The sequence below is a fragment of the Apteryx mantelli genome, chromosome 9, assembly GCF_036417845.1.
Source record: "Apteryx mantelli isolate bAptMan1 chromosome 9, bAptMan1.hap1, whole genome shotgun sequence".
Classification (NCBI taxonomy): Eukaryota; Metazoa; Chordata; class Aves; order Apterygiformes; family Apterygidae; genus Apteryx; species Apteryx mantelli.
In genome coordinates this window covers 1813231-1933052 of record NC_089986.1, presented here as the reverse complement: position 1 = coordinate 1933052, position 119822 = coordinate 1813231, and the positions used below count along the sequence as shown (strand labels likewise).

General features: G+C 40.8%; 3 protein-coding genes across 4 annotated transcripts; all 3 read left to right on the top strand.

Annotated features, from left to right (window-relative positions):
• The first annotated feature begins 3285 nt into the window (after nucleotides 1–3285).
• Nucleotides 3286–16032, top strand: SLC33A1 (solute carrier family 33 member 1). Its single transcript, XM_013957870.2, has 6 exons — nucleotides 3286–4140; nucleotides 7834–8024; nucleotides 8655–8839; nucleotides 9821–9938; nucleotides 10879–11094; nucleotides 12833–16032. The coding sequence occupies exons 1-6, from the start codon at nucleotides 3369–3371 to the stop codon at nucleotides 12998–13000; spliced, it is 1650 nt and encodes a 549-aa protein (XP_013813324.2). The 5' UTR covers nucleotides 3286–3368; the 3' UTR covers nucleotides 13001–16032.
• A 1088-nt stretch (nucleotides 16033–17120) lies between these two features.
• C9H3orf33 (chromosome 9 C3orf33 homolog) lies at nucleotides 17121–21738 on the top strand. Of its 2 annotated transcripts, XM_067301551.1 has the most exons (5): nucleotides 17121–17211; nucleotides 17315–17374; nucleotides 18883–19036; nucleotides 19963–20123; nucleotides 20540–21738. In XM_067301551.1, exons 1-5 carry the CDS (start codon nucleotides 17131–17133, stop codon nucleotides 20804–20806), a joined length of 723 nt encoding a protein of 240 aa, XP_067157652.1. In that variant the 5' UTR covers nucleotides 17121–17130; the 3' UTR covers nucleotides 20807–21738. The 2 variants fall into 2 exon arrangements, with proteins under 2 accessions (XP_067157652.1, XP_067157653.1); XM_067301552.1 differs by lacking the exon at nucleotides 17315–17374.
• Nucleotides 21739–25041: 3303 nt separating this feature from the next.
• On the top strand, nucleotides 25042–119210 carry PLCH1 (phospholipase C eta 1). The gene is made up of 24 exons (XM_067301550.1): nucleotides 25042–25102; nucleotides 41490–41602; nucleotides 70352–70498; nucleotides 71520–71763; nucleotides 74315–74444; nucleotides 77014–77184; nucleotides 87868–87961; nucleotides 90727–90930; nucleotides 92703–92823; nucleotides 94268–94439; nucleotides 97433–97540; nucleotides 98877–99038; nucleotides 102109–102180; nucleotides 105192–105286; nucleotides 106032–106129; nucleotides 106472–106651; nucleotides 106742–106849; nucleotides 107738–107862; nucleotides 108311–108395; nucleotides 109158–109304; nucleotides 109710–109789; nucleotides 111866–111925; nucleotides 112397–112757; nucleotides 115936–119210. The coding sequence occupies exons 2-24, from the start codon at nucleotides 41524–41526 to the stop codon at nucleotides 118038–118040; spliced, it is 5148 nt and encodes a 1715-aa protein (XP_067157651.1). The 5' UTR covers nucleotides 25042–25102; nucleotides 41490–41523; the 3' UTR covers nucleotides 118041–119210.
• Nucleotides 119211–119822: the final 612 nt, after the last annotated feature.

Here is a 119822-nt window from a genome sequence, read left to right as displayed (position 1 = left end):
GAAGGCAGCGCCGCGCCGGCGGCGCCCGCTCCGCTGTCGCGGGCAGTGTCGCTTTTTATTCGTACGAAGAAGCGACCCCGCTCACAGGCGTTCCGGGAAGTAGGGTTTAGTGCATTCACCAAATGTGGAAAACGCGTAGAATCCCAGCGGATCGATTTGGCGTGTTTCAAGTTGGAAAAAGTACTCGACGTTTTTTGGTAACTTACTTGTGAAAGTAAGTTCTTATTTTTCAACATGGTCTGTCCCCCATTTTCTAACAGGAACTTCCTCTTACCCTTCTTGGGTATTAAAGCCTCAATTCAACAAATGTTTATGCATGTACTTAAACTTGCACCTGTCATTAGCACCTCAGAGCTTAAAGGACACAATTAATGGTAGCAAAGAGAAAATGTGACTGTTTCCTGCAGGATTTGCACTCAAGATAACAGGCTTTAAAATTGCACCATTAAGCCCCAATCTTTTAAATGCCCTTAAGTTAATACTGTATGTAAGTACTTGCAGAATCCAGTCCTTATTATGTATACGGAAAACTAACCTAAGCTGTTTGTGTTAATGTTTCTAAGTGTTTACTCTTTCCTTGTACTGTGGCAGCACGCAGGAGCCCCTGGCAACGGAATGATGTTATGCTGTGCAAGACAGGATGAGCACATATCTGCAATACATTTCAGAATACATGATGAAGTATAAAAGCTGACTCTCAGTTGGGTTGACCTTTATAATTCCTCTTTGGCTTTACTTCTTGTGAGCAATATAGCTCTCCCAAGCTTTTATACCATAACATCTTTATTCTTCCTTCTGTATTCCTTACTTAAATTCAATGCCTCTCTTGTAACTACAAGAAGACATTTCAGAAAGGAAATTACTGTTAACTAAAAAAAAAAAAAACAAGCCTCATTCTGCAAAAAATTATAACAATGAGTGCTTTATATACTTTAACATTTCTGTTGACCACATGCGCTAAAGCTCATCACAGTATGTGTATTTTTACAAAATCATAGCTAGTGGGAACCAAGGCAGGAATTCTGCTGTTTGTGCTTCCAGGAAGTTTTTTGACACTATTGTCACATAACATACAAAATCACATCACCAAATTAGTGCATTAAGTAGCTGTGTTGAGCCAAAATGTTTTTTATACCTGGGACTTTAATCAAGCATCTGAACTCCATTAGTGAAATTCTTTACTATACATGCTTGAGCTATGTTGTTTCTTATTTTAGAACAGTAGTATCCCACTGGTAACAGTATTTGCAGTTTATTAGTAAATGAGTGTTATAGTAAAAATACTATCAATTTCAGAGCTTGGCACAATATATGTTTTTTATATATGCCTACATTATATAAATGCTTTAAATTATCTAAATATTGCTATTGATTTGTACACACTTAGAATTACCTAAATACTGTTTATGGAATTGATGTTTGAGAAGGAAACATCTTTGTGTCTTCGCGCATTTCAGTAAACCCAGTATACGCATCAACGTTACTCACAGTTTTCCAAACAAATCATAAGGCACCTCCTTGCAAAATCAGGCATGTACGTAAGTTCCAGCAAATGCATTTATCACCTCTAGCATATGCCATGTTTTTAAAATCAGAATCTGAATTCAGTTTTTGTGTATGCCCTAGCAATTGTAAACCATTGGAATAAATAAAGATACAACAGTTACGCTTTCGTTTTGGTTCCCCTCTCCAGATCTCTCAAGTCTGCAGGTTTGTACATGTTTAACACCAAGGACATATGTCTAATTCTTAAGAGTTTATGGCTAGTTCCTAAGAGTTTAAGATGAATATTTTGCATATCCTAGTGCACACCATATCAAGCTAACACAATATCTGTGCCCATTAGTCCGTTTATGATATTTGAGCTCCGGGTATGAGTCCATTTTAAGGCAAAAAATGAAGAAAGGCAGAAACTGGGACTTTAAAAATCAACACGCATTTTTCTGCATGTGAGTCTTTTATGATGTAGAGTGCACCTTCTACCTCTGTTCAAGTGAAACTTCTTAAAAGACACTGAGGAAGGCAACTAAATCAACCAAGCTCTTATTACTGTAATGATTCAAAATATTTTTGAAACCCTTACTGGAAATTTTAAAATTATTATTCATATCGTTTAAAAAGACGAAAATAGGGAAAGGCATGACTATGAGATTTGAGATTACATATGAAATTACAAACTGGTATCTAGTAGCATGTCAGATTACAATTCTATCCTAAGGACAATATTGCTGTACACTTTTTTTTCTAAATATTATAACCATATTATGGTTGAGATGTGTCTTTCAAGAATTTATACAAAACTGAGGAATGGAAGAATACTTCAAGCATTGAAAACAGCCAAAAGAAAAGTGAGAAACACAAGATGGCATGTGTTTCTGAGAGTCTAATTATTATGTAACTATATAAATAATGGATAGAATAGAGAAAAAGATATTTACTTATTGTAGTTTTTACTGTTTTTTTTAATTTCTGCTAGTACAGGGGAGCCAAACAGCCAAAAATGGGGCTTATTTTTTCTTATTCATCTCTCCATATTGTTAACATAACTGTTTACCAGGCTATGGTGAGTGCACACTCGCTGAAGGACGGTTAAAAGCATCCACAGGGAATTTTGTGTATGTTTTTTAGAGCCCTGATACAACATATGCTCAACAGCAACAGCTTTTTTAAACCTCCCAGGGCCAGATCCACACCAGAGGAAGGCAGGAGTTCCGTTTTACATGCGAAGCAGGTAGTTTTCCCTTTCACCTCTAGAGGTAGCTGTGCCTTTGTCTTGGCACGATTATCTCATGGAATGGCAAAAAAAATTCAGGCGTTTAATGAGTTTACCGGCGTTTGGGGTCTCCTTCACTACCAGGATGCTGCACTAAGTACTTGAAGCGCTTAGGGGAATACCCGGGGTTACGGTCGCTAAAGAGGCTTCTCCCTTCTGAGGTAAATTACGTGCCTGACAGCGGTGCGCGGGGAATGCGCTTCCCGGGTAGATGAAAGGAGGTAACAAAGGTGACGCGGCCCTTCCTCACAGATTAACAACAGAGCCGCGCTCCGGAAGGCCCCCAAACCCCCCCTTCCTCCAGGCGTGGTGGCGGCTACACACTGCACTTACTTTTCCAGGCTGCCTTTAGGCGCGGGCGACAGCCCCCCCTCAGCCTCGCGCAACGGCCGCGCAACGGTCACCCCACCCCGCCTGACGTCACCCGCCAGCGCGCCAATGAGGCGGAGCCACGCCTGAGCAGCGGCCGGAAGGGGCGGGGCGGCCGCGCTGTGGTGGCGGCAGCGGCGGCAGCGGCAGGAGGGTGCGCGGCTCGTCGTGGTCTGGCCGCGGAGCGGGACAGCGCAGCGCAGCGCGCCCCGCCGCCGCCGCCGCCATGTCCCCCGCCATCGCGGCCAAGGAGGGCGGGCGGCAGCGGCGGGCCGGCAGCAGCAGCCACCACCACTGCCTGGACGTGAGGAGCGAGGCGCCGCCCGCGCCGCGGCTCTGTGGCGACGGGCGGCCGCGCGGCGAGGCCGAGGCGCCGCTGCTGCTGCTGCCGCCGCTGCCGCCGGAGGCGGGCGGGCCGCGCGGCTGCCGCGCCGAGCTGGGCAGCGTGCTGCTGCTGCTGGTGCTGTACGTGCTGCAGGGCATCCCGCTGGGGCTGGCGGGCAGCGTGCCGCTCATCCTGCAGAGCAAGAGCGCCAGCTACACCGACCAGGCCTTCTTCAGCTTCGTCTTCTGGCCCTTCAGCCTCAAGCTGCTCTGGGCGCCCTTGGTGGATGCCGTCTACGTGCGGCGCTTCGGGCGCCGCAAGTCCTGGCTGGTGCCCACGCAGTACGTCCTGGGGCTCTTCATGCTCTACCTGTCCACGCGTGTGGACCTGCTGCTGGGCGACGGGGAGGGCCGCGGCCCCGACGTCGTGGCCCTCACCGTGGCCTTCTTCCTCTTCGAGTTCCTGGCGGCCACGCAGGACATCGCGGTGGACGGCTGGGCCCTGACCATGCTGTCGCGGGAGAACGTGGGCTACGCCTCCACCTGCAACTCCGTGGGGCAGACGGCCGGCTACTTCCTGGGCAACGTCCTCTTCCTCGCCCTCGAGTCGGCCTCCTTCTGCAACAAGTACTTGCGCTTCCAGCCCCAGCCCCGAGGGATCGTCACCCTCGCAGGTACTGCCGCGCCGGCCCCCCCTGCCCGGGGGAGGCAGCCGGAGCCCCCCGACGGCCCCGCTCGCCCCTGGGCCCCAGGGAGAGGGCGGTTTGCCCCATCGTCGTCTTTGCTGACTCCTCTGAGAGGCTTGAGCTTTTCCCTTTCCTACCCTGATAGCCACGGAATGGGTTATTGCTTTAAGAAAGCATAACAGCTTTGTCTCCTTTTAAGGAGGCCTCTTGCGAGCATCTTCTGGGAGAAAGGGGAAATCAGTGAAACTGAGTCTTTAAGAGAGTGGTGTTCCCAGAAACGGAAGTGTCAAGAGTTCAGAGTTAGCCGTGCTGCCAGTTTCCGAAGGAGGGCCCTGTTTCAGTAAACTAAGGGGCTGGGGAGAGTCTCTTTCATTTATGAGCTAAATGAAGTCTGACGATCTGACCCGAACCAGCAGTTAGTTCAGGGCCAGCTTTTGTTTTGTTGTTTTGTTTTGTTTTCTTTCCTTTTCTAGAAAGGTTGTTTGTGGTTATTGCCTGGAAGATGCTTAAAATGTTAAAGGCTGGGTGTAGCCAGATAAACTTATGGGAGGACTGAAAAACTAGCACCGTTTCTGGTTGAAATTTCAAAGTGGCCATGGTTGGTAATGAAGAGAATTCTCATGTTTTTAGCTTACTTTTTATATTTCATTTGCTCTCTCTGTATTGCATAAGAGAAAGGGCATACCAAAACTGAGTTGAATTGAGATGTAAAATCTAGCCTGCTCTTGCCTGCCCTGTACCTGTTTTGTTGATAAATGAGGACTTGAGTTTCCGACACTGTTGTATTCATTTCATCTATGCAACTACTACAGTTGCAAACTAGCCTGTCTCTTCCTGTTAATAATCCTGTGTCTCATCTGTATGTCAGCGAGCATGGAGCAGTCCTCAAATGTAACCCCGCTGGCTTATTGCTTCTTTTCTTTGGTTTTCCCTTGAAGTGTGGTTCATCAGCGCTGGCTTGTCTCTCCTGTCTTGCTGCAGTGGCAGGCTGACCTCTTTCACTGCTGCAATTTGCAACTCGCTAGTGTATTTAAGAGAGATTGGTTTTGCTTCACTTACCTCCACTGTTCAGGTTGCCCCTTTTTATTTTTTTTAATCAGTACTGTTAGTATAAATGCATCTGTTATTATCAAAGACCTTTTAAAAAAAAAAATCTTAAAAAAAAAAAAAAAACGAAAACAATGCAACCTGTTTAACTTGTCCTGGGATACTAATCTGGGTGGAATAAGAAAAGCAAACAACTCTGACACTACTCTTGCAGGATGTGTTTTTCTGAGTAGCCAAGCTGGCTTTGGAAACTCTGCTGCCCTCTCCACTTGGTCGTATGCCACAATTCACTGTGCCCACCTTTGTCCTGAATCAGCTGTAGAGCAGTGTTGTAAACCATCTCGCTGAAATGGCGATGTCTTGTCCTAGCCCTGGTTGTCATCAGAGCTCATGGTGAGCTGACTCAGGCAGTTAAAGCAGCAGGAAGCTAACGGTGGGAAAAGGTGAGCGATTTTCTGCTAGCGTAGCTTCCCTGAACCCTTTCGCCATGGGCTGAGCGCCAGCGCTAGAGAAAGAGTAAGACAAAACCTCGTGATCCCTAGTCAGCTTAAAGTTGTTGAGAAGTAGCAACGTTAGCTTTTCCCATTAACCTTGGGTAATAATATGAACAAATGTAGAACCATTATTTAAAAAAATCCTGTGTTATGTTATTTCAAGCTAAAGTTCTAGTGGAAAAAAGAAGAGAAATACATACTCACACAAACTATAAGCCCAATGAAATGTATACGAGGTTTTTCTCACTTTGCTGTGCAAATGAGCTGGTTTTTTTTTAATTATTTATTTTTAAGTTGCTGGCTGGGTTGGTTGGTTCCTATCCAGTTTGTCATGCAGTTGCACGAATGCCAGTTCTGGCACGAAGGAAGTTGGGGCTGGAGGGTGAAGTGTGAGCGCAGGCAGAAGATGCCGGCCCCTTTCAAGGCAGCCCCGACTTACCTAGGCTGGTGGCTGTGGAGTCTGCCCCTCTTCCTGGGAGGAGATGTGTGGCTGTAGTATTACTAAAGCTGAAGTGCCAAAATAACCCGCACATACCTCTTCCCTGGTTATTTTGCAGCCCAGTCGTAGTCCTGGTCTAGTCCGAAGGCTTGCTTTGCTCCAGCACGCTGGTTTGTGCGGCTGCTAATAGCACAGCGGCAGAGATGATATGGGGCTAGGGGAGCGGGCAGCAATGGTGGCACCAGGAACTGTTCCTGCTAGAAACTCCTTGTGTAAGCTATAACTTGAAACTCCTTTTGCTAGTAGGTTGTTAGGGGACCCTTGTTCTGTGTTTGAATGGAAGCGTGTGTTACTTTTATATAAGCTGTCTTTAGAAAATCAAGATTTTTTTTTTAATTGGACTCTCTATTTATGGTCTTTCTTAGCAAATCCAGCCATTACTATATTGCAGACTGACAGGGCTGAGCTGATTAGAAATATTCATGTGATGATGGTCAAAGCTATTTCTGTTGCAATCGTAGTGCTGTTGGTTTATCAGTGCAATGGTGATGCTTAGCGCTATTATTACAGTGCTGCTCCTGCCTATGTCGTGTGACTGTGATTAGCATGATTCTGAGAACGATGCCTTACTCCTGAAAGATAGGTTCAAGGTATCTAGTTCTTTCCTAAAAAGAGGAGAGAGCAATCTGATAGCATTGGTTATGTGGTCTTCTTGCTTTTAAAATACTTTGGAAAAGTGATTTGGAAGCAGCAGAAAGTAGTCTGAAATGCTGTTCTTTCTTTCACACTGGGAATGCTAAAGTAGTCTTTCCATGTTTTCTTCCATGTTGTGCTTGTCCTGTTTCTGTGAATAAGAAGCTAATAATTGACTAAACCATTATCTTTGCCCTTCCTCCAGCTTTTGCTGCTTACTTTCAGTTGTGTTGAGGCTTCTGGAGTTGCTCCTGATCAAGAAGATAAAAAGCTACTTCTGCCTTACCCCCTTCCTGTTACTGAGTTCTTTCTTGCCCCTTTCTTAGAGGTAGGGGTTAGGATTATCTTCAATTAATTCAGTCGCTAATTCAGAAAGTACTTGCCATGAAATACTGGTGTATGTCTTGCTACTGCTGACTTCAAACCCAATATTTAGCAAATATTATGTCTACTTAAAATACAGCACTTAAAAGTTAGCAAATACAAACACTTGAGACAGACATACTTGAGTGACTCTTCACTTGACAGCTCTGTCAAACTTCATCAGAATGTCTTTACACTCATGAATATAAGTCTTTGTTGCCTTTGGATAGTAGATAAGTAGTATTTTGTTAGTGTAGAATTGAGGCACAGAACAGTTATGTGACTACTTAATAAATTAGTTGGAGAGCTGTGAAAGCCTTCTTTCGCTGAAGTTCTTCCCCCGTCTCATTGTGGTGGTGTACAAAACATTGGGGAATGGGGCAAGTCTGCTGTTTTTCTTCTGCGTAAAATCTTGGACAAACGCATGGGGCTGGGAAAAGCTGTGTCAGTTGCTGTATGTAGCTGTGTGTGCGTTTTGGTTCTTGTTATGTTTTCAGGAAGGTCAATGAGTAATTTTTTAATACTTTAATTTTGATTGCTAGGCTGTGGGCTTATGTTGTTGCAGAATAAGTGCATTTCAGATATTCAGTAAACTGTTAATAAAATGCTGATAGTGGTTGTTAATTTCTTTTTCTTTTCCTTCAGATTTCCTTTTCTTCTGGGGAGCTGTTTTTTTAATTACCACTACACTGGTTGCCCTTTTGAAAAAGGAAAACAAAGAATTAATGCCAACAAAAGAAGAGACAAAAGGTATCACTGATACGTACAGGCTGCTCTTCTCAATAATCAAGATGCCAGCAGTTCTCACTTTCTGTCTCTTGATTCTCACAGCAAAAGTAAGTAAATACATTTATGAATTGTTAGCTGGTGGTGGCAGGAGAGTCTGAAAGGGAGTCCTTGTGGTGTGACTTCTTTGCCTTTGTCAGTGGTTGTCTTCAGACTTGCAAATTTTCACATAAAATTTGGGAACATAATTGCTTGTATCATTGTGCTAAGTAGGGTTGTACAATAGAAAATACTTGTTTGAGCTGTTTTGTTTTGTGTTAAACATATTAAAGAGAAGTTGATTGCAGTCTAATACTAAAATAATGTATATTAAACATGCATCTCTGCATCCAGGCTGTTTGTGTAGCCTGTAATTAAAAAGATACAAACTCTTTCTTTTCACCTAAATCCTATTCCCAGTCTGCAACTCTGTACAAACTAGGTTTCCATGGTTTCAAGTTGGCAGTCATGGATACCAATGGGTATTGAAGGCATGGATATGAATATCATTGCTATGTTTAATGTTCTTGGTATAGTTTTGGCACTGGTAAAAATACTGTGCAAGTGCTGAACATGCTTCAGGACTGATTTGAAAATCTGTTTCAATCATATTTCTCCATGTTTTTAATATCAAGTAAACTGAATTGCTAGCCAAACCATCACTGCTTTCCCCAGTTTATTTTGTTTAACTTATATTGCAGGTTGGATTTTCAGCAGCAGATGCTGTAACAGGACTCAAATTGGTGGAAGAGGGAGTACCTAAAGAGCACTTAGCTCTGCTAGCGGTTCCAATGGTTCCTTTACAGATAATATTGCCTCTGATTATCAGCAAATACACAGCAGGCCCCCAGCCACTGAACACGTTTTACAAAGCTATGCCTTTTAGGTAAAAACAACAAAAACAAGTGTTTTACAGAAATAAAGTATTTTGTTTGTTCAGATTAAGTATAGGATTTCTTTTGTAGACTCCTTAACTTCCAGGTAGAAGAAAGAGCATGTCAGAATTCTCATGATAAGTTTTATCTCTGTATCTTATGCCTTGAGGATAAATCATGCGGGAATGCATGTAAAAGCAGAATGTGCGGTGTTGTCAGACAGGTATATGACAGCATTAGAGCTGTGCTCTTCTGCTCTTACTCAGTGTTGTTAGTTCCTTATTCCTGAACTGTTTTAACTAGAATTGGGACTCTATCTGTAAAGTTTAATGTGTTTCCTAACGTGAGAATGGCAGAACATGTTGACAAGTTATTTGCCAAGTCTTACTGGATGTGTGCTTTATTCAGGTATTTGAGAATAGAAGAAGCTGAATTAGGGCAATGCAGACAAGGAGACATTTCATTTCTGGTGCTGTTTTATATAGGAATTTGCCTATGGAATTCCATAGGAATGTAAAACCAACTATTCCAGAAAACTACCTAAAACACTGATTTACAGAAAAAATAGTGTTATCTATAAAACTTAGCTATTACTTTACTCTGTTCTTCTGCAATTACCTATATTTTTCTAACAAAGTTCAGTAGATTTTGTTCAAGATGTATTTTGTTGGGTATTTTGTGTGCTGTTTTTTTACCAAAAGAGGACTTCTGAAAGTTCAATGCTAAGGGGCAGGGGAAGAGGCTAGTATAGGAGAGCCGGCAGTGAATTATGTTGATACGGAAGACAGAATTGTTTTGGTATAAAGTGTTTGATTTCAGTGCTTGTCAAATATCTAATTGTTTTAACCATTTAGATATAATCTATTTCTGTCTTGAACTATTTTAACGTGTTGTCTATGTACAAATGTTCAATAGCTGCTTTATATCAAAGTACAGAAACACATGGGCAAAATTATTTGATTTACAAATCGTTATCTTTCTTATTCCTGCAGGTTACTGCTTGGCCTGGAATTTGCTTTTTTGGTGTGGTGGACTCCTAAAGTAAAACATGAAGGAGGATTTCCTGTATACTACTATGCTGTAGTATTGTTGAGTTATGCTTTACATCAGGTAATGTATACTGCATGTGGGAAGGGCAGGGGGACAGGAGGGTATTTCATATCCTCCGACTGGCAGACAAATGCTGTTAAATGCTTTTGTTAGTTACAGTAGAAGTCTTTTAAGACTGATCTGCTGTATGTGTATGACTTTCCTCATTTAGTTTAGATTCTCTTGCCAATATTTCTCCCCCTTCAATGTACTCCACTGGGACATCTTCTGTGAAGTTACTGTTAGTTGACCAGATCTGCTTTTGTTCCCTGGATTGTTCCCCAAAACCATAAGTGAAAAAGTATGATTGAAATGGAGTCAGAAATCCTAGCATTTTGACTTTAAGCTTCATCAGTATGATGATATAGCATGAGCTATGATGATCATGATTGAATTGTGCAGTTCCGTAAAGTTATGTGATCCTGGTCCTAGAAAAGTTACTTTGTGTGGTGTGTGGGGTTTTTGTGGTGTGTGGGTGGGGGTTTTTTGTTTGTTTTGTTTGGAGTTTTTCTTTTCTTTTCTTAGAACATCATAGTGGAGCTGCTCCAAAGGCCTGGAGAACAAAAGCCCAATCCAAACCAGGCTTTGGATCAGAATAAAAATTTATGAAGTGCCTTGAGTTGTGCTTTTTTTTTTTTTAATGCAAAAGTTACATTTACATAGGCTACTTCACCTTGCCTTATTGCAGTTTAATTTGATAACTTAAGTCATTTCTTAGTACCTGAGGCTGGATCCATTTCAGTATGAGCTGAAACAAACAGCAAGGCTTCTTGGTATTATGTAGAGAGACTATAAAAGTAGTTTCTTTATTGTGCAATTTTAAACTGTTGAGACTATTTCAGTTAACTTTGCTAACTTCAGGTAATCTCTTAGAACAGTTTTTATGTTAGGGCTTTTAGTTTTAGTTGTTCGTAACTGGGGGGAATCTTACTCTCTTGTGGCTTTCTTACCCCTTCCGTAGATTACGCTGTACAGCATGTACGTTGCAATAATGGCTTTCAATGCCAAAGTTAGCGATCCGCTGATTGGAGGAACCTACATGACGCTCCTAAATACTGTGTCGAATCTGGGAGGGAACTGGCCTTCCACTGTTGCGCTCTGGCTCGTGGATCCACTCACGGTGAAAGAGTGTGTAGGGGCCCAGGAGCAGACCTGTGGAACTACGGTTGCTGCAGAAGTAAGTCTGGAGGCCGTTACGGTCTCAGTTCGATTACTTCTAAATATAATGCCTTCTCCTAGTATTTTCACCTTTGAAAACCCTCATAGTGCATAGTTTGTGCTTAAAAATCCCGCTAATTTTTCTGTCTAATAAAATTAAGTCTGTTTTTCTGCATACTTCTAATAGCTAACATTTACCGAAGATCTGTAGTTGCAGAGTAGTTGTGTGGCGTGTGCTTTTTCCCCCCTCCCCCCCTTTTTTCCTTCTTCTTAGCCAAGATGAAAAGATGGTGGTAGGAGCACTGCCCTGGTGCCACACTCTGCAGTATGTGGAGGCTGTAGTTATACTTCTGAGTAAACCTTGCTCCTTTTGGAGTTGTGGAATTAGGCTCCTGGCAGGCTCTCTGTCCCCAAAGTCCCTGAAGTTTGGTGGTGGTGGCTTTGTGTTTTCTCTTTTGGTGGTTTGGGTTTTTTGTTTGCTTTTACTCCTTCTGTCCCTTTCTGAAGGCTTCCTATCCTGATACCGTGCGCTCTTCACTGTGACGTTACTCTGCTTTCTTTGTCTTTGGTCTTCACTGTCGGTATGAAATTGAGCGGGGTGACTGGCTGCGCTCCCAGTTCTGGGGAGCCCCGCGGAAGAGAACAGAGAACGTACTGTGCTGCTGTACACAGCTCAAACAACAGGCGACACGGCTACCTGGAAAGCAAGGTTTCAAATTCACCTCTTTGCGAGAAATTTTAACGTGACTGTCTTGACGGGTGGAAACGCTTATTCCTTGCTCATGATTGAGACTTCTCTCTTGAGTGCCTTTATGTGTTTACAGGACTCTTTGGGATGCGGAGGTCCTCTAAATACACAGTGTTCCAAGAGTCAAATGTGACTTGTTTGAACTGGCATTGCAGTTTACTACTTGCAGAAGGGAAACAGCTTCCATCTAATGTGCTTTTTCTGCATGTTTCTTGTTGGCTTGCCACTTAGCAGGTTCCCAGTGCCTTGGCTTCTGTTCAGCTTCAGCCCTTCCTCCTTCAGCTCACTCCAATCTCTTTCTGCATCCTCCCAGCTTGCAGTATTATGCACACACATACCCCTCCTTATGCTTGATCTGATCTTGACATGTCTGAATAATGAAAATGCTGGCAGAACCTCAGTTCCAAGGTTTGCTTTTATCTTGGGAGTATACCAGTATTGATTGAAAGCTAAACAATAGCAGAAACAATTGCGTGATATACTCATGTCCTTTACATGCTCGAGTTCTGCAATAAAAATAAAAGATGCCTCGGGCGTGTTTTTGTCTATGACACATACTGTGGGCAGCTAGGCCTTCTATTGTAGCATCCATTTGTGGGTTTGGTGTGATGAGATGCAGGGGTGTAATTTCCACAGAAACAGTTGGATGGCTAGAAAACAAATCTTTCGTCATGGGCTCAACAGTGATTGCTGCACCTCTCCCACACAGGACAGTTGGGACAGTTTCTCTTTATTAGGGTTAGTCCCTCGGGCCAATATGCTCCTGTTCCCAAATGCCGTACAGCGTTTTGTTATTTTCCATATTAATGGTAAGCTTGAAAGCCTCTCTTACCAACTCCATAAGAAACAAGGAAGACTAACCAAATATATTTAGTCATAACGTTTAAAGCTCAAGTTAAAAAATAATGAATATTCTATTGCCTACTTCTAGAAAGTACATGTTTCTGTATCTCCCAGAAAATACTCAATGTATTGGCTCTTCAGCAGATACTCTGCTTCTGTGTTTCAGCTCTGCACAAAAGCTGGCGGTTCCTGTGTCACTACCTTGGACGGTTACTACGTGGAGTCTGTCATCTGTGTCATTCTGGGATTCGGCTGGTGGTTCCTACTTGGGCCAAAATTTAAAAAGCTGCAGGACGAAGGACAGTCTTCATGGAAGTGCAAGAGGACCAACTGATGCAACTTAAATACTGGATGGACTAGCAAGGTCATTTTAGTTTTATTACAAAGACATATCCCATAATCAATAAACAAGAATATAGGTATTTTTAAATGCCAAATTGCTGAAAAATGGGTCGCCAAGACAGTGGTATGTGTACCACTTGCCTTCCCAGTATGGAAACATATGTTCAGAAGGTAATTATGAAAAGAATGGCACCCATGTACTACATGATGCCTGTGCTCTAGCTTCGGAGTCATGGTTGCTGATACAACCAACATCAGAATTTCCATATAGTAACTATGGAGGAGTTAATTGTGCCATGTGTATCTAAACAGCAGCATTGTCAGCTAAGTTCCAGCTCTTAATTTTCAAAGAGAAGTGATCTGGCACAGTGAGTTGACCGGGGGAAGGACGTCAGAGGCATTTTGACTTGCAGGTTAAGCATGTTATAATACAAGATTCATCGTGGGAAGATAAAATATCTGTGGCTTTTTTCTTCTCACTTTATGGACTGCAAACACACTTCAAAGGATGAAATAATGTTTCAAGATTATTTTAAATGTATTTTCTGGCTTTTATAAGCTTTAAAGATTTATAAGAAAATATTTTTATAAACAAAATTACACTTAATTTATTTCCTCTGTTTCAAAGCATTTTGATTTACATCCAGGATAATCTTTGAAGGAAAAAACTGATGTAGGGTAGGACTTAAATTAAGAGTAACGCACAATACTCTAAGCCTTGAGTCCCGAAGAGGCAAGCTGGATAGCATAGCAGCTAGCATACAAAACACCAGCTTCCACAAGAGTGGGCATGCAGTTGTCCTGGAGGCGCTTGTTATTTTGAGGGCATGAAGTGACATCATTCGTTCCTGTACGTCATTAACATTTGAACATTCACATTTAAGATGAATGGGAAAAAAATGCATATATTTCCAGCTAGGGGTAAGAGAAGATGATCAGTGCCTTTGGAAGTGATTTGGTGATGACAAACTTGCCAGGCTCCCGGTGAGCTGGTGTACAACTTACTGCTACGTGAAGCAAACAAGCTACATCCTATGGCAGAGCTGCTACAGAAACTCATTCCTGATGCTGTATAGGGGAAACTTTCCTGTTGCGTTTATCGAAAACGACTTCCCTCCTGAGTGCCTTAGTGATGTACAGCATACTGTACGCCTAGAGGAAGGGCACTTGTATATTCTGTTGGGTGGTATGGTACATGATTATTAAAAAAAGAAACTTAAAAATACCTCAGAAAAGTAGAAATAATGTTCATTTCTTTCCTCTATTTCTTTCCTTGACAATATTGAAAGCATTGCATCCTGAGCTTATGTTCCAAACCGTGAGGGGAGTTTTGTGGGTCTTTCCTTAGTGTATGTTTTAGAAAAAAGTAAAGTGGTAATAGCTCGTGACTGACTGGAGGAGACACATGGGTGTATGCAAAGTGTCTGCATGACTTAAGGTGTCCAGAAAAGAGCAGTATGACAGAGTACTTGTTTGAGTACCAAAGACTTCCTCTTCCCCTCTCCGTTGCACCCCTGAAAGCAAAACTGAGCTGCAGATTTTCCCAGCTGTGATCTGTGGTAGCAGGGTAGCAACAATTGCTTTGGTTTTTGTTTTGTTTTAAACAGAATTAAAGCTGGCTAAAAGCACAGTTTTCACATTAAGCATTTTTGCTCCCCAAACTACAAGTCATCTTCCAGTTAAGTTATTTCTGTCCTCTGGATAAGCACAGAAAGACTATATCAAACTTGTAGTCAAACATAGATATATATATTTTCAGTCATGGCCGGATCATCACCCCTGGATTAAGTATATTACACTTAAATTCTGACTTTATTGTAACCACCTGCCACTTATTTTAATAGTCTTGTCCACACTTGGAAATTTTGACTTTGCTGACTTCAAGGAAAAACTTAGACTACAGAATATGGGAAATTAAATTCATAGATGTTTTACAGTTGGCTTTTACTTTCTAGTTTTGTTTTACTGTTTCTGAATGTGCCAATGTGACTTGTTATTAATGAAAAGAAAAGATGCATTTGGAATTACTTGATAGATGAATTTGGCAATATCAAAATTAAATCCAAAATCATAAATTGTGTAACTGTTTGTTTCCTCTTTCAAAGTGGAGAAAGTTAGCTTTTAATCTATCAGTATTGCTATTTTGTAACAACTATTTTTGTAATGCTACAACTATACCAGCAGCTTGCTAAAACGAACCACTCAACTTCGTCTTTTTTTTCCCACTTATTTTTAAGTGAAATGATTTCCCTTTTTGAAGGATTAGGATTATTGTAGACTCAAATACTTTTTGACATCAAAAAAACCTTAATCTCTAGTTTGACAGTCTGCTATTGAAGTAGTAACTGGAGAAAACGAATCATACTAAGTACTGCTATAGACTGTTTAATTGCTGTGGGGACTTTGTGGCCGCATCTTCCATCAGTTTAACTTCCTGACCTGGCCCATTGACCTGCTGTGTGTTGCTGCTGGAGAAAGGGAAATGGTAGAAATTGCGTGTGTAGGGTTTTTTTGTTTGTTTTTCTCCTCGGGGGGGGAGGGGGGTGAAGGATTTTTCCTGGTGTAAATTCCTGAGCAGGATCCCAGGACTTGCTTGAGAGGCAGGTACTGTTTCTCCAGCACTCAATCCTGTAATTCCAGTGCCCGGAAAGGGCATGCGCAAGGCGAAGGTTAGAAGTCTGAGGGGTTATAGCAAACAAAGTTACCCGGCTGCTGCAGCTCCCTGCCTCCTGCACCGCCGCGAGGAAGCAGCTGAGGACTGCCTGGGCCTCCGAGGAACACGCTCGTCCTCCATCCTACGGACGCTGGTGCTGTCCATCTGATGTCCATTGCAATGTCCTGAAACTCTTGTTTTAAAATACTAATGATATGTTTTGTCTTTGTTACAGACATTGAAATATCTGTCAGTGCTAGTTGTCAACTGTTCTTGGTTTTCCATAAGGTTGTTATGTTTCATTGTCCTCTAGGGTTTTTTCAGTGTAACTTTACACAGTTATAAACACTATATTAAACTGACTAATACGAGATGATGTTCAGATGATCTTTGATTTGATAAAATAGGGAAGAGTAGAGAGTTCTGTCACTGCATAGATATTTTGGGGCCCGCTGTAAGACTGCAGAGCATCTTAGTGAGCGGGGAATGAAGTACCTGAGATTCAGCAGGAATCTTGAATAATTCCTGAAATCCCCAGGTGAGACAGCGCTCTCTATTTAGCATTCTACCCATGTACAAATTGTAGCAAAAGCAATGGGACACTTCAAAATTATTAAGTGCTGTTTGGATGCAAGTTCTGTTTTTGCTGGAAGCAAGGTTTTGCACTATTTATTTGTTACTTGAGATAATTTAAAATGCTCACACTTAGTAAGCAAAACAAATTTACCAATTATAGCACTTTCTTTGAAAAAATTGCAGTGGTAATATTTACTTGTTCAACATACCTCGGAGTAAGTTAAGAGTCATTTTAGTTGGAACCTTAGATAAAATCTTCTGATTCAAGACTGTTTTTGCTGCCTTCGTTTTAAAATTCCTGACTAGATCTGTGCTTTTCCTGGACTACTGAGCTGTGACTGCTGTTGTTGTTGTCTAATGTACTGGCTATTCCTATGGAAACCTCAGTTTGGGTTATAATGGAAACGGAACGCTTGTATAATCACAGATCCGGTTTCATATCATACGCTGGATGGTTTTTTTCATAACGTATGTATTTCTTTAAAGACCGTATAGACGCATGGCACAGATGGGCAATTAGTTCAGGGGAGGGAAACAGTTGGCTCGAGTCACTTGGTGACGAATGAATTTACGGATATTTGTTACTTTCCGAGGGAGGGAGGGAAAAGAATAAAAAAGCAGCGATCAAGATGGGAATGTTTCCCGAGTGTTGTGTTTTTTCCCCTCTCCCACCCCCCCCGTTAAGGTAGCAGCGCCCCCTTGCGGCGCCTCGGGGGCGCCTCGCCCGGGCGCTGGAGGAGGGGGGCGAGCGCGGCGGTCGTGTTGCGGCGCTAACAGCGAGTTCCGTGTGAACAGGCGGTAGCGCCGCGCGTTGCGGTGCCTCGGGGCCGGCGGGGCGGGGCTGGACGGGGCGGGGCGACGCGGGGCGGGGCGGGGTGGCGGCGGCGGCGGCCATGTCGGAGCGGCGGAGCGCGGCGGGCGCGGCCCTGTCGCGCCTCTCCGAGTGGGCGGACGCGCACCTCGGCCTCGTGCGGGTAACGGCGGCGGCGGCGGCGGCGGCGGGGGGGAGGGGATGGGGGCGGCGGGAAGCGGCGGGGGGGAACCGACCCGCCTGACGCCGCTGCCCTCCTCCCGCAGAGCCTCAGCGCCGGGATGGCGGTGGCCGGGCTGGTTGTGCTGGCGAGGAGCGTCCGCCTGGTGAGTGCGGTGCGGTGCGGTGCCTCCCCCCCCCCCCCGGCCCTGCAGAACCCCCTGCCCTGAACTCCGCGTTTCCTTCAGTCTCGCCTTTAACGCGTGCGTGCAGGTGACCTGCGTCCCTCACCTCTTCCTTCGCTTTGCACGTGAAAATTCCCGATTCCGGTAGTTCGTGTGAAATTAAAACAGATGCGACTTCTTTACCCCTCTTCTCCGTAAGTCCATGTGTTCAGGTATTTTTAAACGTGGCCCCGAACCTTTCTCCGCTTTTGAAAATAGCGATCAATTCAGTGCACGGGATAAAGTTGCGCCGGGAGCTCAAAGCAGAGCGGCTCCCTTGCAGCAGGGGGCGACGCGTGCTCCCCCGTAAGCGCCGCTGGCGGCTGTGCCTGACCTTCCCTCTTCGCAATCCCAGGTACAGCTTGCTACCAGAAATCACGTCTGTAAAGCTGCTAATTTACAATCTTGCCAGAAAGCCCGACCTACAAATACCGCTTTCTTCATTAACTTAAATATTTGCACAGTTACCAGTGTTCTTTTTTTTGCAAAATCGAGGACTTGTGAATACGTTTACCAGGCTGTTGGAGTTGCCGATGCAAATTAGATTGGATTTGAGCCACTTTTGTTTATCAAAACTCAGATTTCCACCTAATTTTCGATATTCTTAGTGGTAGACTTTGCAGACCACAGATATAAAAGCTTACTGAATAAATAACGTACAGAAAAAAAACACAGCTAAACTTTAAGATCTTTTTAAAGAGCTGATACATCATTGACTTCTGTGTGCACAGTATCTGTTCTTTCATATTTACGTACAAACAGGTTGGTATTCTACAAAAGGCTTCTCGCAGTGGGGGCTCTAAAATATAAGACGTTAAATTTAAAATTTAAGGTTCATGCTCTCTCTGGTGCCTATCCTTTTCCCTCCATCCCCTAAGTCAAGTATCATTTTCTTCATTGCTATAGTGCTGCTGTTGACCAAGTCTTTAAGCTTAACAGCAGCATTTTTCCTGCGTGATCGTATAACTTCCCCTATGGAATCTTCCTATTATCCAGTGGATTTAGTATCAAATTTAACCTTCTGGTGATCTCTTCAAAGGTGTACGTGTGCTTTTGGCTAGTGTGTTTGAAAACTCACTTCTTGGCTTTCTTTCATCCCTATCCTGTCAACGCTCAGTCTGCTTTTAAAGCACTCGTTCTTTGTGTGGTGAATCAGGTGAGCTTGCATATGCGTTGCTCATAAAATGTGAGTTTCTGGTCTTTTTCCAAACTTTGTTTTCATGCCCATCCCAAATGTGCAAGCACTGTGAAGCAGGGACCATTCCTAAGTGTCTGGAAAGGCTGACACATAATAGGTCTTACAAGTGATGAGTGTTTAAAAAATACATGTCTGTGTTGTGCAATAGCAGATCTGTAATTTGCTAAATTATTTTTAAAATAAGTTGGATTTAATGTGATTGTAACTGCTCTACATTTTTAAGGCTTTGTCTTGCTCTTCCTTCCATCAATAGACAACAAAGTTTACAAGTGCTTTGGATATACCCGTGGAATTTGTAGAGAAGAATGTGAAATTGCGGGGAAAAATACATCACATAACTGAGAAAGGTCTAGCAGTTGAGCACATTCCCATTAGCATTCCTTTCATTACATCAATACAGAGAAAATGTAAGTAAAAGTACGTGAAGATCAAAGAATAATAATGAAAAGTTGTTGTTCTTAACACAGCATCATCTACTAGGCTAGCAAAAATACTGCAACACTAAAATTATTATTAAACTTTAGGTTTAGCATTTTAAAGTAAATGATACTCTTGGAAATAGATGGGCAGAAATCATTAGGAAACAAGGTGTTCTGTCTACACACAAAATAGTACCAACCTTGAGAGAGAAAGGGTTAAGTTACAGTTCTGGTTCCGTCTTTTGTTCTTTCCCTACTTTACAGATGGGAAGCTGAGAATAAGAAAGACTGAGAAATATCTGTACTTGCCAATATAATATTTTTATTAATAGCATCATTATCACGATACTTTTCTGGCAGCAAAAGCTCAAGCATATAGGCAGTTCATAGAATGGAATGAAAATCATTTGCTTGCATAACTAGTCTCGTTCCTGGCAAAAGTACTCTATTGATATTATATTTTTATTTACCTATGAAGATCTGACAGCTACATATGGAAACCTTCTTTTAAGAGACAGGTCTTCAGTGACTTTTCAGACGTTGCCTATCAAGTCTGTGAGTGTAGTCACATTTACTTTGCAAAAACCTGCAGTTGTTTAAGGTGCTAATGCTTCTTGGCTATTGTATCTGTCCATTCAGATAAAATAATGGTGACTGCTCACGAAAACAGTCCTTTCTATTTGTACACAAAATAAAACTATTTACGCAGTCTTGAATTAAAATAATTTTTACGGAAGGAGATAAAAGGCTGAATGCTCAGTTGTGATTAAATAGTACTTTGGGGAACTAAAACTGAAATGTTATGTGAATCCATGGAAGTAAACTTATTAACAACAGCTGAGGGCCTGTGCAGAGCATGAACTTTCTTCTTACTGCTACGCTCAGTAAAAAAAGATATCTCTTTATATAATCAGGGCAATCAAACAGTCTTTTGCTGATAAGACTTGCTGGAGTGGAGTTGACTCCGAGTGGCATGGTCTGGTTACAGGAAGAGTTGAAACCCTCGCAAATGATATGGTTCCAACTTCTTGGAAGGCAGGACTTGGCACTTGAGTGCCTTGTTTTAGTAAATAAGGTAAATAGAGTAACAAAATTTGATTTTTTTTTTTTTTGTTTTGTTTTTATCTACAGTTTTAAGTTTGACTGTGATTATGCTATGAAGTTATCTTGGCACATACAAAGAATGTTGCTATTGTTTATTTAAAATTCCTGTAAAATTAAAATACAATGTAATGTTTTTAAATCAAGTTTCAAGACAGGTGGGTTTGCGGGCTGACTCATGAAACAAATTATTTCTCTAACAGCTAGTGCTAGGCTATATTGTGTAGTTCGGGTCAGCTTAATATTTAGTTCATCAAATGTTATCTCATAAATTTCTTCCATTGGTAGTACATTTTAAACATGAACTAGATTCTTCACAACTTGTATCTCTTTCTGCTAGAGTGTAGATTTAGCCAGAAGTAATATCATATTTACCGTGCCTTCTTATAGGGTCGATTTCTCAGTGTGTGCTTAAATGAAGAGATCTTGAGACAAGGGCTTGGCAGAACAGCACGTATTGAAGGACTACATCATGATTCTCGCCTGTACTGGAAGCTTCACAAGAGACTGCTTCGAGCAGAGTTAAAGGCCTTGAAGAAAAACAAAGGAATATGGAAAGAAGAAAGTTCTTTTGAAAAAATTAGAGATCATATAAGCAACAATAAATTTGTGCAGACACTGAAACAATTTGCAAACTGGTTAAGAAGCTATATTTAAAGGTAGAATGGGCAACTGATTTGGAAAAATGTCAGTTATATATGGTATGTGCTTTATGTAAGGTATAAGTTTATGTAAAAAAACACTCTTGTAATTTTGGGAGTCCTGTCTTAAATGGAAAAGCCTTAAAGTCACCTGAAGTCATATTATAACTTATATAGCCTTGAAGTTTAGAAGAAGCATTCAGTATACAAATTAAAATGTTCTTTAGCTAAGCTTTTCCACAATAATTTCCTAAATTAGTCCGGTTTTCCAGCTGCTGAATAACTACACAGCTGTGTTAATTGTGGTGACAGCAGCTGACAGTTGAGTTTTTAAAAGGTGGGAAATATTAGTTCACAATGTACTGCATATGTTACATGTCATAATTATGTAACAGGCATTGGTTTGAAAATTGAAATTATTAATTAACTTTTTACAGATCTTGTGGGATTTATTTGCACATCAGTATTTTGTTTGAATGCTCTTCTTTCCCATTTCTGAGTATAATTTATGTTTTAAAAAACTTTCATCTTAAATAATGAGTTGCATTGTTACCCATAGAAAAGGTAGTCTGTTGCAGCTAATCTTAGAAAGCTGATAAGCTCATAGCAACAAAAATTTTTTGAAAAAAATCTACTTGAAGTATATTAAAGAATAGACATTAATGTCAGTATTTCCAATTTGTAGAACATAAGATTAACTTTGAGTTGCAGAATTTTATGCGTATATCTGAGGAGAAATCTATGCTGTTTTTTTTCCTCATAGTTCTATAAATATCTAAAATCAGTCTGAAATAACACTTTAAGATGAAATTTGAAAAGGTGGACCATACTGTGCTAAGAAGTTAAATCCTCATTCTTGTTTGTTTTATTTTTGAAACAAGTGTCAAGCATATAAGTTTATTATTATTTATTTTGTAAATATTCTCAGAATAAACATTGAATTTCTTATGTCCATTGTCACATTTTGTAGACCAAACCCTTGGCCTTTGTTTAATCTTTCACAGTCCATATGATTATCTAAAATGAACTGTTTTACAGAAGTCTTTCTTTCTGTATATTACCTCGGCAGCCAAATACCAGGGAGAAGAATGTGGTATAAAAACCTAACTTAATAACTGGGCACTGTTTGTCTGACATTAGTTGCTATGCCATATTCTTTTTCTGCTGATTACAATGGCAGAACTGTGAATCCTGCCATCCTGAAGCTTTTCCTTGGGAATGAGCAGACATCAGTGTTTCTCTATGACTTTTGTTCGCTGGCCCTCTCGGAGGTGTGACTCTCTTCTGCAAAGCACGGTGAAGTTAGCCAGGAGGCACCTGCAGCACAGGACGCCATGGGGAGAGGGGAAGCAGCTCTGCGGACAGAGGCAGATGGAACTTTGATGGAAGTTGGCAACCAGGTATCTGTGCATGTTTAAAAATAAATCTTGGGCATCTGGTTTTATGCATTGTACATTAAAGGGCTTTGCCAATCATTGATGTTCTATTTGGACATAAGTCATACAGAATATGTTGTAGCCTCCTCTTAAGCCAAACTCTGTACCAAAGTTTACTTTTAACCCCACACTACACATTCAGTACCAGCAATAATCCCACTTCTTCATGGTTGCTTATAGATGTCCCTGTTTGTTCATCTGGCAAGTAAAAAGAGATTTTTTCAAACTGAGCATCTTTTCTATGTAACTTCTTGCTGTAATAATCAAATATTTTATAAGATAATTCCATCTGGACCTTGCACTTTTGTTTTACAAATGTATCATATGAGATTTTATCACAAAAATACACCTTAAAGCTGAGAGAAAAAAATAAGGAAATCGCATGCTATGTTTCTAGCAGGCAGAGGTGAGGTATGGGTTAATGTGAACCAAGTCTGGTCAGTCACAATCTTGCCTCTTAGCCCTTTTTACCCTTCATATAGTTCAGAAAATCCCTAGAGATTTTTCTAAATTGCAGCAAATTGCTGTATCCATTCTTTTAGGCTGTGGCTTATGAAGGGTTTTTTAAAGATGGCAATACAGTTGTTTCATCACTTGCGCAGAGAAAGCCTTCCCTTAGTTTGAACTAAATTTTGAAGTTCCCTGGCCCTGTATTAGTGGCAGTGAGGCAGTCTAACAAATACTTTCAAAAGGGACTATGCGGAGGAATCTAACTCTTTGAATTCAGACCTTTCATCTCTTTTCATGTTTGTTGCATATATTAAGAAGTTTAGGTGGTGTGCTTTTAATATAGTTCCATAATTAAAATCCATGAAAGTAGCTCAATCCGCGTGATCAGTGCTGTAATTGTCAACAGTAGCCTTAAAAAGAGTAACTGAGTGCTGAGGGATTTGGGATCCTGTTGACAAGTCCACTTCCACAAGTCAACTCCTGTAGCTGTTTGTTAATGCTGCTTTTCTTATTATCATTCAGGGCTTATCTGTTTAAAACAAAACTCAGTTTAGGAAAAAAAAAAAAAACAAGCTGTGCTTTCCATCTGTGCAAATCTTGAAAGGTTGCATTTCTTTTCTCTGTGGGAGGCCTGTCTATTCAGAAACCGGTAACAAGAGTAGAAACAAATAGCTTTGCACCACCAAGCGGTGGAACTGCCTGGGAGGTCAGGGAAGAAAAAACACTGTTCTTCATTATATAATCGTGCCCTATTCTGCCTTTAAGGAGCACCGATTCCTTCAGCTGCCATAGCAGCAATGCACATAAGGGTATCTCCAGGCAGAGGATGCAGTTCTTGTGTGATTGGAAATTAGAATAAGAAAAACTGTTTAGCTCTTGTGCCTTGGCCCTTGCAACTCTGAATACACTGTGGGCAAGCCAACTTGTTAAAAAGATTGGAGTGAAAGGAGATGCCTCCAAATGGCCCACTAAGAAAAATATCTTAAGGGTTGCACAGGCTTTTTATTGCCATTGCAGTGTTTAAGGCAAATGGTTGTCATAAACATTACCGGCTTTTGCAGGAGCCTACCAGAAACCTCTGCCCTTTCATGTCCTCTCCTGCCAGACGGACAGCGAAGCTCGGCTGAGGCCCAGGGCGCGGGGGCCCTCGCCGCGCGCTGCAGCGAACGGCTCCGGCCCAAAGCGCTGCCGCCGCGGAAGGTCCCGCTGTGCAGACCTCCGAGGTGGAAGTGAAGGGGCAGCGAAGAGCCACCTCTCTCCGGTCAAAGTTCTCCTTCGTTCCAGTGTTTTTCCTCTTTTCCCCACGTCAGTTTGTCGATTCCTTAGGTAAGACTTTTCAGTCACCAGCTACGTCATTAGGTGCTAAATAATGATTCTGAAAACAGAGGGTTTTTTAGGCTTAACCACCTTCCTCAGAAAGGTAACGCTCCCTCACATCAGGGGGAAACCAAAAGCTTTCAACGGTCATTGATATCTTGTATTTCAGGGAAGTCAGAGCTGCAGCAAGTCGTAGTTATCAGTCCTACCGTGACTATGTCCCATTAGCTAACGTCGATGACAGCTGTTAAAGTTCATCATAGATTTTTTTAAAGGAAGAGAAAAATCAGTGAAACTTGACGTTTTCCTCCTCTTCACATCCCAGGAAGGCCTCCGCCTGCGCGGGGAGAAGGGGGCCACGCCAACGTCCGACTGGGCCCTTGGCGCAACAAGTGCAGCGCCGCGGAGGGAACCTCCTGAGAAGGGGAGAAGGCCGAGGGCGAAGCGCCGCTCCCGGCCGCGGGGGTTTCGCCGTAACGGCCGCGCGTGGCGCCTTCCTCCCCTCAGGCTCCCTCAGGGGCGCGCGCCCCGCCTCGCCCCGCCCCGCCCCGCCCCGCGGCAGGTGCGCGGCCGCTGCCGCCATGAGGCCTCGCTGTGGCGTCTCCATGGCGCCCGCCGGCGGCGCCGGGAGGTGAAACCCAAGATGCCGCCCTGAGGGGCCGCGCCGCCGGGGCGCCTCCCGCGGGCCTGGGGCCCGCCGCCGCCGCCGGGAGAGGCGGCGCCCGCAGGCAGGGCCGGGCCGGGCCGCCGGGGACTGTGTGAGGGCTAGGGGCGAGGCACGGCTGCGGAGCGGAGCAGCCACCGCCAGCCCGCCTCGCCGCGGGCAACCGGCGCACAATGGAGCAGGTTGCCCCGAGCCCGGCGAGGGCTGCCGCAACACCCGGCGCTGGATCGGCGGCCCCTTCCCGCTCCCGCGGCCGGCCCGCCGGGCGGGAGGCTCCGCTCCCGGCGGCGCACCGCTCCGGGTTTCCCGTGCGGCCGGCGGCGGAGGGCGGGGCGGGGCGGGGGAGGCAGCGCCGAGCGTTTGAACGGGAGCGCAGGTTGCGGCGGCGGCGCGCGCTGAGCCGCGGGTTCCGCGCAGGACCCGCTCCGCGCCGCGCAGCTCCGCGGTGAGTGCCGAGGGGGCCGCGCTGCGCTGCGCCGGGGCGGGACCGGACCGGCCCGGACCGGACCGGACCGGCCCTGCCTCGCGCTCGGGGGTCTCCTCCCGCGTGGAGGGGCTCGGCGCTGGCGAGCGGCCACGGGCGCGGGGGCCGGCCGCGGGCGGGGGGCGCGCAGCGGCGCGGACAAAGGCGCGCGATCTCGCCCCGTTTGGGGAACCGGCCCTCGAAGGACGCGGGCTGGTAACTCGCACCGGGGCTTCTGACTCTTCTTAAACTTTTACTGCGACTTTGTTTTTCTCTTTTTTCCCCCTTTACTTGTGAACACCGTCTTTTCAGCGTTCACACCCAAAGCGCGAGCTGAGGGTTCGCAAGGTGCGGCTGTCCTTGCGGCTGAGGGGCTCTCCCGGTCGGTGGGAACCTCGGCGCGGCTTTGCCACGCTCCGTTTACGGGGAAGCGGTGAGTTTCTGTCCCGCTGCCGAGCGCCTGTGCGCAGCGGCGGGTGCGCTCGTCCCCCGTGAGGGGCTCCTGGAGCGCCCAGGAGCGGATCTGAAGGAAATACGGGGGGGAAAGTGAACTAGCGCCTGCGGGATCAGTGGCAACCAAGTTATTTATTCGGTGTTCCGAGGTGTAGCTGATATTAAAAGATGTCACGATGGATTTCTTCGGCACTCGTGTTAGCTATATTCGTTTTGTTGGGTATATAGTGAATCACGAAAGAAATTTTCGGTGGTTTTCTAGTCTCCGGTAGTGGGGAAGGTTACTTCTGTCCTCTTGGCTCGTGAGACACTATTTAAGGTGTTTTTGGAACAGATATAGCACTTGACTCTGTAAAGTGCTAAAAAACAAAGAAAAATGAGAATGCTCAATATTTTTTCTTTTTTCAGATTTAGGCCAGAAGTTGTATTAAATGATACTTAAAATAAAATCCTGACCCCACTGAGGTGAGTGGAAGACATCACCTGAAGTGTGTTGTAGTGTGACACTTGCATAGCACGCTTGTTCCCAGCCCTGTAAGAAACTGGAATCGGTGGGATTTGAGAATGGTCAGCCTCTTGCTGGATTGTCCATAAAACACTGTGTTTTATGGGCAAAATTCTACTCGTTAAGCTTCCCCCCCCCCCCAAGAAAAAAAGAAAGTACAATCAGTTAAAGACTTATATTTCATCTATATTTTGTTATAATTAAAGCTCCTAGAATCATCCAGTTGCTTAATTCTAGCTGACTAAAAAGTGTTTTCAGAAGTGTTATTAAATTCCAGGGAGAGAGATATAAGCCTTATCTGATGAACTAGTCATAGGCTCTTTGTTTAAAGTGTGTCTTAACTCCAAAGTTATAAGGTACAATGTTCACCTGTTTTCCATGGGCTCTCCTGATTTACTTGTCCTTGGGACTTCTGGCCAGTATATTGCAAAACTTAGAGAAAATGAAAGAAAATGATTCAGGTGTCTGTTGTTCTGAAATGAGAAAGAATACCTGCAAACAACATCTACCGAAAAGATAGAAAGGATCCAGTCCTGCAATCGTATACCTAAGTTAAAGAATAAAGATATCATGATATACTAAAAAAAATGTAGACTTTCAGGAGGTGAGAGACAGCAGAGTGCACACTGTTAAATATTTTCCTGCTTCTTTAAACAGTAGCTCCCTGAAATAAGGGAGTTTCTTTGTTTTCCTTCCCCCCCCAGCTCTGAAAGATGCATTTTCTTGTTTTATTTATTTTTTTATTATTTTTTTAAGTAGGCTGTTACAGCAAAATGTTTTATCAGTTGAATATACACAATTCATTAAAAATGGGTCTGGTTGCAGAACACTTTCTGGTTTTATGCTGTTGTCTATAAAAATGGGGATCAGCTGGTGGTTTTGGATCAAGTGGTGCACAGCTCATTATTTTAACAATAGTGGCTCAGCTTGGGAGGTTGCCTAGGGAATTGATTTACTGCTTCTGTCCTCTCACCCCTTAAGGCGGGTGTCCCACAATGACTTTGATCAATATCACCAGCGTTCCTAAAGGGAAATAAAATTTTCACCCCATAGAAGCAAAGGAGAGGCCACCCGCTATGAACAGATCCCAGTTTTGCCTGAGTCAATCTGTCATTTAAAACATTGTCAAGAAATACCCATAACAGTAAAACAGTTTCACGATGAGCAGCAAAATACAGGACAAAATTTGTTTTGTGTGCAGTAGTATTTACCTCCAGATTTAGTCCTCTATTCAATATTTAGCTTTCCCCTATTTCCAGAAAGGTTTTACACAGAAGCTGAATATTTTTTGTTGGATCTACAAAGTGATCTTTCTATTAATAAAAAAACTTTTCCTTTAATGAAACTTGAATAAGCATTTGGGGGGCATCATTTGTTTGTTTTTTTGAGATGCCCCCCAAGACCTGATCTAGTTTAACTGATAACTTAGATGGCAAAGCAGTGCCACAACTATAAAGTTCTCCTTACATTTAAGGAAGTCTAGCAGTTAAGAAAAAACAAACAAAAAAACAAAATCCAAATTCTGAAGGCAGAGGTCTGTTTGCAGGTCTTTTAGAAATCTCCTGTATTACCTTGGATAGGACAGATTTTATTGCCAGAGCCTTCAGGGGGAGTAAGACCGCAGTGCATAATTGCCTTGCGGGATTTTGCAGAAGCTTCGCTTATTAGTACTTCAAATTCACTTGAATGTGTTGGAATGAGTGAAGGTGTTTTATACACACAGAGTTATGGTGTTTTCCTCTTGGTACAGTAGGATGCAGAGCGTGTTCTGGGCAATCATCATGGCTATTGCACTGTGGAGGAGTGTTAGAGCCATCAGAAAAGTGCATTTCCCTCAGGCCACAGAGCAGGGCTGAGCAGTGCTGCGAGATGAATTGCTTCGAACCCCTGGGGTTTGAGCTGTGCTAAGGATACATCTGTCTTTGCTTCCAAGTCCAGAAGCAGAAGGTGCTCCCTGTGGAGCACTGCTGGGGCTCACCAACGTTAGTGCAGACTGATCAAATTGCCAGGAGGGTTTTTTCTGTTGTTCTTTTTCTTCCAGCCACTCTAGAGGTCTGAGCTTGCCTTCTGCTTTCCTGACTTAAGAAATATTTTCCTGGTTGTTTGGTGTTATGGAAGCGCTGTCTAGTTGTACCTGAGTAGCTGTAGAGTGATTTAGTGTGTACATTTTGGACACTGAAAGGCAGGATGGGAGATCCAGAAGGTGATAAATAACTCCCACAAAGGGAGTTCTAAGACTCCCACAAAGGCTGTGGGAGTAAGGAGTGTAAGGTGTGTGCAAGAGAGGTGGGCAGAGCTGCTGAGAGGAGGAGGAAGGCACCTGTTGCAGTGCTAGAAAAAGCCAGGCATGCAATGCTGGGAGTGCAGCTCGTGCCCCTCTTGCGGCTCAGGCCCACTGGTGAGCAATGTAAACCTGCTTCAAATGGGTTTGGTCATGTGCACTAAAGCAGTGCATCATTCTCAGCAAAAGGTGTCTGTGCGAGTCTCTTCAACTTGAAATAACCCAAGGTTACTTGCAAGAAATTTCAAGTGGAGACAAGCTGTTATGTGAAGTAGTCCACACTCCATTAGACTTGATTTACTGGGAATGACACAAAGTTCATTTACCCATGCACACCGAGCATGACCAAACGTGTGGCTGAGATGGAGTACCACTGGCTGTGTCAGCTCTAACTGCTCAGATCTAAAATGGGCATTGCTGAGCGTGAACATGTTGCCTGTAGTCTTTATTCTTTGCTTGGGCTCAGTTCTATCTGTGGGTGACTGGCAGATTGATTCACAGCAAACTTGGCAGTGGCCCTCGCAAAAAAAAATGAAGAATAATGTTGTTGAATACCAACTGTATCAGTTGATGACAAATGCAAAGGGTCTTGTTATGGTGTGAAGCATCTGTTCCCTGGGGGACTGCATCTCAGTCAGTAAGTAGCTAAATATCACACAAAACATGTACATGGCGGTGTTGGCATAACCCCCTTCAGGCACCTTATTTTTATCTTTATATTTTATCAAACTGTTTGAGTTGTGCCATGCTGCAGCAGAGCAGCAGCCAGGGTTTCATAAATTATAGCTATAGTTGTAAGTTCAGAAATAGCTGAAGCAGTGTTGCCTGTTTCAAATAGTAGGGTCTCATCATATTAGCAGTGTGTCTGAGAATTACTAACATGTCCAAATTACCAAATATTTAGTCCTCCTGGTGAGAGATGGATGCTCTCAAGCAAGGTCTTGTGTGCTGTTTACCACCTGTCTTTTACAGGGTGTGTTTCTGCTGGCCTGTTGAGGAAGACAGGTTCTTTTTAAAGCTGAAAAAACACCTACAGGATAGAAATATTTATCTTAATTTCTGGAAACAGATGAGGATTCCAAAATAATGATCAGTGAGAACAAGGTAAGGTTATACACCATGTTCATCTCCATGATTTCATGGCTTTAATGCACCATTTTGCTGCTGAGAAAAGATCTGAAAGTCTGTGCCAGGTATTTTCAGAAGCTCTTAAGGGTGTGAGGGTTTTTAACAGCTGTTGAGTGAAATGCTTGCTGTGTTGAATCTCTGCGAGAGATTCACTTGCCTTTTACATTTTACTCTATAAAGAGGCATACAGGGCAAAGCAGTGTTAACCAGTGCTTCAGCTAAAAGCAGTGCTGGGTGTGTTCTTGAATGACCAGAGATCTCTTCCTCTCCTGCTGACGCTTCTGATGGTTCACCCTTGGTTGCCTGCTCAATATCCGTACCACCAGATTTAGTAGTGTGGAATGGCAGCTTTTTTTTGGACATGCATTATAATGTAATAAGAGTTTTGCACAGAATACTTTGCTAATGCAAAATTCTGATTTGCTTTTAGTGGTTTTCTGATGCTGAAAGTGGAAAGATTTCATATAGTTTAGTCATGTTTTCTGAGTGTGGGAAAATCTATAAAAAGAGTGGTAACTGGCAGTTTGTATGGGATGGTGATCTTTCATTGCTCTGCTGCATGTAACGTGTTTCTGGCCTGGTGGGGGGCTAGAATTCTTCTGCCCCTTATGGGGCATTAGAGGCTATAACGGGCTCCACTGATACCAGTTAAAATGCACTGATAGTTTTGGAAAGCCACAGTACCTTCAGAGAATGTAGTTTCCACTGCAGTTATAGTATCTAGTTATCACATGAAAAACTTTCAAGTTTTGTGGTACTGAAATAATTTAGCAGAAGGGTTTTTCTGCCTTCCTGTGAGGTATCAAGAACCAAAAACTCTGAGGAATAGTGTTTGACGTATGGCATCATGGAGGGAAGGAGGAACCATGCTGTACCCAAGTACAGACCTGTCTGTCCTTTGCCAGGGCACTTCTGAAATACTTTTGTGACTGAATCAGTTCTAGTTATGACTACAAGCTCTTGAAGATGCTTTGCACCTAAGAGGAATCCCAGAAAGGGGTGTAAGAAGGCAGGATGGCTGCCTGGCCCCTGGTGCCTGAACTTCACTGGGAATATAGCATCCAGATTAAAAAAAAAAAAAAAAAGCACTTGTCTGTTGCTTCTCTTTGGCAGATTCTCTCCTCCCAATATCGGAAGTCAAACAAAAACTAGTGACTGTGTCAGCAATAGCAGTCTTCCTTCCAGGAGGATGGGTTTACTATGCTTTTGTGCTTAGGGAAATCCCTTGCATTATTGCCTGTTCAAAGAAAGAGGCCAGAAGGTGATTTCAGGTGCAGTACAGATGCACAAACTATTGGCATGGATGGCTCTTAAAGCTGACAGTTCTGGGCTTGCTTTGCATTCCACCGCCCACTTTGAAGGGAGTGGTGGTGTTTGTCCCATGGAAGAAGTTGGAGAAAATATACAAGGCTACAGAATCTGAAGATGCACTGTAGATGAACAAAAATAGCATTACCAGTTGTGGAGAAGTGAGTTCTCTCTATAGAAAGAACTTCACTGTAGAAAGACTATTGCATTGAACATCTCTGTGGAGTTTGAAAACCTTTGAGTAGCAAAACCAACAAGAGATCTGGATTATCTGGCAACTTTGTGTACGGAGAGCTAGCAAAAGCAACTGAAAGGTATGCAGAGGACTGGAATGCTTTGTAAGGAAATTTCCGTGCACATTTACTCCTATTTATCAATTTCATGTCTGCTGGGACAACTGTTCTGCTGAAAGCAGAGTGTGAGGCAGGTGTCCTCTGAGGCAATGCCTGCTAAGCGATAGAGGCAGCAGCGTGCTGCCATCCTGGAAATAATTCCTTAAATGAGAGGAAAAACAAATTCCATCTAGGCTTCTTGAGGAATGGGTAGCAAATGCTAATTCCCTTTCAGGGTCTGTTGCCATGGGGAGTCAGTTCAAATCCTTTCTAATGCCTTCCTCAGCAGCTACTTGTGCTGACGCATGCTTTTCATGACTTCCCAGAAAGAGCAGAGAAATGACTTGAAACAAAAGTTCCGTCAGCATTAACAGCCATGGGAAGACTGGGCTTTGCTGTTTGTTAGCTGTGGGCAGGACAGATCAGAAAGATGTCCATTATATTGGCCACTACAACTTGACTGGCCTCCTGCCTGCCTTGGGTGGGCTGAATGGGGGGGAGGAGTGGGACCTGGGTAACTTGGGAGCTGAACATCACGAGTGATGCAGTATAGCAGAGCTGTACTTACTCCTCTTCTGAAACCCGAAAGGGCAGCTGATGGAGCAGATTGTGGACTTCAGTCCTCTAGGTTGGTCCAGATTAGATGCTATTAGGGTTAGGCTGACTCTCTCCTATCGGCACGTGCAATATCTGGGAGGCATGCACCTTGAGGTGCATGGGAGCAGCCACAGCTGGCTGCTTTTTGCATCCATGGCACTGGCTCTGTGCAGTCAGGTGCCGTTTCCCGAGTACCCCGAGAGAGCGCTGGGACTGAGACAAGGGATTGAGCTAGTAAGGGGATGATGAAGAGCTGTGGTCTGATGTGGTAATACCGATGGCAGAAGGCAACAAGTGATGATAATAATGATGATACTTTGGTTTGCTGATTGCTAATTGCTGCAAAATTAACAAAGATTTGGATACAGCTCTTTGAAACACTAATACTTAAGAAAGCAAATTGGCATCAGAATCTGTCTTCATCTTGCAAAAATGTGTTTAATGCTTTGATGGAGAAATAACCAAAACACCATTAAAAAAAAAAAATCTCTGCATTATCAGGTAACTTCACATGCCTAAACAGTATGCAAGTGCAGCATCTGTATGTAAGATCTGTATCCTAAACCCATACTCTCTTGTGACCTTTTCCCCTTGGATAGACAACTTTGACTTCCAACAGTTTCTGATTGGTCCCAGTGAAATCCACAGGAAGCTTTTCTTTTCTACTACGCTGGCTTAAGCAGCTTGGACACCTCTGCTGCCAGCATTGTTGTGCCAGCACAGCTGTTTTGGTGGCCTCATAGCAAATTAGATTAGGGAACTGATCTGGCAGAAAAATAACCAAAACAAAAATCTCTTATTTTATTAATCCCAATCAATTCCTAGAGGAATAAGAGAAGGATCAGATACTAGATATTTTTACCTTCTATTACCAAATATTAGCAATATTTTCTTCTGCTGGTGCTATTTATAGATAAATACTTGCTGTTGAAAAATGTGTGCAACTTTGTTGGTATTTTTTCACTTTTTTGTTTGTACCACAAGATACTTTAAATTCTAGGAAGTATACATATATTTGTAAAATAGTTTATATCTATATCTATTTTTTAATTACAAGAGCAATGCCAATTTGTGGGCAAAATTCTTTTCATATCAGCACTATGAATCTCTTTTCTGATGTGGTAATAGATACCTTGCACTTGTTCTATAGGTGTCACTTTAGCAATGTTTACAGAAGTTACTTTGATTAATGTAGATATTTATTGCTGATTAAAGTGGAGGTTTGCACAGATGATGTGTGGAACCCTTAAAGTCTGGGTTTTTATGGCATTTAAATCTAAATCTGCATCAATTGAGACCAGATTAAAAGCTGAGCAATATTGTAGTGACTGTTAGTGGCTTAGTGAAATGAGAAAGAAGCCCAAGCTTGGGGGTGTCTCATGAAAAATTGTCATGTTAGGATTTTTTTTTTCTTTGGGGGATTTTGTTTTTCTGGTCTAACTGTGACTAACCTTTTCATTTGATAGTTGCTTTGTTTTGCAGATACTGTTTAAAAAAAAAAAAATACAGCCTCTGGCATGCAGCAGTTGGTCTCTGTGTGAAAGCTTGAAGGTTGTTCCACCAGAGGATTTGTTGATACTTTCTTTAGTTAGTAAAAAGATGGACTGAAAATGGGAGATTTTTTTGTGTGTGTATGTTTCACTGTTAAGCCTGGGAAGACATTCATGTCCATGGCTGCTGATAAACGAATGCAGGAGGAGTCCTACAGCATATAAACTTTCCTGGTTGTATGTTGTAGCCTAGGCAGAAGTGCAAATGACTTTGCTCCCTCTTTTCAATATCTGTCATTTCATAATATGATTGTAACAAAGGGCTGAATCTCTGGACTGTTGCTCTAATAATGTATATAATATATGTAGATATGTTGTGAAGCTCAATTGTTTAGTTTTTGAATACTACTTTGAAATTTGCCAATAAAAGTGCAAAGTATTTCTACTCTGATTTGGTGGCTCCCCTCCCACCCTCCCTGGCCTGCTTGCAGTAACTGGAAGCTAACTGGGTGCATGTGATGTGGTTAGCAGAGATTCTGGGTGCCTCTGCCACAATCACAGCTGCCAGATTAAAGATCAGTGTTTCTCTCTGGACAGAATATTCCTGCTGCTTAGTGCCAGACAGATGGTCTTTTCCACCTCCCATACAGATGTCTGTAATGCTGGTAAGAGTGCTCTCTGGCCATATCTGGAATGAATACAGTGTTATTTCCAGTCACACACTTAGTGCGTCCTTTGCTTGACTCTGCATAGCTCTTCGCATCTCTAACCTATTCCTCTCTCTCTCTCTCTTTTTTTTTTTGTTTCCTCTCCATTATACCTTCTGTTTTTATTTATGCCACTTGTGGCTTCCAGTATATCTTTGAACTATTTTCTTTGTAAAATTTGCCAGTAACAGATACTTGAAACAGCAGCAAGCTTCCAAAAATACGGATTCCTCTGAATATTCAGCATTTTCTAGTCTTCATCTTCTGGGGAAGAAAGAATTGCCAGTCATATGAAGTTTTCTAATTTTGGCAGAACTTCTTGCAATTTTTTTTAACCATATAGCATTTTGCGCTAAGGAGATTTTTTTATTTTATTTATTTATTTATTTGGAAAGTACGATTCACAAAAATAAATATGTTCACTGAGTGGGTACTGGGACAATGAGCTTTGAAACTGGAGCTGTGGTTTTGGCAGAGGGAGGTAGTGGTGAGCTACAGTATCTGTCCTGATAGTAGGAGCCATTCATACTATCTGATCGACTTCACAATGTTATCTATAGAAGTGCTTCAGAAACAAGGAGGGGAGAGGGCAACTCAGGAAAAATGAGATTAGCAATCTCTCCACTCTGTCTACTGCTCACTTAACTGCCAATTAATCTGTTTTAAGAATTCTCCAGAGAGCTAGGCACAGGCTTCGAACAGAGTCTCCCTCTGGTGCTAAATGGACATGTGCTTAATACCCCCTTCACATTAGGGACCTGAACAGTGTCCAGGTTAAATATTGCAGCTAAATATTTAGATTATGCTACTACTTTCTGAAATAGTTTTTGCTGACCATAACAGTCAGCCTGAGTTGAGAAAATGTTTCGCTCCAGTGGTCTGCTCTCCCTCCAGCTGCTGGTATAATAGTGCATTGTGATTCCCTAGAATGAATTCCTGTTTCTCTGCACCACTCACTAAAACATGTTTCTTTGTGTGAGAGGAGAAATCGCAGAATACTGTGGAACCAGGGAAGAGTTAGGTGTTACGTTCTTGGTGTTAAGCCTATTGTAATAAGAGGCATCTATCACAACCTAGACAGAGCATATGCATCTTCTGTTAAATTCAAAAATGTGTGTGTATATATATATTTAGCTTTGCAACTTTTGAAATCAAATAACTTCATAAAACATGCATATAGCAAAATTCTCCTTGTGAAGAATTTAGCTACTATGTTGGCAACAAACAAAAATGATTTTTTCTCATTCACATATGTATCTACATACATGTGCATGTATGTTTGTGTATGCATAACAGAATAACTTTTTGTATAGATGAGACAGGTCCCATTGAACTTTGAGCAAAATCAGTTTACTTCCAATAATAACACTTTTGTAAAGTACAGTTTAGCACTTATCATAGCTAATGTTGTCCTCTTTGGAAGGACTTCTCTTATGGAGCACAGTATTCAAAATGCTAGCATAACCCAGCTGACGTATTTAATGGAAATTAAAAGCTAAAATAGAAGCAGCTCTTTTGAGCTCCCGTATTTCTACAGACCACATAATAGACTCTGTTACTTAACTTGGGTGCTAATACTTTGTATATAAATCTAACGTAGATGGATTCTTGCCATGCTGCAGTAGCATCTCTGCAGTGACGTGGTGAGGTGACAGTCGCTTTACCTCTTGGACTGAATAGCTTTATGCTGGGCTCAGACTCGAACCTGCAGGAATTCTGCTTGCCATGGGAGGGTGGCACCCCTCGGCTGAACACCCTGCACAGCAGATGAGTTAGCATTGCTTTCAACTCTGCTTCTGAAGGTTGCATCATCAGTAACTACAGAAACAGTTGTGAACTTACACTTGCATCTGTTAGGATTTAGGTAGCTTTTTGCCAGAATGGTAATACAATCCTTTTCTATTTGAACATAATTGTTTACTGGCTTTTTCTACTCAAATAGCTTATTCTATTTGTATAAAAGAAGCTATACAAGTATTACCACTCATTCTGATCTATGGCATCAACAGGAGAGAAGTTGTTGTACTTTTTCTGCTATATCAGTGTTGAAATGGTACATGTTTGTGTACAGTTAAGCTGTTAAGTGTGTGTTCTTTCAAAATGGTTTTGGTCCCAAAGTTTGTTCTTTGTGCAATACAGTAGAGCCTGATCCTGACTGGGCTGTCTTAAAGCTTGAAAGTAAGTAACTTTGAGGATCATCCAAATAACTGCTGGTGTTTCTCATGGAGGCTTTCTTACAGAATATTTGTGTCAGCTGATGTAGCCACTTTAGGATTCTGCCTTCATCTCTGCGGTGCCAGGGAGAACCTTTGTTCTAAGAGCAACCACTAGTGTGGGAGAACCCTTTGTGCTAAGAACAAGAGAGTATTGTATCAGCATGGGCCGTGAAAGGGGATGGGGGTGAAGAGTTTCTTTCAGAGGAACTACTTATATCAATAGCAATGTTTTCCCCATGAATCCCCCCATGACTTGAATTCTGTGTGGGAGCTGGGCAGGAGATAAGGAGTTTTTTCTTCCACGTAAATTCTTAGTGATGAATATTTGATACAATTTTCTCAATTAAAACATAGTGCTATTTGTATTTTTTTTCTAGCCTGATGTGATAAGACTATCAGTAGGCTAGACCAAGGTGGTAGGTATTTTCAAAGTTTAGGAATAATTCTAACAGCTTGTGCCTTACTAATTAACGCTAGAAGAGTGGTCTTTGTTCTGGCAAGCAATAATAAAAGCTCATGGCTGGCAAGGGCAAAAGTCCAAGAAATGTAGATGATGAAATCTGGCAGGGGTAATGGGTAATTACTGCTTAGTGTTCCAAATGTTAGTAAAATATGCCTTTTTTATAAACAATACATCTGCCATACCCAAAGCACCCACTGTAGTGGAGATTGTGGTGGCTTTAAGATGGAGCAAAACAAAGAAACTTTATCAGTTCATGCCTATAATAGATCATTCAGACCATCTCTCTTCCCTATAGAAGCAACAGAAGGAGAGAAATCTCACATTTGCAATAGAACAGCCTCCTCACAAAATCTGTAAGGGGAACACCTTAGAAATCAGATTAACACTTGCTTATCAGTCCTCTAATTGTTGCACTGATAATCTAGAAACATCACTTTGCACTTTTTTACCTAGCTGTTGGCTTCAGCCACATCCTGGTTGCTTCTCCTTCAGGAGAAAACACTGTCACATGCTGCCTGAAATGCTACCTGGCTGGGATGTTCCTGAGTAGCTGAGCTAGTCCAGCAGCTTGCTGGGGAGGAAAGGGAGAAGTCTAGAGGTCTGCTCCCTTCTCTCTTCCAGGTCACAGGATATGACCCCTTCAGTGCTGATATTCTCGGACCTTCTCTGAGCTAATTCAGCTTGTCAGCCCTCTAGAAATGGCCTGCTTTTTCCTGGATTAGTGAGTTGTAAATCAGCTGAGAAGTGCGTGGTGACTGACAGAGGTGACAGGCTGGTGGGTTTGGCCATCATGTGGAATGGCGCTCCCAGGTAGAGATGGGGCTGGGGTCATTCCCAAGGATGCCAGAAACAGCTTGTAATTCTGGGCTCGTCAAGATCAGCCATCTTGCCTTCAATGCTGAAGGAGAACTCATCACACTGAATGGGGAATGAGCTCACACAGGTAGTTCTAACAGCCAAAAAGGCATTTTCCTGGCAGGAGAAAAGTCTAGATTCTTCTCTTTCCTTATAGCTGAGTATGGTGGTTGGGTGTAAGGAAAAGATTGCATTTTAATTGAAAGAAGGCCTGAGGGGTGCTATAGCCTTGAAGGAAAAGGGAGATGATGTGTGGGCCTAGTGCAGCAGGTCTCCTACTGAGGAGTCTCTCCTTAAAGGAGATAAATGGTGTGCTTAAACCAGTGCACTGCACCCTGAGGGAATCTGGCTTCAGGTGTGTGATACAAAAGGAAGTTGTGGGCTACTGTTTCCATCACTTGTTAAGAGACAGTATCCTCCCTGCATCTGACCACAAATCAATGTGGTGGAGGCAGCCTTGAATTCAGTGTAAGAACTCTCCCGCGGTTGGCTCTAGATTATAAGACTCTTCTGACAGGAAGAAACAAATTGAAGTTTCAAACCTGGGAGAGACTTCAGAGGGTAAAGAGATTAAATAGGTTAAAAAAAAACAAACAAACAAAGCCTAGGCAGGTTGCTCAATGGAAAAATAGAGAAGCATGTTCCTTCGTGCACAAGCAGCTGTTCTCTCTGCTGCTTTTTTCCCCTTCCCTGAAATCCTGTGCGGTTTCCTTCCTTTTATCCCTGTGAAGTTCTTCAGGACTAGTTCCAGTAATGTGTGCACACCTTTCCATCTTGTCTCCGGGAATGGAACCTTGCCAGAATGCTTAGCACTTCCCACATAGAAGCAAACACAAATCCAAAGCCTTTGACACTTGCTGAGTTTGTAGCTATGGAGAAACTCCCTGCTTGCCCTGGCTGTTTGTACCCCGTTATTCCCTGGAGCTGCTGAGAGGTGTTCCCAAATAGCTGAGACCCCTTCAGGGGAGCACAGAGGGAGGGATTTCCTGTCTCCCGCCAAGGCTCTCACAGGCCATTTGATTTTACCCATTGACTTTTCTGTTATAGACGTACACCTGTGTCCGGGGAGTGGGAGGAGACCATAATATTTTGACTGTATTCTTCTGAGGCTTTACACAGCCTCATCAGTGCGATGGCTTCAGAGGCGCGCGCTAGATGAAAAGAACAAACTTCGCAGGTGGCTCATGGAATCACAAGACTCCCTTTTAAATAAAGGAAGAAGACAATTTCTCATTTCTGGACTCCTCACCAAAAAGCTATCTTTCAGCAGAGTGGAAGGTATTTGACCTTGTGGTGTTACATTGTAATGCCTGCCTGGAGAATTTTATAGTCCTTCAGGAAGAGATGCAAAGTGTAATATGCAGGGTGGGTTTTTTTTTGTCTGTTTGTTTTGAAATCACTCAAGCCAAATATCTGCTTTCTTCGGCAGACCTGCAGTCTTGGCGTTTAAAGTATGCTGTGGTGTTCTGTTTGGGGGCTTCTGCCACATGACACCCTGGCAGCAGGTTTAAGAGATTTGAACAGGAACCGGCAGTGTCCTTACAGCCAGCCTGTGGCTTGCTTTGATGAAGACAGCAAGCAAGGAGGAGGGAGCTGTTTGTGGGAAGTGTGGGCAAGAAGGCAGCTGGGTTATGATCAGAGTGAAGGTGGGAGGGAGATACAGTGGGAGATCAAAGCAGGCTTGCAACAGGAAGGGGTATCTTGAATGTTAAAATAAGCTTGAACTTCACAAAACAAAAAAGGGAGAAGGAGGAGACAGTGAAAGGATTTGTGTCAGAACACTAGACCAAGGAGTTCACGTTTTTTTTTGTATTTCCAGTAGCTAATATCAAAGAAGTATGAAATGCTGGTTTGCTTAGCCTTCACCATGACTGTACACAATAAGCCCTGCTGGGATGGGATGCATTTTTGCAAGGTCCAGCTTGCAAAACAAAAGGCTGAAATTCTTTGAATGGGAATTCAATGAAACGGCTCAAACAAATACAGCCTTGTCTTGAGATATAACCATCAGCTTATTAATGAGTTAACTTACACTGTTTAGGTCTCTGAAAATAATTGTTCCAATTGTTTCCATTGTCCTGGGTTGTGGCAGTGGAACAGTGGGTAACTCATGATGGAAATGCTCCCGAGCACTGAAGGGGTGATTGTGTGGCACCTCATTGTTCGTGACTGGCTTCAGCTACTCACATTCCCCTCATTTGGCTGGTCTTTGTTTTACATTGGCTTGCTGTGTTTTTCCATTTTGACTGGTTTATAAATATTATTGGCCTGATCCAAGAAAAGTTGGCGGTCAGAGGACTTGGCCTAACAGAGCTCTGGGGCCTGCGTCCGAAAAGACTGCGCTCTATTCTGAGCACTTACTGATAGTGGCATCTGTGGCAAATTATCCATGAATATTCTGATGGGCTTGTTCCTGATGCTGCTAGCACTGGAGGCGAAACTCATACTGTGATGGTACTGGGAGCCTCGGTCCTGGCCGGGGTATTGATCTTCTGTCGAGTCTTGCACAACTTGCCCAAGAGCAAGAGAGAGCCTGAACGAGGATCATGCCTGGGAGCAGCAATGGGGACTTCTGTGGGCACCTGAGAAACACGCTTGGTTCAGAAGGCCATCGAGGGGGAGTGTTCAGGCTCCCCATTGCTCTCGTGGCACTGTGTTGGGGTGCCCTCACCTGACTGAATTTACTAATAAGGGCATTGCTCACATTCTTTCTGTTTGGCCCTATTGGAGATTAGTTGTGCTGTCCCTTTGCGCTTGTTTTGCACAGACTTAGACCTCCTGGTGTCCCTTGTCAGAGAGGTCTTGTAGGCTATCTCATTTTTTGACATGTTTGCTTTTTCCTTAGTGATTTGGATGATGGATCTTATCTGTCTTCTGGCAGCATCTGAAGTGTTCATTCACTCTGTGCCTGTGCCATTAAGTTCTTTTTAGTGCTACTACAGATGGCTTTTATCCTTGCAGCTTTGTTTCTTGGGTTAATTTGTGGGGAAGGAGGGCCTCTTTGATCTGGCTGGCTGCTGGAGGTGGTGCATGTAATGAGTAACCAGCAGATGACAAACTTCATATTTTTTGAGTGCAAAGAAACAGTGCAACACTTCGGTAGAGCTTCAAAACTTGGATTAAAAAACATGCACAGTAAATGTTTGGGGAATGTAGCGGGGGGGGAGAAAAGATGGTAAAGCAATTTGACAACTTATCCTGTACGTTAGCATGGTGTAGAATTGGTGAGTGGAGTTCTGAGATGGGAACGCTTTTTCCCTGTGCGAAATTGGGGTCTCTGGGGGCTGAAGGAGACTAATTTCATGTGGCTGTTGTAACCAGCCTCCCCAAAGGTGCTGCTCATAAACGGCCTGTGCTGGTGAGAGCTCATCTGTAGCTGCAATGAGTGGTGTGTGCTAGGGGCAGGTGTGTGCCGGCTCTGCAGGAGGAGGCAGGGTAGTGCTCGAGGCACTGTGCGCACATAGCGCTATCCTGTGGTCTTGAAATTGGGTGGTTGTTGCCCTTGATTCACCAGGAGTGTGTGTGCTTGGGTTGTTTGTTTGTTTTCTTAACTGGGGAGAATTTACGTTGTTTTTGTATTGTTTTGTGGTGTTGGTGTTTGCAGTTTATTTTTATGCTGTCCCATATTTAATAAACAAATAGGTTACATTGATCATCTCTCCGTGGTCTCACAGTAGCCTGTGGGGCTGTGGATGTTGATTACAACAAGAAGTTCCCCTGCCTGGTGCAGGGACCAGGGAGTACGGGGAGCTCACCTAAGTACCTTTAAACTTGCTAGTTTAAAGCGATGCTGACAGTCTTTGTGGAGCTCGTTGCAAGTGGTCTACCTGCACCCCTCAGCTGCCTGTGTGTCCTTGGAGATGGGCGTGCTCGGGGAGTGGAAGGCCGCATTTGTTGTAATATTTTGTATGGAGCTAATGCGCTATTTTGCATAAAGGACTCAAATACTCTTTTGCAACAGTGCCTGCAGCAGTTGTGCACCTCTTGCAAATTAAGTAATCTTTTAATTATCCACACTCTGCTTCATTTTGCAGGGTAGTTTGATGCTGAGCACGAAGTCTTCCTACAATGAGTTACTGGAGTCTGGATAAGAAAAGTTGTCTGCAGTACTGCAGGCACTTTTTAGTGGACAACGGCGCGTTTCACGGTAAGCTGCGCGTTACCTTCTCGCGTTTCCCGCCGCTGTGCCGGACGCCACCGGCCTGCGGGAGTCGCACCTGCCTCGCCGCTCGCGGGCTCGCTCTCGGGTCGGCCGGTTCCTAAAAAAAAAAGCGCGGCCGCGAAAACGGGTTTATCCGCGGGCCCTCCGCGCCCGGGGCGCCAGGGGGCGCTGTGGCACCGCGCGGCGCGGCCGTTGGGCGGGAAGCGGGCGGCCGTTGGGGCGCGCGGCGCGGCCGTTGGGCGGGAAGCGGCGGGCGCGCGGCGCGGCCGTTGGGGCGCGCTGCTCCCACCCCTCCCCCACCGCCCAGGCAGCCCCAGTCCTGAGGGGGGGCCGCGGCGGCCGTTGGGGCAAACGCCCGCGTCGCGGCGGACCCTGCTTAGCCCCCTGCCCGTCGTGCCTGCTCCTGCCCTCACAGATGACGCAGCGGTGGCTTGATCGAACCCAGAGCAAAGCCGGGAAAATATGCCGAAGGCATTTTGGTGTAAAATACTTTCTTTTCCAGGACCTCTCTTTATATTCTTAAACTTGCTGTATCTATTAACAGGAGAGCGTACCTCACCCACACACGTTTCTCTTTGCAGGGTGGCTTTAGGCCCCTCTGTGCTGGTGAAAGCTGCCAGGATCAGGGAGTCTCGCCTTGTGCCTGGCAGAGCCCCTGCAGGTGGTAATGCGCAGGGCTAGCTCTCTTACTCCCAGAATTATTTTTCTAATGCTGTTTCCTTAAGGCCCAGACCTTGTATTCCTTAATCCCTTTGAAGTCAGTGATTAGAAACTCACCTTAGGGCAGAGTTGTGGTGCTCTTAATAACAGCAGGATAGAATGCCTATAAATTAAAGATTGTTTTGGAAACAGATGAGTATTTCAATGTTTTTTTAGGAAGCTAGAGAAGTTTGCAGCTCACATGCTTTGATCACTGTGGTTATGTCAGCACTGGCGAAGCTGATGGTGTAGTGAGAGGATAAATCATTTGTCAACTTGTGCATCTTCCCAACAAAACCCTGTTCAGAGATGACCTGTTTCTCCCTGTGTTGTGTGGGGGGGTTTTCTTTTTGTTATTGTTGTTTGCTTGATCCTTCTCCCTCGGCACTACTGGTTCTGGTTGGGACACTAGAAGAATACTAATAGCTTTCTGGTCTGTCTCTGACAGCTGCATTGTCATGCGCCTTCACCTGTGTGTTACACTTGCGGCAGGCACTACTGGGAAGGCTTGCTCAGTTTTAATGAAGGCATTTCCTGGAATAATCACAGCAGAGCTAGGAAGGTGTAACTTTGTGTGAGCCTGGCTTTACCTCGACTAATGAATCAGCACTATGGTGCAGTTGTGGAGAGCTGTAATAATAAAATAAATAACTGGATTGTAGAGGCATCAAACATAGCTGTTTTCTGTTTACCTTAAATTTTTATGTGAAGAATCTAGTCAGTTATGTATATCATGCCATTAGTCACCATCTTAGATTAATCTACACTGTATTAAAATATCCATCAGTTGATTTCAGTTAGGGTGTATGTGATTGTTTTCTGAAGAGTACGCTCTAGGCAGTAATACCAGATACTGTGTTGAATAGTAAGGGCACGTTTACTGCTGCAAAAATTTAGTGAAGGTTGTAATCCCTACTGCATGAAAGCTTGCAATTTAAGTAGCAAATGCAACTGGAATATAGAAGGTAAAACTTAGCCCTGACTGAGCAACACAGGAATTACAGGGTTTCAGTGAAAAAGTGACTGAAATTGGGGGGTGGATTTCACAAATCTGTTGTCTCCAGACAGCTGTTCTGCTTCTCAAGTTAAATAGCAGCTGGTTCTTTCTCCCCAGCAATTGATTCAATACAGCTGGGCTGTTGTGTGGGTGAAAGGCTTTCTCTTTCACAGGGCTGGAGGAGAGGGATGAGGGTGATGTAAAGCAGTCCATCAGCAGTGGTTGCATCCACTGTGTTCTAGGTCAGTCTAGCCTGACTTCTTTAGTACTGGTGAGCATTTCAACAGCAGCATGGATAGAAAAGCAGAAAATAGAGGCTTGCTGCCCCATGGTCAAGAGGAGCTCTGCCTATGAGCAGAGGCAAACTGAGGAGGAGGAGGAAGGCATTCACTACCACAGGGATTTATCAGGCCACTCATGAGGTCCCACTGATTTCAGTGAGATCACTTGCTTCCTGAGTTATCTGATTTTTGTGGAAGGAGAGAGTTGTGTCCCAGGTGACTTCATCCAGGTCCCCCTTGACTGAGTCTGAACATTCTCGCAGTATTTTGATAAATGCCTGTCTATGGCGGTTCTGTCCAGGCAATGATCTGCTCCCTAACATGAGTGTGTAACTGGAGCAGTTATGTTTTGGATGTTTATTTGCAGTCTTGCTATTCCAGATTAAGGGAGAGAAGAGTCTGGTCCATCCCCTGTGTCTGAAGGTGGTATTTTGTAGTACAGCAGGAAAATATCTTTGTTGCTGATAGACAGAACATTGGATAATTGTCCATTAGCATGAAGTCCAGTAATCTGTGAGTAACTATTTAAAGGATCAGTCTGCAAAGTGATAATCAGTTAGAGTACAAAACATAATTAGCAGAAATCCTAAACCTGAAAGATTTTGTGGCCTAATTTGTCTTTCATTCACAACTAGAGAGGATTAATCCCTTTGTGCCTGTTCCCCCCCCCCCCCCAAATCCTTCTGGCCTTCTGTCTCCTCAGCCTAAGCAAGACACTGCAGTTAGTTGCTTTCCCTCTGTTTCCCTATAGAGAGGAAGCTAAAGTCCCTGTTGAACAGTAACAAAAACAGGTGGCAGTTCCCATCACCAGGATGTGAGAAGACGTGTGCATGTTCCCAGGAGTTAGCATGTTGCTCCTGAAACTTCTGAGAGAAGTTGTTTTACCATGAGACTGAGCTGATATAGATAAAAGGGATGGTGGAGCTTTTTAAGGGTTAGCTTTTTGTTGATATACCTTTTGGAGCCTTTTGTTCCTGTAGCTCCAGACGAATGGCAGTGGTGATGCACTGCACAGGTGGGATAAGTGGGAATGAGTGGGCTGGGCGTTTGTCCCCTTTTGACCTGTTCTCCTCACCTCTGTCCAGAGACCAAATGGGACTGAACGGTGAACTTTGGGCTTTACATGGCTAAGTGAATACTGAGCAACCGAACAGGGACTTACCTGTGTCTGAGGCCCTACTTGCCCTGGCAGGTGTAAGGAAACTCTACTTGTTTAAAATCTGAAAAAATGCATCTGATGTATTTTCTTTATTAGACCTCTTGACTTGGCTTCTAGTGGAGTAATTCTGACTGTGCCACTGGGAAACTAGGAAAGAAAATCTAAAGTGAACCCTACTTGGGAAAGGGCTTGTTAGCAGGGAGGGTACTGTGATCCAGCCCCATGTGATTTGCCAACATTTCAGCATTTGGATTGTATGTGTCCAGCTCTACTGTCTATTAATTCTAGTTTAATCTGCTGATTAGCTTATTTTTCTGTTATTTATGAATGCTAATATTCTGTTATCACCTAAAAAGAAAGAAGACACAACATGTTTAATAAATAGCTGATTTTGTCTCGGCAGTTCTGAAAGTTGGCTTTCATACATATCACGTTAGTGTTGGTTACTTATGCCAGTTATGTTCCCCTTTGGACTTCTCTCAGAAATATCAACCTTTTGTCTAGCTGCATTTCCATAATTGTAATTAATTCTCTCTTTTAGTTTCCAATTTTATCTTTTGGCCTCTGTCCCTCTTTCCTTTTAGACGTCGGTGTCAATAGGGACTTGACCGCTATTGGTAGGATGTCATATTAATTCAGTCTTGCTCGTATTTTCTAAATTGTACTCTTTCATTCAGAGCAATGGACTAATTCAATTGTATAGGGCATGTCTGGAATTTTCTCATTACAATACCATGTTTATTACCTGTAATTGAACCTGTAATCTGGAGGAACTGTTGCACCCCAGATGCAAGCTGGCCAGGTAAAAATATCCCACTATTTAAAAAGCATAGGATCATCTCTCTCCCTAGGGACTTCAGGACTGGAAATTCAGGGCTGCAGGGACATACAATATAGAATTTGCTGCTTACCTGTCTTCTTCTTTAAGCATTGCAAAAAAAAAACCTCTTCATACCTTTGAGACTTGCATTGCTTTAAGAACTTGAACATGTGGTGTTTACTCACTTCCAGCTGAGGTGTTTAAACACAGGAAGCTTGTGCGGACTTTATAAATGAGGATGCTGAAAGCCTATGTTTATTGGGAGCAATTTAGACATCTTGTTTTGTTAGAAACTTGGAAGAAACATCCAAATGAGATGCTAGCACTGAATGTATGAACTGTCAGAGTGCGTGCTGCCTGTATGTATATGAATGCCAAAGAGCCTCATTTGGAAGGCGAGCAGTAAAGACTTCCGCTCCAATGTGGGAGGCCATCAGCTGGAAGCAAGAAGGTGGTGGATGAAGTACACCAGATGTGGTAACAGGAGGATGGTGCCTTGCCCAGGTGATGCGATAGTTGGAGGCAAATGCCATCTTTGAGTGTCATGTAGTATGAGGAAGGCGTTTGCACTGTTATGTAGGACCCAACCTGAGGCAGTTCTGGTCAGCTGTATTCAAGGAAGGGGAACTCGGAAACATGCAGAGAAAAGGACCGCAAAAGTGGCGAGGAGGCTAGAGTATTGTGTAAGAGGACACCAGAGGAGTCTTAAGGGGGATGTGACTGCTGCCTATAAATGCCCTTGTGAAGGGAGGAAAAAGGCTTGTTGCAACTGATGGGGAAGGTTGGCACAAGAATAAATAGATATAATCTGCCCACAAGTATATAAATAGGCACAAAAAAGCTAACTTGTTTTGAGGTGGAGGTCAGTAAGTTTTGAGACATTGTTAAAGCATCCTATCTGTGCTCCTGCTCTAAAGTTGCAGATGTAATTAGTAGCAAGTAATACACTGAGAAATGTGAACACTAGGCTGGAAGCCAACCTGAGCAGTCCCTACCCAGTTCTCATACAGTGAACAGCAAATACAAACAGCAGAATATTTCTGTTCCATTCTGCAAAAGACTGCTGAACTCATTCAGATCAGACTGCTTTCTACCATATTTTAATGATGCTTTGAGACATGTGTGGTGTTAAGCAAGAACAAGTATTGATACACAACTATGTGCCTTTCCACGGAGGTGTGACAGGCTGTGTTTAAGTAATGACTGAACATTCATACATGTTATGCTCAAGTACTATACACGTCAAAATTGCCTAAGGATTTCTCATCATTTTTTAATTTTATTAGGAAAAGCTGCTAATAGCTGCATTTGCAGGATATTAAAATTCTTATCTGCTTATGTCTGAAATTTCTGGTTACAGAAGTGGAGGTTGCTGCTGTGCCCTGTACTCTAGGGAGCCTTATCTGCCTAGAAGCAAAAATGTCAGTTTTCCTCAATAACAGCAAGATACAGTACTGTGTGTGCACACAGAGAATAACGAATTGAAGACAGATCTGGGTTTAAGCTATTTTAGTAGTTTCTTTAGAGTAGATAAGCAATTATAATGTTCAGAATAGCCCTCAGGACTTGATGAACCTACTTTCTTTTTCTTCTTGCTACAAACAGTGCCAAAATACGAAGTACATCATGCCTCTAGGCTTGAAATAAGATTTTTTTTTTTTTCCCCAGGGTTTTTATAGTAGAAAAGTGGATTCTATTTTATTTGTTTGCTGGCAGTAACAATGTAAGAATGGCTGTGCTATCAGACCAAACATCCATCTACTTTGTTAGCAGATATTTGGGGCTAAAAGCATATTGGGGGGGGAGAGGTGTGTACCTAACAATAATCCTTGCTGTGACATACCCTTCCAGCATCTGCCAGTCAGGAACTTAAGTGCTTCCCCAGCCAGAAGTTGCATCCAGATCACTGAATTTATTAACTTTCCATCTGATAAGGGTGGTGTTGTTTTTTTTTTTTTTTTTTCTCCCCCTTATACTTTTGACCTTATGTGGGAATTGGCTTCAGAACTTATTTTCATTGCTGCAAGGCTTCTGCATTGGGTGTCCCTAATTTTTATATAATGTAGACAAAAAGGAGGCTTAGGACACTTTCCTTAATTGCTTGTTCCTATTTAGTTGGTAACTTTTGCACCTTTTCTTCATACTTTTGCAGCACTATACTATTTTTTTCTCCATTCTGCTCTTTCCTGACATTTGCTTTCACTGTCATTGAAAATAACTAATGATGTGCCTGATAAGACAGTACTTATTTGGTAAATTCTGACTCTTGAATTTCCTTAGGAGGAGAAAACAGGCCTCAACTTCATGTTGGAAGCCATTTGGCATGTGTGAAAAATACTAGCGCTGTGTGCGTATATCTATCTATATATTTGGGGAGAGGATGTTTGAGGGAGGGCAGTGGGTTTAAAAAAAAAAAGAAAAAAAGAATATGGATAGAAAACTTGCAGTATCTGGGGGAAGCAAAGGATTTTTCTGAACTTCTTGGGTGCAAGGGAGATCTCTTATTTGCCGCCCCTAGTGATGCTGCAGGGCAGGGGATGGCATGAAAGGAATTTAGGGCAGAACCACTAGCTCTTGTGCTGGAATGGGAACAAAGCTGTGCCTGCAACTGATCTTTTATTTGCTATTGATAAACTATCAATTCATAGTGTAATCTCAGATTAAAACAAACTCGTACCATTGGAAATGGGTAATTACAGTGTATTGGCATCTAGGATGAGAACCATAGAAGGGAAGGTTATTTCACAGGAACTTGCCACATTCAAACTGTAATAAATGGAAAAGGGTTGATTGCTTGATTACCTCACCTTTGAAAGAGTATGACTGGATGTACTGAACCAAAGGCCAAGTTTGTAAGTAGATAGGTATTAAGACATGTTATGCACATCAGTGGCTTTAAATGTCTGCCTTTTAGTGTCTTACTGAAGCAATGGGTGGAGAATATTGTGGTGATAATGCTTTCTTCTCTCTGTGGGAAAATGAAAGCAGCAAGAACAGGACCTTCACTCTGAAGTTCAGCTATGCTTCAGTGCTGCCCCCAATGTAGATACTCCCATTAGATCCAGGCCTTCAAAGGGAATGCTCTTTGAGATAGGCCGCTCAAACACCCAGCTCATGCTGGCACTAAAAAAAGAATTTTCAATAATTATTTTGCCATCTGACACTGCAGTGAGTTGTCTGTACCAGCCACCAACAAACCTGCAGGGGAAATTACTGAACACTGGCCTGGATGATGTGTGCTTCTTGCCAGTGCTCCTAGTCTCTTGTGTCAGGAATATCCAGCTCATGCTTCAAAAAGTTCTTCCAAATTACCTACTTAAATACATCAGGAGGGGAGGGAAGGAGGGAGAGATGTTTAGTCCAAGGCAATTACTTATTTTGAGAAATCATCCCAAAGATTTTCCAAATGTAATGGATGCCATTCTGTACTGCCTTTATTAGTTGTGCACCTACTGCTGTTACGCAACCAGTTTTGGACAGTTTCATGAGAGATTGCTTACAACAAGTGTTATTAGTGCTTTTTCCATTCCTTCCAGTTTGAGAAGCTGACCTTTAGTGCAAGCTCTTATAGGATTTTTTGCTTCAGTGGTCTTGAACTTTTGTGTTCAATGAATGGGAACAGAAAATGCATTACAGGCTATATTTATAGAAATGTTCATTATGTTTTACTTTTTATCCTGTAAAATGGCCTGATTAGAGTACAAGCGTTTGGGGGGAACAATATTAAATCCTTGCAGAATTGCACGTATATGTTAGGCTTGCTTTATTTATTTATTTATTTATTTATTTTCTGATGGGCAGTGCTTTATAATTAGTTCTGCTGAACCCTCATGCAAGCCCTATGCTTGAGGCTAAAGTGCCAAAGATGCTGGATATAGACTGCAGAATTCACACTTGCATCTTAATGCTCAACTTCAACTTAAGACAAAAAATGCATGGCAGAGCAGGAAAAGTTAATAATGCAGTAATTTGTATTTTGTTTTATATTTTGATTATGTAGAGAGATATCTAGAGTATGTTCATTCTTTCTCTGAGACACCAGACATAACTAAAAATGTATAGAGAAAAAAGGCATTAAGGAAATTACTTTAAAATTTACATAGATAATCAAAATGCCTGAAATGTATTAAAAAACTTCCTCTGTGCTTCATTAAATATGTAACTGCTTTTTAGAAGTCTGTATATCACTAGCTTCATCTTCAGGTGAAAGAAGGAAACTTCATGCGTGGGATGTGTCTCAAGTAACTGTATCAGACTGTTCTAATACTGAGTATTTTCCCCCTTCCATCTTTGAGTATTTGTCATCTCTTCAAAGAACAGTGTCTTCATTAATCATATATCAATGGGTAGAGTTGATAAAAGCTTTGATTAAAAATGACAAGTTTCTGATGCAGATGTTTTATTCACTGCTAGCAAACTTGTAATGAGGAGATTGTGTTACAGTTTAGATCTAAGATTAAATTTAGATGATAGATATGAAGTTGTTATTTTGTTATCTGTTATTTCATTAACTGTTTACTGTCAGAGGTAAAAGTTCTCTAATCAGCTTTTCTTGCTCTTTAGGAGCATAAGTCTTTGTACCAATTTCCAACTACTTTGACAGTAAAAAACTGATCAACCAGAAAACTAAAATTCTTCTGATGTTGTAGTTTCAAAACAATTAAGCCATGTTTTTATTTTTAAATTAATATTTTGGTACAGAATTTGCACTGTTCATGTTTTTTTACTAGGACATTTTAAGGTACAATTTTTAATGTTTAAAAACTGGGCTTCCATTTCTGACGACTTGGCAAAGGCTAACAGTTTGGGCAATAAAAGTAAGTATTCTTCAATCGTAAATGCAAGGGAGGGAAGGGAATCTCCTGGAGGCCTCAGAGCGTGGTCAGGGCTGCATCACTGCTGGTTCTCCGGTGGAGACTGGCTGCTCTGCCCTCCAAAGTGGATGGCTGTTCAGCTGGTGGCTCTGGTAATATGCCTCTTCGTAAGCACGTGGAGATGGAATCACACTGCAGGTATAGCCCCATGTGATCTCTCTGCATTCAGTCCAATGTGTAACAACAAGTATGAGACAGGATTTTTACCTTGGAATTACTGTTTGGATTTATAAAGGCAGAACTTGCTACTGTGTGTATGATGGCATACAGGCATTTGCCTTTCTTTTTCAGGGGAGTTTTCAGCTGTCCTTGTAGTCCAACAGACTTGAGCTGTCTAGAGCACTGGAGAGGCCTGTGTGTAGTGATTCCTGTAGCTGTCTAAGTCTATTCTGTTAGTTATCTGTTTTGCTGCAGTAATATCTGCTGGCTGTTCTTCCGTGGGCTTGTCCCAGGTCCTTCTCCCTTGCAAGGATGAGCTGGGAGTGCCTCAGTGGCAGGTTTGGTCTGTCTTTTGCAAAGGTTTATGTAGAACACAGCTTCCAGTGTTGTCCCTTCATCTCAGCTGTCTAGTGTAAAAGTCCTGAAGAACAACGTTAGCTTTAGTGTCTATATCCTGAGGCAAGGCAGGGCCGTTCTGCCCCTCTGGCATGGCTTTCGGCACAATACAGTCCACAGGAGTTGCAGTGTTTCCTATATCTCAGCCAAAGATTGTGAACTGAACTACAACGTGTTTTAAAGTATAGACATAGTTACAGATATGTTTTTCAAGAGAAGAATTAGAGTTTGCAGATATTACAAGAAAGCTTTAAATCCCTTTCTTTTTAATGAAACGCCAGGAATATTGTTCTGGCACTACCTGCTTTGTACTTTGATTTACTTACTGCCTTCTCTCTCAAAATAACTCCAGTTGTTTAATAGCGGAAATTTGTTTGAACAGCAAAGGAAAAAAATTTCAGAATGACATTAGTCTAGGGAGATGGATTTTGAGTGAATGAAAATTTTTTTTTTTAATAAGTGTTGATGCTTTTGTAGCTGGGATTGTCAAAAGCTATCAGTGAGATGAGACTTGGAGGAGGGTTAATATCTTTTATGAGATCAGTTAAAAAAGTTGAAAAAACAAACCTTTGGGCATGCAAGCCATTGAAAAAGGTCACACAAGGAAGGGCTTATGTGGCAGAAAGCGTATTGAGGAAAAACAGGCATACCATCAAGTTTAATAAGATGTTGTCTTTCCTGCCAAATCTTATCTTGCATGAATGATACCTATGAAACAGTATTGGCTGTTGAGAATATGGACAGTTGTCTTACAATGATCATTGATGTTTATCAAATATATTCTGAAAACGTGCTTCTTGCCATCAGATTTATACGATTTTGGTAGATCTTTGCATGCTCTGGCTCCATGGAATATTCTTAGCAATAGCATTTGATTCTGTTAGAACAGTGGATGTGTACATGGAAACAAAGCAAACTGGAAAGCCTGTGCTTAAATAAGATATAACTACAGTGTCAGATGGTATAAAATGAACTAGTTGCTTTTGACTTTTCCCTTTCCAGACAGCTCTAATCAAGCTTTAATCTAGTGTGTCTTCAAGGACACAGCAGTTTCAGATTTCATTCTGACTGACAAGGCAAGGGATTGGATGTAAAACCTGGCTTGTCAGGGAAGAACTGTCATGGTGACTTTTTTTGAAGTTGAATAAACCTACAAGTATTTCTCATACCATTTGGCACATTTCTACTGAATTATGTAGAAGTCTTCATTTGTTTGCTGTAATGTTCTGGCTAACCTGTATAACATGGTCTAGTTTCTAAAACAGTATGGCTTTTAAGTATTTCAGTTTTAAAAATGAGTCTTTTTTTAAAGACAAAATATTGAGTAATGCATCAATCCATAATTGCACAGGCTTTCTTCCAGAGCAGCTTCCATGTTAGAAGATGCTTGTGTGTAGCTCCTATCATGAATAATGGAATGATAGGTAAGGAACATACAGTAATTAGTATTTAATAACATGTTACCCAGTGCAGTCTGATATATCAAGAATTAAACTATAGAATGCTGACAGCTTATTTCATTTTTCTTTGACTTGCAATTATAACACATTCATCTGAATGTAAATGTGGTGTTCAAGTTATATCTGACACCTTAGAGTGATGTCTCCATCTAGCAGAGTAATCTTGTGAACTGAGGTGTGATTTTTTTTTTTTTTTTTTTTTTTTTTTTTTGTAGTGTGCCCCATAAAACTGCCCTGAAACTCTCCCAGAAGGCTGCATGTTTCTGAGGCTTTTACTGTTATTTTGGGCAGGAAAATAGATGGGCATTTCATTTGGTTTTGTTTTTTGCCTTTGGTGTGTGTTCTTTGTTTTGTTTTCCTGTGGTGAGAGGGGTTGAGGACATGGCAGAGTTTTAAGAGTAAGCTAGGAATTTTCCTGCATTCTTCTCAATATCCAGTCAAAAACCTCCAATAATTTCCCCTGGCAGCTTCTGGAAGCTGTTGAACAATATGAAGTAATGGGTTTTTATATGTCCTGTTCCTAACTTTTGCGAGACCACCATTTTAAGCTTGGGAAAGTATTGTTCAGGGAGGACTTGTAGTGTGGGTGCATATTTATTGTGCAAAGGGAGAATTGTCTCATGGTTACCACAGTGGACAGGGAGCCAAGAGCTCCAAACTGATACTGATGATGAGATAGTCAATGTAGCTATTCCATTTCCCTCATTATAACTGCGAATGAATGACACTTCTTTGTAGAGCATGGCTTTTAAGGAATGCTGGCATCCTCAGCTGAAAGTGTTGTCAAAGCACAAAATTTGAGTTCACCTAAGAATGATCCTACAGTGGGTTTGTTCATTTTATAGCTTGGTTTTGTGGTTGCTGGATATTGTCAGTGTATTTCTTCTAGCGTGCTGCAGTCTAGCATGATGTGTTGACTGTAGAAAGCCTTTCTATTTGTGTTAGCAATAGCTAAGAAATAATGATTTCTCAAAATAACTAAAATGTATGTCAACTCCGCTTGTATTTTGTCTCCTGTCTAAGTTCTAAAAGCACGTAAAACTGCTCTTCTTTTCCAGCCACACTGTCTATCATGTGGCTTTACTTCCTAGCATGCACTGGACAAATTCTGCCCTCTGTTTTGATGCTGTGACAGTGTCTCAGAGAGATGAGAATACAGCTGGGGATTCCTCTGGTGCACTGGTGTACAGGCCATTGTGTAAAAGCCAGTTGAGTAGTGAAACAATTGGAAAATGAATAAATCAAGGATGTGAAGCATTATGGATGGAGCCTACTTCATTCTTGCAGTGCTTGCCAGCACTGTCCCCCCTTGGGCTCCATCATAAGTAGTGCAATTTATGTAAGTCTGAGTGTTTCTGCCCATTGTGCCACGCTGACTGATTTCAGTAGCATTGGCTTGGCTTAAATAAGCACAAAATTTAGCCGATAGCATAGTAATTTTTTATAGTTGCCTACCAGAAAGTCAGTGCTCAGTATCTCACAGCATACTGCTTGTTCTTACAAAATCAAATATTTGGTGATACACAGACTAAACCCTTTGCACGCTTTGCACTCTAACTGGCCTGATTCTGCAGAATATGAAAACTTGCTGTTCCCGTTCAAGTTAGTGAAAGAGATGGAAGGAGATGATGGGACAGATGAGTTCTGAGTCACAGAAACACTACAGCCTTTCAGTGATGCATTACTTTGAATGTGTGAGAAGTGAATTCACCTTTAAAAATGTTCGACTAAACACAAAACCTGGGAAAAAATGAGTGCAGTCCACAGAGGCGCTCTCCTTCCACTTCACAGAATCCTGTAGCTGCAGATGCTGGGAGTTACTCTGGAGTGAGGGTGTTTTCTTTGTTCCTCCTGCATTCAGCCTGCGTCACTCACCCTTTCTTTACCCGAAGTATGGTAATCGGTTTGTGACTGACTGCCCTAGGTGCGAGAAGGGTTTCCTCGCGCTTGCCTGAAGAGCTGTTCTTCGCAGGCATTACGCACACTTACTGCCTGGAGCGTTTGAATCGCTTCGCTATGCATGCATGTCTCATACCCAAAGTAGTCGCTGCTCCTGCATTCCCACAACAGCAGCAGCAGCACAGAGCAGATGCTTCCAGTTTTTCTATCAGGCTGTGCTTTTCAGTTTTGATGAAAGTTGTCTAGTGTTATCTCTGGATTTGTATTTTTTCTGTCTTTGCATTTTATGGATAACAAATCTCCTCATTCCTCGCAAAGAACACCATTGGCAATGTTCTTCTGTACTTCTAAGGATTGCTTTCCAGATGTTTTATCTCTGGAGACATGAAGATTAAATTGAGGCTTTCCTGCACTGAGAATTTCCATTGTTCTTGCCAATAATGCATAATACTCACAAATTTAATGGCAGACCTTGAAGTATATAAAAATTTAAGTCCAGAAAAAGGTAAGGATGTTTGTGTTTGGAATTACTGTAGGAAGAGTTCATACATTTCTGGAAGTGCTTATATAAAAATCATGTATACCTTATATTTCATGGTTGGTAAGTTACATATATTTGGGCATTATTAATATGAAAAATCTTGTGTATACTACTGAATACTTAATAGGAAAATTTGGTATTTTTGTATTGATGTGAAAGTACATTTCTCCATGAAAACGTGTGTTTGTATGTGAGATATTGCTACTATGATATGGACAAACTGTACTTGTGCTATCTTAAAAGCAAATATATTTGTAATAAATTTAAGAATAGTCCTGATCTCTTCATCTGCAGGTCATTTTGCCATGCATACAGTTTTCCATGGAAAAGAGTTTCTGTTTTACCAGTAGCACTTAAATAATGTAACATATATGCAAATGATATGTAAAGTTCTGCTCAAACAACACTGGATGAGAAAGATAGTCTTATCAAATAGAAGGATACAAAAAAGGAAGACATCTTGAATAACTTTCTCTAGTAATTTCTGACTTATAATATCTGATTTTGTTCAATTAAATCAGTGATGGATGGAAAATAGTAATTAGTTTAAGCCTGTAAGTGGGCATAGAGTAAATGCTATAGAAAGAGAGGGAGAAATCATGAAATGTTAAATTATTTCTGTATTATGCTTGCCATCAATAATGATGCTAGGTTATGTGCTTTTAAAGAAAAACTTAGAAAAGACAGACAAGCCGGCTCTTTGCTAAATACCTAAACTGGATAGTTCAGAAGACATTTTCTAACAATATTATTCTTACTATAATTTTCAGAAAAAGTGAATTAACCTAATCTAAAATAAAGCCACCAAAAATCATATGGATCATACTTTGAAGTATCTCTTTGCCCCCTCTAAGAAGCATGATAAAAAATTTTAAGGGTGTAACTGGGGGTTGATATGCTCACTCTTCTTCTTTGTATTTAGCATGGATGATTTTATTTGATGATAAATATTTTTAACAGACTGTTTCTTATAAAACAGCTGCCTCTATTTTCAGGAACATTCCCTAATTAAACAAACGAACAAAAAGTAGAAGTTATTTGTATATCCTCTCAGGGAACGGCCTAATAGGTCAAGGAGTTGGTATGCTACAGTTCCAAACACTGTGTTTGTATTTTGGAGGTTTCTGTTACACACAACTCTACATTAAGTTTTGATGCATATGGTTAGGTAAAGGAGACCAGTTGTTACTCCATCTGCTTTCTGAGAAAGGGAAGGTAATAGATATGTCCCCATTTAATAATTTACAAGAGCTAGCTTTTTAGAAGGGATTTTTTTTTTTTCCAATAGTCCTAGAAGAAAAGCATCAAGTTTTACTGGTTTACTCTTTTATAGCTCTTGTAAATGTATGCGTATGTATAGATAAACACATTTCATACTGAAGTATTCAGTTGATGGTGAATTTCTATTTGAGGTAGCTTTTTAGTTACTTTTCCTTAGCCAAATATAATAACAACTGGCCAACGTGCATTTGTTTTTATCTCTTTTTGGTTATTAATGCTACTATTTCTCTGTCTGGGTGAAGGCAGTTAAAGGATATAGAATAAATGAATACAATGCAGTGCGCCTTGTATCAGGTGTGCTGCATGGTGCTGCTTCGTAGGACCAGCCTCCGCTGGGCTGCAGCTTCACAGCTTCCCTTGCTCCAGTGACACTGCAGCAGCACGTGTGAGAACACAGCTGGGCTTCGGGAGTGTCGTCGTGTGCACACAAGTGTGGTGACGGTAGCGCTGTGTGACCAATCCTTCCAGAGACCCTCAGGGAGAAGGTCAGTTAGGTTTTTAAATGTATGTAGTAGATGTGTTTGAAAAGAAAACAGCCTGCCTCTATTATCTTACCAGCTTAGAGTTCATCCAAAATTAGTTCTGATTTGAGAGGCAGAGGATTCTGGTGTGTATGAGAGGAACAGTGGAAGTAGGAGGGAGCACTGGGCCTTTTCCATCTTTGTCACCATAAGGGCTGAAAACATTTGTAGTTAAGAAAAGGGGCTTCTCCCATACTTCCTGACATGTTTGTGGTGACACAAAGGGAGGCACTGAGGAATAGGGATCACAGTTGTGTGGTACAAATGAGTGACTTTGATTTATTATTATTGTTGTTTTCCCTTCTGGATACTTTGAATGTCATGTTTTGTAGGTATTGGAGGAGGTCTTATAGGTGAATAAGTTCACAGGCTTGAATGGTGGAAGAATGCTGAGAGCCTGATCTCCCCCTTATTCGTGCTGGTGATCACTTCAGCCTGCCAGCGTTAATACTGATAATGGCAGGATCACAGCCCTAGTACAGTTAATGCACGTAAGAGTGCTTGTATGCTAGTACTTGGATAAAGCGGTAACTTTACAAGCAGGTGCTGTGCATACATCATTAGCTTGCTGTCTGTGACTGGTGCTTGGCAGTGAGTGTGGGCAGGAAGAAGCTCTCTGCCTCCCAGCAGTTTGGCTGCGAGTTCCTGTGTGACTGCTGACCATTGTGAGTGGGAAGCATGTTTGTGTTTAAAGATACAATGGCGGTAAAAAGTTAGGGGGCATGGTATGGGAGGAGCTGTGTGGGTTTTCCCTTTGTAAATGGGTCTAGGTCTTTGGCTGACACATAGTACTTCTTGCTAGTTATTTTCTTCTTACGTCTTAGCAGAACTCTAGGGTTACAGTCACTACATTTAAATAGAGAAAAAGCAGTTAATTACATTGTATTTCATTTACAGGGACCATCTCAGGGAGCCTTTTTAAGGCTGTAACTAGTGCTTTTTTGGGACTCTGGAATCTTTAAATCTGTCCAAACACCTGTAAAATAAGTATTAAATATAGATCCTAGCATAGTAAGTGATATATGCTGGAATTAACTTCAGAAGATGAGGAACATGCTGTTCTGAGTGGGTATTGAAAGCATCAACCTCCTTCTGCAAAGAATTCAGGCTTCCAGAGGTTTGGTTGCAATACTTGCTTTAAATCTATTACACCATTATACATGCTTGCAATAAATTAGTATATGCGCAAAGCAACTCTGAAACTTTTAAAGACTCTGGGTTTGTTTGTATTACTCTGAGGAAAAGTGAACCCTCAACCTGCTGCTCTAAAATGAGGGAGTGGTGTCTTGTAGCTGCAGGGTAGCATTATGGAGTGATGAGTCCTTTCCATGATACCAGTGAGATTTCAAGGGATGTTAGAGCTGTATGTTAAACACTGCTCATCTCCATGTGAGATATCAGAGTGAGATATTGCAGAGTAAAGGACTTGGTAGATCAACTAGAAATTAACTTACGTGCTTGTTAACTACTTAGTATTCATTTTTATACTTATGAATTAAATATACCCTTGTTTCAATAAATTTGCAGAACACAGTGATCATGTGAAATAGAAACAGCACTTGCAGTTCATTGTGAAGAACTGCCTTTTTCAAATGATGTGGCAAAAAAAAAGTAAGTGTAGTGTTTTCTTACTAATCTCTGCTACTGTATTTTCTCAGTGGGTAGAACATCCTACCAGGTGGACCATGTCCTGGTCTCTATTACCTAGGTAGAGAGCAGAGCTTGGTAAAGTGAGCTTGCTGTGAGAAAAGTTCACAGTGGTGTTTTGTGTCCCGTCCCGTCCCCCCCCCCCCCCCCCAACACTGATCTTACCTGTAAGGGGAAAAACGTGTGTTATTTCTCCATCTTATGTTTTGAAGTAGTCATGTAAGAAGTTTGCATCTTAGAGGACAGCCTGTTAGTATGTAGGCATCTGTGTGTGCTGGTTAGTCTGCTTGGTTGACAGAATTTAAAATTATGTGACACTTTTTTTAATCTAAGTGACAGAAAACCCAGCCATAGACTCAACAGTAATCTAACATTCAGGAAATAAATTGGTACTTCTCACTTAGGGACTTTGTCACGTATCACCAATAGAAATATTGGTCAGTGTAAAAACTCAAATGCACAAAAAGATGAGTATTTTATTTGCATTAATACAATTACTTTGGTGTTTGAGATTGTCGGTTCATTGTTTGTCAACAGATGACTTGCTGTCAGTGGCTTGTACTGGGGCAATTTGTGAACAGAGTAGATTTCCTTAGCAAAATGACTGTTCCTGAGGAGTGTGAAAACACTGATTCATATAAGTAATTAGTTGAACAATAGACTTCATTAATTACTTTTAAAGGTTAATTAACTCTGCCTTCAGTTCGGCTGTTTTTCCCCTCCAAATCTTTAACTGAGCCCCAGGTGTATTTGCAGTCTAGATTTATTTGCAGTCTAGAGGGGAATCAGTGCCCCTTCCACCTCGACAGTTGCCATAACCCAGGACCTGGAAAGCACTTGTCATACTGTGAAGTGGATCTGTCTTCTGCTGTTTCCCTCAGTTTATCTAGCAGCTACAGCTGCTCTTGTGCCCTGTGGCTTATTCCTCTCACCAGTGTATGATGCTGTATAGGTGCCAAGATTGCCCTGATACATTGCTGTTTTCTGATGAATTTGCAGACAACAGAATTCCACTGTTTGTGTTGGAGCTGGATCACTTTCTTCATCTGCGTGTGCCCTGTATAGGGACAGGAGCAAACTCTATGAAGTGTATTCTGGTGGGGTTTTTCTGTTTTTGTTTTCTTTGAGAAGTTGATGGGTAAGGTTTAAGAGTGGCATATTTGGAAAGAAAAGTCAGATAAGACTCAGCACAATATGTTGCTGGCGGAGTTGTATTTCAGTGAAATACAGGATAGTGCATAAAGGATCGAGGAACTGAGATGACATTTAATGCTTTAGTACAGGGAGGCAGGCTTAAAACAAGACGTGCTGAGTTCTCAGACTTATGATCCTCCTTCATGTATTTATTTTTGGAGGACAGACATGGGGTTCTGGAGGAGGAAGAGTGCTTGTGGACACCCCCCCCCCCCCAGTGGCATCTCTGTCTAGAGACAGAGCTCCTGGGATGTCTTTCATTTTGTGAGGCTTCAAAGGAGGAGCTCCTGGCTTAGCACTACTGAGGAGTGTGCACAGGTGACTAAACAGATCTTTGAGCGTGTTATTGTCAGTCTTTCTGTTACTTGAGTAAAAGCGTGCCCAGCTAAGGAGAACACCTGGAGTTTTTCTTGGAGACATGGCCAGAGATCCACAGAGTGATGTCTTGCACTCCTTGTCTATCCTTAAGGCAGTATGAGGATGCTGCCCAAAAAAGCCGAATGCCTCTCTGCCCTTTGCTTGTCCTGAAACCACTGGGGCTGTCACAACAGTGTTTGCAGAGCTGTTCATTCATCTCTGTTGGTAGGTGTAGTGGAAACTATTCTCCATTTCTTCCTGTCATTTGCTGCTTCTTCCACTTGCTCTATGGTATTGTAAACACTTGTTCTGCCCTCCCTGTGAAGGGATCCTTGGGCAGTAATGAGGATTAGGATGTGGAAAGTTAAGCAGTGTTTGCTTAACGAATCTACATTTCCTTGCTCGCTGTAATGGTGTTACAATGTGTTTTGACAGTTAGCTGTCTATGTGGTTAAATGATTGTGCCTTTCGCTGTGGATAAAGGACTAATTCTACAGTCCTGATGGAAAATCTACTAGTCCTCAGTCATATCCTGGGCTGCAGTGGCACCAGAGTTCTCAAAATAAGCAGCTGTGATGCCATCCTTCTGAAGGAAGGAGAGAGACTTGCTGTGTTTCAGGAAGCAATAGCAATAACCTTCCCCAGTAAGCTGTTACACAGTCAGTCTCTTAGCTCCGTGTTGGCAGGCAGTGCCTAGTCGAAGGTGTTTCTTTCTGGAAGAGACTTAAAGCTGGGGTTTCAGAGATCTGTGACCATTCAGGACCTCAGGATACTTCTGCAGTGTAAGCTTCCAGAAGGACTGCAGAGAGGATGAACCTGCTGAAAGAGTTGTTTATCAGTTGTTCTCCAAAGAGCTGCTCAACTGAAAACCTGGGCTAATTTCTTGAAGATAAAAACTAAGTCTGCTGAGCCAGGTATCCTTGAGCAGAGATGGAAAACATGCATTATTCATTGAATGTTGGGGCTGTGCTCTCACATTGCAGTTGCTATACTGAAGTCCAGGTCTCAAAAGGGATCATAGGCCCCGTAAATGAGGCACTGTCCTACCAAGTCATTCTCTATATTACATAATGTTCTCTAGGAGGTAATCCCACTGTAGGAACAAGATTTATGAATAAGGATCATTAAAACTCTTTTGGGATTTTACTATGGTGCCAGACTTGTCTTGATTCTTCTGGTCGCTTTGCAAGTTGCCAAAATGGGGGATCCTCAGACTGGGGAGGGACTTGGGGTGCTACCACGGTAAGAATGATAGTGGTAACTACTAAGTACTGTCAAAGTCTATGTTAGAGAAAGTATATAGCAAAAACTTTCCACTTGTGTATGGAAAAAAAAAAAGAAAAAGATTTAATTGATCTGTGTTCTAGTAGCATAAAGTCAGTAATCTCAATATGGTAGGCTGAAACAACAGTTACTATGAAATAGGTATTACTCATAAACATAGCTTCTGGGAACAAGAAGTTACCACTCCCAAGTAACTTCTTTTTAAGAGAACCACACCGGACAGTTCTTAGACTTGATAAGAATTAAAATTAGGCTGATAGGGGGGTATATATATATATTTTTTTTTCCTGGTCTGAAAGCCAGACCAGAGTCTCAAGCTTTGCCCCTTTTTTGTTTACTTAGTATTTAGTGAATTCTCAAATACAAGTTGTTTTTCAGATTTAATTTGATTATTTTCATTGACTGTAGACTGTTCACAACAATTGTTTTGAGTAGTCAAAGTCTGTGTTTTGCTGGTCACTCTGTTTGTTTTATGACTTCTCTACTTTCTTGAAGGCTGAAATGAAATACCTGCGCTGTTTTCAGGTGGGCCTTCCAAGGACTGACATCACCAACATTTGGAATCCCTACTAGTGTGTCCAACTTGCTTGAAGATTTATTGAGATCTGTGAAAGTGTGAGAGAGTGTCCATCTCATATTCACAGACTTCTACAGAGATTATGATTAAATCCCCCGCAAGAAGCTTAAAGTAAAGTTGTGTGAAAGGTTGGAAGAATTTCTACAGAGCAAATACAAATCTGGCATAATATATGAAATGCGGTTATTAAAAACAGCCCTGACTCAGGACAGTGGATTCCCTCAGCACTGCCTCTGAGGTCTTTGTTATCCTCGGTTTATTTGGTTGTTATGTAACAAAACACCGATCAACAATTTGATGATATTAGTGGTAAGCTGCATGGTGTTCTAGCTATCAATGCCATTCTGTGGGATTTAGGTAAACTATGCTCACTGGTTGTGGGGGGAGGGAAGTAAATGGCTTTTAATGGCATTAGTGTAAAGGCAAAGTTACAGCATGTTCATGATGAAGCAATGACTGCAAAATAGAATGATGAGAGCTCAGAAAATTTAGAGAACAGTTTTGTGGTAGCATCGAAAGCATCCTTGCTATTTAGAATATAATAGTCTAACTGCATACGGTTCTCTAGTTTTGGGGAGGGGGAGAAGCCTTTTTTCTTGTTTCTTTTAACACTTCTTCGATGCCTTTTTCTGGGAATGCATATCTGTATCGGTAAAAACGGACTCCAAGTTGAGATCCAGAGGCCTGATTCCAGTGATGGGAGCATGTTATGAGTCATTCCCCTACAAAGCATCTGTGTGTCTTGGATAACAGGCTGATTTGGAGTTTGGTTTTTGGAAGGCTGGGGTTTTCTAATCTGAAATTTAGAGAGTGGCTACTCTGACATTTAGTGGTTTAAAAAAAGTAAAATGAACCACACTTTCAACAGTGTAAGAGCAATTAACCCAAGGTGATAGTAGGATGCTGTTCTGTTTCTTGGGATCCTGCAGCACAAGGAATCATAGGAGATGTAAAAGCCCTAGCAATGCCTGTGGGTGAGAAGAGCACGTGTGTGTGCAGGAGGGGGCTTTGCACACTGCTCTCATTTATGGCTAGTCTTCGTGCTTAGATCTAATGATGAATCAGCAATTCACAGAGAAGGGATTCCCAGAAACAAATACCCTTTTGAATGATTTAATTACTACTAAACACAGCTGATTTCTTTCTCTCTTTTTTTGCTTCCTGTAAGGAGAGAAAGAAACAGTGTACCTGGAAAAACACACAGCCAAACCAAAATACTTAATTCACCCATGCAGTCAGGTAATACAAAATCATCATGCAGGGGAGAAGAGCTGATGTTAACTGTGTTAACTTCTGTGTTATGGGTTTCTGTTATCTCCTCAAGCTTAATGTTGGCTTAATGCAGCTTGCTGCATATAATTTAGAAATACAGTTTATATCTTCTTTCGTAATTATACTTCTCATTGTTTGGTAATGGTCTTTATATCTTATCTTTTGTTCTGTCAGATAGTTGTAACATTAAGTCCATAAAAACATGACAAGAATAGATTTTTCTTAGTTGCAGTTTTAAATATTAGTTTATAATAGTATAATGGGGAAAATAAGAAAGAGCTGTTTTTGTTGGCAATAGTTTAAAAAAAAATTCTGATCTTTGATTTAAAACAGTGACAATCTGTTTTGCAACTTCAGTGGTGTAATCTTAATATTCATTTGTAGGAGACTGTTCCTAAAGCTGTTAAATATATTTACATCATACTGTATTTAATTTATTACAGGTTTGCTGTCAACATTTGATCTATTTATATATAGCAGTTGCACAAATGGATCTTTGCAAACAAATTGGTTTTACAGCCAGTCCTGAAATTGAATTCAAAACTTGGTATTTAAGAACCTGTATATACTGTTTAATGGATTTCTTGAGCTATGTCACAGGACTGTAGAGGACAACTTAGGTGAAAGCAGATTCTGTTCAGTGTTAGTTGCAATACTGGTGTAGCAACAGGCCGTCATGAGTAAACGGTGGACAAGCATATAAATTGAAATTTTACGTGTATGTACAACTAACTGCACGGGACCCACAGTGTAAAGCGTAAGGGACCTCAACCTTTTTTCATTGAAATAAGGTAACACTTTGGTAAGTATACCAATAGGTAGAGGTATATATGTATAGATAGCATATATATGCTATGCATGGGTGTATGTATATATACCTCTATGCATAGGTACAGATGTATAGAGTAGGTATACCAATAGGTAAAATACTTCCATTTACATGGAGGTAACTTCATGCAAGTAATGATTCTTTGAAGGCAATGGAAAAAAATATTTTTAAAGTAAGATTTCCCTTTTTTAACCAGTTTCAGTGGAATAAAACCCCTTTCGTCTAGGCCATGTATTTCATCAAGATTTTGCTGCAGGCTCTTGGCAGTAGAGAGTTTCACCACTAATGGTTAAGTAATAGCTATTATCTTGAATAATTGAAAAGAGGAAAAAAAATGCAGCAGTGAAAAATCTCAAAGCTGCTACTGCCATTGCTTATTTTTAGGGTTACAGTGACTAAAATGGAAGGTTGGGAACAGAGAGGGATTGCGCTTGGGAAATGAAGGCATAGCAAGGCTGAGCATTTAGGTGTTGGGGGTAACCCTGAAAGCCTAGGCGGGGTGTTAGCTGTGGCACGCAGGTGACATGCGCCTGTGAAACGCAGCTGGTGCTTGTGCGGACTAGTGCAGCTGGCAGCAGTCCGGTGCTGCTGCTGCAGAGGGAAGGTGCCCCTTGGCTCTCGTTGTGAGGTGTCCAGCGTGCTTCGCTTTAGACGAATGTGTTCTGTGGGAAGTGGAGGTTTCTTTCGTTGCTATAATGTGCCCTGTACATCAAGGGGCATTGCCATTTCACTTAAAATACAGATTACCGGGGGAAGAGTTCAAATTCCATAAATATTTTTTCTCTAGTATCAAGTAAAAGATTCTGCATGTCTTAAAGGCTTTTGTAGTAACACAACAGCAGCCAGATGTACGTGTCATGACTGTCACTGAGAACGAAGCCGAATGAATTGCAGGCTACTGAAAACCAGGGCTCCTATAGGAAATGGCTGTTGAACCTGTAAACAGAGCAGTAACTTTTTGCAAGAGACTTACAGGGCGCAGTGCTAAGCTATTCCCTAGTTGTTAAAGACCTGACCGCACGTGGGGATACATTAGGGCAGAGCTGGACAGAAGGTGGTGGTGGCTGATCTGTGGCGGATTAGAGTGCTTTTTGAACGTAAGGCTGCGCGTATGGTTAGTGGTCAGAGTTCCAGCTTGCTGTTCCCAGGCGGCAGCTTGATTTATTCAGCAGTGAGAAGCAGTGCTTGTCAAGTAGAATAAACAGCATCTGCCCAGTGTGCAAGATTTCAAGTAACATCTGGACTTCCCTTGGGCTCGGATGGCTTTCCTCCTGGCATCAGAGATATACCATGTGGTGGGGAGTGTGGCTGCTTCAGAAAAAGTCCAACTGGCACAAATGGGTTTGTATCCGGATTAACGTTTAATAAATAAGCAGTTTCTTCTGAAAAGATGTGTATACTACTAAGAATGATTATCACAGTTTGAACTAAAAATGAAAAAATGCTATCTGAATTCAGATCTGTTTTGCTTTTTAATAATTATTGTAGGAGGGGAAAAAAGAGCAGACTTGTATTTTGGTAACATTAAGACACAGTAAGCTATAGTGTGTCTGTTAGGGTGTTTTCATGCTGTCTAGGTAATAGGCTGTCAAAAATAAGTTTGTGTGACTCTGAAAACAGAAGTGATTTTGTAATTTCCAGTTTTTCTAATTTGAAATTAAAGCTTCAAATTTGCAAACATGAACAAAAGGTTTTCTTTAAATTTCCAGATTAAATAACTCTCTTACTTTGCTCGTTTTGCTCTCTCTCAGCATGTCATAAGCTACATTAAGTTATAAACTAGAACCAATTTTCAGACTTTGTGAAAGATGTGCCGTTAGTCCTTGCATTGGAAAATTATCCAATAATAGAAACAGTGTCTTGCTTTCTCAAATGCTAATATAGCTCTGCGCTGAAGAGAGGCTTAATTTTCTCAATATTGCTGGTTTATCTAGAGCATTAAATGTTTTTCTAGAACCAGTCTTCCTGTTTCAGGTTAATCTCTTTGCTAAGAGAAAGCATTCTTGAATTTCATGCTCTTCTGGAGCTTTACTCTGAATTGCCTCCGTTCAATAGCTTTACCATATTCAGATGCTAATGTGTGGTGTCTGTCTTTTGTGAATGTCTGGCTAGAGATTGAAATTAGCATATTAGAAATAGATTTGAAAAAGATTGTTTCTTTGATGTGTCCTTATATTTTATAAATAGTTTAAAGGAAAGGATCAAGTATTTTGTAAATGGTTCCTAGAACTGAAAGCCAATGGGCCTTTGAATGGTGTGGCATTCCCATTACTGTGGTCGGGTCTTTAAAGTGGATTCTTTCTCAGCTATTAGCAGTACAATAGGGATGATGCAATGAACTTTCTTACACATTTATTATTCTTATTTAAATGGTTGCATTCTGATGGTATTTTCTTAGAACTGGAAAAATGCAGGCAGAAAAGATGGTGCTTATTTAGGCACTAGACTTTTTGCAGGTGGTATTTGATAAATGGAGAAAACTGAGCTACATGGCAGGAATTGAATTTCTTCTGCTTTGTTTTATTTGTGTAAAAAATGTTTTAATCTATTACATATAACTCTGCTTCTGAAGACTGAAAAGTAAATGTTAAATGTGTCTATGTTAATTACAAATGTCATGTAGAAATGCTGAGGCAGTGAAAACCTTGAAGAGGAACTATAAATCAAAACCCAATAAAGTCTCCTTGGTTCCCCCCCACCCCCCCGGTGTTTTTGGTGTGTTTAATATCTGAGTGCAGCCCATTTTCTGCTTTTCTTAAATTAAAGAAACAGTGTCCTCTTCTCATTGCATTTTGCTAGTGGTCCTCAACAACATCTTAGTGATACCACAGTTCTTTCTCTCATAGCTGAGCTAATGAAAATTGAAGGACTTGTGAGAGTTACTTATTTTTGTAAGACTTATTAATAACTGATATGGCTAGGCTCAGAAGAATGTAGATTTTCTATTTCTGCTCTGAGTAGCTTGTTTTTAAACGTCTTTCTGAGCTGAAGCCGTATTGCAATAAATCACTTTAATGGTGAAGTAAAAACTTTAATAGAGTTTGTACACCAGGTTAACTTAGCAGTTCAAATGTGTGTATCCTGTTATACTTGTATAACCTTTTTCTACAGAGAGTCTTAGAGCTGTGCTGAAAGACAGTTGTGTGTTTAGTTTATTAGGTGTGAACCCAAGGCGTACTTGAGCTAAACTCAGTTGCAAAGTGAAAGCCTCAGGCCTTTTATATGACGTAAGTTTTAGGAGCTTATTTTTTTGCCTCCCTTAATCTTTCTCCTTTAAGGTTCTGACTTTTCCATGTTTTGCCCTGTAAAGGCTTGTCTTTCTGGTAGTTTGCACAGCTTCAACTAAGATACAAGTTAAAACTGCTACAGTTAACAAGTGCATACTGTTAAGTTATAACAGCATCTTTTTCTGTCGCTTCTCTGGCTCATTGTAAAGCACTTCTAGAGCCACCCATTCATTTGGAATAAGTGGTGAGTCGGGGAAGGCCAGATGATTTTAAAGATGAAGTTATTAGGCTTGTATACTTCTGTGGTGCTTTCAGAGGGGTATTTTTGTTCAGCTCAGTCTGAGTCCTCTCCTTCCTCCAAATAAGAAAGCAACTCGACAAAAACACCCTGTGTCTGATGTAGCTTTTTGACGTGGCCTTTGGCTTGTGTACAAAAGGGGCTTTGTGTGAGGGAGCTGTGGGGACGTTGTCCAATGACAGTGGCTGTTCATCTCATGTTTGAGGACAGCTTGGGATGCTGCTCTGGCTGAATCCAAGCAATCGCCCCTTTGGAAGGAGCAGCAGATGTGGTGCTCTTTATCGCGGGACTTGTGGCTGTGTTGGTCTCCGCTGGAAGACGCGCTGGTTATGTTTCTGCCGTGGAGATGCACTAAGCAGTGCCACCACAATGCACGCTGGCATGTGGGAGCGCTTGGAGTGCCTCATGGCGGGTCAGCTGGAGGGAGGATGTGTCAGGTGCTAGAGAAGAGAAGTTCTAGCTCTTAGAGAGGGAGGAGTGGCAGGGTGCTTTCCTCTTCACTGTTGCTTTGGGAGGAGTACTGAAGAGAGAGGTGGTGGAGAGAAGAAAGATGGGAGAAATAAGAAAAGACCCAGACAGTGTCTGGGAGCCAGCCAGAGCACAGATTATCTGGGAGGTGAATATAGAGTGATATCAAGTGAGGAGAAGCTGGGAATGGATGATAATAGAGGGAAGTAGTTTAGGGATGTAGATTTATAGTCAAACTAAGAAGAAATGTTATCTTGATCCTAGTGTTTGGGGAAAAAAAATGTAAGAGGGAGGATGTGAGATGAAATGGAAAAGATGGGTGTATTTTAGTCAAAACAAAGAAGAGCAGTCATCTTGTCCCAGATTGGAGAAATAGATTAAAAAAGTTATTACAGTATGTGCTAAAAACTTGGTAGTAGGATATAGAGGATGTAAATGTGTGTGGGGGGAAGATTGTGTATTTATAACTTCATTAACAGTTCTAGCAGTGTCAAAAATGCAAGATACAAACTAAAGAATTACTGAGCCCGGAAGAACAGAGTTCAAATCATAGTCTTACCATTCAAAATGTGAGAGGTGCTGGGTTTCGAAGTTACAATGGCATGTATAATCAAATATAAAAATAAAATCTATTTAAGGAAGTGTGGAACAACTGTAAATTAAAATATTTGCCTTCGCTGTTTTTTTATCTGGTAAAGTTTTCTGCCTCCTGGGTTGTGAAGGTGTATTTTACCAGATGAATTTTAGCTTCTCCATACAGAAGAATAGTTGTAAAGAAGAAATCCTGACTCCTCATTGCCTCTGAATGGCTTTTCTTTCTTTTCTTTCTCTTCTCTCTCACTGTTGTCACTTCTGTCAGATGATTCTCATTGCCGACAGGTCCAGGCACTCATATAGATCGTTAGAAACTGAGATTCTTTTTTTTTTTTTTGTAAAAGGCGCTAGAAAGCTTTGCATTGTGTGACTAATAGGCTGATCCCTTTTAAGGGAAGAACTTGCATCTAACAGAATGAGCCCTATCATCATTTTAGTGGACCCTTTTCTTCGCCTAAAGCAGAAATTACAGAGGTTTAGCAAAGTATATATTTTAATTACCTTCTGAAAAAACAGTTGGCAAGATGGTTATTAATTCACATGCCACTGAATGGGAACCCTGAATGAATTCTTCTCTTACCAGAGTCTATGTACTACTTCATGTGAAGCTATTAAAAATGAATTAGACTCAGTGCTGTGTCCACCTCAACACTGTATTACCCTTATTGCTGTAATATTTGAGCACCAGCAGATGTAGAGGCAGCACAGCAATGGGCCATTCCGTGTAATTTACTTCTGTAAACGAATTGAGCAGCAACTCCCACTGTACAGACATGGAAAAGACACTTAGGTGACTGGTTTAAATCTTGCATCTTCAAAGGAGTTTTTCCTGACGTGGAAGAGCATTTCAGAAAATGTTTGCTTCCTGTTAATGTTTGTGGATGCAGTGGTAAAAAGGACATGTCTGGAATTTACTGTCTTGCAATAAAACAAGAACAGTATTAGTGATTTGTTCAAGATGCTTTCAGATGATGTTTTACAGCAACGACATTTAAAATTTCAGTTGATGCCAGTTGTGACTTCCTGTGTAATTTGGTTTTGTAAAGAAAAGACTTGTCTAGTGTAGCTGTCATGGTTTTCAGACTTTGTAACATGGCATATATATCTGTTTGATGAATGAGCATCTACAGATCAGTAAATCTCACAAGCAAACAAACATAGTTTCTTCTGGGCCTGATGAACTGTGATTTTGGGCCACTATAATCTGTGTGTTCTGATGAACCAGTGGTATCGGAGCTGTGAATGTTTTCAAGAGAAAACATGGAAAGGATGCTGAGAACATAGAAGGGATCTGGGACCTAATTCTTGTTTCCTAGAATGGTGTGGTTGCTACTCCAGTGAAGGTATAAACTGATGTGAGATCAAAACCAGGTCTTAGCAGAACATTTGGTACATCAAATAATGGGTAGTAACATCTTAAACTTTTGTAGCCAAATGCAAAATATTTGATTGAACAAAATGTAGGGGAAAATTAATTTTAGCATACTTGTGTATTTGCACTTTCTGCTTTAAAATATTTGACTATTTCTTTACTCTGGGTTGTAGTATAGCATGCACATAACCACAATGCAGACAAGTGCTTAATGAAGCTGAACGTTATACTTGCAATGAAAAGGAATGTCCAGTAGAGCCAAGTGTTATCCAAATACAGTAAAGATATATATATATACTTTTCTTACTTCTGAAATGATAAAGTCAATTCTTCTGGCTTATTTTTTATTGGATTTTACCAAATGTTCTAAAAACAACTTTATTTGCAAAATATCTCTTGCACAGTAGTGACTAGTTCCTATCGTTTAAGGCGCAAGTCAAAATTCTTATGTGTAGGTAGATATTTAAAAGCCAATAAATCATTTTTTATTAGCAGAATTAGCTGAATTTATTCTTTTCTTCTTTGCAGTTGAAAGATGCATGAGTGTTATGCAGTCTGGGACTCAGATGGTTAAACTGAAGAGCGGAACCAAAGGGCTGGTTCGTCTCTTTTACCTGGATGAGCATAGGACCTGCATCCGATGGAGACCATCCAGAAAAAGCGAAAAGGCAAAAAGTAAATTTTTGATATTTCTTTGAATTCCTTGGGCAGTTCAGTATTAGAATGTGAATTAGAGGGAAAATTAAACAATATTTTTGGATAGATTAAATCTTTTCAATGCTTATTTAAAATGTGATGTGATACTTACTTGAAGCTTTTCATATGTGCAAGTAGAGTTTAACCACATAATAAAAGTTTGGCATTGTGAAAGGAATGGAAATGTAGTTCAGTCTGGTGTCAGCATTTTGCCATAGGTTTATGTGAATTATGAACAAACTCGGGGTGACTTGATAACAAAATATGCTGATCTCTTAAATGCACATGCCAGGACTTTTAAGTAAATATAGAACCTGGAAAAGTTTTGATGAATGTTTCTTAAATTTAGTAAATGCAATAAATTTCTGTAAATACTATTGCATGTTTAAGTTAGTGTATGGCATTATTTCTGTCTTTGACTGGAAATAATAGTTTTGCTCATCCAGATTGATGGGTTTTTTTCAATAAAGCAAGGGCTAGAAATCCATAGGTTTGTCAGGTTACAGGTAGTGACATTAGGTGCTTTTGGTCAAGTGAGTGGTAGCTAAAGGCTGCTGTGTTAAAAGAGCATAGCTGTTTGTAGTTGTGTTGCCCTAACACAGCAACAGTATCCCTCTTTCTGCTGTGGAAAGCCCGGCTGCTCTGGGTGTAGTCCCTCTGGAGCTCTGCAGTGTTACTGATAGAATGCAGGTGGCATCCAGCTCCTCATGTTCCCCTTTGAGGAGCTTACGGTCCGCTGGCTTAGCGGGGAGCCCTGAGAGCTTTGCTGTAACATTCTTGTCCCTGCAGCAGTACTGCCTTTTGAGGGCAGGTTCACTGTGCACACAGCATGGCCAAAGCAAGGATAAACTTTCAAATCCAGAAGTCCCTTCTGATATGAAGATCTAATATTAAAAATATTTACCTTTTACTGTGGGTAATTTGGAATTGCTCAAAAGCAGAAAGAAATTGAGTGCATATTCAGGTGTGTCAGTTCTCGATTTCCCTTTTCCCCTTGCAGTTGTCATTGATTCCATTTACAAAGTCGCTGAAGGCCGCCAGTCTGAAATCTTCCACCGTCATGCAGAGGGGAACTTTGACCCAAGCTGTTGCTTTACTATTTATCATGGTAACCACATGGAGTCACTGGATCTGATTACATCTAACCCAGAAGAGGCTCGCACCTGGATCACAGGACTGAAATATTTGATGGCTGGAATAAGCGATGAGGACTCCCTTGCTAAACGCCAGAGAACTCACGATCAGTATCCTTTAACAAGCCTGAGCTCCAGCTCTCATTTCAGTATTTCTGGTACATTTTTTAGTGACTTTCGTATAGGGTGTCCTTTCATCTCCTGTTCAGTGACTGAAAATTTTGCCGTTGATTCCAATGGAATTGTGTTACAGGTTTGCTGTGGATGCTTACCTGTAAAATAAAGCATCAGCTGTGACTTAGGGACTGGATTAAACTCCATTGAAGTCCGTGGGCAGGGTCTTCTATTCTGTTAGTGAAATTTCTGTCGAAGAGTCAAATCATTTATTTCCAGTCACGTAAATAAATGCTACCCCAGCATGTTAACCGCATGCTAACTTCAGGTGGTGGTTTGACCGGGCCTACAGCACTTTGCAGTAATAGTGTCATTCCTATATAGCTGTTCCTTTCTGTGCTTTCCTTAAAAGGAAAGCTTTTTGTGTGTGAGCATATGCAGTCTGGCTGGTTGTCTGGTTACCACCCTGTGAAAGACTTCAGTGTCCTAGCTTATTTAATATAGAAGGATTTTTGTCATCTTCTGTTTGTCCAATTGTACATTTATTCTGTTGCTGTGAGTTGCAAAGTCCATTAGAAGACACTGTTTGAGATGTTACTGGTTGGAAAGTCCAACTTGTTAGTCTCAGTGCAGGTGAAACCCTAAATTTTGTGGGTGTTTTTCAGTAAACTGACCAGTGATTCTTGGCCATCTCCACTTCTCTTGGTCGGTATGTGTCAGGTATCTGTGTGTACTTCTCAGCCTCCACTGACCGTAAGGAGCACAAATCTTTAAAACTCTTTAAAAGTATTGTAGTCTAGTAACCAAAATGAACTTCTTGTGAATGTCATAGCTACTGAATGTTTTCTTGATGCGCTTTCTTTCAAGACAGCGCTGCCTAGTATGTTAAACACAAAGAACCCTCTCCCTGCTAAACAAGAAAAGATTATCTTGATTATAATTGTTAGCTATCTCCTGCCACAAGGAAAACTACATGGTCATTCACAAATACTTCTCCTGGAGAATATATATACACTTTAGGTATTTTTAATTTATATTTTCAGTATTCTGACACAAGACTGGCACAGATCCATTTGAGGGGTATATTGTATGCTCTTTGAAAACGTATGCAACTTACTGTATTTATCTATGGTTCTTCAGAGTTGCACACATCTGCTGTATGTTCTCTACTGGTGAAGTGTCACTTCAAGTCCTGTTTGTGTTACCAAATGTGGCAGCTAGAAGACTGCAGACAAAATGACCCTATAACAGTTGCAGCTGGAGTAAGAACTTAGCAAAAGCCACAAAGGGATATATGTGCAAAAAGAAGGTAAAAGTTACAGGTTAGGATATGGAGAAGTCCAAGCAGGATGAAGGAGAGATGCAGGAAACAGTATCGGAGCAAGCCCAGCAGTATTTAAAAACTTAGAGTACATTATCAGAGAAGAAGCTAAAATCAGAAGTGAGAGAACCAAAGGGAATAGTACTGTGAACCTAAGTGTAAATAATTGTCAGAAATTGGCACCAGTTTTAAACATTTAAATGAAACTTCTGTCTTTAATGGTTCTTTTTCCCCTGCATTTGTTCAGTGTCACACTGAACCTATATAAACTTGCAGAATGTCCTGTGATAGGTCGTAGACGTGAACGGTGTGCTATGTGAAGAATTGTCTCCTGGTTTCTTGTTTTTTGTTTGTTGTTTTTTCTTAACAGCTGCTAGCTTTATTTGATGTCCTTTCATTCTTGTACAGGGAGAAACAGTGAATTTTTGATCCCTATCCATTTTCTCTGTGCAACTTATGATTTTTATGGACTTGTTGCTGCCCTGTGGAAGGTATGGTATAAAAGGTGAGGGCAGAGATATCGGAGAGAAAGTGGTGATCAGAGAAAAAGTTGTCGAGAAATAGAAGGCTTAAATACAAATGAAAGAACTGTAGGATAGTCTTGGAGGAGAAATCATAGAAAGACAAGAGTGGTTAATTTTTAATGAGGTTCTTATGGAAACCATGGGGTAGTACACGGACTGGTTTCACCAAGTCTCCTTTGTTCCGTCCTCTCACACTAGATTAATGACATCCCTTGTATAGATGCCTGTTGAGCCTAAGTCCTGAGAGTCACAAGTCCGGCAGTGCTCAGACATAGCTCCACTGAAGTCAGTGGATTTAGTTACACCAGATGACTCTACAGAAGAGGTACACTAGTAAAAATGATTTAGTTCAGCATCAGCGTGGAGAAACCATATAGATATCACCAGATCTCTGTCAGCAATGAACTTATTTCACTGTACACCCCAACAGTTCCAATGCAGGCTGGGAGAAGTCTTCATTCAGATGCTTTGCCTGGAGGCTATGACTTGAAAAAGGTGTGTTTGTGAAGGTTGTATTGAATAATGCTGTTCTTCTCCAGGGCAGATGTTAAGGTGCTCTGCTAAGGAGCACGTCACCTCTGCCCAGCGGAGCTGGGCCCTGGGTCTCCTCCGGAGTTCCAGTCTACCTTATCTGCTGAATGGCTCTGCCTCCCTGCGCCCTGAGGAAATCACTCTGTTGTACCTTTCCTTAACCTGTTCGCAGCTGGGTCAAACAGACCTTTGAGGAGGCTGACAAGAATGGAGATGGCCTGCTGAATATTGAAGAGATCCACCAGCTGATGCATAAACTAAATGTTAACTTGCCCCGCCGGAAGGTCCGACAAATGTTTCAGGTCAGTGGCCTCTAACACGTGAAGTTATGGTAAGGTAGTGCCAGAGACGGTCTACTTCTGGGCAGAGCCAGAAAGACGGTCTGCGAATTGGAACTTCAAACTCTGTCCTTCCCAAGATCCCACAAGTTTTCTCCCGGTCAATATTAATATTACTTTTTCAGATACATTATTGTTTTCATTTTTGTGAACTGTATTATCCTGTGCTGTGGTATATTGATGTACAATGAAGTTACTCTGTTTATCAAAATGTTTTTTCCACTTACTTGATGGAAAAGTATTTAATAGACACTGATTTTATGAAAGGAATTGGCTTTTTTAACTTCCTCCTTTAGTTAGCTAAAATGAAATGTTTTATTTCTCTTGTCTGAAAATAGTTACCATTTTCCATCTGCCTTAATATTTATGGCATAGGAAGGGAACGATAAGCTAAGGACATAATTGGAAGCAAAATTACATTCTCTTAACTCTTCAAAATCAGTCCTAGCCGAAATCTGTGGGTGTTTTTGTTTGTTTGTTTTTTGTTTTTTTAATAACAAAAGGCAGGGGAGGGTGGCAGAACTGGAGAATCTTGTATAGTCAAAAGCTGTGCCTGTCTGGCACAAAATCAGCCTCGGCAGTATACCTCATGGAGTATAGATTATTCCCAAGGATCTGAAAAGTGTGGAGGCTTGTGGGGTTGTGATGCAGAGGTGATTTCAGGTTGTACTCATTCCCCAAATTTTAATTTTCATGTAGAATATGTGGTAGACTTAAAATGATGAGTTAAAATCCTATTTGATACCAGATAGCTGGGAATTACTTTCTTCTCAGCTTACTTGCTGTGATCCGAGCTTATAGCTCAGATGACAGTAGCACTAACAAGGTGTAACGAAATGCAGCTCCCAGAGATCCTCAGGCGTTGCTGATATTGTTGACAGCTGCAGGAGAGGCAGAGAATTGCGAAGCCGTGTACTGACAGATTAAAAAACAAAAACAAAAAAGCCCTCTTAGTTCACTCTGGCTTTAAAGAAATGTCTAGGGATGAAGGAGGGAACTCAATAGCAGGCATCAGCTTTTGTATAACCAGAGGCAGCTTTTATTTTGATTTGGCAAAAATAAGTTGGTGGTGAGTACTTGGTGTTTGGTTTACACTCAGTCTGCTCCTGTGGTACTGCTCGAGTGACTTTAGTGTCACAGTTTATCTGACATGCACAAGTGCCCCTGAGCCTGGAGGAGCATATAATGCTCCATGCGGTGGCCAGGTTTATGAAACAGTCCAAGCCCATGTTTTGCTTCTGGAAATGGACTATGGGGCTGTTATTTTGGTTGTTTGTACATACATTGATGTAAAGAGCAGTTCCTGTCCTAAGACATGCCTCAAAGTTAAAGGGAATAGTTTATGTGAATGGAAAGTAGAACTGGTTCCTTGGAAAGTGAAGCAGGACAGATTCATTCATTGTTTCCTATTTGACGAGCTCCTGTACTCTAGAAAAAGTGAGATTGGGCACAAACGGGAAGAAGGAAGAAGTGAAAGCTAGATGAAGACCGAGTGCTTCTGGAGAGGAATTTTTATTTGGTGAACCAGTGAAGAGGCAAGCTAACAGGTTCAAAGCCAAATCACTGTTAAAAACTCTGCACACAAGGTGTTCTGATATGAATAGAAGGATGCACCATTTTTGATAGATATGACTTGGGAATGGCAGGGTGTTTTTAACTGCAGAGACAAACAATTATATACAGCTGTGAATGAAAGATGTTATTTGTGGAAACAAGTAGCACATCTCTAATATTAAATCTTTATTTCACTTTTTTCCATCATCCGCTTACAATCTCAGGCTTAGCAAGAGTTGTAGTTTTCCTGAAGTTTGGTTCTGTGGAGACCTACCTAGTTTGACAGCAGTTCTCCAGAATATATTCTTTGTTTTGTAAACCCAAAGCAATCCTCTTAGGCAGATGTTCACAGTAAAAAGCCTGTATTAACATATGTTAAGTACTATTTTCTTCCCTTCCTACCTCTGACAATAAACAAAAACTGCAGTGAGAACTGGGGTTATTGGGGGATATATTTTGGTGTGGAACCTAGTTGCTGCTGCAGACTTGTTTCCCCTACAGAGTGCTGCTGGCAATTGGGAGAGCGTTACAGTTTGACTTAACATAAATTTAAGATTGTAATATTGTTATGAATGTTTTTAAATGTCTGCTTCTGCAGTTGGAGGAGCGTAACAAGTGGAGTTATGTTCCTTGCTATGTTGTAATCCAGGATAACTGCAAGATATGCAAGAGTGACAGAGATTAGAATAAAGCCCAGGATGAGCATCTTTATATGGGAAATAAATTCAAAGATAAAGATGGAGCTGAGATCTTCATGGGGAACCTGTATCTTTAGCTCAATAACTCCTTTCACCAAAAAATCCAATAGATGTCATTATAATTTTGCAGTTGTTTTAGGCAGTGCCTACTAGGATTTCTGAGACTGAACAGAATCTTTTGGACTAGAATTTCCTAAATTTTAGTACGTAAGTCCTATTCTACTTCATTCCTTGATTTCATATATTTCTAGCACCCTTACTTCAGTGTCTTTACTTCTTAGGAAGCTGACACAGATGAGAATCAGGGAACCCTAAATTTTGAAGAATTTTCAGTGTTTTACAAGATGATGTCCTTACGACGAGATCTCTACTTATTGCTCTTGAGCTACAGTGACAAGAAGGATCACCTCACTGTTGAAGAACTTGCTCAATTTCTGAAGGTGGAACAAAAGGTACGAGAATATCACACAGTCAAATAAATGTATGTACATGCATATAAATAAATGCAAACAGAGGAAAAGATTTTTTGGAAAAAGCTTTGCTCTGGGGGAAGACAAGACAACAGATGCTGGAACCAAAAAATGAAATCTAAATTCTTTACTATTTTTAAATGCTTCTAGAAATGTTTGTGACCTTTTGGGACTCTGGTAGAAGAAAGGCAGCACAGGGCAGTGTGGTTAATGTTTGGTAGTTTATAATGGCATTCAGGTCACATTCATACTTCTCAGCTGTATACAATTCTTTTGTGTGTTAGCACAGTTGTTTTCTTTAACATAGCTTGTTTTTTGGGGACATGATGTGTGTGTGTGTGGGAGGTGCTTATGTCTTCAGGAGAGACCTTTCATAATTAAGTCTTGGCAGGTACACTCTTAAATGAATTAGGGTAATATGTGATAAGTTTTAAAGCTGGAAACACATGCCAAAATGCAAAGAGCAAACTAAACCAATTTGTTTGTGACTATCTGCAAGTGGTTTGCCTGTTTAGCTTAGTTCAGTAACCTGTGTTAAGATGAATTTTTGTGATTGCATATCTGTTCATGTAAGCAAAATTGAATTCTATGATACTGTTATGTATCTCATGAGTTCCCAAGTATTAGAGGTAGTAGTAGCAGTAATAAAAGCAACAGTCCTTGTAACAGCAACAGCTTAAATATTGACAAATATACAAAAAGTTATGGTGATATGAAAATATAGAGAGATTATGTAATACTATTTGGCATTATATTCTTTGTTATATTCTTAATATGTTCTGCTGATTCCTGTCATGGAGATAATGAGCAATTTATATAATAGTTCAGTTATAATTATTTCATGTCTCGATCTTGATTTGAGTATGAGGAAATAAGATTAAGCAATGTTCATTGAAATTGCCAGGTTTTGTTACAAACCAAAAGAACCTCATTTAAATGTGGCCTAAATCCTGATTAGATATTTAAGGGAAGATTACACTTCTGTGATGCAACACAGATGGATATCTATTAGAAAATGAATTATTTTGGAATTCAGAATTTATTTCGTTTTGCTTTCTTGCTTATAGCAACTCCACTTGCAATTAAATACACTTAATATCATGCTGCTTTTACTTACTGGCTGTGTGTGGTGTTAGGTTCCTACGTTATGCCTTTTAGATTATGAAAAAAAAATCTGTTGTAAACAGCTGGCATCCAGCAATTGTGGGCTATAGCAGATGGGTAGAAAACCAAGCTACATGAACAGAAGTTCTCATGGATCCATGTAGAAAGCAGTTGTGAGATCACAGAACGTCAGGTTTGTCTCAATTCAGTAACACCACTTCTGCAAGCTGCAAAGTTCTCTGCTCATATGTGGCTCATCTGACTTCACCTCCTTGAACTGTTGCAGAGGTATTGCACCCTCTGGCCATGGGTAAGGTGTCCAGAATTCTCTCTCCCCTCCCCCCCCCCTTTTTTTTCCTTCTGCCTTCTTCCCCAATTTTATTTAGGAAAGTCTGTGCAGCTTATGCAAAGAAAACTTCATACCTAAAGGCTTGAAGCAAGCAAGAGAGGCCAGGTTCAGGGAACGATGCGAGCATAGGTGCTGATGAGGAATTTTTAAAAAGTATAAGCAGTTGAAGAAACAAAATTGGGTGAAGGTCAGAGATTTCCCCTGATGTACCTATGAATAAACTAGCTGAACAGAAAAATCTCAAGTCATTCTGAAGTATGTTGCTTCAGGGGAGAATTTCATGCCCATCTTGAAAGAGGCTAACCCACTAACAAAATTGTGCGTGTGGACACCTCTTGGGAATCCCTGAGGAGAACTTGTACACTAGACAGGAACCTCCTGATCTCTAGGACTCATGTCTTTCTGGCAATTGGTCCTTCACTGTTTGCACAGCTCATGCATCCTTGCAGAGAGTATTGTTGCAAAACAACCTGTAGAAAATAAATTAGCTCCCTGAGCTACTTGAGCTTCCTGAGTAAAGAAGCTTGTTTTGGCTGCCGTCATAGCATAGTCTCATGGTGTTGGGGGATCCTGCAGTGACTGCCCTCTCTGAGTTATCCCTAGCAAGAGATATCAACGAGCTGTGTTTTGTTACAGAATTTTTCCCCTTCTGGCCATTGTGGCAATTCCCTGATGTGTCTGACTCCCCAGTTCTTCCCTCCTCCTTCCTTGACACATGGAACTAATTGCCACTAATAACACTGTGATAGCCTCAACACACAAGTTTTCCTGCAAGCAATTCTGACAACTCTGCTGGTTGCAACTTTAAAGCACAAAACATTTGTGTCTTTCCCTTTCTGCTATTGCCCTAAGTCTTCTGAGCTCACTACTTCTTATTTTGTTTCCTTTTTAATCAGTGCCTTCTATCTAGGTGCCCTTCAGTGGAGCACTCTTGACAGCAGTAGCAAGGTTGACACTGATGAGGAAGTGAAAGAAATCCTCTAGGGAAGATGTGTTCATGGAGATGCTGAAGTGCCCAGACACAGCTGAAGAGCAGTGATACGAGAGGGCACTTGGGGAACTGCAGCAGAAAGAAAAACATGTTGAAGAGAGGCAGAGAGAGAGGCAGGTGTCTTTGGGTACACGAGGACACTATGAAACTACTGATGCAGCAGAAAAATAAGTTGACTGTCCAGCCTGGCTTACTGCACCCCTTCTGTCTATGCGCCATTCCATATCCTGAATGCAGACAGTACTCTCGGCTCTAAGCAGTCTTCTCAACACTGTTCAAATAAATAAATAAAAATATGACCTTCTGTAGATGAACCTCTTGGCAGTGTGCTAAGAAGCACCTTGCACTTTTTGCCTCGTCCCTCCTGTCGTCTCATCTCATTTCCCAGTATTAACAGTGTTAGAGCAGACTTACCCTTTTGCATTTTCAGAACACAGACATGAGTGATAACAATATCCTCAGGCAATGTAAGACTGCTTTCAAAGGCTGATAATGGTTCAAATCATAATGCAACTCTAAAATGCCTTTAACCAAACATTTAATTTTTGCTCTCATCTGGCTGCTTGGAAATTCGTGGACAGTCCGTCCAACTCCATCTGCTACTTTTTTGGCAAGGCTTTTAAATGTTCTGCAGCCTGAGGGCAGAAGACTTAAGGTGGTTTTTGTGTGTGTGTTTGTTTTTTAACTTGCCAGGCTTGCTTCTTTTAAGGAGGCTTTCCCATTGCTTTCACTCAAGAGCTTGCGAAACAGATTATTTCCACTTAGGTGCAGTTAAACTCACTTCATCACTACTGAAATTGCAATTATATGGTTTCAGAATAAGGGAGCATAAAATAGGTTGGTTTCTTGGAATGACTGCTGATGCTTCAGTCATTCTAGCCACACATGACTGTGCGGGAGGAACATCCCTGGGTGTCCGGTCAGGTCTGCATGCCTGACAGTTGTCTCTTCAGCAGTGCTGCTTCCTAATGAACCAATATCAATGTCTGAATTAGTCCTGCCCAGAAACTGATCTCCTGTAAAATGACAGATTGCTGCCGCAGCAGGATTTCCAGCCTCTTTCAACTGACAGAGCTTGTCTCGTACTTGTCCTTGGGGGGCAGGTGAAAGCTCAGCATCTGGCTCTATAAACACTGTTGTTCATGTTAAAGAGCAACTCCGCAGTTGCTGGCCACTCTGGACCTGTATTATAGAGTGAATGGCCTCATTCTGCACCAGTCTCTGGAGCCCTGGAGCTGTTCTGTTTAGGGGGTTGGCCAGCTGACAGTTGTTGACTGCTTGCTTGCTGCTGCAGTATCTGTTCTTCCTTTTGTGTCTCCGCTGTATTTATGTCACATAAGTGCTTCTATTTCACAGCCATAGCAGAGGCCTCTGACACTTGTGCCAACGGTTTTGTGTAGTTGCAAGGCTTTGTGTTGGTGTTACAAACCTGAAATGTTTAGTTTTGGTTTTCTGAGAAAAAATGTATGAAAAGGTTTTCTGTGTGCCTGATTGCCACCTGCTGCTTTACCATGGATCAGTTACTTTGCAATACAGTTCTCATCTGTCTTGAGAAAAAGGACAGCCTGCTGAGATCTTGCCTCCAGCCGCAGTCTGTATGTGCTGCATGCTCCAGGAAAGTGCTCTCTATTGTGCAATGTGCCCCATTGTACCCCGGAGTGACAGGCACCATATGGAAACGTTAACACCGTGCGATCTTAGCGGTACCAAACTGGTGTATTCTGTGGTTGAGAGCCACTGCTCTATGCTGCCTGAGCCTCAGGGTGACAGTAGGTGCACTAGTGCCACACTGAATAGGTTACGTTTGAATCTTCAAAACTGAGTGTTCCAGTGTATGCTTAATGTGGTTTTTTGGAGATCTGATCCTTCACCGTATTGACTTGTTTCTGATGTTCTTTGTAATTAACAGTGAAATGGAGTTGCGCAGCCACACAGGGATAGAAGCGGCTCATATAGCAGGACTGTGTCCTAGCAGCTTTTCTCATCAGCAGGGCATGAACACACGACTTGAAATAGCTTATTAAATATCAGCCAGTGGAACTGGTTGCCCCCAGTCATTTTAATTGGACTGAAGAGGAAGTAATTTTACAACAGTTACACCTTGGGAACATGTACATATTATCATGTAAAGCTTTGTATTAGTTATTCAATATGGGGTAGTGGATTTTGAGTTGTAAGTCTGCTTGAGAAAATAAATTTATCCTTATTTTTTGTCCTACACTAATTATGTGGTGACACAGGAATAACTAGTGTTGCAGTAAATACTGCTTTTTGTCACATTTTCATTAAGAAATGAACATTAAATACATTTTTAGAAAATGGATGTTTTGAAGCCACTATACCTGCTCTCTAGGTTTTGGTTTTAAAGAAATGTAATGAGTCAGTATATGTTAGGGAAATAAATGGCATCTTTTTGTATTTGATAATCTTGTCTTCAGTAATCTTCAACTTAATATTAGATGAGGTCTTACAGTGACACTGGAGGATGTGATTTGAAATGGAGCATATACTGAAAGATAGCAGGAACCAATATCCTGAAAGGAGTAAGAAATGATAAGAATATTGATGCTGGTCTGTGGACCTCAAAAAGAAGGAAAGACTGTGGAGCATGTTAATCTCAAACAAGGAAGATAAAACCAGATGATGATGCCTGGTCAATCCTTACTGCTTTCTGCAGAAACTCTTGTTGCAGCAACATAAACTCTCAATTGGAAAGCAAGCTGATTCCTTTTCCCTTTCACTCACACTTGCAAACAAGGACGATCAGTATAACTGGTCTATGTGATGACTTGGTACGTTATGACACTTTGCATCAATAGCTTACCTTGAAATTGGAAGAATGTCCTTGCTTGGCTTGACTATTTCTATGTTGATTTTGTCATAGGATAATTACCTGTGAGCAGTTAAAGCCTAAACCATCAGCGCTCTGTTCACAGAATTACAGAATGGGCTGAGGTTGGAAGGGACCTCTGGAGATCATCTAGTCCAACCCCCCTGCCCAAGCAGGGTCACCTAGAGCACTTTGCCCAGGATCGTGTCCAGACGGCTTTTGACTATCTCCAAAGACGGAGACTTCTAACAGAAGACTTTAAATTTTAATAAAAATAAATGAGGAGTTTAAGTTGTCATCTCTCTCAAGCTAGAGTTAAAAAGCACAGGTCAGTGGACTTTTCCTTAACAGATGCAGCTTTAGACAAGATTAGACAATTTCATTCCTAAAGCACACAAGTACCCTGCAACTCAGACATCAAGGAGCCATGTGGAATCATGAAAAAGTTAATTTTAGTCTGCTTGTGCTGAAGAAGAGGCTGTTACAAATAGTGTTTGTAATTAAACAGCAACATATACTTGAGCTGGGATAATCAGTTGTTTTCTCTACTGAATTGTTCTTGTTCCTATTATCCTGTGTAATTCTAGTAGGCATCTCATCATGTCAGCTTAGCTAGCAGATATAAATAAGATGTTCAGAGAAAAAAACAAGCTGAGCCATCCTTTTCCTGTGCAAGAAATGCAGAGGGAAGGGAGAAGAGAAGAAAGATGTGAATGAAAAGAGTCTTTCATGGTTATGCTGTAGAATTACTTCAGGATGTCATCTGATATTTGGATGCTTATTAGAAATTTTAGTCTATAAGGGTCTGTGTATCCTTCAAGTGCCTATTTCTGTTAGCTGAAGAAAACAATTCTCAGCTTGTGGGTTGCAGTTTTTCTCTTGTTGGTCACCATTTGGTATCCATTCCTCATTCTCAGTCATCCTGTGAAGTGAAATTTCTGTGTTCCTTGCAATCTGTTCTTCCAGACATAGAGCACTGACCAGCACTTCAGTTTTCACTTGTGAAGCTGCGGAGGCAGGCATCTCTTCCCTTTAACTCATCTGTCTGCAAAGAAGAATAAGTGATAGCTCTGGAAAGTGTACTGCTTCTACTCTTTTACACTAGCAGCCCTGTTTAGGGAAGAACCAAAGCACTGGGTCTTTTTCATAAATACTGTTCCTGCAGGTCACAGAAACAATGGATGGTGAGTCGAGGTTTCTGTTTGAACCAAAACAAGTTGGTTCAGCTTCCATACAAGTAGTTTGCTAATTATTCATTACAAGCGTGTGCTGGCAACAAGCTGAAGAGTTACTAGGTAAGAATAGATTCAATTAGACTAATTTTGAATTCCAAATAGAGCTTGTAGAGTAGAAGTTTGGTCCAACAGCTTTTCAGAATTACCCATTATTATCTAGACTGTTTTACACTTTGATAAAGATAAATTTTAAAGTATAGACTTGAATGAGACATAATGTTAAAGCAAGCTGTGTTACCAGAAGCTCCAAGATAATTTTGAGTATTTGTCAAGTCAAGAACCTTGGAAATAGCCATTATAATCATGTATGTTTTATAATAGAGTAATTTAGAACTAATTCAAAATGTTAAAACAAAAAAACCCCTAAGGTAGAGTGGCGCTATCTTGGATATGAAGCGGTTCGGAAATTGTGTGGGTAATGAAACACAGCTAGAGATGGATGACAGTTTAAAGCGCATGGATCTGTCAATATTAAAAAGGATAGGATAATGTAATTGTTTTTCTTGTATTAGGAAAATGTCTCTTTATTAAGACAAAATCTCTCAGTGCTTTACTAGACAAATCTTTTTTTAACATGCCTGACAGTCTGTCAACCCTGACTTTTTAAATATAAAACTTTCTCTGTAGTATATAATCCTATTCTGTATTATTAAATAAATCTGTTGTGTGGGAAACTGATTTTCAAAAACCTATTGAAAGAGAGAGGTCCAAATAAAAAAATATTGCTTAGTATGAGCTAGCAATATTTGATTGGAGGTATTTATGGATAATTAGCTAATATTTTAAGCAAACTTGACTTTTTTGGTGATGGTTAAATATTGCAAATTGTATTTGTTTTGTATCTAGCCTGCCCACATAATTTGCATACACACCACAGGAGATAATTTTCACTGAGAAGTGAAGTGTGAGGATGACTTCTTATAGTACTCACAGTAGCAAGGCGCTCTCCTAATCAGATGCTGAGATGCTCCTATAATAAAAATAATGGCCCATGTTTAGAAAAACAGGTCCCTTCAGGACAGCACTAATGGCATGAGTTTAACTCCCAGTGCAGTCAGTGGAATCCAAGCAAACATTAAATTTTCCTACACATAGAGACTTCATGTGTTCTTGTGCTTTTTTTTTTTTAATTTATATTAATAGAAGTGGCAAGTGAGGAAATGTAGCATTTTGAATGACCTTTTTGTCCTTGTTAACCTGCCCACAAACATTTAGCAGCCTTAGAAAGGGAATTTATGCTGTTACTGCCAGAACATCCACTATACATGAATGGTGTTACTGTTTCATTACTGCCTTTGATGTAAATTTATCAGCTTACACTTGAAATAACAAACGAAGCAGGTAACTGCTACCCAACTCTAGCCTTGGGAAAAGGTATCAAAGCCAAAGCAGCAGTGGAGATACCATGTAATATCTCGTTGATTCAGGCGTGGAAGTGACAGACTAATTCAGTGCCTATTGTCTTGAGGTCAGAAGCAGTATCAGAAGAGGTTTAAAAGAAAAAAAGTGGCGGCATCATCATCAATCAAAGAAAGACCTCATAAAGTGACTAGGCCAATGACAGGTAACCTTTTCTTGTCCAGGAATTTCTAATCAATGATGGGGCATAAGAATTCTCAAGCTCACAGAGTAGCTTTCATTCATGTTAGCACAGTTGTGAAAACTGAGTGCTCCAAAAGCAGAGTTTTTTTTCATCCATCTGCCAAAAGACTTTGAGAAAATCAATTTATTGTGAGTATAGAAGCTTCTGAGAGATTTTAAAGTAAATAGATAAGACAATTGCTCCAATTGCTCATCTGAGCATCTCCATGCTGGGATGAAAGGTGAGGTTATGTCTTTGAAATTATGTCAAACACTTTCATACTTATTGGCTTTTTTTATTACAGAGATCCCCTTTTTGTCTCACTTTCCCCCTCTAATAATCTTAAAAGAAATAGCTTCTGGTATAAACTAATAATTAAATTCTGATGAGAAGTCTTTATACTTAGGTGCAATGGAAAATCTACCTTAAATTAAGAAGACAACTCTTTTGGGGAGGTGAGCACAGGCTTGTAATACAAATGTATATTTCAGACTCTGAAAGAAAGACTTGTAAGTAATGATGTCTCGCTGTCTACCTACCTCTGTAAACCAGCATTCCAGAAGGCAAAGCTCCAGATAGATTAAAAACTCAAGCAAATACAAGAATCAAAAGCACTGCTCTGGAAGTGCCATCAAAATTCCAGCATTCAGAGGTTCAAGTGCATGCCATAACTATAGTTAGAAGAGGATGAACGTGTGTGTAGGACAATTGGTAATGAGGAATGGTAAGCCAATAATCTGACTCTGGACTTAAATTGTTGGAGTAATTTAACAGGACGTGGGAATTTCCCCTGTGCAAATTTGCCATAATTAATGGCAGATGCATTGTCATTAATAGTCACTCAATGCTTAGAAATGTTCCCACTTAAGACCTTAGTCCTGCAGTGATTTATCCAGGAGAAGCTGATGCACTGTGATTAATTCCTTTGACCGGAATTCCCTGTTCTCAAGTCGAATGTGTGGATTTGTTCTCCAGCATCAGGGACGACTGTGTGTAGAGGCAGCTTAAGTCATTCATGAAATAAACAGTGACCCCTATCTGACCTCCTCTGGATGGAATATTAACCTCTTTTAAAATAATTTTGGCTTTAATTCAGATCCTTACCTAGGTTAAAATTAGGTTAGCCTTTCTTATTTGCTGCTTAACCAATTAGTGTCATCACTGATGTAACTGACTCTTCCTGTTAGTCAACAGACTGAAAAATATCCTTCTCCTCAGGCTAATACTTTTCCCCCCACCAACTGGAGTCACCATATAAGTTGAACTGCTCACTTTGCATCTGTTACTATACATCTAACAGTTATGCAGCTAGGTTTTTTTCTCTTCTGGTTATTTTTCATATTTAAGCTGTAGTCTCTCAGGCGTTAGATGTCATGGCAGTCATGACATCCAGGATCTCTCAGGAGGAGCTCAGCACTTGACCGAATCAGGCCCTTAAGACAGATTGACTCTCTCAATCTACTTTTTTAAAAGATTTCTATATAGTTGAATGCTGATGCTGGAAATACTAAGCTACAGGAAATGATGGAGAGGGCAAGTTATTCAAAGACTAGAGACTCTTTTTTCCCTCCCCTCAAACACTAGGTATTGCGTAATCTGCAGCATGACTAACCTCGCTCCTGCCTTTGCCTGAAGCAATCACATTGACGGGGCTGACACACTTTTAAGAAAGGGAACTACATGTTCCTTTGCTTCCAGACTGCTTCAAAATGTCAATTCAAAGAAGGGTGTTTGAGCTGACTTTGGCAAAGAGTGCTGAGTGCAAACAGTAAAGATGATAGTGCTACAAATAAGCTGCCAAAGTTGTTAAGTGTCATCATCGCCATCCTGTGATATTAGCAGAGGTAAAAAATATGCCCAATCTTATGTTTTCATTTTGGTTCTCTACAACTTAATGGGGGGAGGGGGAGGGAGAGGAGGGGAAAAGAGATGAGTGAAAAGTTGCTGCTTTTCTCTAATCTTAGAGGAAATATAAATATCTATATGACATTCTGGCCCTATTAAAGTTAGTTAGGACTTCAGTTGTGGGCTAATTGAAACTGGTGATAAAATCTTCATTCTTTTCAGAAGGACTGCTGGTTTGCATTTCAGAATCTAATTATTTATCTCATAGCCTGTATATTATAGGTAACTCTCTTGGAAGCAATGAAATCAGAGAAGTGGAAAATGTGTGAAAATAAAATCAACCTCCACCGATTTTTTTTAAAGTAAATTGTATTAAAGAATATCACTTCATAGTTGTACTGAGCAATAGTGTTGAAATGAGAACTATTAATTGTGCTTAACAGCTAATTTTTATCTTTTAAGCTCAACTGACATAATTTTTAATAGTGATCACTGTCTCTCACTCCTATTTTTGTCCTCACAGGTAAAATAGATGTGAGGCTTGTGGAGCACTGACAAAATCAAATCAAAATAAAATCTGGAAAGGTCCTTTAACAGGAGTGTTACTGATGGTCTTAATTGTGTTTGAGCACAAGATTTTCAACTGGACTTAGAGGCCTGAAGTAGATTTTGAAAAGCTGGTCTCATAGTAGAAAAAATAAGTACGCTAACTTTGTCATTTTTGTGCAGATGAATAATGTGACACCAGAATATTGTCTTGACATCATACAGCAATTTGAAGTATCAGAAGAAAACAAGGAGCAAAATGTTTTGGGTATTGAAGGTAAAGTTCTTGATTTCTTAGTTATTTTCATGTCTTGACGTATTGTAGTGGAATAGAAAAGCTTTAACACCATTTTGGTGTAGATTGTCATATTTGATGACTGTGATAGTAGATTACATAAAAGATCAATGGTCAGTAGTAGCAGGTGCATTTCTGTGAGATACGGGAGGGATGAGAGAGTAGGCAGGATGAATTATCCAAAAAGCAGTGTGCTATCCACCCCTGTTACACTACAATATGTCATATCCATAATACAGTAATTTGAATGCCTCAGACTTGCATGAATTTATTGCTTACTGTGTATTTGTAAAACACAAAACATTTTATACTATATGGTTTATACTGTAACCTGTTCTAACTGAAGTAATAAAAGCAGAGTTTGCATTCTGCTCTCTATCTCTGTCGATCTGGAACCACTCCTATACAATCCATTGATTTATCTTTATGTGAAATAAAGAATGAAATAAGGACAGTTGCATTTTCTTTGGGTTTTAGTAAGTTGTTCACCTTGTTTGCTAAAGCAATTGCAGGTGGTATATTCAGAATTCTGCTTAGCATCAAATTCCAGTCTGAATTGTTAATTTGCTCAGAAGATGGCTGTCATGAAGCAGAATAATTTGCTGGGTGGCTTCTGTAGGGGGGGGAAAAAGTCTTTCTCCACACAGTGTAGCCTGAGCATAGCCTTCCAGTTCTGCAGTAAGCTTCCTGTGTGACTCTGGGCAATTCACTTAAACTGAAATAAAGCAAAGTGAACAAGCTGTGACATTTAAAAAGAGTATTTTTGAAAGCATTTCTTTTAATCTTACTGCTTCTCCTCTTACGTTTGAGTTCCTTTCAGAGTTTGTGTGGTCTGCACTGTCCTTTTGAAATGTTTTATATTTCACATTCTCAAAGTGGATAGTTTAAAAACTTTCTTGGTTTGATTTTGATTTGATTTACAGTGGTATAAATCAGTATAATCTTCTTGGATAAGCTTGCAGCATAGAAAAAACTGTAAACTAGAGCTGAGCTGGTGAATGGGCTAGTGTGGGTCCCCATGGTACCTGTGCTGCAGTGCAGCCCCTTAGGTGGCTGCTACCCTGTCCATGCAGTGTTTTCAGTGGGGTTAATGCTCACTTGCAATGGAAGAGTAGCACTGGGGCAAAGCGTTAAAATAAGTGTCAGAAGTAAATTCAGAGCAAAGCCTTCTGCTTTCAAGTACGGATGTCAGTTTGGCTCTTGGTTCTGTCCTGTGATGCGCATAAGTTGTCAGATCCCTCATTAATTTCAGTAGGTGTGTGCCCTTTTGTTTTGTTGTTATTGACACCGTTACTAACTTCTGAAGATTGCTTCTTGACTTGGGACCCATGGGGGATCAGTAGCGACAGAAAGTCCTGGCGTATCTGCAGAATACCAAGCCTATACTCTTTCAGGCATCACATTCCTGTATCTCTCTTCTGCTTTCCAGTCTTTGAGGATTTTCCTCTGACTCCTCTTACTGAAGGCAGATTCGTGATGGAACAGGATGGGATAACTCTTACCTGTTACCATCACTAGGTCCAGTGAGAGAAACACGGTGCGCACCTCAAATACTTCACACCTTGCTCAGTGTGAGGCTGATATTCCCACCCTCCCTCCCACCTACCCAGCTGTATTCCCCTAAGTGGGTGACTCGCCTTCCAAGGTACACTTCAGCATCCTGGGAAATGAAGGCTGCTGCTGCCTAAGCAATTGACCTGGTTTCTCCCTTACACTGATCTTTTACCAAGAGTCAAAAGGGGGTAGGGGATACCAGTTTGTGAGGGAGAAAAAGAAGGAAAAGGCAAAGGTTTTCTTAACAGTGATAACTCATCTTTTAGCTGCATACTGTGTTTTTGCACTAGCATCTAGGTGAACAGAAATCATTTTTATCTCATTGAACAATTTCAAGAGAGGATATTTTCATCCACCAAATTCTAACAGAGCCAATAACACCCTTCTGTGTTCTGTTTGTTGGTGGAATGGTTTTGTCTGAACTATGGGAGACAGCTTTAGCACACTTACCTTAGTTTGTGCATTGGATTTGACGTAGAGGGATTCTCCAGGGTTCAGAGAATTTTTGCACATGCATTTTTGTCATCTCCTTCCTGAGGGTCTGCAGGAAACATCTGATCTGAAAACAGATTGGGTAATTGGTGTATAGATCTATAGTTTGTTTTTTTTTTGGGGGGGGGGGGGGGTTCCAGCCTTCTCATTTAGCTACTATTTATTATTTAGATTTTATGTTTATATTTGAATTCTAGTTTCTATCTTTGCTATTCTTTGTTAATTTCTCACAAATTTCTTAGCTCAGTGCCATGTTTTGCAAATGCTTGTTGATTTTTTTGGCAAGCATGAATGTGCTTTTCCAGATTGTATTCTCTTTTCTAATTTAAAACTCTTTCAAAATTGTCCAGAGGCAAAGGTTGGATCTTGGGAATGTATTCTTCTCAAAGTTGTCAAGACTCCCATAGGCTTCAATAAGGATTATCTCTGTTGATGCCAGCTGTGCATTGTGTCTGTACACCCTCTTCAGAGCAGCTTGCAGATGAAACAGGCAAGCCCCAGACAGCAGTTAATATGCTGAAAATATGAGATATAGGAAGTTAAATGTGAATCGAGATTAATGTGATTATATGGTTCAGCAGTTTTTGGATCATGAGTTAACACTGACAAGTGTAAGCAGGAAAAAAAAAAGTTAGAGTGCAAACTATTCATTTGATAAGATATACTACATCTGTGGAAAAACTGTTACACTTTGTTCAAAGGTTTCACCAACTTTATGCGCAGTCCTGCTTGTGATGTATTTAATCCACTGCATTGCGAGGTGCATCAGGACATGGATCAACCCCTTTGTAACTACTTCATTGCTTCATCTCACAATACGTACCTGACAGGAGACCAGCTTCTGTCCCAGTCCAGAGTGGAGATGTATGCACGAGTGCTGCAAGATGGTTGTCGATGCATTGAAGGTAATTTTAGTGCAGCTTGTTGGTTGTGAGGTAAATGACAGACACTTCTTTGAAGCTTTAGGCTTGCCACTGGATTTGCGTATTAATGCTGTCGTACTTTTGTTATCTTATTAACTTCAGTGATAAATTCTGTTTTCTAACAATCTAACCAGGAAATTTTATATTGGTAATGACCTGCTCAGGCAAACATTGTAGATACCACTGATTTCTCCTGCCTCCCACTGTGTTATCTTGCTTTTTTCAGTCAGCACTAGTTTTCCTTTGTCCCACGTTTGTCTGGAACTTTTTTTTACTCAAGCCCCAGTAAGGCTGCAGACAGACGTCCTTCTTGGACCCTGCTGTTTGAGCAGAGCAGCCCAGGTTGTTTTGCTCTGCGGTTACCCCTGTGCTGGAGGTTACCGCTTCGTAGGAGTGTTTCCCGATCCATACTCTCCGAAATGAGCTGAATCAGCAAAGACCTCTTCCTTGCGTAAGCTGAACAGGAAAGCAGGTGATTACGTAAGCAGCTCTTTCAGCTGTTGCGAAGGGGAGATGACAAATGCCTGGGGAGGGACAGGTGGGCAAATAATGCCTTCTATCAGCCCGGCTGTTTGCAGAACGTATTTCTATGAACGTATTAGGAGAGCTGGGAAATGTGCTTTCTGTCAGCCATGGCAGAGAGGTATGATGCAGTTACATCGGCTGCTGGCGGAAGCAAAGGTGATGTTGCTCGTCTTTTGTCTGACAGTTTGGAGATCACCTTGGATCCTTGTTTAAGTTCTGGATGATTTCAATAATAGCAAAGCATTAATATTATAATTATTTTTCTTTTTTGAGATTCTGGGTAGAATAAAGTGTTTTGACAAATTTAAATTCAATATTAATTTTGTATATTTATATTACAAAACTCACATCCCTGTAAGAACAATTCGTTAGTCTAGATTTAAAAATGAATTAATCGGAGAGAATGAACCTGAGAAAATTGGTGACGTCAGCTGGATTTTCTGCACAACTGCTGGATAAGAAAAGTGTTAATGTTCAAGGACATGGGGCAATACACAGCAATATATGCTGAAGCCACTGTCCGAGTGCCACGGGACTTGCAGACAGAGCTGGCTCTGAGGACTCTGGCAGGCAGTTGTAGGTAGTGTAGCAATCTGTATTTTCTTCTGTAGAAAACTTCACTAAAGTGCACAGTAGTATGTCATTTCACTTGGCCTCAAAACTATTGTAAAGTCTGTACAGTGTAGGTAATAGGTCTGTAGTTTCCCTCTTGTGATGTTTTTAACTTCCTGTAGAGGTAACAGTAGTGATAAGTTTGGTATAAATCTAGAGTGCAGTAATTCATTAGGAGAATTATTGTCTTAGTCCATTCTGCATATAATAGATTTGATGCTCCTCTCACTAAAGTCAGTTATAAAAATGCAAGTTGAATTGGAAGTGGAAAAGAAAACTCTAAATATATTGCAAAATTTTGTCTTCAGAAGCAAAAGCTGCTTTCCCAGTAGATAGCTGTAAACCTTGTGTTCCATTACACCTTTGTAATTTTACATCACTGTTTAAGGAAAAAAGAAATCAGTTTTAGGTTGCAGATCATTCATTTAATATAAAAAAGAAAACACTAAATATGTTGTTAGTCTTAATTTAAATGCAAAGTCATAATGGACTGAATGAAACTTGCTGGCACCTGCATGGTGGAATAGTGTATGTGAGTTCTGCTGGCAAGCAAGATGAGCAGAAATGTATAAGATCATGGGCATCTCTTAATGCGTAGGGTTTTTTTGTCTTAACAGTGGATTGTTGGGACGGTCCAGATGGAGAGCCAGTAGTGCACCATGGCTATACCCTTACTTCTAAAATACTCTTCCGTGATGTGGCAGAAACTATCAATAAATACGCCTTCATCAAAAATGAGTAAGTGAAGAGTCAGTTTTGAAGCTAGACCTGTCTCTGTCTTGTGCAGTTAATCTCATGTGGAAATACAACATTAGAAAGTACGTGCATTTCTTTAAATGCACTTAAAAAGTGTAAAGTTGATTCTTTTCCCATTTATTGCTCATATAATATTTATTATTCAGCTGTGTAAGCTCCTTCCCTTTCTGATCAATCAAGTTAGAAAGTTCAGCCTAAGTTAGAAAGACTTTTCATGCACTGTAAGCTCAGTAATATTTCTGTTTAATATAACCTTAGTCCATAATCTGTATATATTGAACAATTTCCTACATTCTCTACCTAGGGAAAATTCTTTATTTCAGTAGGAAAATAGAAAAGCTGTCTCATATGTAGTATAAAGAAATACAGAAGATCAAGGATAACGTTTAGGTTCTTTCTACTTCCTTTGTCTTGCTACTATATAACAAAGGTTATTATGGAAATCATGGGGTGTTTAAGTAGTCTCAATCATGAGTGGGTGTATAAAATTTTGAGTAGTTTGGAAAGGGTAAAGGGAAAATAGATGTTTACTTAGAAGAATCAAATCAAATAAAGGACCCAGCAGTGGTGGGGGGGAACCCAAGCTGGAAAATTTGGTGTTCTCAATTAGAACCAGGGGGTGGTTCTTCATTTGGTGCCCAGTTAGTCTGTGGGGTTCCTTACCGTAGAATGTTGGGGCTGCCAAGAGTTAAAAAAGGACTGGACAAATCTGTGGAAGAAATAAGTTGTTATATACAGATACGATGCCTCTGGATCAGAAAACTTCAGCTGCAAATTCCTGGAGCCTGGGAGAGTATTCTGGAAGGTATTGCCAAATATTTCTCCTGATATTCTTCTGCAAAGGTTGGTCATCTTCAGAGATTTGGCCTGACTCACTGTAGCTCTTCTTATGTCCTCAAATTTATGTTGTGTTACTTATTAAGACAAAGGCAAATCATTCGTACGGCCACCATAAAATCTTTGGAAGAGGAACAGAAGAGTTAGAAATTCCTTTGATGAATCTGTTGATTTCGAAATGCTTTTTTCCAGGAGCAGTTTGCTGGGCATTTATAGCTTATGAAGACTTTGTATGTGGCTTGCAGAGGAATATTGTAACTTCTGTTCAGCTATCTGAAACATTGCTTATGAATTTCTCAGTTTGATGTACCTCACACTTAGCGGCTGCCTGTTTCAAACTCTGGATCCCTATGCCCTAGTGGGATGGGGTTGGAGGAAGAGGGCAGAATTGCCAGCAAGGACTATCTAGTGCTTCATGAGAGAACTGGGATTTGGGAGTTCTGTGTACAAAGTCTCTCTTTCTGAAGTGAGTTCATTTTCAGTCTCCTGAAAATGTAAAAACAAACTATTTAGAATGGTTTATGTGGTAAGCTGTGCAGATCTTCTCTCTTAAAACAATGTTATGATATTATCTGGGGTTTTGTTTTAGGTTTCCAGTGATACTCTCTATTGAAAATCACTGCAGCATTCAACAACAGAAGAAGATCGCTCAGTACTTAAAGGAGATATTTGGTGACAAACTGGACTTGTCATCTGTAATCACTGGAGATTCCAAACAACTTCCTAGCCCTCAAAATTTGAAAGGAAAAATCCTAGTGAAGGTAACTTGCTACTGGCATCATGTTCAAAATGCAATAAAAGTCATCATGTGATATTTATCATAGTTCTTCCTTTGGCTTTGGAGAACCTGTTTGGCAATAGCATGAGGATCAGCACAGATGCAGAGAGTGAGTTAAAATTCTGAGCTTTTCACAGAGACATTGAAAAAGGATCTACCTTGGACTTGACAAGTGTCCCAAGATGCTTCTGTAAATGTTTTAACAGACAGGTGATATCAACAGCAACATAAGGAAATTCTTTCCTCTTATTAAGCATCTTATTCGAGAGTCTCAAAGTCATTAGAGAGATGCTAATTTTTTTAACGTTAGCATTTAGTCATGGGGGAGGAGAAATGATATAAAATGCATCTTTATGAATAGGGGGAAATGTGACAGTTAGTTACCTGAACCATTGTTGACAAAGCCTTGATACTTGCTCTTTTTTTAAATTTGCCTAATTTATATTATTAGTGGGTATTTTCCTCTATGGTTTGTATCTCTGTAGTATCTAAGCATTGTCCTACAGTCTCTCCTTGTACTAAGTACTTTGGAATAATATAAAAATATATCTGAAAATAATTTCTTGTATTTTCTTGCATTTCACCCCCACCTTGCTATGAGCATCATTTCATGAAATGAAATGGTATTTTCATGGTTCATCAGCTGTGTTTATGAAAGAGAAGAGCACTTCAGAGGGTGGCTAAGGAGCAGCAAGGGAGAAGGCCCCTAGTATGTTGTATGCAATATGAAAAATTTGAGCCCTGTAAATGTAAACAGATAGTCTCTGAAAGGAATTTCAAAGACCAGGATGGATATAATAAGAAAGAAATGCTAGACAGGGCTTTGAGAGGATGATTAATAAAGTTATAGCTTATTAGATCGTCTCTTTCTAATTGATGCATGAGGGCAGAAATTAAGATACCATTGCTCCCTCTACCCTCCATATCAAACTTTTTGTAAAGGTTCACAGTTTAGGTTTGATGTTTCTCTGAACATATTTCAATATATGGTAAGAGAGTTGAGTCTGAATTAGGAAAAACTCATTCAAGTGCTCAGCTGTGGTTTTGAATTTCACTGAATGGGTTTTTTTGTGTGCAGGCATACCTCGGAGATATTGTGGGTTCAGTTCCAGACCACCGCAATAAAGCAAATATTGCAATAAAGCGAGTCACACAAATTTTTTGGTTTCCCAGTGCATATAAAAGTTATGTTTACACTATACTGTAGTCTATTGAGTGTGCAATAGCATTATGTCTAAAAAAACAATGTACACACCTTAATTAAAAAAATACTTTATTGCTAAAAAATGCTAACTATCATCTGAGCCTTCAGCGAGTTGTAATCTTTTTGCTGATGGAGGGTCTTGCCTCGATGTTGATGGCTGCTGACTGATCAGCGTGGTGGTTGCTGAAGGTTGGGGTAGCTGTGGCAATTTCTTAAAATAAGACAGCAGTGAAGTTTGCTGCATTGATTGACTCTTCCTTTCACGAAGGATTTCTCTGTATCATGCGATGCTGTTTGATAGCGTTTTACCAACAACAGAACTTCTTTCAAAACTGGAGTCAATCCTCTCAAACCCTGCCGCTGCTTTATCAACTAAGTTTATGTAATATTCTGAATCCTCTGTTGTCATTTCAACAATGTTCACAGCATCTTCACCAGGAGTAGATTCCATCTCAAGAAACCACTTTGCTCATCCATAAGAAGCAACTCTTCATCCGTTAAAGGTTTATCATGAGATTGCAGCAATTCAGTCACATCTTCAGGCTCCACTCGCAATTCTAGTTCTCTTATTGTTTCCACCGCATCTGCAGTTACTTCCTCCACGGGAGTCTTGAACCCCTCAAAGTCATCCATGAGGGCTGGAATCAGCTTCTTCCAAACTCCTGTTAATGTTGATATTTTGACCTCCTCCCATGAATCACGAATGTTCTTAATGGCATCTAGAATGGTGAATCCTTTCCAGAAGGTTTTCAATTTACTTTGCCCAGATCCATCAGAGGAATCGCTGTCTATGGCAGCTATAGCTTTACGAAATGTATTTCTTAAATGATGAGACCTGAAAGTTGAAATGACTCCTTGATCCATGGGCTGCAGAATGGATGTTGTGTTAGCAGGCATTAATCAACATTAATCTCGCTGTACATCTCCATCATTGTCCTTTGCATTCACAACTTGGCTAACTTTGGCCCAAGAGGCCGAGCTTTCGGCCTGTCTCGGCTTTCGACATGCCTTCCTCACTAAGCTTCGTCATTTCTAGCCTTTGATTTAAAGTGATAAAAGCTGGAACTATGTAAGACAACATGTGATACATAAATATTTTTAAAGTCATCTTACAAGTATAATTTGGGTCAGCACATTGTACAGTGTGCATACTTACAGACAATGTAAAGTGGTTTGAGGTGTTCATTTAAAAGAATGGTAGCGGTATTCATTGCACCTCTGTAAAGAGCAGACAGAAGTCAAATTGCCAGTTGCATATAATGGTGCTTGACAAATTTTTTAAAGAAATTCTGAATTATGCATATTGCAAATGGCAGCATGTTCTATTCTTTGAAATAAAGAAAAGGAGCATAATGGCAGGTGGGATTTGTTATTTTATAACCTTTTTTCTAAAAAAGTGATACTATTTCAATTCTGAAGGTCACAGGTAACCCACAGTTATGTTGGATGCTTTTCTCTGAAAACTTACTCAGTAATTTAGAACTAGGAAACTTGAAAAAGTACTTTGTTTTTCTCTTTGCATTGCTTAGGAGTCAGTTTGCCAGTGATAGTATCACAGCTGGCATCTTCATAGCAAAAAAGAAGATAGGAGACATTATTGTCTGTGATAATCTGGTTCCTTGAGCCAGTTTGCTTTGCAACTCTGAAAATGAATCCTGAAGTCTGGTCACAATTTAAATAAGGAGCATTTGGGGAATGTGTTATTTTGGCCTTTGCCCAAATAACACTGACCATGTGTGTATTTATTGTGAATATTCTTTCCTCATTTTTAGGGTAAAAAGTTGCCGTACAGTCTTGGAGAAGATGCTGAGGAAGGAGAAGTTTCAGATGAGGATAGCGCTGATGAAATTGAGGATGACTGCAAGTTAAAGCTCTGCTATGTATGGGCATGTACACAGTTCCCAGAACTGTAACAACTCTGCATTTCTTTCATGCATGTTCCTTAATCCTGCTTAGAGTTGTCAGCAGACTAAATTTTTAATGTGGATTTCTTAAGTCAGGTCCTTATGATATGGAAATAATATCATTCAACATTTAGATATGGAATGAAATTGTTTGGAAATCCTGAATCTTTAGTTTGTCATTAAAAACACATAAATAACAACAGATTTGAGTACCTGAGAAACACTAGACTGAAAATGTTGGGGCCAGCACTATAAGCATGCTAGGCTCTTTCAGATACAAATGTGTAGTACTGAAAGCAATGGCAAGTTGGTTGTTAACTGTACAATTTCTAGACAAAAATTATGAAAGGAGACATGCGATGAACAAAATCTTTGAAATTTGAAACTCAAACATTTTTGGTTTTAATCCCTCTTTCTTCTTTTTTACCTGTCACCAAAGACTGTTTTCTGTTCTTTTTAATTCGTAACTCTTGTTTATTTTTCTGTTGTTAATTTTATTAACTCTTTCTTTGCTACCAACTGAAACTTGTTCTGAAAGCGACATAATGCCAATTCATTGGCACGTGCTATTGTGTTCTGTGCAACTCTCGTGCTTTATTAACAAGCCTTGAGCACTTCTGATGAGGTGATACTTTCTTAAGCAGAAGGACCCAAGGCAAAATCTGATGCAAAACACAGTATGTCTTTTGGGGCTAGAAAAGGAACGCATTAGGATTGAACAGTTGCTTTCTTCTCCTAAGGCAGGAGAGATCTCACTTCCCTTGGAAGAATGAAAGATGCACACATTTTTTTTTTATAGGGCCCATTTTTAAAGTGCCTTAAGGGACTGTTTTGTGTTTGCATAGTCCGTACTACTGTTAGTAACAATAATTAAATGTCTCCTCTTTCCTACCTGTTAGAGAAGAAATCTAATAATATTTAGATTGTCAGATATTTCTGAGGAACTATGCAAGTGCACTAGCTGAGAATTCATGCCATACCCTGAAAGAGGTCAGGGTCTTTCAAAATGAGGAGCTAATACTAGGGACAGATTCTGGGGTGATCTAAATGGTGGACTGTGCTTTGGCAAGGCACTGTAAATTACTTGTCAGGAGGACTAAAGAAAAAAAGGAAAATTAAAATGGCAGTAAAAACCACCGATAGAAAGATGCAGAATCAGGCAGGATTATGCAAGAAGCTCTTTCTCGCACAGATAGAAGGAAATGTTGGGAGCACCATTTGGCCTGAAGCATGTATCATGCTTCCTCAGGCTATCCAAAAAATGATGGACCTGACAGAATCTATTTTAACTGAATTTCTTAATGCCTTTCAGAGTAATGGTGCAACTGAGCACCAGATGGAATCTTTTATAAGAACGAAACTTGAATCTCTGTTAAAAGAATCCCAAATCAGAGACAAAGAAGATCCTGACAGTTTCACTGTGAGAGCACTACTAAAGGCAACACATGAAGGTTTAAATGTTAACCTGAAACAGGTATGTGGATTTCTTTCCCTTCATCTGCTCTGTTGAATATTAGACAATGCGATGTGCATTGCAGATTTCTCAGATAAGAAAGCTAATGATTTATGAACAACTTAGTTGTTTTCATTTTCTCTAAAATGAGAGCTTGGAATTATTTCAGAAATACCTGTTGGGAGGATTTGAATGGTCAAATGTGGACAGTATGTTTCAATCTGTTCTAATCCATTTTATTTTCTTATAAACGTTAGAAGTGTTTAATTCAATAAATACAGATATTGCAAGTGACTATCAAGCGATTTGATTTGTGTCTGGGCTGTTGGGAAAAGGTCCTTTTTCTACTGCCTTACTCCTATCAAGACTGGCCATGGTAACTGAAAGCATGCAGTTATCTATCGTTTGTCTGTAATGCTGCAGGCTCTGATTTGTACAGCAGTAGTTACTGAAACACAGTATCGTGCTTTTACTGCTCTAAGCAAGATTCTGGTTTTTTGTGCCCTTTATATTCAGAGTGATATGTGTTTCTTTTCCCTTTTGACATCAAACTATAATTGCAAAACAGTGAAACGTAAAATGTATTGGAATTTTGAGTACATAAATAGTTTGTACCTTGAATCCATGATTATCATATTTTCACCTTCACTGAACGTGAAGACCAGTTATGATAAATAGAGAATGGATTGCCCTGCAAGGGACATGCTTACTCTGTAACAGGTATAGTCTCCTTCAAGGTCGAGTACATGTAGTTTTGTTTTCTGTGTATCTTCTCGCTCCTATGTAGCTCTTTACTGTCTACTGCTCTGAGGCTGGACCTGTAAGATTTTTGCCTGAAGCCAAGCTTTACTACAGAAAATATATTCAGCTTGTCTGAATGATACTTTTGAGACTTCTGGTTAAAGCTGGGTGGTGGTGGTAGGAGGATGGCAGAATCCAAAGGACAGAGCCCTCTGACCTGGTGAAGGAGGGTTATTTCCAGACTGTGGATTCACAGTGTGAGAACAGACTCAGTTTGTCAGTTCCAGCTGGCCTTCGTGATATGTCCAGAAAAGTGGGATTTCAGAGCTTAAATTTCCAATATTAGTAAATCAGTTATGAACCATTTCAATATTATTTTGAGCTAGAATAATTACATTTGGAAAAATGATCAAACCTTAGCTAGCATCTGCTTGCGGGAGTTGTGTTTAAAGAATGCAAATTTCCATAAGGCATTCATCTGGGATATGACATCTGAGTTCACCAATTGCATCTAAGTGACATGAACAAAAAATGCTGAAAACCAGTAATGCAGGTGCATTATCCAAATATCTTGTGTAGTTGTTGTACTAGAAAGGGAATCTGTTGGGAGATTTTTTTCTTTTTTTGCTTCTCAGTTCTCATTTTCCATTATGTAGTCACTGATGTGCCATTCATTTCACCAGATTTGCTGCTCCTCTCCAAAACAAACAAACAAAAAAATTCACAAGGCAAGCTTATGTTCTGATCTCAAGTAACTATTAAGTAACCAAAAACGTAATCAGCTGTTTCCACATACATGATAAATTGAGCTCGTATACCAAAACTCAACCTCAACCTGGTCTATTATAGCTTGAGGAGTTAATAAAAACTCTTTCTATCCTTCTATATTACACAGTGTCTAAAGAAGGGTGCAGATTCATAATCTGGTTAGTGTGGAGTTGTTACCACAGTTCATTTGAACCATCGCAAGTGGTTGGTCTCCTGGCACACCTCAAGTGTGAGATGATGCCCTCCAGCATACACCTTTTCACCGATTCCAGGTGCTTTGCACGTGCTGCACAGACAGGCAGCACTAGGGAAGTGCAACTTTCAGTCACCAGAGAAGGACCGCTCCATCGGAAGACTCTGAGAGGTTCTGCTGCAAGGTGCTGTGTCCCAGCACAGTTGCCTTCTACTCAGTGACTGCCGTGCGGGACTGGAGTGGGCTGGCCCTGCTGCCGTGAGGAGCAGCCTCCCCATGGCACACGTGTGCCTAAACAGCTCGGGCTTCTCTTTTACCAGAAAAGTGTCAGCTCAAACAAAGAATAAAGATGTCATATCCTGTTTGCCTTTCCACAGACACCTCAGTTCCCTGGCAGTAGGGGATGCTTTCTGAACTTCTAGGAAATGGAAACTATGATTAGAAATAAAATATTGAAGAGATCACAAAAATTTCACATGAAATTGTCTGGTACTAGGCTTAATACTAGTTTTGATTTGCTGTTGTCACTATCAGCTATTCATTGTTATCTGAGGGAGACAAGTACTTTATCTGCTAAGGTTTCCTTCTACATATCACAGAGACATTCAGCTTGAGCTAGGAAAAAATGTTTGAATAGGAGGTACAGAGATTATTGACTTTCCTGGACCTGAGTAAACCATCCAGTGCCCTTATTACGGTAACCAGAAGTGAACTCCAAGCCAGCATGGTGTAGTGAATAACTGGAGTTCACTGACTTGCATTGTGAGATGCTGGGGGAATATTCTTCAGCACCTTTGGGTCCTCATTCTGCTCTTTGGAAGATGAAGGCATCTGCTTTTCTGATGGGAAAGACTAGATGGTGCCAGGGATCATGAAACTGCTGTCCGAGGGCATGGCTATAAGTGTGAAACTCGGACTTCAGGCTGCCTGACTGAAGTCTGCATATGTCTGTTTGGAGATTCCCCCCCCCTTTCTTTTCATTGTTGTCTTTATGTACACTTTCAAATGCTTTGGGGTTCTTTTATTGTTGTTTGGTAGGTTTTTCTACATGGCTGGTTATTGTGTTGAATATTAATATTTTTAATGTTTTTCCTTATCGTTGGAGGATTGCTAAGTTATCAAGTGTGGAAAGCAATTAGAAAAGTCCTGTAATGAGATTTTGGGTTTAAATTTGTGTTCAAAGATCAGTATGTTATGTTTAGGCTTCAATTCACTTTATTTTCCTGTATAATTAATAGAGTCGCATAATTGTTAGTCAGGCTGTCATACCAGAATGTGTATTAAGTTGAAAATATATCTTTTAAAGACTACAGCAGACTTCTTTTAAAGAAATTTCCTATGGTAGATACCTTATAGTTATACTATTTATTGCACTCTTTCTCTGCACAGAACCTGGACACAAAAGAAGGTGGAAAAAAGTCTCATGGTCGATCATTAATGGGCAACTTCGGTAAACACAAAGTAAGTAAAATTGGAGACTCAAACTGCTATTTTATGTCTCATGGCATTCTAAATACAGAGCATGTTTTATTGTTTGAGAGTGGCATGGTATGTAGGTGGGCAGTGAGGAAAGACTACTTGTATTCGTTGTGTGATTACACTTGGAATATTTATTGTTGTTTAGAAGAAGAATATACCACACTTAATGGTATGGAGAATCCTTTAAAGACGGTTTCATAGACTTGCAAAATCTTGCCTCACCAGAAATGTTTACTAATGATGTGGAATTGCTAACTTCCTGATTAAACTTGCAGCAGTTGAACAAATATGGACAAATGCTTTGGCATATTCTTGTTTTCCAAAGACTTCTGTCCATACAGCTGCCAGTGTTTGGTTCATTTGGGACCCAGTTTTACTCCATTTCGTACTCTCAGCAGTACCATACACTCTTATTGTCTTTCTGTTGGTTTTAATGAACTGCTGTAATTGAGTAATGGAACTGGGTTCAACACTTACGCTTTGTAAAAGCACGTTCTCTTCTGATCTCTTCATGGTTTTGCATATAGTATTTATATCCTTGTATAGCTGCCAGGCGGATTGTCCACTTCACTGCGTCTTCACTGTGGTGACTCTACTGAACCAAACAAGAGCTAATGTAATTTAAACAAGTTTGGGGTTTCGCATTACAGCTGTTCCAGCTGAATAGACAACAGCCATCAAAAGGGACAGCACACCCATGTTTCTTCTCATTCCTGTATCCTGACAAATAGATTCCTGTCATCTGTCTCCCTTATTCCCACATGCCTTGTGGGTTGGGTCTAGTGATCACGTAGCCCCCACATGACCTGACACAACTAAAAACTTCCTTCCTCCCAGAGTCGATTAGCAGATAGCAAGTAAATAAATCAGCCAACAGGCTAGTCATGACGGAGGTGTAAGAGACAGGTCTGCAACCTAGTCCTTCCCTGATGAGAAGAGGGGGAATGTGCCATCTGCAGCTGCTTCTCTCTGCCCCCAGTCTGGTAACACCTGTATTCCTCTTCAGAGCCATCCATGATGGAAGTTCCAGCCAAGGAGAAAGCCCACTATGTAATTGATAATCTGAATGACAGTTTAAGGAAAAATGGCAATTACGAAATACATTATAGAATTTAATCTGTCCAGAAGCTTATCTGCTCTGAAGCCAGCTAGGAGCCATCAAAATTTCTCTAGGCAAACAATGCCAGGACCCATGTCTACACTTAAATTATAAGCTTATATCAATTTAAAGTGATTATATTTCTTTCAGGGGCTTTAGCCAAGTGCATGTGTTCACAACCCCTGATTTTCAGGGGAAAAAAAAAGGTGAATAATAAGTTCTACTACAGTATGTGACGATTTCTGCAGGTAGGTGTTGTGCATGATAGTGGGCATTGCACGCTATAACCTGTGCTCACTGGGAAAATAAATGCTGTGGAATGAGATGTCACATGTAGAAGTCAGCTACTAAAAGCTACTGGATACACTGAGGGCTGGAAAACACGTCAATAATTTAATTGCTTCAACTAATTATTCTAATTGGATATAGGCTGTCAGAAAACCCATTCATTTCACCTCTCTGCTGAAAAAAATAAGGCAGAGCGCTTTTTTCTGCTTTTTCCCCCTCCCCCCTTTCTCCCTCCTTCTGATTGTTGTAGGATGAGGCAAGAGGGACTTCCAGTAACTTCCCCCTTATATCTTTTCCGGCTAAAGAGATGCCTGGGAAAAATGTTGTTATTGATGTTTTCACAGGTACAGAGTTATCCAACCAGGGATATTGACTTGTGGATGTTTTCAGTCTAACTCTTGTGCTGACTATATCCAGGTATAAATTTTAAAAAAACTGACAGAGGAGGGACAGAGAAGTGAAGGCTGATAGTTTCTGCAGGTTCACTGAACAAGTCATCCACAATCTGGACCTTCAAATTCCAACACTGAACAACACAAGTGATTTCCAGAATGGTCAACTTTATTTCAGCACTAAGCACAGCAAAAAGACTATAAACTAAATTATAAACTAAATTATGTGCATCACTGGTGTATCACAGCAGAAGAAATGAAATCTGTGCTCAATTAGTATCTAGCCATATGAGCAGAAGAACAAGGAGTTCTCAATTATACTACCTCTTGATGAGAAAGGAATTAAACTCTTTGAATTGTAGTTACAGTGTTACAAAATATATAATGTTGAAATATGAGATGGTATCAAAAAATAGCTGCTTATGGAAAAAAGAGGTCCTTTTCAAATTTTAATCTTTTTATTGTAGCTAGTATCTTTACTGTATGCTGTAATGAATAAGAATAATTTGATTGCTCATGTGCGTGGCTCAGAACGCAATGGAAAAAATTAGATGTTGGAAAATTTTGCCCAAAGACTGTTTTGAGCTTTGTGAAGGCATTTGTTGTTTTTTTTTCTTACAAGTTGTGCAGAGAGCGTAGGTGGAAGCAATACATTGTGCATTTAGATCTGGCTGTGTGTTAAAGATCTCTTGTTTGTTAAGTAGGATACTGTCCATTAGAACTTCAGCAGGATCACTGCTGTTGTACTGGGGATAGTAGAACAATGCGGATTTCCTTAAAGCTGTCCTCTCGCCTTTGCTCACCTGCATATACAGCCTGTTCGTGTCAGGAGGGAGCAGAGCGAGGGAAACTGCAGAATGAGCAGTGGCCTGCAAAGGGCTGGCAGAAACAATCTCTCCAGGCATGGGCCTGGCTGCTAGCTGACAGATAAACCTGCTCACAGGCTGCAGACTTGGATCCTTAGCTTCAGCAGAAGTGAGATAAGGGCACAAATGCTTTTTGCTGCCTTTTCTTCTCGGCATCTGCAGAAATGCGATGCACTGCCTGGGTTTTCTATTGAAGAGCCCTGGGGTGTCATTCCGGGTCCTGGAGGACCCTGGTCCTGTGCTGTATACCTGCTGCAGCGCACCCACCCACCTGACGCCTTACAGTAATGTGAATTTATAAGACTGCCCCATAAATTGACAGAGCTATGTTTGATTCTTTCCTAACAGAAAGCTGTGAAGGCAAGATCCAAATCCCATAGTACATCCGATGATGAAGAAAGTCAGCAAAATCCTTCTGGAAAGGAAACAGGACAGCTCCACAGGTGAGCTGTGGATCATGACAGTTTTACAGCTTCATTAAAACTAGTGGCATGTTACTACTATGGATGTGTGTTGTTGGTTTGTCAGTGCCTCAGGGAAGTCTGCTCTTAAGAGCAGGTCATTTATGACACCGCTGCTGAGGTATGTTTTGCTGTTATTGCAGTACCCCGATATTTTGGTTATGCAGATTCTCATGGATTGCAGATAGCAATTACTCCTCAGCTGAAAAGAAATGTGCTAGTGATACTCTCCTAACGGAAAAATGTGAGGCTACATTTTATATGCTGTAATTAGTGCTTAGAGAAAACTTTAGACTAAATAAGAATGCATCACAGCCCAGCCAGCTTTATTACATCTGAGAATGCAACAAACAAAGAATCAAAAAAGTACCATTGAGAATGCATTTGTTGTCACCAGAATGTTCCTTTTTCAGATGCAGTTCAAAGCTGTCTCCTTTGTTTTTGTCTAGGAGAGCCATGATGCAGCTATTTCATTATGTTTTTAATGAAAAATTTTATGTCTGTGTGTGTGTGGATTGGGGTACAAGGGGAACAGTCATCTCAGATGGCTCAGACCTCTCTGTAAGGAGTTTTACTCAATGAGGTTCCCTGTTTATTACACCTTGCTTTTCAGTCTGAGTTGTACAGCTGTTTATTTCTTTAATGGTGAAAAGAATAGGGGACTGAATTATGCTTCAAGTATTGAAACTTTCCGTCTTTGTTTTATATTTTAAATATTACGCAGCAGACTAGCTCGTCGAAGAAAAACTGTGAAGCTGTGCCGAGCTCTGTCTGATCTAGTGGTATACACAAACTCTGTGGCAGCGCAGGATATAGTAGATGATGGTAAGACTGCTGGTAGAGAGTTACATATGCATTTTTCTCTTTTCTGTTTGGTTACATATTCTGACAGGAAACATGGCTGTGATGTAAAGTTTTTTTTGTTTTTTCAAAGTTGTTCCAGAAATAGGGTGGCTAGTTACCTGTCCTCTTTACTTAACTATGGAGAAAAAGAATAAAGCACCACCCTTTTATTTCCCAAGAAATATCCTTTCCCTTAGTTTCTCATAATTCTTTTCAAATCAATCTGTGTTCTCCCTGAATGATACCCGTATAGCTGAGGTCTGAGTTCAGGCCTCCGTCCTCTGGGATTGCTTTGTAACTTTGTTTATTTAACAATACACACAGGATCAACAGGGAATGTGCTATCATTCAGTGAAACAAGAGCCCACCAAGCAGTGCAGCAGAAAGCTGAACAGTTTATGCTTTACAACCAGAAACAGCTTACAAGGGTTTATCCATCTGCATATCGAATTGACTCCAGCAATTTCAATCCTATACCATATTGGAATGTTGGTTGCCAGTTAGGTAGGTGCTGCATGAGTATCGTATTTCCCTTTTCTTCTGCTAAGTTGTTGTTATCTTTATCAATAACACCTGAATCTTCTTGCTCAACAGTGGCACTGAACTACCAGTCGGAAGGACGCATGATGCAAATAAATGAAGCAAAATTTAGGGTGAATGGCAACTGCGGTTATGTCCTCAAACCTCAGCAGATGTGCAAAGGTAATGTCCCTCAAAGGTAATGTCCCACAATACATTTATTACTGTAAGTGTCAAGGTAAAAACGTCTTCATGATGAAGTTACCAAGACAGAAGAAAGAAAATAAGAATATATATAGAATCTTTTCTGTATTTCCATAAATACCATAATAACCTAGTTGGCTACTAGGATAGCCAGCTGCAAGTAGGAAAGACAAGATACTCTGGCCCAGGGCCAAGTTTCTAGGACGTGGTCCAACTCTGAAGCAAGTCAATGCAATTCTTCTGTTGTCTTTGAAAGGAGTTGGTTCAGTCCTCAAAACATGTTAGAACAGGAGCCTGATTTTTCAGTATTTTGGGATGAACACCCTTCCATTTGTTTGAGGATTTTGGATCTGATTGTGTCCCTATATCTGTAAGTAATTTTTGTAATATGACCACAAGAAACAGCGGCATTGATTGAAAGTTACTTGAGAAATGGTAGAGGCAGTTTGAGCACTTGAAGTAGACACTGCTGCTGAAGGAAGCAGCTTACTCCACCCCAGCTGCTTGTTCTCATTCTGACTTGTACAGCTGTGCAAGAAATAAGATCGGAGTGCTACTCTGGGTTATAACTGATGTTTTTTTGAAGCTGCTACTTTATAGAAAAAGTTTTTCAAAGGAGTCTCAGTCTTGTAAAACTTTCCTATTGTATGGATCCTTACTCTCTTGTAATCATATGAGCAAGGGCTGCTCAACTCAGAAATGGTTGTAAGAAAGTAGAACGGAATCTAACAATTCATTAATAAGTCCTATGTAATCTAATTTACTCACTGATGTCGGAATTTTGGCTGCGTACATGTATCTTCTTTTGCAGATCTATTCTGTGTATTTTTTTCTTCCATTTTTTTCTCATTCCTTGTTAATTTTTAGGTACCTTCAACCCCTACTCTGCTGATCCACTTCCTGCCGGTCCTAAAAAGCAGCTTATTCTGAAAATCATCAGTGGACAGCAGTTACCTAAGCCTCCCGACTCAATGTTAGGAGACAGAGGAGAGGTAAAATGGTCTGATACCAACAAGTGCTTCTATGAGAGGTCCTGGAGTGATATGTCAGCATGTGACTCGAACTTTCTCCTCATTTAAATACACCAGAAATTTTCAAATTTTGTCAAGTATTCGGTCGTTAAATACTACATTTTCCCATGCAGCCTCTATCCTACACATGATGTTTAGGAATTAATTTATTGTTTCTTATTTTGGGGGCGACTTCCATTTTTTGGAGAAATTACTCGTAGCTGGCCTTGCTCTTGACATTACAAACTGTACATCAACCTATAGTCCATGAAGCCACTTCCTATGATTGTGCTGCTTGAAAACTTGTGCTAAGCAAAGGTTTTCAAATTCTCTCATGAATTTAAATGTGTTCTCTGAATGGAAATTTTATTAAAAATTGACCTTCATTTGTATCATTAGCTTGCTTTTAAAGTACTTTTTTTTTTAATAGATAATAGATCCCTTTGTCGAGGTGGAAATTATTGGATTACCTGTTGACTGCTCTAAAGATCAGACAAGGGTGGTTGACGACAACGGTAAGATAATCTAGCTGACTTCCTCTTCTTAGAGTAAAATATTAAGTCGTCATAAATTTTTCAGTGTATGTTATTACTTGCTAAACTGCAAAGCTTGTTAGCCCATGAAACCGAATGATTGCCTTTCTGCTTTCTGGGCAGAATTTCTGGTGTAGGGAGATAGAAATGAGAGGTGAAAGAAGAGAACTGCTCACCGCACTGTCTTTCTCCTGGATTCTTCTTAGATCTCCTTTATGCAGAAGTTCCTAGTATTTCTGTATATAAAATACATGTGTAATATCAAGTGAAATGTAAAATCAAGTGAAATGTAAATAAACTGTGTCCTAAGCAGTTTGATTGCCATATCAGCCTTCATGGGAAGGAGATGAAAAAGATTAACAGCCTGTTCTAGCAGGAGAGGTGACCATCATTTCTCATAGGTAGCTGCAATACCATGGGGAAAAATGACTCGTTCCTGTTCCTTTTGGTCTATCTTTAGCCTACCATAGTTCTGCAAAACAGCAGCCTGCCTTGCTATCCCTGCCAGCTACCCAGCCAGAATCATTTTGTTTATGAAGGCTGTCCAGGAAATAAACTCTCATTTTTAATTACGTATATAATGGAGGTTATGAGAGATCCTAGGTCTAGATGAGCAGTAAACAATGAGTGTTGCTTTGCGCATTGTGTTGGTTTGTGTTTCTCTTGCCTCTTGCCTTGCATCATGAAAACTGAGGCCAGCATTGCTATGGCTGTTTCCCAGAATTTCTATTGTTTGTTGCACAGGGTTTAATCCTGTTTGGGAGGAAACACTCACTTTTACCATTCACATGCCTGAAATAGCTTTGGTTCGATTTCTTGTTTGGGACCATGACCCTATTGGGCGAGACTTCGTTGGACAAAGAACCTTGGCCTTTAGCAGTCTTGTGCCTGGTTAGTCCCACTTGTTTTCCTTGACTTTGAGATCTAATGGAAGGTCAAATGCGTTTGAATTTGAAGTGCAAGACTAGGAATCAGAATAGGGTATATGCCTCTGTGGGACTTCATGTATGAGCTTGGATAATTCCCCTAGTATCTTAGAGTGTTGTGCTCACTCTTATTTCAAGGAGTTTTGGGTGGCTGTGCTTCTGGAAATTTCAGCTGTTGTCTTATTTGTAACTTGGATGCAGTTTATACTGGGGGGGTTTGGAAAACCTGTGAGGATGGAAGATAGTAGCTTTTACTGAAGACAGCAGATATTACTGTGTATATCATGCTTTTTTTATAGGCAGTCCTTGGCAGTTTTCCATAAAATGAATACTGTTGATTGATTGCAATGCTGTGTCTTTATTTTGCTAGGTTATCGCCATGTGTATTTAGAGGGGCTGACAGAAGCATCCATATTTGTTCATATAACCATTAATGAAATTTATGGAAAGGTAGGTATACCTAGGAAGGTACATCTCTTGTGAGTTTTTTGTTTTAATACTTTTGGCAAACATGGATTAAAATGCACCACAGAACCTCACAGGACTTGTGTGGTTTCTAAATGATTCTTACAGTTTAGGTACATGGCATTTTGTAGACCGGGTCAGCAGTGCCTAACTTTCTCTGACATTGATCAGTACTAAAGTGTAAACAAATTATTCAAAACATACAGCAATGGAAAGGCATAATGTCTTATTCTCTGTTGCCCTGAACTTGATGTCCCTATTTACACTATTACCTATATAACAGATACGTGCCTACACTGCTAGGCATCACCATGCTCAGGGAAGCAAACTACCATTCCTTATAGTGTTTTTTTTCTGAGGAACACTGAGCCAGGGCATGCGTCAAACAGTGCACCCATGTCCAGTAGAACATTTGTCTCTCTCTGAGACACTGTAATCCCAGTGCAGACACATCTGTTAGTGTGTTCTATAAGCAGAAAGATATAGCCTGTAAAGTATGTTTGGTTTTTTTATTTGTTTTGCTTTTCTTCCTGGCAGGTGATCAACTTCAAAGCATAACACTCTCTTGCACTAGTCTTAGCATGCATACTTATGAATGGTTCTTACTGTTGCCACCTAATAGTTATTTCACATCTAGATAAAGTACATTCCTATAGGCTTAATTTTTAACTAATTTTACTTCAGAAATAACTGTTGAGAGCTGTAACTGCACCAGGACCTGGTATTTGACAAGTTATTTTTAACTGCTAATTTGTTTTAAATCTTTCAGGTTATAGTACGTGTAGCGTTGCCACTATTCTGCAAGATTATTAATTTTAAAACTTTTATAAAAGTTTTAAAACAAAAGCACTGTGCCTTTTCCTCTGTATTTCTGCTTTAACTGCTTTCATGAAAGTTTACAAGAGATCAATAGAGATAACCAGCACAGAGAAGTTAATCCAGTTCAACAGTCTGCTAAATTAAAATGGACCTGTGTAGTGATTTAAAAAAAAAAAAACCAAACTTTTTTAAGAGCATAGGTGAAGGGAATGGTTAGTCTCAGTCTTTCTCCATTCTGAAAGTGGATGCAGAGAATGTCTTGTCAAAACTAGCCCTGGCCACCAGCTTTTTGTCTGCTCTGGAGCACTCTGGTTGTTTCTATATGTGGAATTGCAGCACTATGAGCACCCAAGAGAAGTTCAGTGGGACAGAGAGAAAACAAGCACAGATGAAGCCTAGGGGCTGAGATTCAATGCAGTCCAGATCCTCACTCAACACTGCTATGCTTATCCTCGCTGATCCCATTAGATCACTGAGTGGTCTAGTGATGGTAATGTAAACCACTGAGATGTCTTTCTCATGTTGGCATCCTCGTCTCAGCGCAAGGACCGGTGTTTCAATGTATTCGTCTGCTCTTGCCTCTGGCCAGGGAGGAAGGACAGTGGCTAGGAGCTGGAGGGAGTGGCACTGACCATGCCTGGCCCATATGTGTTCTGTACACAGAGAGAAGCGTTTCGTATTCAACGTAGATTTCGTCATTACTACATCCATGTTAAAAGAAAAGTAGTAGTAAATGCTTTGGAATACATTTGCAATATATACATTTGCAGTATGTGTCTGGGGACGTGTGACATCACATACCATTTTGGTGATAGTCTGTAAGAGAGCCTGTATGGCTGTTGGTCTTGCCTCACGTGCTCTTCAAAGAAGAAATATAGTCAAGAAAGCTGAGTAGCTTCATATTAAAGATGAATGATGATGACAGCAGAAAAAATGAGAAAAGATCCAGTGAGATCTGATCTTTTTTGTATAATTTAGTCCATTCATCTAATGCTGGATTTAATGATGCGCTATATTACTGTGTTTCCAAGTTATAAACAAAGGCTGAATGTACATTTGCATCCTTGTAGATGAGGATTTCAGGTCAAGTTTCTTTGAAAGAGGCTAACATAAGACTAATAAATAGTTTTAAGTGATTTGCTCTGCAGGTTTATAATTACAGCTGATGTTCTTTTACCTTACTGCTTGTATCACAGTCTTGAAAACATTAGCCAAACATATTTGCATTTTTTTCCCTTTCAGTGGAGCCCTTTAATCCTCAATCCCAGTTACACAATATTGCACTTTCTAGGAGCCACAAAGGTAGACTTCATTAGCATGCGCTTTGCACTTGCTGGGCACAGATTTTCAAATGGTTCCTAATCGCATGACCTGTAACTACCAAGCTACATCATTTTTCATTCAGGCTCTGAAACATTTGGATATCGCTTTGATGAAGCCCATGCATAAAGTTCCAAGTTAATGTGTAGCCTGTCACTGCAGTACACTTAAGTCTTGTCATCTCTGATTAGGAGGCTTCTAGAAAACCTCCCTTGTAATAGTGGCAGGCTGCCATCCTAATGAGGAGAAACATAGACATGCATGAATTCATGGAGACCTATGCTGATAGTTCCTTGGTCAGAGTAGATGTGAATTGCTTGGTGTGAATTTTGGCTTTGCTGCATTTTAATTTTGTCTTCATCATTCATAAATTTTTTGAAAGCAGCCCTTTTCATTGCATTCTTTATATAATAGTCTGAACTCACTTGAAACTAGTTATTCTTGTCCTTTCAGAATAAGCAGCTGATAGGACTCAGAGGGTTGTTTAACAAGAACCCTAAGCACAATTCTGCTGAAAACAGCGGGCACTACGTACGGAAGCGATCTATTGGCGATCGAATTCTCCGGCGCACGGCCAGTGCACCAGCAAAAGGTAGAAAGAAGAGTAAAATGGGTGTTCTGGAAGCTATTGAAATTAAAGACAGTGCATCTGAACCAACAGACCTGAAAGACAAAGAAGGAGTTATAAGGCGTACAACACGGAGTTTGCAAGCACGTCCTGCTTCTATGCCAGTGGACAAGTATCTTCTTGTAGGATTGCCATGCGCAGAAGGTGAAACTGTTCAAGATGCCAGAGGAAAAGAAAATGCATCTGGTAAAATACTTCCAAAATTACTTTTTGGTAGCAAGTTGAAATAATATATTAAAAGGCTTGGTTCCGCAGCCCCTATGTGCAAGTAGTTGCTGGGTAAAATGTCATGCTTTAGACTGTAGTATTTTAACAGCTTGCATGCATTTCTAAATCACCTCAAACTGCTTGAGAATTGAACCCCCAGAAAGTTCAGGAATAATAATAGTAATTTCTGGAAGTGCTCTTAAAAGGACATTTGTCAAGCTTCTTTTCATGATTTAAGAACAACTTTCAACTACCCTTCACCAATCTCTGGTTTGTTACTGTCCATTGACTCATGAAAACATTGCTATTGGCATTGTGTGTTTTTTCCCCTCCTTTTTAAGGGGGAGAAAAGCATGCAGCATATGTTTTGGAAGCAGTGTTTGTAAAGGCTAACACAGACTTTGCAAACAGAGGTAAAAGGGGCAAAAGTAGGTCAAACTTTGTATCTAGCAGTCTTGACTTTGTCCTTTTAAAGTAATCAGATTAAATAACCTTGATTATAGGGAAAGCATGTGTTAGGATAAAATCTTAGTCTTGTATTGTTTATACACAAAACAATTTAATTCTTAAAATAACTTTTTTTCTAAATGTCTTTAGCAGCACTAGTCTGGGTTTGGAAATCCAATACTTTGTAGTCATTCCCATGACTACAGCAAAGTTGCATTGTGTTACGATGACCTGCCTAATATCTGATTTACTGGCGTATTTAAATAAGTCTAGGAGGCTTTGCATATCATGGCTATAATTCATTAGACCTTTTGTCTCTATCCTGATTCTAGAGCATCCAGGCTGGTGGTGGTGGTGGTTAGTTTTTTTTGTTTGGCCGGCTGGCTGGTTCGACCTTGCTTTTCTTGCTTGTTTGTTTTTGTTTTTTTTGCGAAGGAAGAGTGTGTGTGCTCACACAAGCTGTTCCCGTGAGACTGAGGGCTTGGCCAGATCCTTTGATTCTGTTTGATTCTGACAGCACGAAGTTTCCAGAGTTTGTCCCCACAGGGCTCTTCCTCAGCTAGTGCAGGGCAGCCAGAAGAGCTGCCCGTCTGTCCTTGACACAGTGAAGAGAGCACACAGAGCTCTTGTCTTGGACAGGAGTACAGGGGGGCTGAAGCGTTGCTCCGCTCTAGATAGTCTCAGCTGTTGGAGCAGTAGCTTTTGCTAACCGTAGCAGCCACCTGAAAGTCAAATAGTTGCAATGCTGTCCTGGCACAGAGAAGAATGGGTTGGTAAGCCATCTTTGCTCTGCTTGCCCGTATTTGGGGCTTTGAAGGAACAGATTATCTGGACATCACCATTTAAAAGTTGCTTAGGAGAAACAGCAAGCAAAATTAACAAAAATATTTCTACCACCCTGAAAAGAAACTATAGACAGGAAAAAGGATATTCCTAGTAATGGAAGTTAACGCTGAGAATGCTGTATTTGAAATTCAAAGATTTTCTCCCCAAAAGCCTGTGAAGCTGATGCAGCTCAGACATTCTTAGCAACAGATGTGATTGTTTCTGACAGATTTCTTCCTAAAGATGCTATAGACAAATGCAGAAAATTCATTTAGAAGAAATTTCCACCCTTTTCTGGAGGTCACAAGTATTCACTGTGATAGCAGAAAAACCTTTGCAAAAAACACAGGCCCTGGTGACATGATGTAAAAAGCTACCTCAGGAAATAAATTTTGCACCTTCTAAATGTGAGAATACTAGAACCAGTCCGTTCGAGCTGGTATAGGTAGAGCTTGCTCCATAACCAATCCGGAGAAGGACTGGCCACCTTAGACACAAAGAAATGAGAAGTGAAGAAGGAGAAATTCCAAACAGGCCTCTTCTCTCCTCAAGAGACCTTCTCCCTTCTCTGTGCTTCGGGGGTATGGCTTAACGGTGGACACAGAGGAAAGCAACCTGGGCCCTTTTCTGTGGAAGTACTTATCTTGAATCAGGATGAGAAAAGATGTGGCACAGCCTTGTGCCGTAAAGGAATAGGCTTGGATATTTTCAGGAAGTAAATTAAGCCCAAATATTTCAGACTGGGAGGAGACTTCCCCTCGAGGGAGGAACTAGTCGGAGGATGCGTTCTTTATGGCAGGGTGCAGTGAAGAATGGAGAGGGCTGGCTGTTGCTAATGCTATGACTAAATTTATCTAGTGTATTAACTGGAATTACACCAAGTGGGAAATGTGCCTTCCATTTCCTCCTCTGTTCTCTGTAGAAAGGAATCTACAAATCAAATTTGTATCTGTTCCATTCTTACGTAGGAGCTGTGTAAATCCACTGTAGTTGCACTGGAAAGCTTGAGGAACTTTTCTTTTTCATAATTTGGAGATCAGCCCTGCATGCCATGTTCATTAAAAATAACTCTTACTGTGCCAGGGGATTCTCATGCACTGTTTGTGAATGATCCAGGCTTCTCTTTTTCCTTTCTAGGGTACCTGATTCCTAGTGAATGTTAGAAACAGTATACCTTATGTCAAATTTACCTCTTTGGTCCTTGCTTAATTAAAAAGGTGTTAATTACCTACCAAAGTGAGGAGTGAGTCATGGAGCTAGGATTTGACATATAAAGAGCAGTAATATGATTTGGAGGAGAAAATGTATCTAATATATATTTTTCATGGAATTCAAAATCTTCTCATATGAATGCAGTATGTTGGTAGAAGATCAAAAATTAAATCTCTGAACTGTAACAATTTACATAACTGTATGCAAAGAACAATATGTCTGGGGTCCATCTACTTGATGCTTTTTACTCAGAGGTCTTTTAAGCATGCATCTTGTTTCAAAGTATTATGCTTTTTAACAGAGCTGTTTTGTTCTGTCTTTATTGCCATGCTTCTTTATAGTACAAATCTGAATAGGAACACAACTGAAGGTAATATCACATGCAAACTATGGTATGGTACCTCATTAACATTATTTGCAACAAATATTACATCATGTGCTTGATGTAATAGACATTCAAAGGAAGCTTCAGTGAAGTACCTGCAGCTGTATTTTCCCATTTATTCATACCACTCAGATAATTTGTATTAAACCTGCACAACCCCATAATTAAGTTCTGTCACAACTGTACCTAATTTTGCATTCTCCATTTGTCTGTCTAAGGACAAAATACTTGTTAATAAACACAACACAAAATATTGAGTGCAACTAATATGTTTCTTATTTAATTTAGCCAACAGTGATGCTACAACTGAGAAGGAAACAAACTTGAAAGAATCTGGTTTTACACATTCTGAGAAAAATGCAACTACTTCAGATTTGGCATCTGTCTTCAAAAAGGAGAATCCCCAGACAGAGACTAAAGTTGACTCTTCTCTAATACCACCCCTACAGGAAAAACATGTAGTTTTTGCAGGTGGGGTAGCTGAAAGAAATCACCTCACAGGGCATCAGGAAAATCATCTCTCTGGTGAAACTGTCCCTCTAATACAGGACTCTGGTTTTGAACTTGTCACAGAAAAAACGCAAGACAAAAATTGTGCGAACCATAAAAGGGAAGATGACACAAAAGAATCTAAGGAGGAGAAAGTAACACTGGTGGGAACTTCCCTTTCTCAGAAAGTAGAGGATATTGAAAATCATAAATATGACATCATCAGGGAAAGCACCGCAGCAGCTTTTTCATTGACAGATATTTCTTCTACCATCTGCTCTGATGTTCCTGGTTTACACTCCACTTCAACCATGCAAGACAGCGACATTTCTCGTCTTATAGATGAAGTTTCTTTAATGAATGAGAGTGAGATGGATAGCTCTGTCTCGGCACTGATTGGACAGTTTGATGTCACAGATGACCAAACTAATCTCACTGTGGTCTCAAGTCTCCATGGAGCTAGCAGCCAGACCTTCAGTGTGATGTCTGCACATCCACCTATGCTTACTGCAGATGTTAACACTCCATGTAAGAGCAACTTGACTACCATAAGATCCATCAAATCCCCTTTATTCTCAACTCCAGATACTACTGCGTTCTCCAGCCCTGAGACTACTGAGTTTTCTGTGTACACGATTATCCATGAGGCATCTCTTACACCAACTTCTGAAAGTAATACCCACAGTGAATTAGTTTGCACAAAAAAGTTAGACAGTATAGAAAATAACTTGCCTTGTTCTGCTTGTACTTCACCTCTCTCTTTGCTAAATGCAAATCCCAAAACAAAATGTGGAACAAGTTGGGAAGCCCTTGAATCTGCCAGTTCTTTTGCTTCTGATAGCCTCATCTTTGAGGATACACTAGTTGACCCTCCCACTTGTGAAAATTCAGAAAGCAGCAGTCTAGTAGAAGTAGATGGGGATTCTCAAGATCTGCTGGTAACTGCATGCGAATACAAAAGAGAAGACATGAGCCAGATGGCTTCCCCTTTGAAACTAAGGCAAAAGCAGGACCCCAGACACAGTGGTGAGAGGAGCTCTGGGAATAACACAGCTGTTGAGGAGCTCTGTGTTGCTGCCCTGGATTGTTCAAATAACTTCAGGACTGCAAGGTGTCAGTTCCCCTTCCCAACATATGGAAATGTTGGCTTTTTACATCATTATCATCAGACTTCAGATATGCAAAAAGATGAAATGTGTACCTCCCAGGGATCCCAACTTAAGGTACACTCGCCTGGACTGCAGAATGCTTTGCCTTTCCCACCTTCTGCAGCCATCAGACAGACTAGCCCTTGCAAATCCAAGAGTCTTGGTGACTTGACATCAGAGGATATTTCCTGCAATTTTGAAAGTAAGTATCAGTACATAAGTAGAAGCTTTATCACATCTGGCATGAGAGACAAGAAACTTGCTGCTATGAAGAATATGAGACCACATTCTACAGATGCTCTGACAGAACAGCTGAGGAAATTGGTATCCCTGGACCAGGATGACAGCTGTCAAACACTATATTCCAGGCAGATTGATGACTGCCCAAAGGCGCTGGTCAGAAAACTGTCGTCCAGAAGCCAGAGCAGAGTACGGAATATAGCCAGTCGTGCCAAGGAGAGACAGGAAGCCAGCAAGCAAAAGTTTTCTAATGCAAGTAGCATAGCAGGGGTCGTTCTTCGGAATAAGCCTTCAGCATCTCCTCACACTATCAACAGGCATTCAACGGGCTCCTACATAGCCAGGTACCTGAACGGATTTCCTGGGGAAGATGTGGAAGGCCGAGGAATACCAGAGGGTGTGTGTGCTGCTCTGCACTATAGGTGTGGTGACCAGTTGTGTACACATGATTCTGTTCTGCAGCTGGAACCCAATAGCGATGATAAGCCAGAAATATATTTCCTGCTGAGACTGTAGATTGTATAAATGTATATCTTCAATGTTTACAAACTATTTCATTGAAATGAAGGATTTTTAGCAAGAAATACTGTTTTGAGAATTTAAATTATTTAGAAATACAATTTTATGCTAGTGATTCGGTAATGATTTAGTGTGCTCTTTCCTGTCAAAGCTTATGTAAATAGAAACTGTGCTCCGTTCTTATGTATGTATTCCTTTAACTTAGAAATTGTAAAGTGAACTAGTCTGGGGATTATTTGCATGCAGTAAGCATTTGTAGCATTTTGTATTTGTGATGCATGTCCTTTTTTCAGTCAAGCACATCAGTGCTCAAGAGCAGAACATTGCAATGAATGCAATAGTATTTTTCTGTTTTCCCAAAGTCCTACTGTTCGGAGAAAAATTTTTAGTGATCACTTTGACCTTTGTCTTGCAAGTTCTGCTAAGCATAGTGCTGTCTGTTCTTGGTAGTTTCACTGCTGAGCTAGGACTCGTTCTGCCCCACAGGCAGTGTTCTCAGAATGAGACCGTTAGTATAATTGTATTCAGTCTGACTTGTGCTAAACTGTTAGTTTTACATGTTTCCATGTATGAACTACGATTCTACAGCAAGCAACTTGTAGAATTAGGGTTAGTCTAAATTTGTAAGTAATGTGTAGGTTTGTCTTCCACCCACTTTATGGAGTATAATGATAGTTGTCCTTTTTTTGTCAACATGTTGAACATTCATTTCGGGACAGACTGGAATGAAAAGAAATGTGGGAGTAATTCTACATTTATGAATGGAAAACACTTAATTGCTGCACATTTTCTTATGTATTTTTGCTATTGGTTGTGTTTGTAGCTTCAATACAGTAGCAGAGTTGTTTTCTGTATATTTGTAATTTTACTGCTAAATTGTTGACAGTCAGTGGAATATTTAAAGCTGACATGGTAGCGGTAACTACTTTGGCTGTTCATCTTCACATCTTTTTCTATGAATATTAAAAGTGAAATGAGTGAGTAATCTCAAAAATACCCGAGGCTTCCCTGTAGGGAGCAACATAGCTTTATTTTGGTTTTAAGGTATGCTTTGCCTTCACTGTGAGTAAGTTTTTTCTTATATGTAAAAGACATGTACCTTTTACCTCTTTCTTTTGTAATGCAGAGTATTGTTATTCTTGGAGATATCATTAAAATAGATTTTTAAGCACCTGGCTACATGTTTACTGAATCTATAGCAAATGCAATTACAGTTGAATTAACAGTACTCAGTGATTGCAGACATCTGTCTTGTCATTAGCTTGCAATAAACCTTTAGAAAGGGAAAAATTCTCTCATTGCAAGTGATGATTGTGGTTCTTAACTAGAAATTTGCAGCTGAGGTCTTTTTCTTTTCTGCATAAGAAGCCATGTTTAGTGACTATCTCTGTAACTGCCTGTGCATTGCCAGTTAGAAATGACACAAGTATATTTACTGCTTTTCTTCCTTCCCTTCAGGAAAGAATTTTCCTGAACCAGAATACTTTCTAGAACCTTTGCTGTTTTCAGCCTGAAGTTTAGATGACAGAAATGCATTTTTTTTGTTAAATTTGTCATTTATGGTCAATTTCAGAAAAAGATTATACAAAAAAAAGTTGTTCAGTTATCTCCAACTTAGAGGAAAACAAATCAATGCATATATTACAAGCACAGGTAATATATAGGAAGAGATGATATCCAGTAGCATCTTCTGTAACTGCTATTGCACGTTGCTGCTCAGTGGCAGCCCCGGGCACCTCTGCTCAGTGCACTGCTGCTGCTTTTGCTGGTCTCTGTTAG

Coding starts and splice junctions, on each gene's coding strand:
- SLC33A1 (XM_013957870.2), top strand. CDS start 3,369: ATGTCCCCCGCCATCGCGGCCAAGGAGGGCGGGCGGCAGCGGCGGGCC. Junction 4,141..7,833: donor AGGGATCGTCACCCTCGCAG/GTACTGCCGCGC, acceptor CTTTTCCTTCAG/ATTTCCTTTTCTTCTGGGGA. Junction 9,939..10,878: donor TGAGTTATGCTTTACATCAG/GTAATGTATACT, acceptor CCCCTTCCGTAG/ATTACGCTGTACAGCATGTA.
- C9H3orf33 (XM_067301551.1), top strand. CDS start 17,131: ATGTCGGAGCGGCGGAGCGCGGCGGGCGCGGCCCTGTCGCGCCTCTCC. Junction 17,375..18,882: donor TGGCGAGGAGCGTCCGCCTG/GTGAGTGCGGTG, acceptor TTCCATCAATAG/ACAACAAAGTTTACAAGTGC. Junction 19,037..19,962: donor TACATCAATACAGAGAAAAT/GTAAGTAAAAGT, acceptor TTATATAATCAG/GGCAATCAAACAGTCTTTTG.
- PLCH1 (XM_067301550.1), top strand. CDS start 41,524: ATGAGTTACTGGAGTCTGGATAAGAAAAGTTGTCTGCAGTACTGCAGG. Junction 107,863..108,310: donor TGTTAGGAGACAGAGGAGAG/GTAAAATGGTCT, acceptor TTTTTTTAATAG/ATAATAGATCCCTTTGTCGA. Junction 112,758..115,935: donor AGGAAAAGAAAATGCATCTG/GTAAAATACTTC, acceptor TATTTAATTTAG/CCAACAGTGATGCTACAACT.